At 40.4% G+C, this 117,922-nt stretch overlaps 1 protein-coding gene across 9 annotated transcripts; it reads left to right on the top strand.

The window, feature by feature from the left end:
* The first annotated feature begins 24,593 nt into the window (after positions 1-24,593).
* Positions 24,594-116,915, top strand: KIF21A (kinesin family member 21A). Of its 9 annotated transcripts, XM_055711537.1 has the most exons (37): positions 24,594-24,997; positions 55,521-55,743; positions 57,068-57,250; positions 60,401-60,550; positions 61,238-61,372; positions 64,479-64,646; positions 66,445-66,560; positions 69,733-69,928; positions 70,756-70,945; positions 71,670-71,733; positions 72,540-72,743; positions 76,152-76,190; positions 78,606-78,690; positions 78,847-78,964; positions 80,152-80,340; positions 81,256-81,455; positions 81,854-81,961; positions 82,424-82,492; positions 82,581-82,792; positions 83,460-83,613; positions 83,987-84,187; positions 86,587-86,688; positions 88,456-88,621; positions 89,132-89,152; positions 93,115-93,175; positions 93,395-93,449; positions 94,839-95,056; positions 99,079-99,189; positions 99,744-99,872; positions 101,468-101,506; positions 103,522-103,658; positions 106,103-106,283; positions 106,667-106,831; positions 107,534-107,651; positions 110,193-110,363; positions 113,389-113,588; positions 115,641-116,915. In XM_055711537.1, the coding sequence occupies exons 1-37, from the start codon at positions 24,954-24,956 to the stop codon at positions 115,732-115,734; spliced, it is 5,016 nt and encodes a 1,671-aa protein (XP_055567512.1). In that variant the 5' UTR covers positions 24,594-24,953; the 3' UTR covers positions 115,735-116,915. The 9 variants fall into 9 exon arrangements, with proteins under 9 accessions (XP_055567512.1, XP_055567516.1, XP_055567513.1 ...); XM_055711541.1 differs by lacking the exon at positions 76,152-76,190; XM_055711538.1 differs by lacking the exon at positions 89,132-89,152.
* The last annotated feature ends 1,007 nt before the right edge of the window (positions 116,916-117,922 follow it).

Raw genomic sequence — 117,922 nt, 5'->3', positions numbered from 1 at the left:
TATGCTGCTGCAAAAGGCATAAATGAGATGCAGAAGTTGGAAGTAGACAAATTCAGGCTTGAATGAAGCCAGGACAGGTTTGACTTCTGATGGGTACTGGGGTGCTCCAGCAGAAAGTGCCTGTTTGGCACAGGACATTGTTTGATGGCATCTATGGCTTGTGTTATGCAGTGCCCAAACAGCCCCTCCTGGCCAACAGGCAATTATGAAAGTGAGAACTCCAGTGCTGCTGGCATCAACAGGGCTGCAGTGCCCTGCGCGTTCAGGGACACCTCAGCCAGCATGCTGAGCTCCACTGCACAGAAAACCTACTTGTGAGTTTGCAAGGAAAGGACTGAAGACCTGAAGCCTTGAAGGATGAGTCTCTCCAGCTCTTTTTCCTGCATCTGTAGGTGGGCAAGTACGGTCCGACCCAAGCTGCCCTGCCCTGGCACCCATGAAAGCACGTGTAGCCAGCATGGCCCACCCTGGAAAGGCAGCTCCTCCCTCGGGAGCTGCCCGGCGTTCCCAGTGCCCAGCTGAACACCACGCTGGGCTGCGCTAAACACAGCGCCGGGCTGCCTCCGGGTCAGAGCTGGCTCCTGCCGTGCCAGCCTGCAGCATGGGCAGAAGACCTCTGATGTCTGTGTCTGCCTGCCCGGACAGGTCTTAAACTGGCCATAGTCTGGGTTTGTGCTCTAATCCCATCTGACTGTTACATTCTTTTCAAGTTTTTTTGGATTTCTTATGGGTGGAGGCAGAAGAGGCATAGCCACATGCTCTCCTGAAGAATGAGGCATGTGTAAGCAGAAACTATTTACTTTGTTCCTCTTGAAGCTGAGTCGGCATCCGCGGCGGGCTTGGGTGGGGGTGAGGACACAGCTCTGCCATGTGCTGTGGAGACCTCACAGTCTTAGTTTCACTACAAATCCCCTTTGTCAGCATGCAGGAATACTTAAGACCTGGGAGAGTTCTTCATCACCGATGTCTTGCTTCATTTACCTCAATCAGTTTCTCCTGCAGTTGGCTGAGCACCAGATCCAGGCACAAATACACAAGCTTCTGCGCAGTCTTACAAGGTCAGATTTCCTGTTCTGTGTGTAATGCTAAGCCTCAGGAATCCTGTTTGGAAAGTGCTGCTAAAACTCCAGTCTGCTGGGCTTCTGGCAGGAAAGAAAGGTGATGCCAAGTTGAATGCCATGTTGAGTAGCGGAGCCAGATTCATTGGCAGTGAAACACTGGACATGTCAGGGACACTGAAGAGAACAAATGTTTGGTCTATGAAGCTTAGAGTTGCCTGGCATTGATACCTGTTCTTAAAAGGTTTCCTTAATGACACTGACATTAGATTATTAGAGAGGAACTTGCAAGAAGCCGTGTTACTGCTGAGTTTGCAGACTCGTATCAGTGCAGCATTGCCAAGGTTTGCTCCTGAGCCAGGCTTTCCTTCGCAGGATAGCCAGAGTAATTTTATCAGCAAGCATCTCCTGTAAAGATTGTTGATAGTGAGTGAGTGCATTCTGATGATGACATATGCAGCTCCTTTTTCTATTAGTGGGCTGAGAAATGGCCATTACTTTCAGGTATAACACGTAAAATAGCTGCTGCATTCATGGCCCTTAATGTTACGAAGGCATTTGAGGGTCTGTTTTGTAGGAGTATAATTTTAAGGTGCTCAGCAGCTCTTGGGAGCGACTGACTATGCAATACACTGTGGAATATATAATTGGTGGGATCTGAAGCCAAAATTATTCACAGATCCTAAATTCCTTCCTAAATTCTTTTCCCCACTGTTTGCATGCTGCATTACTTACTTGGAGCAGATCTGCATCCTGATCAGTGCTGCTATGGGCAGGGCTCAGTAACCACGGCATTTCCCAAGAGTTTCATGACTTTATCTCTGCCAGGCTGACTGTTTTACTAGCCAAACTCATCTGCCACCCTTAGGAAGCCTTCAGTGAGGATGATGTAAGCTTTGCAGGTGTAGATGAAAGCTGAATTGAATTTGGCCTTCAGTTATTCTTTGTTGGGAAGGACTGACATGACTGATAAGTTGAGGGGGAAACATATTGGGGAAAAAAATGAAACATGTCTAAGTTTCCTTCCAGTCAATTCCAATGCTTGAATTGGTGCTGCCTGCCTTTACAGAAACCAGCTATAATAGACTGGGAAGAGCTCTCACGTTGCCTAGGGCATAGCTTTGATCAAACAACCTCAGCTTGCCTCTCACAAAGCTTTCTTCATGCACCTGATATAGGATCCTGCCTGAGATAATGAATCATGATGCATTTAAAAGAAATTAAAGGATTCACATCAAACTCTGCCTCTAATCCAAGCCAGCACCTTGATCATTCCTCCTGTATGCAGTGCAGGAGGGCAGCAACAGTCCCGGGCACTGGCTCGTGGGCTGAGCACCCGCAGATGTAGGTCACTGCCATCTGAGAGGCAGAATCAATATTTCAGGGTGCATTGCTCCCTCTAGCTTATGAGTTTAATTGAAGGGGTAGAAGAGCTAAAATTAATTTTTGAACAGCCTGACTGGAGGGCAAAATCATCTTAATTAAATCTCATTCACTCTTCCTCTGATCCAGCAGGCAGATGGTGCTTCCCTCCCGCACTTTGAAGAGGTTAGCCCAGAAAGGCTTGCAGAGAAAGCAGGTCTAAGACCGTCAGAGCTCACTTTCAGGCAGGTTTCCACTGCAGGGATCACTGATGCTGCCTGTCTGTCCATGGACCAGAGAACTTGAAGACAAGAGACAGGATTAGAGGGACATGTTCCCAAGCCTACCCTTCCATGGCAAAATAACGAGGTCAGATCTTTTGGAAATTTTAGGGTTTTTTCCTCTTGTGCTTGTGCTTCTACTTATTCACTGTTTTGAGCACAACTGCTTAGACCCTAGGCTGGCTTTTTCAAGAGGAGATGCTGGGGAAGGTCCCTGGGACAGGGGGCTGCCACACAATGCCGGCAGTACCTAGCTGGCATATGCACCCACGGCACTGCTTTGCATTGCCTTTGCCTGTGGTTCATATTTTCAGGCTTTACTCTGGCTGTGAAGCTAGAAATAGTTGCTTTAAAAAAAAAAAAGAAAGTAAGTTGTGGCTTTCTCTCCTTTACTTATCTCTGCTGGACTGGAATTCCCAGGGTCAGGGGTAAATCCAACTGTTTGGAGATTTGTGATAAAAAGGGTGAGAACTGGCTTTACCGAGGAAACAGCTTAGTCCCCCTGACCCCTTCCAGCTTAAACGTTTGTTGTGTATTGCAAACACAGATGCCAGCCTGGCTTCCTCAAACGCCACATCCTCCCAGCTCCAGTGCAGGAGTGGGACCAAGGCCAGCAGCAGACCAAGGGGCGTCCTTCTGCAGGGCTTCTGGGCAAAGAAACCTTGCCAAGGCACCGTGCCTCTCTGCTAAAGCCCCCTGCCATGGCGGAACCAGCTGGGGAAAGAGGAATACATTAGTGTCTATCTCACGCTGATGAGGTGAGGTTAAAGGCTCAGGGGTGCAAAGGGCAGCTGCACTTCAGAGGAGAGGAAAGCCAGCAGCACGGCGGAGGAAAGGGGAAGCCGGAGCGGAGGGAAGCCAGGGAATGCTTCCCCTCGGGGGGAGCAGCAACTTGCTTTTTAAGACCAGAAGCAGCACATCTTTGAAGTTGGTTTCGAGCTGCCTACAGAAGAGCTCTGGGGCTGTTCACATCACAGAGATGCCTGGCAGTAGTTCCAGGGATTGTGCAAGGGCTGCCATGAAGTCAACTGAGAATGAGACTAAGGAGCCGCTCCCCAGCTAGGGCAGAGGGGTGGGACTGCCAGCCAGGGACCCACTCCCCAACCCACCAAAAGGGTGGGGTGGAACAGCTGGAAAACCACTCCTCCACTGCAGAGAGACCTCGTTCCCACCCCAGAAGAACCTGTCCACAGCAAGGAGAATGTAGCAAATCATTTAGAGCCAGGCTGACTTCAAGTGCCTGGACCGTGGGATGTTAGCCAGCATTGTACAGGCCAAAGAAAATTTAAATGCTGCTTTTCAAATCCATTTGTAGAACATCTTTAAAGCCCTGGTCCTTATGGGACACCAGGTGCCTTCAGCAACCTCTAGCCACATCCAACCGTGACCACAGGAATGCCTTTCTGTCACTGTGTGGTTTCTCTGCCTGGACGCCAGCACTTCCAGCATCCTTCTGTCATGCCAGAAGACACTCATCCCAGGCCACCCACCTGGCTCCAATGATAAGCGTGGTGGGTGTGTGGGGCACAGGGACAGACTGCAAGGGTCACTCAGTGCTTTGTGTGTGGCATATCCCAACACGAGCACCCACAGCAGCCAGCTCCCCATCACCCAGAGGAAGGGACGCTGTCCCCAGAGTAGGAGAATAGCCATACTGGGTGGCTGTTGTCCGGGTGAGACACAAAGCAGCGTGTGAAGGCTGCCGGCGGATCACCAACCAGCTTGCATGAATGCAAAATTACTCCGTATTTCCACTGTAATCATGATTTTTGAGAGCTGCTGTTATGCCTCATGTGGATGCAGCACCCCGGATTGTTGCCAGCCCTGAGTTACACCCCCACACACCCATGTCCCCTCGTGATTATCAAACACATGTTTTGAATGCAATGGCAAGACTGGGAAGTTCCTAAACTGCTGGTTATTGCAGCCTGGGAAATGCCTGGGTAAAGATTTATGGTGTTTGTGACTTTTTGGCATAGTCTTACCTCTGCATCCAGTAGACACTACCTCGATATGGCTGTCAAAGCGTGCTACATATATTGTCTAAGTAAACGTGGAAAATGCGTTTTCTGAGGAGTGCTGTATAGCACGTGCCACAGCTAGCTGGACCTACGAGATACGGAACGTGATGAAATGTTTCCCTGCCTGTTGTAACTAAGAAATATTTCAGTGCCATTTCCCTGGTGATTCAAAACCTGTTTCCTCATGCTTCAAAACGAGGTGCTACATGCTGGGGATGACTTGCACAATCTGTTCCCAATGACAGAGTTTAAACATTTCTGATACTTAGATGAAGAAGAATGGAGCAATGTTTCATGTTTGCTAATGCCACACCTCAAGCAGCTTTACTTAAAAACAGTGGTATTTTTACAAAACAACAAATACTGGATTGTTATCTTTTTGTTTCTGATTTCTGACCCTTCAGGATATGGCTAATCCAAGTGTTCCTATTTTCTTTGTTAATATGATTACCAGATACTTTCTTATTAATCTGGAAGGATTTTACTCTTGCATAAACATTGGTGTGCAGGAGCTTGGGCTTTATGGAAAACATCAAATCTTTGAAATTCTTGATAAAATTACAAGAACCATAAAACTTATATTTAATTAAGAAAAAATATCTTTTGTCTTATCTATGTCATCTAACAAAACAAAACAAAAAGATAGTTTGTTTTTTTCTTTTATGTACGTACCTTTGAACTGAGTCAAACCTGGAAAATTTCAGTCCTCCCAGAAAAGATTTCACAAGATTTTATTAGTAACTAAAAAGGGGTTTGTATCACAGTACATAAATCATAGTATTTGCTATCCAAAAATCAATTTATAAAATATGTTGGGTGACAGAAGATAGATCATCATGTGGCTGATGATAGTAACACAGATAAAAGTTCAGATTCACTTGAAAGAACATGATACACAGGTTACAAGAAATACTGTAAGTACTAGTTCAGTTAGAAAATATACAGGAATGCCTGTATAATTAAGGAAGTTAAATTGAGCATTCTAGAGAAATACATGCAGTTATGCTAAAGACTGAATGGTGAATTAGATAGTGATGAATATTAAGAGGTATTAGTATATAGCTGGATCCTGGGTCTAATGGGCCTTAGGCACAACACATTCACTATTCTTGTTGCCTCCTAACTTAGGGGTTGGAGGAAAAAGGCGACACAGAGGCTTTCATGACAAATCCTGTCTTTCTAATGAAACAGCTGCCCACATCGCTGCCTGCCCAAGGTGAGGCAGGAATTGCCTCCTAAGTTAAAAGCAGCATTATGTCAATTCCTTTGCTTTTTACTCAACTTCAGAACAAACTTTCTGTGGCTTTCAAGAGGCTTTGCCAGGCAAATGTGTTGTGCACTGAATTTGATCAATCTCTGTTTAGCTTAATTTGCAAGACAGTTCAGAAGCTGCATGGACAGGTACCCATAGTGGACAATTACATAAAAATTTGCCCATAGGGGTAGTTTCCTGTAATCCCAGTTATTCACTAGGTGTCTTGGACTTTGGTATGTGAAGGGTCTATTTATCGTTGTTAATTACCACTTTGCATGGCAAAATACAGACCACTAGCACCACTCAGCTGCTCGTACAACCAAGGAGCACTTCACACAAGGACACAGAAAAATCTCGGTCTCTTCTGAATGTCACTGGGGATTTTGGTCTGACTATCTTGTGGCAGGGAGTGTGGCAGTTCAGTTGGACAGGTTTCCCATTTCCAGGCCTGCATGGTCATCCTGCACTTCACCTTGATCAAATAGGAAAGCAAGGTAGGACTTTGTCCCACCGTTCATCAAGCAGTAAAATGTGGTCACTGTTTTACCAGGTAAATAGGCTAATTGAGAGCACAAAGACTGTTTTCAGACCTTCAATCTGGAAACCTTAACTCCAGAAGTGAAAGGTACTGGTGTTGGAATCAATCTAGAAATACTCTGCGCACAGCCCTGGGGCTTCTTCAAGTCCTGCCCCATCTACCACCCGAACTAACCACTGCACAGGTAGCAGGTGGGATTTACTGCATTTTGTTTTGTCAGCAAGGAGCACGAATAGTAACAGTAAGAAGTTCTCAGCCAGATTTCTAAGTCACTGCTGTGTCAGCCTAATTGGGGAATTAGAGAGCAGGTCTATGCAGAAATAAGTAAATAGGAAGACTGAGTATCAACAAATATTCCCTACATATATTTTAGTCCTGTGCCTATAATGATAATCAGTTGCCTCTTATTTTGGCTTGAGCAACAGCACTGATTTCCAGTCAGGTGAGCTCAGTGTATCAGCACGCTCTGCTACCAAACACTTCAGTCAATGATTTGCTTTTTGCTTTAATTTTTAACAGCATCATCAGTTTTAAATCACCTTGTGTGTTGTAGCCTTCAGGATGCCTTCATGAAGAGAATAAGTAACAGGATTATCAAGTTACTTCTGTACCAGGAGTATCACGAAGGACTACAGAGCCCTGGGAGCAGCAGTAAGGGACTCAGGAGTACAGGCAATTTTTTCATCAGTCCTCCAGGTCAAGGGGAAGGGGTTTGAAAGTGCCAGCCAAGTCTGGCGAATCAATACACGGTTGCAGGACTGGTGCCGCAGCCAAGGATTAGACTACTTAGACCGTAGGACTCGCTCTGAGAAACTTGGGCTGATGGAGACTGATGGAGTCCACCTGGCAGAGAAGGGGAAGGGCATCTTTGGTGTGGTGGGCTGACCTTGGCTGGATGGCAGGTGCCCACCAAGCTGCTCTATCACTCCCCTCCTCAGCAGAACAGGAGGGGAGAAAATAGGATGAAAAAGACCTTGTGGGCCAACATAAAGGCAGTTTAATGAAGAAATAATAAAAGTCACATGCATGGAAGCGAAGAACAAAAGCTGTTATTCTCTACTTCCCACCCGCAGGCGACGTTCGGCCACTTCCCGGGAAGCAGGGCTTCAGTACACATACTGGTTGCTCCGGAACACAAACATCATAAATAACAAATGTGCCCCCTTCCTCCTCCTTTCTCTTAGCTTTCATATCTGAGCAGATGTCATACGGTATGGAATATCCCTCTGGCCACTGGGTCAGCTGTCCCAGCTCTGACCCCTCCCGAGATCTTGCCCACCCCCAGCCTGCTGGTAGGGGTGGGATGGTGGAGAGGCAGCCTTGGTGCTGGGCGAGCCCTGCTCAGCAGCAGCCAAACCCTGGTGTGTTGGCACCGCCTTTCTCGCTACCAACGCAAGCACAGTGCTGCGGGGGCTGCTGCGGGGCTCAGCCAGACCCCACACATTTGGTCATTGGCTTGCCAAGCTGGTGAAGAGGGCTTTAAACTAAAGCTGCTGGGGGGAGGGGAACCTCAATCCAACCCACCTCTACCAGTTTGATGCCAGTACCAGCGAGCGATACCCAGAGCCTGGAGAGGGATCGCAGGGCAGCAGGAGAGCACCTGAAGGGCAGCGCAAAGGAATTCCAGCTGCTCCAGCCAGTAAGCTAGCTTCATCGGGGCCCAACTTAAATGCCTCTATGCAAACGCACATAGCACTGGGAATAAACAAAAGCCAACCGTATTCTGGGCTGCATCAAAAGAACCATAACCAGCAGGCCAAGGCGGGTAATTCTCCACCTCTGCTCTGCCCCAATGAGACCCTACCTGGAGTACTGCATCCAGCTCTGGGGCCCCCAACAGAAGGAGGCCATGGACCTGTTGGAGCGAGTCCAGAGGAGGGCCATAAAGATGATCAGAGGGCTGGAGCACCATTCCTATGGAGAAAGGCTGAGAGAGTTGGGGTTGTTCAGCCTGGAGAAGAGAAGGCTCCGGGGAGGCCTTACAGCAGCCTCCCAGTACCTAAAGGGGGCCTACAGGAAAGCTGGAGAGGGGCTTTTTGCAAGGGCATGTAGTGACAGGACAAGGGAGAATGGCTTTAAACTGCAAGAGGGTAGATTTAGATTAGATATTAAGAAGAAATTCTTTCCTGTGAGGGAGGTGAGCCCCTGGCACAGGCTGCCCAGAGCAGCTGTGGCTGCCCCATCCCTGGCAGTGTTCCAGGCCAGGCTGGATGGGGCTTGGAGCAACCTGGTCTGGTGGCAGGAGTCTGCCCATGGCAGGAGGGTTAGGACTAGATGATTTTTAAGGTCCCTTCCAACCCGAACTATTCTGTGATTGTATGATTCCATGAATAATCTAAGGACCAGACTGAAATATGGTGATGGCTCAAAATCTGCAAGATGCGTACTTTTCCCTGCCCAAACATGAAAAGAAGGATTTATTAGATGTCTGCTAAAAATGTTTGACAGTGAATATCTGTATTTGCATTAATGTTGTTCTAATCTGCGAGCTTTAATGTTTCTGTGTTTGCTGTGAGGTTTGTGTTTGCTATGGTTAGTTAGTCCAAGAGCTACAGAGTGTATTATCATTGCAGGAGGTACAACATGTCACCTTTTAAAGTTTAAATCAAGACAGTTTTCTGTACAGGTCTCCCAGACCATGGGTTTGAAAGCCAGACTTGGGAAACAGCACCTCTAAAGCCATTGCTCAAGCCAATGAGAACCAGCTTGTTCAAGGTGTGCCTTATACACACCCTGTTCTGCTATATAATTCATGGTAATTATATGCTCGCTGAAAACACAGAACAAAACCATAACCAGGAACAAATAGACAGTCTGGGAAAAAAAAATCTTTGGTCTGTAACACTTTTAAAATAGATGCCATTTGTTTGCTCCTGCAAAAGCTATCCTTAAAGCACAACTGGACTCCTGTTTCTTGCCTGCAACTAGCCTCACCCTTGCCAAACTTCCCTGAGAGTGGGCATAGTGTCAAGGTGTGGGAAAAGAAGGAGGTCCCTAGGGGAAACCTAACCCTCCTAAACTGGCATTAGCACAGCTGTATTTTTTCAGAGGCGGGGGTTTGCTTCCCTAGACCCTGGCAACATTTCTGGTTTGATGTGTGGAGCAAGCAGGTGAGGGAGGCTTGAACGGCTGCCAGGCAGAGCTGAGCAGGCTTGCTCGCTCCTTGCACTGGTGTAAAGGCAGCCCAGCACCACTCAGTTTGAAGGACAGTGTTGGAGACTCCTGCTTCCTTTTACAACAAAAAGCCAAGGTGCCAGACTGGGGAGGGCAGAGCAGCAGGCCTTTGGTGCCAGCAGGGATCTTACCTGCTTCTGGGCGCCACAAATGTATGGCTACACGCTCTCCTCCTTGCATGAGGCCATAAACCTGACCTTTATGCAGTTGCCAGTCTCTTATGGCTCCTGGTTTAGTCATAGTGAAGTGTAAATTTGCTTTGAATTGCTGAGTTTGGTTTTATTTCTCAGGAGTTTGTTTCCTAGGGAGAAAAAGCATGGACTCATAGCTCTCCCAGTTAGAAGTACACAGGCTATTAATTTATGGTAGTTGCAATACTGTATTTTTAACAATTATTCCCAACTAATTAGTTAATTATGCTGTTACTAGTGTAGCTATGAATAGATGTTAAATTTTATTGCTGTGTGGTGACAGAATTAAACCTATGTGCAATGAGATAACACTCTCTACAGACTCTCCCATGCTCCCCACAGCTGTTGCTACAGAAAAAACGCAAAACCAAAGCCAGCATTTTCCAAAGTATTTTCTATCATAACATCATTTTGAAATTATACATCATTTTGAAATTATACACCTTAGAGAGCCCCAATGACATCCACTGGTGACCCACAGTAAGCAGTGCAGCTGCAGCTAAGGACCTTGGTGTTTCTTAGAATCAGAAGCATAGAATCATTTAAGTCGTAAAAGACCTTTGAGATCACCAAAGTCTAGCTATTAACCCAGGACTGCCAAGTCCACCACTAAACCATGCTGCCAAGCACTGCATCTACATGTTTCTTAAATACCTCCAGAGATGGTGGTCCTACCACCTCCCCGGGCAGCCTGTTCCAATGCTTGACCACCCTTTCAGGGAAGAAATTTTTCCTAATATCCAACCTGAACCTCCTGTGGCACAGCTTGAGGCTGTTTCGTCTCGTCCTGTTGCTTGTTATCTGGGAGAAGAGACCGACCCCCCCTGCCTACAGCCTCTGTCAGGGAGTTGCAGAGAGCAGTGAGGTCCCCCCTGAGCCGCCTCCTCTCCAGGCTGAACCACCCCAGTTCCCTCAGCTGCTCCTCATAAGAATTGTTCTCTAGACCCTTCACCAGCTCCGTTGCACTTCTTTGGACACACTCCAGCACCTCAATGTCCCTCTTGAAGTGAGGGACTCAAAAGTGAACGCAGTGTTTGAGGTGTGGCCTCACCTCCTAGTCCTGCTGGCCACACTGTCCCTGACACAAGCCAGGATGCCGTTGGCCGCCTTGCCCCCCGGCCACCCTGCTGGCTCATGCCCAGGGCTGTCACCCAGCCCCCCCAGGCCCTTTCCCCCCAGGCAGTTCCCAGCCCCCTGCCCCAGCCTGTCGCGCTGCGTGGGGCTGGTGTGACCCAGGGGCAGGACCCGGCACTGAGCCCTGTTGAACCTCCTACAAGTGGCCTCGGCCCATCGGCCCGGCCTGCCCAGACCCCTCTGCAGAGCCTCCTGCCCCCCAGCAGATCAGCGCTGCCCCCAGCTCGGTGCCACCTGCAAACTGGCCGAGGGTGCGCTCGGTGCCCTCGCCCAGGTCATTGATAAAGGCATTAAGCAGGGCTGGCCCCAGCACGGAGCCCTGGGGACACCAGCTGTGACCGGCCGCCAGCGGGATGTAACTCCGCTCACCACCACCCGCCGGGCCCGGCCGGCCAGCCAGCTTTTAGCCCAGGGTACAGTACACCCACCCGGGCCATGAGCTGCCAGTTTCTCCAGGAGAATGCTGGGGAGATGGTGTCAAAGGCTTTTGTCCAGGTGGACAACACCCACAGCCTTTCCCTCATCCACCGGGTGGGTCACCTTGTTGTAGAAGGAGATGAGGTTTGTCAAGCAGGACCTGCCTTTCATAACCCCATGCTGCCTGGGCCTGATCCCCCGGTTGTCCTGCACGTGCCACATGGTGGCACTCGGGACGTTCTGCTCCGCAACCTTCCCAAGCACTGAGGTCAGGCTGACAGGCCTGTAGTTCCCCAGATTCTCCTTATTGCCCTTCTTGTAGATGGGTGTCACACTGGCTAACCTCCAGTCAACTGGGACCTCTCCATTTGCCAGGACTGTTGACAAATGATGGAGAGCGGCTTGGTGAGCTCCTCCCCCAGCTCCCTCGGTACGGTACCCTCGGGTGGATCCCACCCAGCCCCACAGACTTGTGCACATCTAAGCAGACCAGCAGGTCACTGACCATTTCCTTCTGGACACACCATGGCACGATTGTGTCTTCAGCAATCCCCCAGCCCAGCCATGGATGTTTAGCTCTGCATAAGTCCTGGACCACTGCAGTATCAGCTCTTGGAAGTCCCTTTGCATACCTTGTATGTGTGCATCCTTGGGAGTATGGTACAGTGTACCAGGCTGGTGGTTCCCATGAACCAGAAACAGATGCACACAGCTATAGGCCTAAGTCCTACATATCCATGATCAGACGAACATGTATCCATGTGCTGTCATGTTTTATACTTCAAAGCCATGGGATCTTGATATAATGAGTGTGTCCTTCATATGGTAATACACATGTATTTTCCAAAGATTGGGAGGAGAAAGCCTCTTTGCCTGATGAGGTCCATAGGTGGTACAGATGAGACTCTAACCCCAACACCCAGAGAGCAGAAGCCGTACAGCAGTTTTACTTCTCCAGTGCGAAGAGGCTACTACCTGTCCACTAGGATGGGGAACCAGCATGGTTGCAGATGTCCTGAATCAGACTTTTTTGTCAGCCTCCATGTCGGTGTCCCATGGAGCCCTAGCCAGAGGTGGGCATGGTCCTGCCACATCTCTGGCAGAGGGGAGTGCCAGCAGCCCCTGGACCACAGCCTTTGCAGCTACACTGGTAACGGTCTGTACGTTGTAGCTTTAGGGGGAAACATTAATGCACACCAACCACGTAGCACACACAGGCTCTGTGGTTATTTTGTAAGTACCCACACTCTGTACTGCCCTTATTCAACGGCCTGTGTGTATATTCACATATATTCACACATATATATACAATATGTTTATTTACAGACAAATTCTGCTGTCTTTGTTTGGTAAAGAGCATAAATGTGTAAGAATAAATCAAGGCCCTACTCACTAAAAAAACCAAACCAGCAAGACATTCTAATAAAAAACACCATCCAAACCAAGTCAACTAGTATTTTAGAAAAGAAAATAATATCCCAAGTAAGAAACGGTCATAAGTGGGTGGCAATAGTTGAGGAGTGAAGCTATAGATACAATATGGCAGAAACAGCTGCAGGTAACCCAGAGCATTTCTTTTCAGTTAAAAAATATGCCATGTGAAGACTGCTTGATAGGATAAACATGTAGAAGGACTATAAAGGACAGAAATAAAAAGCTCTATGGGCTAAACTAGAGTTTTGCAAATCAGAGGACGTAGAAGGAACTTGAATAGCTGAGTTTCATCATCTTCCAGTTGAAATGAGTGGTGCAATGCTGAATAATTTCAAGGGGAGAAGAAATAATTACATTATTAGAGAAATTTAATCTAGCCATGGCAGCATGGTGTCACTGAAGATCACTTAGGAAACTCACAAATTTAAATGAAGTAAGACATTTAAATGACATTTTACTCTAGACACCTATATGTAAATTAACCCACATAAACAATGCTACATGTATCTTCAAGTCTTTATTTAAATGTATTTAAATAATACATAACAAAAGCTGATGCAGAATCATTCAAAGTTGATTTACCTGTTTCTTGCCTTCTTTTGAAATTTTAATTGCATTATGACAGAAAACTTGATGCTGTGAAACAAAGTAGAAGGGTTTGAAGACCAAAAATACGAACACTAACATAATGTGGATTGACAATCAGAAGAAAACAAAGCCAACAATAGTGGATTTTAACCATAAATGCTGAAAAAATAATTAAGGCTATACATGATTTCTCTTCATGATAATGAAGGCAATTCTCATGTAAAGCAATGTTTTCTTTGAAGACCTCCCTCTTGGAGATTTTATTTTTTTATAAAAACAAAAAACACAACAGACAAACAAAAAAAACCCCTGTACAGCTTTCACATTTGTAAGAAAAGTTTGAAAATCTGATGTGAGTGTAGAATCAGAAGGTAATTGTAATGAATCCCTCTGGATTTAAAAGTGCAAGTATTTGAAGTTTGGCCTTCTGATTTCTTAAGCCTGTCCTGTAAGTATTGATTAATTTTCACTGCAGTGAAAATAAGCAGTGAGGCTTATCTGTGAAGCACATAACTCCACCGGGTGAGTAAGGGTAGTAGAATCTGGCCGGAATGGATCAGACAACCATAATTATGTTAACTAGGTGCCTAAGGCATTACCTTGGTGTGCACAAAATTCTGAGAGATGTTGAGCTCATGATGAACCACCGACTCTTACCGGGAGCCGGGATGCTCCTTGCTGCTAAGGATGAATTCCCCTGTGGCTGGATAAACTGTGGGAAAACAAACACTGAAATCAAGACACTCAGAAGATAGAGCATATGGAGACGCTCCAGCGTCAGCAAGTAGCATTTAGCACTAGATGGTGCTCTTTTCTCTACTGAGTTACTCCTGAACGGTTGCGAGAGGAACGGGCTTTCCTCATGACACTGTGCTCCGTTTGTTACAGTAGGACTTCACTCAAAGAATAGAAAATTCAAAACTAAAACCGTAAAGCAAACCGGAATGCTTTCCTGTGTTGATTAGTCATCGCCCGTAAGCCCAGAGACAGACATCAGGTCATGAAGTACACTTCTGTGAGTGCTCACTGCTGTTGCCTCTGGTCCCATTTTCCCAGTGCTGTTTGCGGTGTCCTGGCAGTGAGGGATTTCTTACTTCCCTAAGAAGAATCTCTTGGATCTGTACATAGGTCACTGCTATGAAATTTATTCCTGAGATCCTCTGTGTTCCCTTTACTTTTGTATCCTTCTTCTCAATCACCATCTGTGTTCCATCCCAAGTCATTCTTTGTTCATTCCCTCCATATATTTCTGTTCTTTAGGTATGTGCTCTGTGGCTGTTATTTAGCCAGGAATACATATATATAATGAGTTGTTTTAAGTAATTTCCCTTGTATCAGTCTATCAGTTACTACAGGTCTTCCTCATTCCTGTCATTTTTCTGTAAACAGCCTCAAATTTGTCAATGTTTTTATTAGCAGACCCTTATAAGAATCTTTGCTAAGATCTACATTTTGCATGAAAAGCCAGGCAATGAGATAATAATTTTAATACTTATGAAAAGATCTAGAAGAAACTCCTAACACAGAATGACTCAGTAATACAAGGGTGTTGTATTGCCCAGCACCCATGATGGCACTGGGGGAGCTGCATGGGTGCTGTCCGTCTTGCCATGATCAAGCCACAGGTTTTGAAGGCCCCAGCAGACCTTGCAAGGTCTACCAGGCTCCCAGCACAACGTTACTTTAGATAGGGCAGGCAGACCCAGGTAGCAAAGCCTGAAGATTGACAATAGGAGATGCTGTTCAGGGAGAGCAATTGTACCTGGCCTTTTCCTCTGGTCCAGCCTCCTAACATCACAGTCAGTGGAACTGCCTGCTCCTTTTATTATCTGTTGATAGAGGCATTGCTCACAAATCTTGTCTAATCCCTTTTTATGCCTGCTAATAGCCTACTTCCCCAACCTCTTGTGGTAATGAATCCTAGAAGTTCATTACCTGCTGTGCAAAGAAGTGCTCTTTCCTTTCAGGAGCAAACTATATCCATACTCCCTGTTTATAAATGCAAATTTAAGTAAGATTCATCCTATCACTGTTCTCAGTAGTATCCTTTGGCCTAAGTGTTCCCAAGTGATACATACACAACGACTGGTATGAAAATGACTTCAAATAAATTTTAAGAAAAACAACACTCAGTTTGCTGCATCTTTCTGGGGGAAGGTGAAGAATGGTGGTTTAGCTGTGGCTGCTACCCACATAAGTGAATGCTTCTTTTCCACCTACATGTAGCCCAGCACAGACCTGGAAGCACGTGTTTTCTTGCGGGAAGGGGAGGTGAGGCTTGCAACCTGCTGCAGAGCTTGGCAAAGCAGCCCTGGCTGCTGCTGCCATGGTACGGCACATGGTACGGCAGTGGTCCTTCTGCAAACCCTCTTTGGGAACTCCTGCTTCCCACATCTCCCAGCTTGTTATATCACCATTTTGACTATCCTTTTATTTTTCATGAGTCTGCATGACAGTGCCAAGCCAGGCTGCACAAACACAGAGTACAGCAACTTGTGCCATCCTTACTATGCAGCTTTCATCCCTTAATTTATAAATTCCATGATGCTATCAAAATAAAGACTCTCAGTTTTGTCTTGCAAGACCTATTCTTTACACGCCCAACCCTCTGTTATGCAGGTGACTCTCCACCCACTCGCTCTTCCCCAAGCTCCCATGCTGCCTGTGGCTTGTGGTCCCAGTATTGTTTAGGTAATTAATCATGTCTTCACCCACCTTCCATCCTTATTTTTTGTTATTACTATTTATTGTTTTTATTGTGGTAATGCCTAAGGACACCAATTAGGAAATAGGACTTCATCGTAAAAAACTGCACAACAAGCTCTAACCCAAAGAATTCACCATCTGGTGTGATGGAAGTGGGAGGAAGCCTGAGTGAGCAGTAGAGGACAATGAGGCGTTTACACAAAGTAACCATAAAACTGGTCACCAGCTAACCTCTACTAACAGTCATCAGCAGGCTCTGGAGGGAAACAGAAAATTTTCTGGCCTCATTGGACCAATTTCCTCTGGGTGTTTTACCAGAAATGAAGAACTTAAGATTTATTTAATCTGGAATGCTCTAGGGTTTTGATGCTTGTTGTTTAAATATGTAAACTCATTTTTTTCTGTCTTATCTAGGGCAGATTGGCAAGGCTGCCCAGAGGAGGCTGCCCTGCCACCGCTAATGCTGTCCTCACCAAATGCATACAGAAATGTCATTCAGTACCTTCCACAAGGCTGAACCAAAATCTGAAAGCATGGTGGTGATGGGGGAAGGGTGAAGGACAGAGGAAGGATGAGGATGCTGTTGGGAGGGACATTAAGTAAAATCCATCATGTTGGGTAACTGTATCCTTAAGGCAAAATTTGTGTTGTGCAACTGCGACACATTCAAGTCTGAACAGCTGGTTCTGGTGAGAGGCAGCAGAAATGAATTTCCCGTGCAGCTTTTGTATTAATAATTCATCTCATTAAGGTGTGGTCTAACAGTGCTTGCACAGGCACAGGAGTCAACCCTAATACTGGTTTTGACAACCATTTCTTCTATGGGCATCTGTGATTGTCGTGTCCTTCTTGCCTCAATTTCCCCGTACAAGAAAGGAGAAGAGCTATACTTGCTTTGGTTCAGACCTGTAAAACAGCTGGCCTACTACTCTTTGGAGTATTTTGTAGTCTTCTGCAAGGGCATGAAGAAAGCACAACATTCAATCATCCTGATCTAGTAGCATTCTGGGTTTATTGCAAGGCATTAATGAATCAGGCCCAAGAATCACGTTTAGAAGTGAAAATCACTGACCCACAGGACGGAGTCCCTTGCAAAAAACTGCAGGACCTGGCTACACTTCAGGAGATGTTTAATAACCCAAAGCCAGAGCAAGGTCTCATCCTGCTAAGATGAGTTATTTTCTTCATACTGTGTTAGATTTTAATAGTGCTATCATAAATAATTGAACTAAATTACATTATTGTAAAGGCTACTTTCTGATCTTTTTTTCACCTCCTCTCCATTATTTATACTCTCCCTTACTTTAAGGGACTTGCAGTTTCTAGGGTGAATTTGCAAGGTTTTACTGCAAAGCAGTTGATCGCAGCTTCCAGTTAAACAACAAATTCTTAAAACATGGTGACATAAAAGGCACATTCATCCTTAGCGCATATCCACTATTTTGAGTCATGAGACTGTTAAGATCATCTTGGGGAAGTTTTCCCCAGAGATGTGTTTTTAATTCTAGTCTAGCAGCGCTGGTTTAGTGGGGATCTAATGTATATGTGTACTACATGGGACATAATGTAACATGTATATTTATATCAAAATATTTGTCCTGATAAAACCATCTTAGTGCAGACAGCACTTATAGTAGTACAAACTACAGCAGTCCTTAGGCCCAGAAGAAAGATAAGTAAGTGTATGGGTATAAGCACATTTTTGTCATACAACACAAACACTCTGAGCTGCCAGGAGCAGAGGAAAACTGTACTGCTTTGTTAAGAGTGATATAGTTAACACAGTACAATTTGTGTGTGTCAAAAGTATCAGTACATAAAGAAATTCTTTCTTTCCTCATCAAGTGTAGTGGTGTAGCTAGCAGCTCTATTCCCATTGAATCCTCTGTTCAGCTCCAGATATGATCCCTTAATCACATGTTTCTTTCCATTATATTTCCTGCTATACACTTTATCCATTTTCTGGAAGATGAATAGAAAAAAAACCCATCTCCTTTCTTCTCACTTCAGAGGTGCCTATTGCTGCTTTTCCTCTTGTGCTGACCAGCTCCAGAAACACCGCTGCGGAGCCATTGCTTGGCTTTGGCTTCAGAGATCCCTCTTCCTTCTCCACCCGTCCTTTCTGGTTTCTCTGCCATCTTCTCTCCACAGTCATTGTACTAAACCAGCCTGTTTCTTCCCTTATCTGGTGTTATTCTGATTATATAAACATCACCTTGCACTCCCTTCTTCCTTCTCAACTTTGAAATTACCTTCCCCCATCCTACCATGAGCCAAGCGATAATTACCTTCAGCAGCATGCTTTCTTTTCTACATTTATTGGGAGCAAAGACTTCCCTCTTATACTTCTTAGCCTGCCAGCGTAGAGTGGCTTAACACTTTTCTTTCCTCATTGTTGTTTAATCAAAAGTCTCAGTGAGTGATGGGAAGAAAATGAAAAGCATTTGAAACATCTTTTATAAGCTTGACTGCTTTCCAAGACTTGCAGTTTGAAATGAGGAGTCAGTGAAAGAAGAAAAATCTACTTCTAAAAAGTCCTGAAAAATCAAGATGCAAGAGTTTTTAGAAGTTTAGTGTAGTTTGTAGCAAAGATCTTTCAAAAGATGACTATGGAAAAGCCTAAGGTTCATGTAAGCCCAAGGCATCAAATAGAAAATGCAAAAAAGAAAAAGAAGTTTCATTTTGCCAAGTAGAAAACTGGAAATACTGCATACGTTAATGTTGAAGAGTTTATTTGATAAAATGGAGTGATTATTGCTGACAAGTGAATGTTACTGAGTTGATTTCCATCAGCAATGCTGTTGCTCATGAAACCCAGTTCCATAAGAGTCCATTTACCCTTCCTGCGTCATAAGATACTGGAATACAGGGAGTTTTTAGGTCACACAGTTCACAGAATGATGACAGACCTGGACAAGGAAAAAGCTATAAAGAAAATCTGTGGTCACTTATATGAGCCAAAATCTCCAAATTTTTCAAACTATCTTATGAGCCAATATGATATATCATATATGATATGAAAAATATAAAATTGTGCTCATTGGTTGTATATATTCTATCATATTTGCATATACATTTAGGCTTCATGGTATGTCATACCAAAATCACTGAATAAATTGTGGCTTGTATGTGGCTAAAAAGAGTTTATTTTATATATATATATATATAAAAATATATATATATATTCAGGAAAACAATAGTCATTAATGAACATTAATGAATTTATTTTGTATGTGTAAATTCGATAAAACAGCATGAACTATGCAGATTATGCGATTTAATGACCTTCAGGACAAGGCATCAATACTGTTCTTCCACAGTGCTTGAACATTTCATGTTCCCCTGTCTGTATCCAAACAAATATCTGCCTTCCATAACCGTGGGATGACTGCTTTACTTGACAAAACCTACTAATTTTGCTTGAAGCCTTCTACCAGTCATGGTGCAATTGGTCTAATTGGTACAGATTAATCAGAAATTATTGATTTCATATATTATGGCCTGTGTCAATGAAAGTGTCACCTCCACCACCCAGCGGAAAAAGCAGTGGAAAACATCGCAACTGTATAATGAATGTAAGCCTGTTACCTGATAAGCTTTTATACAGTGAAATCTTAAACAAATCATTAATATTTATGATAATGATAATATTATGGTATTGATAATCATTATCAAACCCTTATGGGATAGATCCTCATGGTTATGAATTGTCTCAATGTCAAGATCTTCTAACACTGTTCTGTTATTTTCATCAACAGAATTTCTTCTCTGAACTAAATGCTATTTTCAGCAGGTCAGAGAAATAGCCTTAGCATGGCCCTAACTAACAAGTTGAACCTTCGATTAAACTGGCTTATTCAGCACTGGTAAATTATCACAGTTAAAAAATTTGAAGTGAGGGCTGTACTATTTTAAGTGGTCTATTTTAATTAGACCATTTCAAAATCAACGGGTACAGCATAGGCACAGCCTAAACAAATTGTCTGCAAACATACATAGGTCAAGATGCAGGGCTCTGACTCCTAAGTGGAGTCTGCTTGGCTCGTTCAGGTTGTGTACATCTCACTGATTTTAGGCAGCTTCTGTTGTTTAAAGGAGCCCTTTGGGCAGCGTCACCGTTGGTGCAGCGGGTGGGGGTGTGTGTGTGTCAGCCAGAGCCCTCACCCTTCCAAACGCAGGGCTTGGTTTGGTTACCCCAGTGGATGAAGCTCATTGTGCTGAGTCATACGGCAGGAGAATGGAGGAGGTGAAAGTGTAACAGCGTCACCGGGACGGCTGCCAGGGAAGGATATTCCTAGCAGTCCTCCTCTAAGCACCGAGCAGGGACCAGAGCTGTGAACTCTCTGCCTGCTCCCCAGCCTTGCCGTTTGTCCCCTCTCTGGGGACCTTTGCAGGGGTGACTAGAGGTGGTTGGTACTTGTGGTGCTGGAGCCACAGGAGAGATGGGGCGCCCTACTGGAGGTCCTACCTGTAAGCGTGCTGACTGAGGAGTATGAGGACGGGGCACCTTCCAGGAAAATTCATTCATTAGCTGTGAGATTGGGCATACCTGTAAATGTTACCACACAGCTTTATTAAAGATAAACAAGCCATTGGCAGTATGGCTATGCCCTTAGACAATGAAAGAAAGGAAGCGACTGTGCCCTTATTTATTCAATTAATCCTTCAAATAGATGAATAAGATGCTGGAGAGCAGAGGTCAACTACACTGTAAGAAACAAAAAGCAGGAGAATTGATTAAAGCTTCCTGGGCAGCCAAGTTAACAACATTGCTGGCTGCCTGTGCCATCCAACATTGGATGAGTTGGGAAAAAATGAAATAAAAGTTTATTTTATGATAAGTATGTTAACAAACAGTCTATTTTAACAAATGCTTTCTGGAAATGGGGAACATGGAGAAGAATCTGCCATTAAAGAAATAGGACCTATGCCTTTTCCTGGTTTACATCCAAATGGTCACACATCAGGCAATTTGCATGAAACCTGGCAAGAAGCTAAATGTAACTTGTTATGTCAATTTTAGAGGAGCCCAGCACTGGAGTGAAATATTTAAGATAGAAAATTTATGTGTAATACTGTAGGACTGAAATAACCATGAATTAGAACAGAATAGATTTACTATAGCACCAGCATTTATGGCTTCCTCTTTAATCCCGATGTGGATAACAAATCTTTGTCATTAAGAGCTGAAACCTGTAAATACCAATCCGTCTGTCTACGTAACATTAAGCTCAGGAGGACTTCTGCCAGGCTTTTTAATTTTCACTGTGGAAGAGAGAGGGCTGGATGTGGTCAGGCTGAGGCAAACATCTAAGGGCACAGGAGGGCCAGAAAAGAAACGGCCCCGGCGAGATCTAGAGCATGATCCTGACTGAGCAGCCAGGACTGAGACGGTCCCAGGCAGCTCCTGCGGCTGCTGCTCCCCGCTGGGCTTTTAGCACAGCTCACAGGGTGCACTGGAGGCACTGACTTAGCAGGATTTTATATGCACGCTCAGGGTGATGGGGATGAGCTTTGCTGTACTGGGGCCTACCCAGCAGAAGATGCTGTGTGAAACAAACGCAGGCGGGTACTGCCAAGGTATAAATATGGCTTGAGCGCGTTTGTTGCATTAACCTTGCAGCTGCGTCAGCTGAAAAAAAAGCTTTTGATACTATGAATAAGAAAGTATCCAAGTTACTAAAGCTATTACACTGAAAACGCAGAGACCTTTGCCTTTCCCATGTTTGCTTAGCTTTATTGTTAGCTTGATTTGTAACTCTGGTGTAAATAAGTCATGATAACATAATTATGCCATGGGATTCCACTCACTGTGGGTGGGCTGCGGGTAATTTAAACAGCTCAGTACAATACAGGCAGATGTATGACACAGTCACGAGTGTTTAGTCTCCACCAGCTGGAAACGCCCTGATCTCTGAGCCTTCTATCACTTGCATTTTGAGGCTATTTTGGTATGAATGCCAACACAATTCACCTGCAGGAGCTTTCTCTTTGCCTGCTACCTTGCCCATTCTATAATATATTGTGGAAAAAAGGAGAAACAAAGCATCTGGCCTATGGCATTAAATAGAGGAGTGAGGTGGGAAGCCCAGGGAAACATGGGCTTTTTTCTGCCTGTAGCAGATCCCCTCTGTGACTTCAGACTGAACTACCTGTGTCTCCATTTTACTGCCTTTTGGATAAATACTGTCTCAGTATACTGCGGCGATACGCTATGCAGCTTAAGTCCCCCATAATTTCAAATGATGTTGGAGCTTCGTATGGTGGTGCCATGTAATTCAGAAGGCAGAAGACCAACATTTTGTATAGCATCTTCCAGGTGGGTCATTTTCCAGCAACAGTCCAATTTCGAAATGAATAGAGAGAACAAAAAAACCGAACAACCCCAAGAAAACAAACAAACAAAGGCAGAGGAGAGAAACATGCAGAGTAACAATAATTCAGTGGATTTCTGCTGAGAAGGAGGAAGTTTTGAGCGAGCCACAGGCACGGCTAGAGGCCCCATCCTGCCGGCAGAGCTCACCTGCCCATCTCTGACAGAGGCTGGGGCCTGGGCGTGAACAACCTTCACTATCAGAAGCGAAACAACTTGAACTGCAAGGTTTTTAGCATATCATTACAAATTCAGACCCAAGCCTATTCTGATGGAAAATCTTCCTTAGGAATGTGAATTGTTTTGGGCAAAATAACCGGGCTTGTTTCCTGGCAGGGATACTATTTGCATCAAAAATTAATGTCATCCGCCCACTCAGTTTCCAACTAAAAACCAGGCATTTCATTAGTGAAGTGAGAACAGCAATGCCTGGCTGGAGCAGCTAGGGCAAACAAACCTGCCGAGCACGGCCAGGAAACCAAACGGGAGAGCTGCGTGCTCCCGCCGGCGCCAGGGCCCGCATAGGGCCGGGGCGGGGGAGCGAGGAGCGAGGAGCGAGGAGCTCGCACCCATGCTCAGGAGAGGGAAACACGTGGAAGAGCAAAAATCCCAGCCCTGACAGGGGCCTGGGCTCCGCTTTCCCAGCAGGGAGGCCTGGAAAGCTGGGAGTGCCGAAAGCCCTCGTGTGTGGCTGTGCACGCGCGTGGGCAGGAGCCGTGCGTGCCGGTAGCACGTGTGGGGAACTGTGGGGGGACAGGGGCACACGGGCGTGCAAGCGCTGTGCAGGTGTGCGCGCGGGGGAAGCGGCACACGTGAGTGGGATGGCACGACGGGCATCGTGCGTGGCTGTGGCTGCCAGCGCGTAGGTGCGTGTGCAAGAGGTGTGTGTGGGGCGACAGGGGCGCGCCTGCTACAGACGAGCCATGTGTGGAGGGCAGGCGGGACAGGCGCATGTGTCAGGGTGCATGCGAGGAGGCAGGCGTGCAAGAGGTGTGTGTCAGGGCATATGTGAGGAGATGGGTATGCAAGAGGTGCGTGTGTCAAAGCATATGCGAGGAGGCAGGCGTGCAAGAGGTATGTGTGCCAAGGTGTATGCGAGAAGATGGCTGTGCAAGAGGTGCGTGTGTCAAGGCATGTGCAAGGAGGTGGGCATGCAAGAGGTGCATGTGTCAAGGTGCATGTGTCAAGGCATATGTGAGGAGGTAAGCGTGCAAGAGGTGTGTGTGTCAAGGTGTATGTGAGGAGACGGACGTGCAAGAGGTGTGTGTGTCAAGGTGTATGCGAAGAGGTAGGCATGCAAGAGGTGCGTGTGTCAAGGCGCATGTGAGGAGACAGGCGTGCAAGAGGTGCGTGTGTCAAGGCGCATGTGAGGAGACAGGCATGCAAGAGGTGCGTGTGTCAAGGTGTATGCGAAGAGGTAGGCGTGCAAGAGGTGCGTGTGTCAAGGCGCATGTGAGGAGACAGGCGTGCAAGAGGTGCGTGTGTCAAGGCGTATGCGAAGAGGTAGGCGTGCAAGAGGTGCGTGTGTCAAGGCGCATGTGAGGAGACAGGCGTGCAAGAGGTGCGTGTGTCAAGGCGCATGTGAGGAGACAGGCATGCAAGAGGTGCGTGTGTCAAGGTGTATGCGAAGAGGTAGGCGTGCAAGAGGTGCGTGTGTCAAGGCGCATGTGAGGAGACAGGCGTGCAAGAGGTGCGTGTGTCAAGGCGCATGTGAGGAGACAGGCGTGCAAGAGGTGCGTGTGTCAAGGCGCATGTGAGGAGACAGGCGTGCAAGAGGTGCGTGTGTCAAGGCGCATGTGAGGAGACAGGCGTGCAAGAAGTGCGTGTGTCAGGGCACACGCAAGCAGGTGGGCCTGCAAGAGGCGCGCGCGCCCGAAGGCGGGTGCCTGTGAGGGGCAGGTGCGCGAGGGGCGCCGGGCGCTGTGGGGGGAGGGGGCGCGGCGCCGCGCGCCCCGGTGAGGCGAGGCCCGTGAGGCGGGCGCCCTGCCGGCCACCGTGCCCGCGCCGGCGGCGGCTGCCCAGGGCGGGGCCTGCTGACGCATTGCGGCTGGAGCGGGCGCGGGGCGGCCGGGGCGGCGGAGCCGGACCCCGGAGGGGCGGGTGCGGGTGCCCGGGGGCCGTCCCTCCGCCCGCCGGCGGGCTGACTGACGGCGCTCCCCGCCCAGGGACTGGAGGGGCCGGAGCGGGGCGGCGGGTAGGAGGAGGAGCGGCGCGAACCGCCCTGCGCTGCCGCGGCTGCTACCTATTCATTCAGGCACCTAAAATGGCTGGAGAGAGGAGGTGGCGGAGCAGGAGGAGGAGGAGGTGAGGGGGCAGCCGCAGCGGTGCCCCCACCTCCTCCCCTGCGGGGCCCTCCTCGGCCCGGCAGCGCCCCCCGCTCCCGGCAAGGCTCGCGGCCGCCCCTCGCCTGCGCCCGGCACCATGTCGGCCGGGCAGGACGAGAGCTCGGTGCGGGTGGCGGTCAGGTAAGCGGCGGCGCTGGCCCTCCCGCGGGGCCGGGGGCGGGCGGCGGGGGGGAGCGCTCCCCGCGGGCCCCCATGTCGCGGGTGGCCGCGGGCCCGGTGCGCGGAGCGGCGCTGCGAGCTGCCCGCCCGCGGGAAAGAGGGACAGCAGCGAGGGACATCTTTCCCGCAGAAAGCGTGTCACCTCGGCGCCTGCCGAGCCTCTCTTCCCTACAGACGTTGGAAATACCCCAGAGGGGGAGAACCAGCCCACCTTGAGATCTCTCGCAGGGGTTTCTCTCTGATTTTCAGCGGTGACCCTAAAAATACTGCAACTAATTATAGCGCGGTGCTGCGAGTGCTTACTCATGGGAGTAAAGCTGCCCCTAGACTGCAGCGCTGCCGTTTGCATCACGGAGCTTTGCGAGAGTGGATCCTGGCAGACTGGTATTTTTAGAAGGATAAAGGCTTTTATCCCACAGAGGCTGTGTCTAACCTCACCCACCGGTGAGGGATGGGCTTCCATAGTGCTGCTCACAGCGTATGCAGAAGTCATGGTGGGAGTAGAGCTTAAATAATTTTAAAACATCAGCTAATTCAAATTACTCTTTTATGAGAGATAAAAATCTGTTGTTCATCAGTGAACTCTTGGCTCTTCTCGGTTTTCTGTGTGAAGATATCATTTTATTGTTTGAAGAACTTCCAGATTAGCCCACGGATGCCTTGATTTTCAAGATGTCTTTACATAATTCAAACATGAGGAGAAATATATATATGTGCGTGTATGTTTATTTATGCATATGTATGCCAGTATTTGGGTTTTAATTGTGATACTGGATGATGATTTATTTATTTCCTTTAAAGAAGTGCCTTTCTATTGTATGCTGACACACTTGGAGTATGACGCCACTAGAAATCAGACTTCAGGGGAAGGTCTGCTGCTACCAGTTGGTCCTTGGGATCGCTACATACATCTCACCTTAAGAGAATTCAAAGGTTGTACAGGAAGACTAAGAGGGTGGACCGTTTTTTCTCTGAAGGGTGTAGGAATAAAAGATGTTAACTGCACGCTGTTGTTGGTATGTGCGTGTGGGGGGAACGGTTCAATAACGTTTTCAGTAAACAGGGAAACACCGCCCCTGCACGATAACATGGGGTGTATGCTGCAGTTGTTTATTAGAGTCCGCTTGCTGATTGCGGTAGCATTTTCTATGGGGAGAGATGCTTTGGTGAGTGTTGTTATCTGTTGAAGCGTTTTTTCACATGAAGTACAGGGAGGTATTATTCCAAAGCATAATTGGGCTGTATTTTTAAAAAGGAAAATATGAGATAGGTGTGATACTAAAAATAGGGCGTGTTACGGGTTTACAGACTGCTCTGTCATTTGAAGAAAATATTAAACATCTACCGAGCCAAAAAAAATAGTGATGTAGAAGCGAATTTACAAATAGGGAGGTTTGCTGAAGATAGGAATTAAGTAAAACCTACTGGTGCAAATATATTTATAGTTGTAGGTGTGTGTTAAATAGATCAGAAATAATATATGACAAAATTTGAAAGAGTGATTTTTAAATCACCTAGCTGTAGCTTTTGAAAACGAATCCCTAATGTTGCAAAGGCATACTTCTGTACTATAATTGTCTAACTAACATTTTATGTCTGAGCGCAGTTCACTACTAATGAAGAACTGCATCTTTCCTCCTGTCTGCTTTCTTCCCCTTGGCAGATTAACTATTAATGTACAAGATTTCTCCCTGTCTACTTAGCAGTCATGAACAAAAGCATGCACTTCCCCCCCCCCCCAGTAGCTCTTTGTAGATGGCTTTCTATTATTCCTAGTTGTTTATTTTGCACAGTCCTATAATTCAACTGGTCTTGCAACTTGCTGTGTATCAGCGCCATGCTGTACTGTGCGTTATGAATATTACACTCTGTTTCCTTGTTGCTTTTGTTCTTCAGTTCTTTTTCAGAACTTGAACTTCAGTGATGATCTCCACTGTTGTGATGAATTAGTTGTTGGTTTTATATGTATGCTTCCTGAACAAGGCTTGCTGTACAGCAGGACCAGCTTTCACTTTACAGCCCCAGTGGTAGTAACTGAAGTAAGATGCAGCGAAGGCATAGTACACTGAACTTACTGCAGAGCTGAGTTTGCTTAAACTTTAAACGTAGGTTATAGAATAGACATCACTGAAATTGTTTAGCAAATTGGTTATCTCACTTAATTGTGTACAATGGGATTCAAAAATACTTCATTCGTTCCAATTAGCACCACCTTTAAGCTATCATCTTGTATGCTAATTGCTCCCCATTTTCTTCAATGTAATAATGGGTTTGTTAATGATGAGCTAAATACTCCAGCTTAGCGAAGCTTGAAATCTGAAAACAGTTTGGCAGATAATCCAGTAACTAGTGTTAAATTCCCCCATTAAGAAGAAAATTCTTTCTCTGTTGTCATTCACCATTTGTGGACTTACAGTTTTGATGATGGTGTGCAACTTCAACAAAGAGCTTTGCTCTCTGTGTGATTGTGTATGGTGTCCTGTTTTCAGATAAAATCAGAGTGCCCTTGTGCTAGTTATTTAATCAAATGGCTGTTTTTTTCCTTTTAAATGTGAACAGCTATCATTTCTGTAAATCTGAAATTGCTGTCTTGCTTTTCTAAATGTCTCTTCAGCATGTGAAAACTTAACTTTTGATGAGAAGGCTGTGAAATGGTACAAACATCATAGGCAACTCTTTCTGGAGCCAAGTCCACAAAAGGATGTAAATTATAGTTCTTGTGTTTCTTGCCACTATAGTGGTGTCCACAGCCAAAATACAGTCTGTAGGCTTCTGGCATGTAGCATAGATGAAGTTCTTACTTAGATGGTGATCCTCAACAGCCAGCAGTCTATGCCAGTATGGATGGGGTCACAGCAGTCAGTGCCCATAGCCATTAGGTCGGAGTTATGCTTACCTTTACCAACCATCAGACCTGAGCTGTGTCATAGGAACTGAAATAGCTCTAACAGGGGAGGTAACAGTGCCTGTCCTCGCTCCATATGGCTTGGAGCTGTAGGGTTAGGCTGTCCTAGTAGTGATGATCTAAGAAGGCAAGAAAGTTAGACCGTGGTCCTTTGTGGTTTTGGATACATGAGAAATGAGGGAACTGGAGAGCAATGATGTTTGGGTAGAGCTTACCAGAAGGCTTGCATGGAGGACTAATGTCAGATAAAGCATGGAACAATGTCTGATATTTGGATCCCATTACTGAGAAGGTGTAACCATGTAGAATGTTGAAGTAAACATCCACCTTCTAGTCATCTAAAGGAGAAGGATGACCTTGATTCCCTCTTAAGTCAGTGGAGGCCCCAGAAGTATAGATAAGCTTCAGTGTTGATTTGTAATTCTGCCTTTTAAGGTGCTGTATGAAAACAGAAGAAGAAATAAGGAACAATGTGAAAAGATGAATAGCTGTGGAAGCTGGCCAGTAGTGAAGAAAAGTGAGGTGGTCGCTCAGACAGGTGACACCTCAGGTGGAGTGGACAGTCATAGGACATGAAGTGACAGTTGGTGTAGTTAAGGAAGTAGGGCTTTGGCATTGGGCATGTTGTCATTGTGAAAGATGGAGCCCAGCTGAAATGGAATTTATGGGCAGAATGCAAAGAACCGTGGGAGAGAGGAGTTAGGGGGATGATGTTTTATAATCAGATACGTTTAACATTGGTGAGCAGTAAAGAGCAAAACTGTGGAATTTTCCACTTTGCATCATCCTTGGTTTGTGTACATGTACCTTCCCTACTTCAGCAGGAATATCTTGCTGCTACTGCCTCATCTGCTGTGATTGACATCTGCTCTGTGTCTCATCCTTCAAGCAAAGAGGAGTGTTGCTGCCTTCCTCCTCACGTGTAGAGAGGCTGTGTGATCTGGCCACCCAGCTCTTCCCTGAATCATCTAAAAAGTTTCCTTCTCATACCTGCCCTGGGTGTCTGCAATACGTTGTGACACTGCTTCACAAAGGTGAAATGTTGATGTTTGCCAAGTATGGAAATTCTGTGCAAAACGTCATGGATCTACCGGGAAATTTTTCTAACAGGGGTAGTAATGAGTATAGCTGATGAGTTAAAACCACTTGAGTTTCTGGCATTCCAAAAGGGAGACTCAAGTACTCTAGAAAAACATACAGATTACTATTTAGGAACAGATTTTTGCAACTAATCAGGCTGCTTGTGGCAGAAATCAGGATACAGTGTTAACTTTTATTTTGATAAGGCAAATGGGATATGGTTATCCCTGGTAACCTTAGGGTTCCGCTACAAAAGTTTGTTATGGGAACACTGGATTTCCTCTCTTCATACCCCCAGTTCTTGAACTATGTGACCAGTTGAACCTTTTCTGCATTTTTTTTTCCTCCTTTGTAGTTCCTGTGTGCGTTTTCTCCCCATACGGAATCTGCTGTTTGTTGTTGTCATGCTTCTCTACCTTTTCATCTTTTGCATTCCTCTTTCAGCATTTTTTCCGAACAGCTTTTACACTGAAGTTTTCTGTGCTAGAACCAGCTACTGTTAAATGCGCTAGGAAAGAAGCAGCTGAGTGGAAGGAACCTGTCTTTTTTGATAGGTGTATTTTGAAGCACTTTGGCTGTTGGAATTAATTTTCTTACTTGGGATGCTGTTCTGCAAACATTTACAGCTGTGTTTAAGCTTCCTACCATGAATAGATCCTCAAATGTCAAATGAATGGCCATGCATGCTGTGGTATACATCATAAGCTTTGGAGGGCAGAGGTACTCATGCTTCCCATACAGAGCTAAGCATTCTCATAAATAATTCTGTAACTAGATAAGAACAGCAATAGTTTACAGTATTATCCATTGGCTCCTTAAAATGAACCAGTTTTCCTTTTGTTAGACAATAGTTATTACCCATCCGTACTCGTGTGAAGTTGTGAAAGGTTTTTTTTTGAAAATGTCTCAAAATAATGATCATTAATGAAGTTCAGCAGTCTATCAGTATGCAAGTATGCCCCACCAAAGGAAAAAAAAAAAGTTCAATAGTATTACATAGTAACTTTTTTGGGACATGTTAGGTGTTGGGAAATGCCTCTTCTGGAGAGAGAGTCTGTTAGTGGAAAGCTACAAAAGAGATCTTGTTTTCGAAAAGTTCATGTTACATATCTTTTGTTAGTTTTGATGTTTCTCTTTGCTCCCTGACTTAAACAAACATTCCCTTGTCCTTCACTGAAACTTTACTCTACCCCATCCATATGTTTTGCATTTTAGCTGGGGGGGGAAAAAAAACCCAAGACACGACGCCATCTGCTGCTGAATTAATTCTGGTTTCATCATCTCAGACTTGATCATCCATAACTGATATTGCTTGGAGCAGGCTGTAATCTGCGATCTTGCTTTCTAGGAAGTAAACTTCCTTTTCCACCACTCCTGTGATGTAAACACAAACCTCATTCTTTGATGGAGGGGAAAGAAACCCTAGCTGGACTCTTCCCTTGACATCATATATTCCTTGCCAAAAGATGGATATGTCTTGAATTTAGAGGAAGAAAAAAAGCAATGAGTGGTGTGCATGAATAGCTTGTGGGTGAACTGCCATTAATTTTCTTGTAGAAGACTTGGGAGCTTACTTTGCCTTGAAAATCCATGAAGTTAGTCACCAATTTGCACTTAATGGTATTTTCTTTACTATTTATGCTCTGTGAAGAGTTAGGATTTATATTGTTGGCCTAGACATTCCTTTATTACAGAACTCAAGGTTTCATGTTTTCAGTTTTTCTGTGTGATTTCTGTAAATTCTTCTACAATATTTGAATAGCCCTTGTGCTTGGGATCAATTTTTCTTCTTCCTGCTTTCCTTTTATTTGCTTTAAGCATCTTGAGATCACCCTTGCTGCCAACTCAGAGATGACTGCTGGAATTCTTGCTTTCATGTTCTATTGCCTGATTACTGCTGGGGAAATAAAGCTATTTGAGGTGCATTTTCTTCTGTTAAAGGAAAAGATTCAGTATCCTGCTGTGTATGCGGCTGCTGGAGCAGAGAATTTTTTGTTATGCTGATAGTCCCATGTAAAATACTTGCAAGGAGTTAAAAGTGTCGTTTGAACTGGTGAACAAGAAAGTTTAATTAGGAATCAAACCAGATCTGAACAAGTCCAGCAAGAGTAACTACATGAGTTGTGCATTTTTCTTGTGCATTCTTCCTCTTTTGTTCTAAAATTGTTTTAAGTCTTTGTGCATTTTCTTCCCATCCCTCCTCCTTTTTTTAGTTCTCCTTTTTTATTTCTATTTTTCCCTGGTGAAACTTTTCTGGAATAAGTATAGACATATGTGACTCCAGTGTGACTGAAGGGAGAATTGCCGCCTTAATTTTCAAATATGTTCTCATGTTTGACATGTTTACCATAGCAACAAGATGCAAATGGAAAATGGTGAAAGGATTTTAAGGTCAGCATCACAGTGAATTTGATGTGTAGAGAAGGTCTGTTCAGTATATATTTTTAAATGTTAAAAACTGCTGATTTGGAGTTAATGATTGATTAGCATAAAATATTTCCTGAGTAGACTGTATGGAAACAGGAGTGAGGAGGGGTTACTGTCTGGTCCCTTATTTTTGTGAGCATCCTCAACAGATTTGGTTTCCATATTCCACTGCTGGAATAATTAATTTTTGTGAAATAACTTTTTTTTTTTTTTAACTGGCTGACATGTTAGGCTTGCTGTCTGGGACAATGCACCCTTTAAGCATCTTTAGGTCTTTAACTTTACTTAACAAAAAATAATGGCATATTCCTTGACCCTGTTTACTGTTAAGTTTCAACACAGAAAATGGAGAGCAGCAAAACCTTAGTAAAATGCTATGATGTTATTGTTCTGCTACACGCAGCAATTTGTATGAATTCAAGTGGAATAGCGCATTTCCATTGTTAGATTAAGAAATGGATTAGAGCACTTGTTGTCTGGGTAATTTTTGATGTCTCACTGTTGGTTCTTGCATTCGTGCTGTTACAGGAACTGTGTAGTTCAGCTGGTTAGCAAATACCTAAGTCTTTGCAGGATGTATTAGATTTAAGAGCAAGTATGAAGAATCTACATTAAATACTCCAGGTTTACTGAAATGCTTTCTCTTGTATATTGTAGCTTTGAAGGGCCCTTTTTTTCCCTTTCATTTATGTTCAATCTAATCCTTTAAAAACACGAATGAAACATGATTCTCAAGGTGGAGAAGAGTTAAGGACTATAGCATGGCGATTCAACTACCACAACGGAACACATGGAAGGTTATAGCTAGTAGGACTGGACAGAAAATATTTTTCTTTCATGAGACATCTCGAAGTCTGACACCTTTATCTTTTTCTGCCCTGGTTTCTTTTGATAATGGAAGAGTTTGATCAAACAAGCTTAATTGTTTACCTAGTCTGATCTCATCTGGGGTCTTGAATAAAGGTCTTTCACATCTTGGATCAGTGCTCCAGCCACTTGGTTATTGTCTTTGTTTAAGCCTGTGTATTTTCTCATTATTTTCATTGACTGTATTTTCCCTCCCATTTCTAATCATGTTAGTTGCCTCTTGCTTAATACTATAAAATTAAGTGGGCATCTTAGTCTGGAAAGCTATATAGCTGTGGCATATTAACGTCTGTCGGGAGACTGTATTGAAGTATGTGACTTGTTAGCAGTGCTGATTAAAATGTTATGTGAGTCATCCGCAATAGTGAGACTGCATCTTCTTGGAAAAAATGGTAAGAAGGTAGACTGACTTAAGGCATCTGTTTTATGTAATTTATTCAAAGTATTGAAAATTGAGAAGTTACCTATCTAATTAACTTTGTTTTTCAAAGCCAGTAATTCTTAGCATTCATTTTGTTGGATGAGTCTCCCCTTAAGCATGAGACTGATTGGGAGACGAGTCCAGAGACCTTTGTGTCACCCTGAGTAGCTACTTATCCCAAAAACTTGGAGTTACTGATCTCTCTCTCAATAGTATTGATTAAATATATTTGCCAACTGCGGCAGTGCCTCTTAGTCTGTGCTTGATCTTAGGACAGAGTCTGTCTCCATCCCCACCCTGTGAGGATATGAGGGGGCTATGAGTGTAGGTAGTGAGTCTTGTTGACTTTTTAAAATGTTGCTCTGCCGCTTTTCTCTCCCCATGCTCCACTGGCACTTTGTGTACAGTCATCTCAGAATTATTACATAATTCTCCTGTTCTGAAGGTCCTCAGGCCAAAGATATAGCTTGAAAGTATAGTAAACACTTATGGTATGATATAAATTATAGATGATGCAGTATCATGAGAAAAACAACTGCTACTAAAACACCAGTTAATCATAATCAGAGTTAACCTCCTATGAAAAAATATTACAATTAAAAATTCTGTTTTGCTAGTGTGTATGTGGCTTTGTTTCTCCCTCCTCCCACCACTTGTTTCTATGTGAAGGGAAAAAAATTATGCCTGTACCCCAGACACTTTGATCTGTAGGAAATAGCTGACTACTCATTTTTTTTACCTGCCAAGCAAACCATACATTGCTTCAGTTGTTGCTCTGCAGAAGTTGTCCAGGTAAGGTTTATTTCACCCCCTGGTCTCAATCACATTCCTTTTGAAGTCTGGTCTTTAATTTTAAGTACATATGAAATCATTATTTTTAGACTCTGGCTCTGTAATGTGATCACTTAGAATTTTTCTTAAAAATCCTAACATGTATACATATTACTTTGCAGACTAGGGATATTGATACCATCTAAACATCTGTATTTTCTTTTGCTGTTTACAATCGTATTGTGCATGTGAATAACTGATATCTTTGGGAAAGGTTGATTTGTTTTGAGCTGACTGTTTGAAACACAATAAAGACCAGAAATGTCTTTTCATGTTGGGTTAAGATGGAGTAAACATCTATCTTGACTAGAAAAATATATATTTAGAAAAGAGGAGAATTGTGCTTTTAACAATGTTTGAAGAGGTAGCAGGTTAGAGAGAAGGCCACCTGTTCAATCTGTGTCACTTGGAATGCAGCTTATGCTTCTGTCTAGTCTAATCAGTCAGCCCATCACTCAGGAACAATAAAATTGCCATTTTGATCTTCACTGGTAGAATTCTGAGTTCAGCAAAAGTGGATTAGTGTTCAGTGTGCTCTAAAAATGAGATGTGAGCTAGGGCTGAACTAGTATTGACAGTTAAACTATTTGACAATTAAACATCAGCATAATTAAATGCTGCTGCTTTTTCTTTTGTACTCCCAAAAAGCTTCAGACTGTAGGGTTTTGCTTGGTTTTTTTTCTTGCTTGTTTGTTTTCCTTTTGTGGGCTTATTGTTTGTTTTTTCATTCTTTCTTTCCCACACAGTCTCCAAAGTGATCTACATTGACTGGTCATCTCGTCAACCCACTGTCTTGGTTCTGCATTTTAAGGTGTAGCTGTGGATATATTTAATTATCATTGTTATCACAGCTTTTGAGGAACAGATGGACTTGTCATTGTTCTCTAAATGTCAACAAGTAAAGTCTTGGTAGGCCCCAAAGAGGAAGAAACGTTGTACAGCTGAGAGCTTCAGATGAAAGTGCTTTGTTCTGTGCTTGCAGCCCTAAAAGCAGGGCTGGTCCATGCCAGACCAATGCTTCTGTTGATTTTTAATTCTCGTGGCTGCTGAATAGAATGCTGAGATGTTTCTTTGGGAAGAGGGGACTCGCATAAAATGGCGTTGGCTTACATCTTGGATGATACTTGACTGAAAATAAAGGGCCAGTGCACTCTCTGCTGCTACTGTAGGCAAGAATTCTAGTGTTTATGAATAACAAGTAAAAAATAAGCATGGAACAGCAGTGTTGTATGATGGCAAAAGATGGTGATCAACATATCAGAGTTTTTTGTGAGGTGGAAAGTAATCCATACCCTTTGTTCACTACTGCTGATGTCTCGTGTTAGGTTTTGGGTGCTGCAGTTCAAGAAAAATGTGACTTAACTGAGGGGAATTGAAAAGAGAAGGGGAATTACTGTCTAGAAAACATGACCAGTTCCATAATGTGAGATATGAGCAGTGAAGATTGCTAAGAAATATGACTTAAAATACTTTGACTCAAATTCAAAGCAGAAGGGAATCAGTTGTTCTTCATGTTGAAGGTGAAGTGGATAGAAGGCTTAAATTACAGTAAGGAAAGTAAATGATAGAAAATATTTTTCTATTGTAAGAATGGATGTCTTGGAACAATTTGTTTGTGGAAATGTGGAATTGCCCATATAAGAGACTTTTAAAAACAGTTCAAACCGGTAACTGCTGGGAACATTTTGGATGTTGATACTACCTTGGTCTGGAAAGATAGAGTGGGTGAATAAACTATGACATTTCTAGCTCTTTTCCATCCCAATTGTCTGTATTTCTGTGAAGCTGTGTGTCAAGTGCCAGGACCTGAATTCAGCACAGCTGAACGATCCCATTCAGATGTCAGAATATGTTTACAGGGGTGTGACAACACCCACATGAACAATAAAAGCCTTACAGATTTGGAAGGGTAAGCTCAGACTAATTCAAGTTTGAAGGGATCTCAGGAGGTCATCTGATCCAACCTCCTGCTCAAAGCAGGGTCAAAACTAAATTAAGGTGAAGTTGCTCAAGGCTCTGTCAAGTTTGGTCTTGGAAAAACCTCCAGGGATGGAAATTCCTCAGTCTCTCTGGGCAGCCAATACTTGACTGTCCTAATGGGCAATTTTTTTTCTGTGTACCAAGTTAGGAAATCTCTTGCTTTGGTTTATGACCGTTGCCTCTTTTCCTCCTGATGTGAACTGAGGTTCACTGTAAGGAGCTTGGGTCTGCCATCTTGGTGATCTTCTGTATTAGAAGAGAGCAGGCAGGGCCTAAAAGCTGGGAAGATATCGTAAGAGCTCTGTGCTTACGATCTATTGGAAAGGGTAAGATACGGGTGCAGCCTTTTCTCCAGATGAGTTCTGAATATGATAGAGCAGCTTCTTGTGGGACTGCCGGTCATCCAGTGGTGCTGGTGATACGGCTGCTCTTAAGAGATAGTGTGCTGTAAGCATACACAGCACAGAGTACTGGAGGCTTTTGTTTGTTTGCATGGTTTCTGTATTCTTTGTTCTCTCCCCTCATCCAACCCTTCTCTACCTGTCTTAAAGGCTGTTTCACGGTAGATGTGATATTGCTGCTGTGAAGGCATTTGGAGCGTGATTCAGCTATGGGTAACAACCTGCTTTTGTCTCCTTCCAGCAGGAATATGTGGCGGTCACCTTCTGGCTGCATTTACTCTGCCACAGTTTAAGCTCACTTATTCTTCTGGCCAAGCTGACTAATGAGAGTAATTAACTTCCATCACTGTTTAATATTTCTTTGATTTTCAGATGTTCATGCTCTCCTCAGCCATCTCATAGAATAATTGTGTCTGTTTCCCTGTCCCTGGCTGTGACAGTTCACATTTCATTCTTTCAGTTCTTCTGGCTTGTTCAAATGATCTTCTGTAAGGCAGAAAGAAACGCATACAGCAGTGGTTTATCACATGAAGCATGTGATGGGCTGTATTCACAAAACTAAAGCATCAGTTACTTATATGACTCTTTGGAAATATAATTTCTGCATTATCAGTTTTTGTGTTGTCTATGAAAAATGGATTTTAAAGTTTGATTTATTTGAGTTTGTGTGTTCATATAATGTGTGTGGAGCACTGGGCGAAGTTAACAGTCAGCTTGGTTTGTATTGTTGGATGTCCGCCTAGTATTTGTAAGAGTTGTCTGGTTAAAGTTCAACCTGTATAAAACAGAGGAATGTATTGGTAGACTGAGGGAAGTGCTTTGAAGTTCATGGTAGCTGCACCTCTTGGAGATACATGCTTCTGGTTTCTTGTATTGCAGCTAGGAAATGCTATCGACTTCCAAGTTTTATGGGATATGTCAGGGAAACCTGACTAATTGTGGTCTAGCCAGTCTATGCATTTTTCATATTATGATTAAACTTTTGTGCGAGGCTATATGTTTAGCCAAGGAATATCCAGTGAGGCAGAATGCTTGTAACGTACTGCACTGTTTTAGTGAAAATTACTCTCCTATTTTTGCTGCCTCCTTGGTATAGAGGGGGGATGGTCATTCCAGCCCAGCAATGTGTGTGAGAGGTCCTCTCCTTTGCTCAGAAGTTACATGAATTGTCATTGTGGTGTTTTCTGTTCTGATAATAAAAAATAAACTGACTGTTAACCCACTTTTTGGTCAAAATAGTGGCAGTGTATTTAGTGTATAACTGCATTAAATGTTTTATGATAGTAACTGTATTTCAAATGCCAAATATGTAAACTTGGTTTTGGGTCATGCTTGCTCTGTTCTGTAGATCTTAGGGGTTTTGGTTTGGTTCTTCATTTTCAGCTAATAATGTATTAGTCATTTAGTTGTCTCATGTTTTGGCAAGATCTGACTCCTGTTTCTGAATGTCAGATCCTTCAGAATGGTTTTGAATATTTAAATATCACTCACAGCTGATCAGTTTAAGGCATGATTTTAAGCTATGCTGTAACCCAGGGTTTTGGGTATTAATGCATTCAACACATTGTGAGACCTTTTCCCTCTGAGTCACTTTGCTTTTAAAGTGCAATGTATAAATTAGATTATCAAGGCTTATTTTCCTTATCTGTTTGTCTTTTGAGGCTAAGCTCCATCTCTGGAAATCTTTAAAGTAGATGAGGTAAACACCAGAAGGAAAACTGCTAGCCTAAAACGACCACATGGATATATTAATATTTGAGCACTAGTGTTGGTTGATGTGAAGTGATACTGGGTGGATCACTTAAGGTACTACTGGAAGATTTTTGTCTTTAAGGGGTCTTTCTCTGCTGCAGCTGTTACCAGTACTGGAAACTCTGTTTTTATACTACTGTCTTTTGGGATGGGTGATGCCATATAGCCTGTGTACACCAATGTCCTCACTGGTGTGTGCTAGTATAAGCAAATGCCTGGTTGGGGGACACTGGCCACCTCTATACGAAAGCTGGAAATAATTAAATAAACGGTGTGACTTGTTTTAGGTATTTTTCTTCAGTACAGGGTTCAGCTACAAATTCTTGGACATCTGCTGCTGTTTAGAGGGTCAGCTCTGGTGTTGGAGTATCAATGACCCTGCCTTCTGAGCGTTTGTTCAGTATTTAATGTGCTGGGAAGACTCCTGTTGGAAGTAGCTGAGAAATTTTGTTCCCAAAGGAAATGGACTTTCTCTTCTTTCTCTTTCTTCCCTCCAGATAGGTAGGAATGACAAGAGGGTGCAGAGCCACGTACCTTCCAGTTTTATTGTGAACTCTGAAAGGTTCAAGGACAGCCAGAGCTTTTTTCTTTTCTTCTAATCCAAAAATCTTTCTGGATATCCTTATTATGTGTCATTACATACTAGATTTGTTCAGCTTGCTGTGCTTGTGACTGATGCAAAAATCACAGGAGAGCTACATATTGTACAAGGACCTCTCCTGAGGTGTAGGGTTTTGTTTTATAAAAAAGAAAATAAATTATTTTTGTCAGGTTTATCTGACTTGTTTGAGTCCTAGTGTAGGTAGTTTACTTTAAAATGTTAGGTGACAAAGGACTTAAAATATCAGACTTTGTCTTTAACAAAAAGCCAGGGTTCCAGCAAGAATTGCCAGTGGTACTGAAGCTAGCAGCTCCTGCTGCGATGGCAAATTGTGAGTGTCACTGCTGTACTATTTTCCAGCTGCAGTGTTCTTTGTGTTGCTCCATTTTTGCTGCCTTTGCAAGACCCTTCTGCCAACACTTCTGCTATAGATTAGAGATCAACCATCTACATGTGCTGCTTTGCAATGACTACCTGGGAACACAAGACTGAAGACTTGTTACTCTTAACTGAAAACTGTTTGTGACACCTCCATGTTAGGAGGATGACGGGTACTATAGAAAAGGCACAAGAGATTGTGTACAAATTTTTTTCTGTTCAGATGTTGATAAGATTATCTGACATATTGTGTAAGCTAGTCAACTGGATTTGATAGAGAATCCAATTATGTGGTTAGTTAAAAACATGATTGTGTGTGAAGTGCAACCGGTCCTGACCTCAAACTTCAAGCAGCAGGGAAATCCTCTCCTTTCATTAGTTCCAGGAAATCCCGTTCGCTGTCCTGAATCTGTCGCTCACTTATAGTTTCAGTTTGTCTTGTTCCCATTCTTCAGCCACTGGTTCTGAATTCAGTGGTCTAGAAATGGTTAACTCTAAATATAGTTGGGAAATAAGCTATTTGTAGTTTCCTATGGGCCTTTCTAATTACTCATCTGATGAGGCTTACATAAGGGCTGCATTGCAGTTGCACTTTATTTGACAGAGTTCTGTATTTCTCTGTAAACTAAAGTCAAGTGATAAGGCATGGACAAGCAAAGTCTATAGTTGAAACCAGGGGAAAACAAAGTCTTCTGGGAGGATCTTAAGGTGGTATTATTGCTTAACTGTCATGTTTCCTTTAAAAAAAAAAGAAGAAACAAAAGAAACCTCCCTGATGGTATAAGAACTGAAAGCCTTCATTGCTGTCGTTCATTGTTCCTTGCTTTAGCATTTCTTTGTATTCAGTGGTGAAATTTAGTTTAATATTACAGTTAAAATTTTGTGTAGCATGAGTTAGCAAAATATTAGAATTTAAAACAGCACAGAAATTTTTCTCTTTAGCTTTGACACTGAAATGGTAAAAGCAGACTGTCTTGGAAGAATTATAAGAACTTGTTTTGGAGAAATCTGGAAATTGTAGAGAAAATAGATAGTATTGATCTACTAATGCTCTCTTAAGACCTCACTTAATACTTCCTGGCAATTTATATAGAACACCAGTTAGCTTAAGTTTTGTCTAAATATTAAATTTTTCTTTCTAAACATCTGTTACCTTGGCATATACTGGAATAAAGAGCCCTTCTACCTCTTCCCTGCATCCTCAAATGCTGCTTGTAGTGCTAAAGGAAACCTTTTTAAGTGGAAACAAGGTTGGCTGGAACACTAGAGCTTTGTTATTGCTGTATGATGTTGTTGTCTTTTTTTTTTTTTTTTTTTTTCCCCCCCTGCCCCACCACCATGGTTTACTGTGAAAGCAGTGGTAGTATGTGGTTGAAGCTGAGTGCAGCCCTGGGGTGGAAGTTGTGTTGTCTATAGGTGTGGGAGACAGCTGCCTGGCTTATAGCAGTCGGCAACACAGAGTTCATAGCCTGCATTAACATCCAGTCTTCTGACTTCTTGGTGCTGGTAAGGAAAACAGTCTGAAACAGCTTTAAAGGTATGGCTTAATATGTACATATCTGTCTGTAGCTTTTAATAAACATGACCTTTCATGAAAGCTTTATGTGAGCCTTAGCATAAGACCCACCCTGGCCTTTAGGCACTACCAGTATGCCCATTACCATGTTACTTTGTGTGAACTTAAGGTTTTCTGTATCCTGGCAAAGTTTATTGTTAGCATAGGTTTTGATCCTGGAAAACCTTGTGTGCACCTCCCTTCATGCACTGTCCTGCTGGTCACATTTAAGCTAAAGGAACTCTTGTCTGATGTTAAGCGCTCAGAGGAATGAGATACTGGGCCACAAGTTTTGTGGCAGGGACCACAATAAAACCATCTCAGTTCGTTTTACTGTAGTCCTAATATGTAAACAGTTACTGTAAGCTTAAATTTCTCAGGCAATTTGAAACAGTTTAGACAGGAGTACTTCTTTTGAAAGCATCTGTGTTACCCCCTGTGCATGAGGGACTATGAACTCCTGTGCAGAAAAACCACAAGTGATTTGCATTGATGATTTCTGACAGCAGCTGGGAAATACCCGATTTAGAAGTATTATGTGCCAAGAAGAGCTGATTTAATTCAGTCAAGACAAAGAAGTGGTTTTGGACCCTGGAGAAGCTTGTGAGGAGAGACCTTTTTTTCTGTCCCCAAGGAGCTGAAGCCAAGTGTTCAGCAGACAGAAACGAGCCCAGGATCAGGTGTTGCTGCTTTGTGTGTGCTGGAGCTGAGGGAGGCTGGCAGAGCAGTGCCCAGTCTAGCAGCTGTGTGCAGAAGAGAAGGATTGTTCCAGAAGCAGAGGCAGAGCCTCCCATGCCTGTAAATTAAAACTGAGAGAATTGCTTTTAAATTTGTGAGCTACCTTGCTGCATAATTCATCTGTTTTAAAAAGTGACTTTGCATTAATAGCTTTGGAGTTCTGGCTGGATTTGTAATCTAATCGGGGAACCTGAGCCCTAATGAAAAACTAAGCCTACAGCTAAACACCAAGCAGAAGGTACTTAGCCTCGCTATTGTGTCAGTGTAGATATTAGTTGTTTAAAGCAGATACAGGTAGCAAGGTAGTATCTAGTTCTTTCTAGATTTTGTTACAGTGTGCATGTCATGAGATTTGTGAACCCGCCAGTTTACATAGTGGTGCATTACCAGGGTGCACTTACTGCATGGATGGACTCTGTCCTAAAGCTAAAATTTTACTGAAATGTAGCAGTTTTATTTTTATTAGTGGTAATGTCAAACTGTAGGCTTGCTAGTGCAGTGAGGTCTGCACGCGAGTAGCCATTAAACCAGGCAAGTGACTGTATTTCCACAGTGATTTCCACACTCAATTTGTTCAGCCTAGCCAACAGGGACTTTCGACCTGCCTGGAGTGGAAGCTCGGCTGTTAGCAAATCAAGCAGCCTTTTCTATTTTATATGTTCTGAAAAGTCAAGAATATGAAATAAGTCCATACTTTTCTAATGAGGTAGCAGAGCATGCTCTTTCACTTTCTGTTAGGTTAAAATCTCCAGTGATATGTTGGATATTATAGTCAATAAGTTATTTGGATAGTTTTAACTCTTAATGGAGAACTAGTAGAATTAATATTGAAGCATTACATCTTTAGTCAGGTGATAAGCATCAATCAATCTGTTTTTAAATGTTATCTTTAAATTATGGAGAAACATACTAGAGAATGTCGTCTTCACGTAGAGGATGATGTTCTCTGCTGGCAGTGGGGAAACTTCATGTGGAAGAAGCCATAGTGGCTGCAGCTTTTTGCCTAATGTAGATATCTTTGCCCAAATCAAACAAGAAGTTGAAATATTCCAGTTATTCATATATTTAACAAAACGTGAAAATGTTTAGAAGAAGTTTCTGGTTTATCAGCCAGAAAGTTATTTTCTATGCACATCCATCTTTAGACAGAGGTCTTAATTTTAATCAAATTCCCAATTTTCTGCCAGAACTGTTTTATTAAATAAGCTTTTGGTCGTGGTAGTTTCTTGCTCTTCTTCAGGGTATGTGGGTGTATGCTGTAAGTGTTCTGTGAGAACTGAAGTTGTATAAATGAAGAGAACTGGATTTGTCTTAGAGAAGCTACGACGCTGCACTTATGTAGTAGCCCTCTGTATGTATTGTCTTGTATGTCCTTCGGTATTACTTCCCTTGGTCTGGATAAAAGGCTGAGGATGTGAAATAGTGGCAGCTCTGCCCTTGGTGCAGATGTTATTGCAGTGGAGATCTCCCTTCTTGCTAGCCTTGGAATGTGAATTTGTGTGGAAACTGGCTTTTCTGTGGAGTTCCAGATTCCAGTGTATTTCTTGCACAGATGATGTTGTGAGGCCCTGATATAGTCTTTACAGCAGTACCAAACCTATTTCACTTGTCAGCTGTGACCAGTTCCTTTCTTTTGACTTTTCTTGTTATTTAAACTCCAGTTATTTCAGCTTTCCACTGGTATTTTCCATATAAATTTCTCCGATTAACAAAAATGTTCTTTTTTTCCTGTCCCCTCTGTACTACATATCTGAAAACCAGTCTACGGCTAGCAGGAGAGAAGATGATGGCCTATAGATAATCCAACCAGGTTGAAACTGCATGGGAAGTGTACTTAGAATCAATACCAAGAGACTTTCAAACACCTCAACTGTTGGCAGGAATTGGAGAATGGAGGGGTGGGATGTTTGGGGACTGTCAGTTTGTATTTATCCAAAATGCATGTTTGCAACAAAAGCATCCAGAAACATACTCAGCCATTCTCCAAATTGATTGCTTAGTGTGGAAAAATGCTACCTACTGAATTTCTAGAACAGTTTCCTGAATTGCCCTGACATAACTTTTTGGAGGCTTTCTTGTAAAGCATCATCTGAAGCCAAGAAAGAGCAGCAAGGTGGTCAGGTCTTCACAGGGCAGCTGAATACAGTCACTGCATAGGAACAGAAGGATGGAAAAATTAACCTTTAATGTTTGGTGCTGTTGCTGCTAACGTAGATGTTTTTACAGCCTTGCAAATAGGATGAATAGACGTGAAGGAAAGAATTAAAATTGGGGATTGACATTCAGACATATAAAAATGTGTAGCTGAACCAGGAGGGCTGAATAAGGTAGGTAATATTGCTCCTTCCTGTTTTGCAAGTTTTAAAACAGATAGTACTAAATAAAGCAAGTGGGTTGTTTTCCCTTACTGCACAGTTGGGATTTAGCAGCTCAGAGCTTTCACTCACTGCTTGAACAGTCTACCTTCTGTTTTGAAACAGAGCAACTTCTGTTCATTAGAAACAGTCAACAATAAATATGAAGAAATTTTCTGCCGTTTGCTTTGGAACTTGGTGGATGGGTGTTATGGATACAACATGCTTTTTTTTTTTTTTAACAAGGAGTGGCAGAAAAAGAAAAGTCATACAGCAGTTTTTGTTTCAAGAATGTTGCACTGGAAGTTAACAGAGTGAAGGCACTATTCAGAGCAGATTACTGAAACAGTTTTTAGCTGTCTTGTCCCATTGTGAAGTGTCTGGTTGTTATTTTAGTAGTGTTAATAAAGCAGTCATTTCAGTAATTATTAATGCCAGCATGTAATTTTCTTTTAACTGACCTGATCCTCCTTTTCTTGTGTTGTGTTTATTTAACACATTAATTACTTGGTAATTAATTACCCAAGTAATTACTTGGGAAGTGGCTCATAGCTTTAGCTATAAGATGTTGGTACTTTTGTGTTTGTGTTGAGTTGGTAAAATATAATTCTTGGACCTGTAGCTCATAAGTGTAAAGTAACCAATGGCCCTAGACTTGAGAATATATAAATAGGAAGATAAATTCTCTGTATGGAGATGAAAGAAATTATAACAGTTTTCAGAGCTACAGTACTTTTGGCATGAATGTGTAGTGATTTCTGGACAGGTAGGTGGATGGCTGTGAAAAGGGAAGGGGAATCTGAGTAAGGGAGGCAGTAATTGAGAGTTCTTTGCTGCAGACACAGGGAAACCTTTTAACTTTGTAAAATAATAGAGTAGTTCTTTTTAAAAGTTGGGCTATTTTGAAGAAGTAGTGAACTTCTGGAATAGGCATACATCTAACTTAAGAGGAAGAAACTGGATGAAGCCTCGCGTTGGTATGACTGACAGTTTTGTGGTCATCTGGATAATATTGCATTACATCAGTTTATTTTCTCTCCCATTCAAAAAAATTATTTTTCTGTAGTGAATAATTGTTTTGTTTACCTACTTCTGAATACACTTGTGGTACTTATTCTTGATTTCCTTAAAGTTGTTGCTAAGTTAGAATGTGAGGAAGTTCTTAAATGTATGTACTTTTGCAATATTTCACTTAATTGCGTGTAACTTTCTTTTAAATTTGTCCCTTTGGCTTTACAGATGAAACAGATATTTTTTTTTTTTTTTGTGTGTGTGTGGTGGGGATGTGCAGGAATAGTGCCATTGCTCTGCCAGTAGGAGTGTTCAGCTTTTGAACCAGAAAGCCACTGTTAATTCTGTGCCTTTAATTGAAAATATTATGTGGGCATTATTAGTTCATTCGTTGGTGTACTGTGATGCTGTGGGCTATTGTTTTTGAAAGCAACTGTCTTGCAAAACTGTTTTTACTAAAGTTTGACTCTGATAATCTTACAGTAGTTACAAGTGTGCTTTACAAAGACTTGATACCATCCACGTTTGTGTTGAGTGGTGTACTTTGTATGGGCTTGATGGTTTTGGATGTGTTAGGCTGATTGGGCCCTGGTTTACAAGAGATACCTGAATTACCTCAAAATCCCTGAACTCTAAGTGTGACAGAGTTTAGGTTTGCAGGTACTCAGACTGTGGTTTTGTGGTTTCTTTGTGTTTTTGTTTGTTTTTGGTTTTGTGAGGTTTTTCTTTCCCCCTTTTCACCCTTACACCTAAATAAATGTTATTCTGTAGCTTGGCAAAGCAGCAATGACTACAGTATTTTGGGGGGTTGGATAGTCTCTATTTGCTGCATTACTTTTGACAATACTGTTTTATTTCAGCTGAATTCTGGCACTAAAATTTCTGGAAACATTATAATGACTCATTACTGGGCTGCTGGGCTGTGCATTCTTAACAAGCTTTCCTTAAACACTCTTCTGATTAAATTTTTTCATCTTAAGTTGCGTGTAATGACATTTGTTTAGCAGATTTAATCTCTTAAGTCTTCAGTCATACAGTAGAAAGATGCTACAGAAAGTGTATTCCTTTTCCTGACACTGCCCTAATTACATAATTAATACCAGGCTCTGGTAAGCTTTACCAGTGGTGTGACTCAGCCACTCCTTACAGCTATGTGCTCCAGAGCAGGAATGAAGGCTGCTAACTTACATGTTAAAGCTAAATTTTGGAGGGGAAAAATCATAATTTGCAAAAGAATTACAGGGTGCCATTCTCACTGTTTTTGTATATAGAATTGCTTTCTTTATGAATCCTTATCCACAGAAAGATAAACTGATTGCCTGTTTGGCCACTCAGTATCCATGAGCATGGTAGTTGTAGACACAGGACTGCACTGGGGATTCACCAAAAGGCCTTTCTTTCCTCTTTCCTTTTGAATTTGTGACCTTTACGTTCCTTAAGCGGTGTGACTGTCAGGTGCTATTAGCATAAATTTTTCATAATAGTAATCTTTACTAGTCTTCAGTATTGTCAGTGCTAGTGAATGATGTGAAACACCACCAGTGACATGAAGATGGTGTTTCATATTTCTATGCATGATCTTATCAGTCATAAAAGCAAAAACATATTTTTCAGTAGAAACCATAAACTTAAAAGAAGCAAGTGCACTTGTCTGAAAGAGACAGGTTTAATGTGCACTTTAAGGCAGTCCTTCTGTCCTTAACTTGAGTTTTGGATATTTGATTTGGTACATAAATATATCCAGAGCACAGCCATCAAACTGCAGACTAGCTGAACCCTCTGGGAGCCTGCAGTTTTGGTGACACGTGGCTGTCATCCAAACCCAGAGCCACAGATGGCTCTGCTTCCTTGTGGTAAATTTTTAGGTTACATATTTCTGTTGTTCCTGCATTTCCTATGTTGGGTCTGAAGGCATTTCTTTGATTTCTGGCAGGCCTTTGGAGATGTTAGGTTTCCCACACCACCTGGGGAGGGGACCTGCCCTTCATGCCTGAACCAGGTCTGTTGTTCTAATGACTGTAGGGTGATATCCAGAAGTGCACTGTAAGCAGAGTAATAAGCTGAAAGTGTACAGAGGATTTTCTAAACGATTAGAAGGTGCCTCTTCAAAATAGCAACTGAAATGAGCTAGCACCTTCTGGAGTTGCTTTTTGTTCTTTTTTTAAAAGGTGAAAGAGGTTCCCAGGGATTATGTCTTCAGGGTTAATCCTTATGGGAGTAGCTGCCTTTGAGAGACTTGACTATTTATTTCAGTGTGTGTCTGCATACTTGGTACATCGTGGTGTCTGGACCTTGAACTAATACTGACCATGCTAGTACTACAGCTGAGCACTGTGCTCCACTGTGCTGTAACAGCAGAATATTACTTGTGCTTCTTACTCTCTAAAATTACTTGCTCATGCTCCCTGATGAGGAGAGGCAGTTGCTCAGGCTAATTAGCTATGTAGAGATCAGGTGTCTGTAGTCCCTTTCAGCACTGCAGTGTAAATGATTGCTGGGACCATCTATTCTGCCACTTTATTACATGATATGGGTGTGCCCGCATTCTTCTGTGGTATTAAATTAATTTTGAACTTTAGTTTTAGGAAGGCCTAACTCCTTGTTTCATGTCTTGCTAATAAAGCACAAATACTTCAAGTCTTTATTCATAAATTAAACTTTACTGTAATTGCGTAGATCTCATTTTCTCTAAAATAGTGTTGTTTCTCTTCTAGCTTTCTGAGAGTGGTGAGACATAACACTAAAAATGTTCATAAAAAACCCCAAGATAAGTAACATAGTAGAAGAATTTTTTAAAAATCTGCTTGCCTTAGAAGTGTCATTCCCAATATCAGTTTAGATCTACTCAAACTGCACTTGGATTTGGAGGTGTGCCAGTTCTGTGCTTGGCAGGCATGTGGAAGCTTATGGTAGTACTGCTTTTCCATTGCAGCTGACCTTGTCTTGAACTAGAAATAATCAAGGCCTGCACAAATCCTGCAACAGTCCCCCCTTCTCTCTCTCAAAAGTCAAATTGTTCTCGAAAGCTGAGGATTTCTTAGCTCACTAGAGAGTAAATTAGTCCATGAGAAATCACAAGAAGGAGGTCTAGATGAAAGCATTCATTCATGTTATAAGGAAAGATGCTGGAAGTCTAGATCTACTGGAAGATCTTTTAGCCTTTCTGTGAGAGGTAGCGATGAGGAAGGGAGCATGTGGGGCAGCATGATGTCTGTGTGAGGGCAGGCTTGGGCCTTTCCCCATGTTTTCTTGGCAAAAGCACAGGACCGTGCCTGTCAGTGTGAGGATGCCATCTGCATGGCACAGCCTGCTAGGCTGTCACAGAATTGCACGAGAACTAAACTGAAATCAGACTGCTAAACTGTTTTCTGGCTAGCCGTAGTGGCTGCCTGGAGATGCGGTTATTGTGTGGTGCTTCAGGAACCAAGTGAAAGCAACAGCCTGCAAAGCTGCCTCAGCCTGGCACTGCGAATGTAATCCCCAGCATGACCAGTTAACGGTAGATGAGCTGATCAGACGCAAGCTGCTGAAAAGGGTAATTGTTTTACGAAACTAAATTTGTGTTTAAAAGAAAAATAGCTGAAGAGGTAGAGGTCGAGTGCAGAGGAGGAGAACTGGACAAATCTAGTTACAGCACCGATACATTTCCTCACTTTAATTCCAGTTTTCGATTTGCTGCCTTCTCATGTGCTTACTGGAATTGACAGTCTGCAGCACTGAAACAAAATACTCTGCATGTATATTTTTTAATAGGAATATTTTTGTTTGCAGTAAAGTGAGTTAGATACTGAAAATGTAGTATCTCAGAGCCCATTTAGTAACTTGGTGGCTGATTTTCCTGGATGTTTTAAGCTGAGGGCTGAATAGTTGTGTTTAATGGCTGCATGTGGATTGAAAGGATGCTAACACGTTTTTGTCAGTATCTTAATAGGACTTTGGAGTAAAATTGATTACATAAATCCTGCTTTATCTTCAGCCACAGTCCTCAATACACTTTTATGTCCAAGAGCTATTTGGGAAGCTTTATTCTCTGATGTCAAACTTGCATCGAGATACATACTTGACCTGCATGACATTTTCCTGATGTTTAAAGGCAAGCGTTGGTACATGTGCAAAACCTCTGTCTCACTTGTGCTTGCCCAGGGAGCTGGTGTCGGTTTAGGCTGAGTAACGCCTGGACTTTGCCTAGCTTCTGTGGGCTCTGCACACACACAACACCTGCTGGCAGAGCTGAGCTCAGTCTAGACCATGGCAGCCATGGCAACTGGAGAGAAACACTGATGGGAGCGGTGCCCAAACCTTACGTAAAAGCGATTGAGTTACAGTTGCAGCAAGCTAGCGCTCGTTTCCCTGGCTGGGTGACTGGCATGTGCCCATGCCTCTCGCGGGCAAAGCAGGTTCACGGGGTGGGAGCTGACCCACGGCAGGGGGAAAGGTTTGGTGATGTGCTGGGTGGCCAGTTACCACAGCTTGGCTGCTGAGCAGTCTCTTGTGTAATCCACTCTAATTTGCATATCTGTAGTTACATGTCCTGTTTACATCTGAATACCAGTATGTATAATACTAGTGATGGATATCATTAATACAAAATTGTATCATTAACAGAGCTGAATATGAATGATTAAGGCATTCAAAAACTGAGTTATCTTTCTGCAGAAGTAGCACTGTTACCAAGGTATGCTGCATTTGTCTAATGCTTTTTTTGCTTTTTGTTTATAAAGATGGCTTTTATACCATTATTCATTCAATCATTAAAGTCAGTCATGAAGGTTTAGGGTTTTTCTGCCATTGTAGGCATCTGAAATGAATGGATTCTATCCTGAAGGCTGTAAAGGGCTCCTGATAGTACAGTATATTTATGGCTTGCTTGGAGACAACTGCCTAGCTGGCACTTGAAAAGAAAAGCAGAAGACAAATGGCCTGGACTTTACCTATAGTTTACTATAACAGTGTAGGGGGTTATTTTGGCGCTAACCTTGGGAAAGACTGCCATGTGTTATTATTTGTAGGCATTGGGTTTGAATATAATTTGTATTTTTCTGAAGTGGAATTTAAAAAAAAATAATTGTGTTATGCCTTCAGAAAGGGTTGGGCTGGAAGGTTGGGTATTGACTTGCGGTACTTTTACTTTTTTAATGAACTATGGGTATGTGTGTATGTTTCTGGAGGGGGGGAAAAAGCAGGTTAAGAGCATACTAAAACTGTTCTCAGACTTCTCGTGCTTGTTTCACTGGCCACCAAAAACCTCTTTGGAAATGTTGAGAAAGGCATTACAGAACCACATCTGTACTAAAGGTGCTGAATGGTAGCTCAGCAAATATGAGCACTTTTTTACCTGCCAGTGTTATTTAGCACCACAGGCAGCGGAGGTACAGAGACCGTTATGCTGAGATCTGCTGGCATAAGAACAAATCCTTAATGGGTGACGATTGCTGGCACAAGCCAGAAGGTTTATTCCTATGTCCTTATTGCTGTCTTAACAAGAAGCAGACCTGCTATTTTTTATATGCCAGCCTTTTTCATATCCTTAAACCTCATTGAGAGGTAAAGAATTAATATACCGATCAGCTAGTTCAGATGAATGCAGTGAGATGCTATAGTTGTGATTTTGTTTGGAGGTGCTCATAATCATAGAAACAAATAAGCTTCCAACGTGTGCTGGCAAAAATATTGAAAAGTTTATGCAGGCAGAAGTATTAAGCGTCTTTGGGATGAAATCTGTTTAGCTTGCTTTACTCACTCCTTGTTGCAAAGGAGTATGTTTAATGGGAGTGGTTTGATGAGCGTGAATGTAATGGATTAGAAAGGAGTGGGCATTGTGATGCCAAAGCAAGGGCAGGAAGCTGTTTTCTTTTTTTATGATTTTGGAGAGCATTTGTTTACTTCCCAGTTTGTACTGCCTGCAACACTTCACTAAATGTTTTATTAGGTGCTTTTGGATTTAATATTTCATATACCCACATGTGAAGCAGAATTGTGCAAAATTTAATAGGCTTAGTGTAATAAGAGAGGAGTATTGGAGAGTCTTGGGTTTACAGGTTAACTTGTTTTCCTGCTCAGCACTGCATGTGCTTTGAGTGATGTTGGAATTCATGCTCTTCTGAGCAAGGTAAAAGCAGTTCTTTCTCCCCTAGCAGAATTTTTAATGGAAAAGAACTTTACATGGGCCTCCATAGTCATCTTTTCCAACGCACAGCTTCTGGCTAGTTATTGCTATCCAAAAGATTAATTGGTGATTTTCCCTCCTTCTCTTTTCCTTCTGTAAAACAGGAGTAATTTGATATTTTGCCCTTTATAGGTTACTTCTAGAAGTTCTAGTTTGCTTATTGTGATTCTGTACAGGTGCTGGGAAGGTATGTGGTAAATATGATAAATACATTTTATTAGAGTAATATTTGCGATACTTCATATGGAGATGTGAAATAAATTCACTGGTCTCATTTTGTTTAGTGTATGAAATGAGATTAAGGGATGGCTCGATCATAGATGTATGGAGATTGTTGGGGAAAAGTTGGATAGTGGGGAAGAATTAGATAATGGGGATGTTCTTAAATGAACAGTCACAGAGATAAAATTGTTCAGTAGCTGAAAGGGTGTGTGTGTGTATATCCATGTCCTTATGTATCCATATATATATATAAATATTTAAATCAATGCGACAATTTTCTATCCCTAGAAATAAACCAAGATGGGACACTTTTCAAAGGGATGCTATGATATTGTCTATTTTAAACAGGAATCAGTTCTGGGAAGTCTGAGGTCTTGCATAACACGGGGTATTGACCCGATGTTTGCTGTGGTCCCTGAACTGTATTATCTGAGTCTGTTCTATCTGACAATATTTTTAGCAGAGACATTGTGCACCTATTCTACTGAGAGATTAGTTCCAGCACAATAGGGTGCATTACTGTGCCACCACTGGCTATTTTAGCCCTCCCTAATTAGATGGCTTGTCCCAGTGTGCTGAGGCAGAATAGATTTAGGGGATTAAGTTTCATGTGTGTGGCCTGGAGGCTCTGCAAAGTACATGTAAACAAGAGTTGGGTGTGTTCATGCTTTGGAGAGGAGGGAAGGATGTAAGGCAAAATGTTGTTTGGGAAGTTGCCTCATCTAAGGAGATGTGATTGGAAGTAGGTAGAAAATGCCTGTTTGTATACAAATAAGAGAGTAACCTGAAAAACAGGTGAGATGGGGCTGTTTAGAAGACAAAATGGGTCATGTCACATTGGTCCTGGATAAAAAATCTTAGTGGCAGACTGCCAGGGTGGGAAGTGGGCAAGGAGAGGTGACCAAAATGAACCCTTTCACATTTTAAAGTATGGCTGCTGCCTGCTTTGCTGACAGAAGTGAACATGTTAAGATATGAGAGAGGGAAAGGTTTGGCTGGAGAAAAAATCACTTTCCCAATTGTGTGGGGTGGTGGAGGAGGAGGTGTTCCTATAGCCCATGTTGGAACAGAATCTGGCTTGCATGAGGACAATTACTTGCCAGACCACACGTTCTTTGTCAATAGTAAGACTTTTGAGTGCCATGAAGTTCAGGTAATCCACTCAGATTGTTGGTAAGTGGCTGGAAATCAGGTTGAAGGCCTTTATTGCTTACTCATTAAGGTCATCCCATTACCTTGGTGCTAAACTTATTGAGAGAGCTATATAGATTTCAGAGCAAGAAGTATCCCTTGAGCAGACCTCAGGTTGGGTGATGAAGTTCCCTTGCCTGCACATCCTTTTGGGGGAAGATGTCTTTCAAACCTGATGAAGCTGTGATTTCTCTCAGGTTGCTACCTCCCAACTCCACAGAGTGGGACATTGTGTAAAAGCAATTACAAAATGAGCAGGGAGTCTCTTCGAGGTGAAGCTTTGCTGATGTGGCAAGTCTTGCTTTGTTTTACCTTTGTGCTTACGTGCTGGTGAGACATACTTTTTCTCTTATCGGTGCCTTCAGATTTGGTGTTAAGTTAGGGAGGAAGCGCACAATCATCACTGCTGGGTCTCTGGATGCTGTGTTAGAACCTCGGGCTGGTAACTTGACTGAGCTGGTAACCAGCTGTTTAGTAGTGGCACAGATTTCTGTCAACTCAGCTGATCTTTGGAATGGTGTCTTGCTGTGGCCTGCTGATGGTCACCCGTAATGTACTTGCAGCTTGCTGTTGTGCTGGGTTTTATAGCAGCAGAGTGCTTGGAGCTGCTGCCTGGCTGCGAGGCAGGGAGTTAGCTGGGAGGGTTCTCATGGGAAGTCTCCACAGGCCTGCACAGAAACTGCGCACTTTACAGTCCTGTCGTTACTGTAGTAATTATCATGCAAATCAGTGATATTTTAGGCATGCTGGTCCTTTTTGTGGTCGCTCAGAGCCTTTGTTTAATAGTAGAAAGGAGAAAAGTATTTGGCACCTGTTATAATTGCATCAGTTCCTCTGCACAGAAAACTAATTTTGAACTTTTTTTAAAGATAGAAGGAAAATATATGAAGAAATATTATTTTTTTCTTGAATTGTCAACCTTCATTTTACAAGTTAGTACGAAAAGCCTTTCAGAACTGGGAGGAAGTTGGGTTTTTGGGATGCACAAAAGGTTACTCGAATTTGAATATGTGTTTTCCACCTTAATTTTTAGAAAACGTCTTTCTAGGCTTTCCTGTACTAGAAAAGAATGCAGACAAGTACCTGTGGAGCTTTAGAAGCCATCAGAGTTCATGCTTCTAAGAACAATTGATTGCCTTTGTGCTGTCTGCACCGGATTAGTGAAAGAATGAGGGTGCTTAGTCTGAAAAAGAAGCTTGCCCTCTGACTGACTTCACGGTATTAAAATAAGGCAGGAGAATAACCTACAGAGTTGGCATTTTCTAAATATGAGGTGTTACAGATGGCATGCTACGATGTTTTATTTGGTCAACTTTCCAGTTGAGTAGAATACTTTTAGGATAGGCATATGATTAAATTGTCTTTGAAGACTTTCTCCCTCTACCTACAAATAAAAGCTATTTAATTAGAAATGTTTAGAAGAAAGTAACTTTATTATGAGCTTCTGTACATATTTCTCAGGATTTGTTTAGTGGACACAGGTGCTAGTGGATTAAGTTGGTTGCTATTGAAGGAGCTATGTAAATCCTGAATTATTTATAGCTTCTCATTTAAAGGAAAAAGCTTATGATAATTATTCTGTTAAGAGACAAGATCTGTGACCTACATCATATGTTTCATGTCCTTAAATGCAAATGCTATTTGTGGAATATTTATCCTTATTTTACGCATTGTATAATCTTTCCTTTAATGATATTTTTCAAAGGTTTGCTTAATTTCTACTCCATACCATAGGGTATGCTGACAAAGGAGGTACTGTCTCATCATTAATGAACTTCCCATAAAGGAATTAATGTGCAGAAAACTTCACAAATAAATTATGGTTATTCTCTAGTGTCACACAGGGGGTTATAATGAAACACTTAGAATAAAAATCCTGAAAAATACTCCTGACAGCAATGCACATCCCTGGGTGAAAAATTTGTAATCCGTAGTAAAAAGAAAATATTTCGTGCTCTGGGTCACTTTTTTTACAGGATACTTCTAGCTTGAACTAAAGTATTTATGTGCTGATATAATTTGAGTTAGTCTGTAGCAGTCCACCTAGTTGTTGGAGGCTAGCCCTCTCTGCATCAGCAAGCACTGGCATGGTCTCAGTAGAATCAGTAGGTGCCTTTGGGCCCCTATGTTTCCATTAGACTTTGGAACAAGCTTGGTGTATTTGGAGTGGAGTGTTTTGGCTTAGTTCCTCTGAAAGAGGTATAATTTGTGCACACTGGAGCTGCTCTGTGATCCAAACCAACATGTGGTAAGTGAAGATGTCGGGGGAATTTGCTTCAAGACAGCACAGCTATTCCAAACCAAGCACTAATGTAGACATGGCCCTTAAAGCACTGAATATGAAATGAGCATGTGTCTTTAAAGTATACTCTGTGTATACAGATGTTCAGCTTAGACATTGTGTAACTGGAAAGTAGCCACATCGAGGTAAATATAGGTACTTGAAGCTTGATATAAATGGAGAATCTATATAAAACATGAAAAATTCCAGATTTTTGTTTGCATGTAGTTGTACTGCTGATATTTTATCACTCTTATAGCCTTTTATCCCCATCTCTTAAGCTGTGCACATTTGGGGGTAGAGGGGTTGTTTGTTTCTAAATTTGCTGCTGCTTTGAACTTGGAAACTGTTAAAAAAAAAAAAAAAAAATTCTTGTGAACAAATTATTAGTTAATTACAGCTAGAATACTAGGTTATGTTGGCTAGAGTGTTTCTTCCTGATAGGTAACCATTAAACCAATTGAATTACAAACTTCTACAATCATCTGTAGTCATGGAGCCGGTGCATGAATTCAATTTTGACAAGACTGCAAAAGTATTAAGAATGCGGAGGAATTAATAAAATGATAGACTATAAGAAGTCTGAGATTATTGTATTCTATGAAGTAGTTTGTCAGAAACTGAATGAACTGAAATAAAAGCTGGAATTTGTCTCAGTGGGGAAGTAATTAGGAATGAGACACTCTTACCTTTAGAACTTGTTAGATGCTGTTCTTTCTTTCCTCTGAGGGTGTGCTGCTTCACTGAAACCAAACATTTCACAGAAGTGTTCTGGCTGTGGCAAAGCTCCTTTCGTGCGAAAGCGGAAATGTGAGCCTTCTCCTTGCTGTCTTAGCAAGGAGGCTTTCATTTCACATGACATACAGGCTTTGGGGGTCCTTCCTCCCAAATTGTGACTTAAACTATCCCACTTTTCTGTCATATTTCTGTTGCTGTTTAGAAAAAAAAAAATAATTTTCACAGTGAAAGCATGAAGTCTGATAAAACTGGATAACTTGATTTCAAAGTCTGAAATGGCTCATGTAAGTTACTCTTTAGTAACGCATAGTATACATAGAGAAACATTCAGAGTTCTAGGCAGGTTGTCAACCTGAAATTGGTGTGTGAACCTTCAGGTAAGGTAACATAATTCATATTAACAGTTGTATGAATGGTGCTCTGAAACTGTCAATACTGTGGCTCAGAAAGCTGGAAGCTTCCTGGCTTGATAAACAAATTTCATTTTTTCAGTCAGTAAGGAATTCTTTTCAGTTCTCTTATAAACATTGTTTGTATGCCTCTGATGAGAATTTCTAATAGTTCTTCTTGTCTCTTCCAAAACAGAATTAGACCACAGCTAGCCAAAGAGAAGATTGAAGGATGCCATATTTGTACATCTGTTACACCTGGTGAACCTCAAGTGTTCTTGGGAAAGGATAAGGCCTTCACTTTTGATTATGTCTTTAACATTGACTCACAGCAAGAAGAGATCTATATACAGTGTATAGAAAAACTGATTGAAGGTTGCTTTGAAGGCTACAATGCCACTGTCTTTGCTTATGGCCAAGTAAGCTTTACAATTTTATGTCCAAGTATTTATTTTGAAATAAACAGTTTCATGTAACCGGTCTTTCTCTAAAATTTTGGAATGCATTAACCTGTCTTTTTATAGTCTATATTTATACTATATTTAAAATATAGTATATTTTAAATGTGGTCTCCTGTAGGAGTCTGTTTAGGAGTTTGTATAGATTCTGTGCAGAGTGGCAATTAAAACACAGAAGATATATTTGTCTGATTAATAATAATGCTGCAAATAGCATGAATCCATGTAATTCCTGAATTCGCCCCAATGCAGCAAAACAAATTAGTGACTTAAGCAGTTGATATATAGAGATAAGTTGTACTGACATTGTTTTCTGAGCAATTATCTATCCCTCTACAGTATTTTCAGGCACTTCTGGGAAGAGAAGCTTTTTTAAAACAGATCCTAGGGAGATTCAGGCCACAGTGTGGGCAAAATGTAGAGATCAGATTCCAAAGTCAGAGAAGTTTTCATAGAGAACACACCCTCTCAGTACACTGGGCACACATTTTACTTCTCAAAGCTGAAATATCATTGAGCACAATGTAGAGAATGCATTATTGTTTTCTGAATATTCCTTTTGGAATTGATTGCATAAAATTTGGTCTTGCATGCTGAATTTCACCACTGTTAAATGTCGTATCTCAAGTTGGCTAGGTGAAGTCTAGTCCTAGTAAAACAAAGCAGTTTGTAGATCCAGTTTAGTAGATTATGCTCAGCTGTGTGATACTATTTTTGTCTTGGACCTGACCTGCTAATTCAGTGAAAACACATTACCTTATCTTCTGTAGGACTTCACATTTAATTATTTTCCTGGTGAAGGTATAGCTTGTATCCTTCAGTGCTGTCTATAAATTGAGAGCAATGGTAATATTCTACCTGAGATATTCAGATTTCATAATTAAGGGAGTAATTTGATCTACTTCAGTAAAGAATTGCAAATGCTACTTCTGCCTCCAAAGTACATGCTTTATTTAACAGTCTTGGTTGAAAACATTAACTGTTCTTTCTACCTCGGAGATGATAGCTCAGGGCTGATGTAAGCAGTTTGTGATGTTTGTAGGGGAAAGGTTATGAAAGATTGGACTGGTCCCTGTCGTCTTGTATGTGATCTGTGGATAAACAGTAAAGTTTGTCCCACTTCTGCTGTTTATCTGTTTTTCAAAACTACCTGTTGTTGTGCACGTTAGTATTGTAAGGATGACAGACTAACTACTAGTCACTACCTAGCACTAGTGTTCACAAACTACATTTCACTGTGATTTGGTACTATTAACGTGTTCTAGTGACTACTTTTTCAATTTAGACAGGTGCTGGTAAAACATACACTATGGGTACTGGATTTGATGTCAACATTACAGAAGAGGAACAAGGCATTATATCACGTGCTGTTAAACATCTTTTTAGATGTATTGAAGAAAAAAAGCAAGCTGCTATTAAACAAGGACTTCCATCTCCAGATTTTAAAGTGAATGCACAGTTTTTAGAGGTAAACAGGATATGTGTGTGTGTAGCTTCATTTTTTTTTTTGGTTTTTTTTCTGGTTACTACTTCTACATTCTTTTCCCACAAGATGTTTTGAATTAATGTTCAAGATTTCAAAACAGAATTTTATGGAGTTTGCTTCAGTTCTTTAATTTTTGAAAAGAAGCCTTTTTATCTTATTCCAATTATTTTAATAGTTTCCTTTACAGCTTTATTTTGAAGTGTAGAAATACTTATATTAGTCATCATTTATCCCTTTTTGCAGCACATGTTTGTGTATGGGGCCTGTTGCTCTTGCCTGTTTGTAATTCTTTACAGACCCTTAAGCAAGAAACTATTAAAAAAAAAAATAAATCAGTTGTACTCTGTGCCTTTAAATAGGGACTATGTATGCCTGCTTTTGTCAGTTTGCCATTGATTTCTTTAGCTTTCAAAATCTGTTCAGGAGACTTGTTCCATTCTTCTCACCAGAGAAGAAACCTAGCAGAAAAATACTTCTTTCTCTGATCCCCATGGTTTAGGATTGGGCTTCTGTGTCACTGTTCCCTCTTTCATTAGACCCAGAGGAAAACATGGGTCAGTGCTGTGAGAAAACTGTTCCCCTTGTGTTTTCTTGTAGACACAGCTACTGGTAAAACAGGCCATAACATCTGTGATCTTTCCAACCTGCAGCAGCTGTTGGTTTGTCTTACAGCTTTTATGCTGTGTTTCCTGCCTGTGGAACTATTCTTTTAAATTGATTGATTTGGGTGTAACATATTGACATTCACTACCCAGCTGCAAAATCTGATGCTTTAAGCAGATGGAGAGGAAGAATCTATTTAAGGAAGAGCAAGTGTAAATGTGTATTACTTAGTTCAGTGTGTGTGTATGTATGTATATATGTGTATATATATATATATGTTCAACTTTATCTGCTTTTGGGGAGAAATTCCCCACTTTTATATTACCCAAGAAAAAAGCTGTTGGTTTTATTACTCCTGAGGTAAACCAGGCCCTTTAATCATATGTTCCTATAATTGTTTTAAAGATTAACAAGCTAGCATTAGTTTTGCGCTGCTATAGGTCTGTCACCACTAACCTTAAGCAGAAATTTTTATCGCTTTGGCTAATGTTTGCCTAGAGAGAGTCAAGGCTTGGGCATGGGCCACGGGAATGCTGTACTCTTCTCTCTGTTTGAACATTGGGGAGCTGCAGCTTCATTTCTGCTTAGGCAACTGCAACAGTAGTAGTTTAAGGAATAAACTAATCTGAATTCCTTGAGTCTTTTGACCTAACTACAAATGTGGGTGCGAGAGTCCCAAAATACAGAGCAATAATTTAATGTTACAGTGATAATGGTAAGCGGAATTGCAACCATTACAACATATTTCAAGCCTGTCTTGTTTATCTAATTTAGAGAAAGGTTAAATGGTGTATGTAATATTTATTTTTTTTTCCTTTAACAAGATATCACTTGTTTTGGTAGACTTTTTTTATTGTACTGTGGCTAAATTGGAACTTTCCCAGAAAGAGCTTCTGCTGTTTAGTTAGGTATTATGCACTATTCCTGTATCAGAAAGTATTCTCTTCTTCCCATCCTATCTACCATTAGAGCTGAATTACATAAACAATAATTTAGTCATTGAACAAGTTGAAGCAAGGTTTTATTTTGGAATAACTTTGAAGTCTGACAGCTAGGTAACTATTGGGAACTGTTACTTCTGTTAGCTACTTTCTTGCTTCTCCAGCTTGCTGCAGTCTGCCTCTCTTGATTCCTTGCTTTCCTGCTAACAAAAGGATGGGCATATGGAGTCTCATGCACTTGTAGGTGCATTATCAGGATCCTCTCTAAATTGCGGTGTCAGTTTTTATGCTTAATAAAATATAATTCCTTTATAATACATAAAGAATTAAAAGCATTACATTCACAGATGCTGAGCCTGTTCTTCTCAGGGATGGATTTGCACTTGTGAGAAGTGAAATCCTCTTGCTTTCAGCATATGAGAAAGTACAGGGTGAATACAGATCTGTTGCAGTGGTTCTTTGGCTTTTACCTGGGGACTTTGAGTCTGGCCTAAGCTCTGCTGAAGTGAGTTGATATAACCAAATTAAAGACACTGGAACTGTTCTAGTGTACATTAGCAGAGACCTGAGCCATGACATTCCCAGTGGGGCGCTGCTTTTTCTATTATTTTTTTTTTTGTCTGTCCAGATGTCTTCAGTTGGATCTAAACACCCTTCCTAAACTCAAAACATTCTTGTGAAACGATAATCCATCTCATCTAACATAGATAACTGCATAATAATTTCTCCTGTTTTTCCTGGTTATAGATATAATTTACTGACCTAAAAGTCTGTGAAGTGCTTGACGATACTGAGTCGAAAGACCACTAAATGTACATGTACTTACCTTCAGGAGACCCAGTGAAACAAACAGTAAACATTAAGCAGCCTGAAACATGGAGTAAAAGATTGCTGTTGCTCATGTAATTGTGCCTGAAAGTTGTAAACAAATCTAGGGCACCAGAGTGTAGCTATGGTATGGAGGAAAGTATACAAACTCTGTGCAAGAAACCATGCCATGGCATTTTTGGCCTGCTGGTTGATGCCTTTAATAAGCAGCTTGCACCAAAACTACTGTAAGTTGTTCCTGCCCTGGAAGGAATTTAACCTATCTAAATGAAAGAAAGACAGAATTATTAAGGTGTGAGAGCTGAGATGAGAGAAGATGTGGTGGCAGGGAGAGCAAGTGGAGTGAGTTTGAAGTGTTTGGAGGAGGGCGCAGCCAACTGAATCAACAAAACAAAAGGAAAACCCAAGGTCAAATCTGAAGACAGCAGGTGCCAGCCACAGAAGCCACTGCTGCCACTGTTCTGCTGGCATAAAGTGCTTCCCCTTCCCTGGTCCCACCAAAGAATTTTCTCCTAGACCTGACTACGTGGAGGAAGCTACTCCTTCTTTGGGTGGTGTAATAGGTGTGTGGGTGACTTAATTTGCAGCTGCTCTGTCCGTCATCCTGTTGTCCTTGTGTTTCACAACCTCATTTTTTGAGAGCCTTGGCATTTAGATTTTTAGAACTCTATGTGCCATGCACAGATGTTTTAGGCTGGAGGAATTTCTTCCTAAAGTAATATGTTTTCTTCTTCTTTTTTTTTTTTTTTCTCCTCTTCAGCTTTACAATGAAGAAATTCTTGATCTGTTTGATACCACACGTGATATTGATGCGAAGAATAAAAAATCAAATATTAAAATACATGAAGATTCAGCAGGAGGAATTTATACAGTGGGTGTTACAACCCGAACTGTGAATGGAGAATCGGAGGTGATAACTGAAAATAAATTACTCTGTAGCATACCATGTACATTCTAAAAATGTTATCTGTACGTTTTGATAAGCTGTTACAAATAGAGGTAATGCTTGTTAGCATCTGCATCTGGGTCAGTGTAGTTGTAAAATTTAGCTGAAACTTATTTTCTTTAGTTTCTGTAGCATTAAATCTGATAAATGTTTGATATTAAGTGCATAACAGTTTCACTTAGTAGCAAAAGTCTGTTTCTAGCATTAATATAGTTGTGGAGAGAGACACTTTTGGCATGTGTGTAAATCTGACCTCCCAAATCTTATATCCTATTTTTCCTGTGACAAGAAGGCTTTGCGGTATGACTGATGTGAGGTAAACTGCTATATATATACATTGCAAATCTGAATGCAAATGTTATTGCACATTTTTGTACAAAAATTGTACAATTTTTGTCACAGGTGAGTGGAAGATTGCTATGTTACTACTAGGGGACAGTAAAAAGAGGGGAAAGAGACTTAAGTATTTTCTTTCAGAAGTCACCAAAAATACTTTGTTTGCTTATTTAAGAATCTTTGTGCTTTTTGGCATATAGGAACTGAAATCATAGTAAAGAAAAAAGCTTATTTATATCCATAGCCATAAATGTTATAGGAACACCCGTTATTTAAACTGCAAGCAATGCAATGTACTTCTTGATTGTTTTCTAGATGATGCAGTGCTTGAAGCTGGGGGCTTTGTCTCGAACCACTGCCAGCACTCAGATGAACGTTCAGAGCTCACGGTCCCATGCTATCTTTACTATACACTTATGCCAAACCAGAGTCTGTCCTGCATTTAACACTGTATGTATCTTTGCTGTTATTAAACTTCACTTCAGTGAATGTGAATATTGTTTTGGTACCCAGTGCTATTTGAATTGCACTTAGTAAAGAAGCTGCAGTTCATCATCACGCTTGATGAATTTGCTAAGCATTATAATAACTTGATTTAATCTGTGCATATGTAACCATCCTCTAGCCAGAGGCAACCATAAACTGCAGCCTCTCACATGACTCTGCCCGTTCTCCTCCTCTAGCATTTTCTTCAGTATTTCATTGCAACATACACAAGAAAGAAAGTTAAAATGTAATTTGTCTTTAATTGGGAAAGCGTTTTAAAGTGTTTTAGTAGTTAGTGGGTTTAAGCTTGCAGTTGGTTCACTGAAAATGTTGGGATATTCCAGACTAAGTGTTGATATCCAACAAGGAGCAAGTAGAAAAGCATTCGATTCTGAGGCTTAGTGTGTTTATCTTAAATATCTATTTGGGGTTCAGACGTTTTATTAAGTCTGTGTACTTAACCTGAAATTTGAACTATGAACATACTCGGAGCTACTCTGTAGAAGATTTTTCATGTGACTGTTCAGTTCTTGGTGTATCTTGTAAAGAGGAAAGTTCTGAATAAATACATATTGCTGAAAACTACAATAGCTTCAGGGGGACTCGATTTAATTATTATAAAAATATCAGAATTTTAAAATATTTTGGTGAACTCCTAAGTATCTGGCTAGCATTATACCCATAGATGTCACATTTTTAAGCGTGAACAGTGTATTGGATTTGTAGTGCTTTTTTTTGGGGGGGGTGGGGGTGGGTGGGTGTACACTTTTTTTTAACACTACAAATAATCATTTGCAGGCAAAATGAGAGTCGCTCCCTGGTCCTTTGTGGTATGTAGACCTGCTTTATACACCTGTTTAAAAGCACTTCTTCCTGCTTTCCACGCTGAAACGGTGGATCTGGTGGTGTGGGCAGCTTGTCTGTCTTCTGACTTGGGAGGGACTGGCATCACACTTCGAGCCAGGACAGGGCAACTCAGTCACTGTGTGGTGACACTGTCTGCTCAGAGGTTTTGTTGAAAACTCCATGTATATGGGGAGTGAGGCAACTCATCTGGGAGCCTTGTTTCCCACAGGCTGTCAGCCCAGAAATCCACCTACGCTGGTGCACTTGCAGCCTTCCCCACTGTCTGAGCCTGGCTCTGCCTGGTTTTTAACAGAGGCTTGTGTTAAAGGAGTAGGTGGCTGCCTTCTGCTTTATGTTAAACTGTGTTTTGTTTCTCCTTTTTCTTTTTTTGAGGGAGATATGAGGAAGATGATTTGACTGTCTGGAGCTGGGCATTGCTAGATCCTTAATCTGTGAACACGGCACCCTCTTCTTTCCCTGTGCTGTTTAGGAGAGTAGAGGTTAGACCTGACATTGGCCTCTGAACACTCCTGGAATATAAATTAATACGAGCTATTATTGGGTGGCCAGGAGAGATGTAGCTCAAGTTTCTGTAGACAACGGTTTTGGGAGACCTTTGTTACTAGGGCAACGGACTTTGTCCTCCTCAGATGACAGCACTGGCTGTGTCCCCTCTGTGCACAGTCACTGGTGCCCGGTGTGGGCAGGCAGCCAGGTACTGCTCCTCATGCCGTGTTTACACCATCCGTGCTTCTCAGAAGTTTCTGGATGTACATTTGACTTCGTAAATAAGCAAGAGTGAAAGGATGCATTAATCCTTGCTTTGAGGGCTGGGGAAGAGTGCAGTTCACAGCAGTGTAAATGTCAAGATATCAGAAACAGTGATTTCTGATCTCGTGGAAGTGGCAAGATTCCTGTTCTTTTCTGAAACTGCTATGAGAGGAGATCGCGTAAACACAAAATGTTTAACGTCATGAGAATAGTTTGGTCTGCAGAGGTGTGCATTACCCCTTGCAGTGGCAAAGTTGGCTTGAAGATTATTGCTGCAGAATACCCAAGTTTCTTTTTTTAAAGAAAACCCAGAACAGTCTATACTTACTGTGATAGAAATGCCTAATAAAGCCTGTACATTGGGCTGTGTGAATGTTGCATGCCGCCATGACAAATAGGTAGAAATTGCCCTGCAATGGCTGTCTTACCAGGAGGATCAAGAGGCGAATGATTTAAAGATTTTCCTTGTTGTGTTGCTTTCCTGACAACAAGTCTACATTTAGAGTAAAATATAACTCCACAGTATATGGTACAGTTCTGCTTATTGATAGAAGAAAGTTTGGGATGATATAATGAAAAGAGATAATTTTGCTGCTGTGCTTTGAGACCTGAAGTGGAAAGAGGCTGAGGCTACGGTACCTGCCTGTAGCACACTGCGTTCCTGGGCAGGTACCCCATGGTGACAGAGGCACTGGTCTAGTGCCAGGCATTACAGCTTACTTGGGTGGGGGGTGTGTGCGGAGAAAGGAACCTTTTCTTTCTCTCTTGTTCCCTCTGCTGTCCTTATTTTCTGATCAAGTCAGAAGTGCTGGTGGAATACTGGCTGCTAGGAAAACTGGATTAAAGAAATAATTCCTAAAATAAAGTTGAAGAATCATGTCACAGGAGAGCTGATGGTGGGGATTAGAGAGGTATAAAATTAAAATATTTTACAGTTATTTGGCAGGTTTATGGACTAAGTGGGTAAGTGGATCTGGTAATTTTGGGGGGTAATAATATAATGTAATTAATTTGTTGTATGTGTGGTTTGGTTTTTTTGTGTGTTCTTTTTCTTTCGCAAAATCAATTTCCTTTGACAATTGATTTAAGACTTGCATTCCAGGAGAGGTATGGATTTTGTTGCCCACCTTGCTGAAGACTTGTATATTTTCGTATATGTACTCCCCCATTCCTCCATCAAACACTTGTAGCTCATACTTCAAGTAATTGATATTTATATGCATTAAGACCTGGATCTTCAAGAATGATATGTTAGTACATATGATTAAAATAGACATAGGTGGGGTTTTTTTTGAGAGAGAGATACCTTTGTTGTTGCAGGAGAATGAGCAAATAAGGGAGGAGATGTACATGACAAATAAGTAGTTCTGTAAATAATTGTTGACTGAACTTGCAGTAGACTCATGTTAATGTGAAAATCTTACCAGGCTTTATGGATTCTTCTTTATTACAGGATAATACCACCGATAACAGGATAATATCTGAGTCTTCTGAGATGAATGAATTTGAAACTCTTACTGCCAAGTTCCATTTTGTTGATCTAGCAGGATCTGAAAGGTTAAAGCGAACGGGAGCTACAGGAGAAAGGGCAAAAGAAGGCATTTCCATCAACTGCGGACTAGTAAGACTATACAACTTGTTTTCTGTAGGCTGTTGGTACCATCTTCTCCTCTTCCCTTTTGGGTCACTCTTTTTTTATGTAATCACTAAAGTAGAAACGCATTGTGTGCAGAACAAGGACAGTAGCATAAGATATAATAGTATATATTGATTCTTAGTAGGTTCTGGCTTGCTAACAATTTCTCAGTTCTACTAGAATCTAACTAGAAATTATAGTAATTATAAGTGTTGTGAAATATAGTTACTCTAACTTCTAAAAGATATTGTAGAGTTCCTTTCACTTGCTTGTGTCTTGACAGAATAAAAAAATAAAAATGAGAAATTGGAGAACATTACTAGCGTGTTGTAAGGAGTATAGGCGTGTAAAACATGGACAATGAATAAACTTAATGGATCAATAAATGCTGGTTCTGTGTTATAATTATGAAACATAATGTAAAACAACCCCAGGCGAAACACTTCTAAGTAGAAATAGAACTTTTAATTTATAGCATCACTTCATATTTTTTTTTTGTCTGTGTACTGGCTCTCTATGTAGTTTTTTAATTAACTGTATTAAATGTTTCAATTAACGTTTACTTAACTACACCAAAAAGTAGAGCTGGTGATTGTCAGTGGAGATTGTACTTTCATGCCTTTGTTTTGAGTTACTTGGCTGTGTGTAGGCCATGTGCAATTCTGTTTTAAAGATACAAAAATACGTTTTTACTTCAACTATGAAAACATCTGTCTTTCTGGTCTGGTGTGTCATACCAGAAGTATTCTGCAACCTTTCTTAGTGATTCTCTTGCCATCATTACAGTAGTTATATTCGGTAGTTATTCTGATTATATTATAGGGAAGAGAAAGAATTCAGTTAAATTTCATCATTGATAGAAGCACAAAGCCAAGAGAAATTTGGGGGTTTATGTGACATAGGTATAACAAATAGGATACAGAATGCACAAAGGTGAAAATCAGTATGATAAAAAGTAATATTTTGTATGATCACAAAACTTTCATTTACAGTAAATTGTAGCCTTCAGCTTTGGGAAACAAATTGAGAGTGATTTAAACACTTCAAAGTAGTCGCAAAAATGTGCTACATAAGCAGATCTCCAGCTGCTGGATGCGGAAAGACCATTTTCAAAACTTACGAACTGGCTAAGAACAGGGTGCCATCTAGAGGAATATTCCTTAATTTGGTGTGTGATTGAAGTTCATGCAGTTGAACATTAAAAATAATTTTACAGTCAAATGTTAGATGGTTTTATGCATATGAATTAGACCCTTTTAACAATGAAATATGATACCCATGGACAACATGATTTCAAGCCTTAAATGCTTATATCTTCAGATGTTCCTTATTTCATATCTCTAAATTCTGGGTTTTTTTTTGTATTAATGGTCTATATTTTATTCTAAATCCGGCATAAAGCAGATTAATTTTATTAGGATCTAGAGCTCTACTTCTACTGCTAGAAGTAGAGATCAGCTTTAATCATCAAAAGTAAATGTTATACGAAGTAGTTCTAACTTTGGTTTGCCACTGACATGAAATATCAATAGGCAGTGCACAAAAATTTTGTTAAGCGTCTAGCACTTGTAGATACCATGCTGCAAATTATCTGTTTCACTGTGGATAGCACAAAAGTTTATAGATGTCCTCTGTAAAATGTAAAAATAATCAGAAACTTTTAACTTTAATGAGCATATTCAGTTTTCCACAATATGTAGACCCCAGTTCATAGCAGTATTAAAAATAAAACTACTCACAAACTGATTCTAACTGGCATGTTACGTGATTTGGTGTTTTATAGCTGGCACTTGGCAATGTAATAAGTGCGCTGGGAGATAAAAGTAAGAAGGCAACTCATGTACCATACAGAGATTCAAAGCTTACAAGGTTACTTCAAGACTCTCTTGGGGGAAACAGGTATGAAAACTAGAACGTTTTACGTATTTCATTGCGAATGAGCATTGAGTACATAATCTTCAGAATGTAAAATAAACATTAAACAATGGTAAAAATAGCTGCCTCTTTTGTTGGAGGGATGTTCCAAAGATAAATTACTGTCATGATAGAAAATGCTGGCAATCCAGGGAAACTATTTTAAAGAGAATTTTTGCATTGTTCTTTTCAGCGCTATTACAGCTTTACTGGACATGAGTTTTTGAATTGCTTAAAAGTTACTATTTCCAGGATAAGCCTTTTCTGTGAAGACATCTTTAGATTGTAGACAGCATAAATAGCAATTTTTGTTACTGTGTTATAGCCTTATTAATTACAGCATAGTTTGAAGCTGTGATGAGTTTCTCCTTCAGAGTCTTTTTTTGTTAATTTCTTTTTAAATGGCACTCATTGTTTACTCTGATTGCCATGCACAGGAGCTTAGAGTCAGCTTAGCACAGGCACTGCCATCTTTCTATAAAGGTTATATATCTCGGGGTATGGTGCATCTGTCCAGTTTTTTGAGGCTGGACTTGAGTCTAATAAACAATTCTGACGATACACTAGTTTGTTTTTGTGCCAACCTGTTCTGTATACCTACTGCACATACAAGGAGGAGAGGCTTTGACCTCTGGAAGCTTTGTCTAAGCAAACATTAACATAGTTATTAAAATAACACAAACTTTGTAACAGTCACATGTACAGATACAAAATAGACCGTAGTTGAGTGTGTTTTAGCCAGGTAGTACTCTTACTCTTCTATTTAATTCAGTATGGATAACTGCTGTTTTTAGGGTAGGAAGTTTCCTGGGCATTTCACAGAGCCATAGGGTGAAGTTGAAGAGAATTCATAAATTGCTGCTCTGCTCTTCACAGAGACAACTTTAACACCTTGCAGCACTGCATAGTTGAGGACAAGCAAAGAGCCAAACAAAATAAGTAAAATAAAGGCTAGAATTTTCAGAAAGCTTAAGGCAAGAATTACAGGGAAATCAGCAGAAATCAAGAGCATAGCACTTTGTAGTTATTTCCAGAAATAGTTTCAAATAACATTTCTTGACTAAATTTTATATCAAATACACTAGCTAATGAGCATTTTTTAAACCACTTCTACAATTGCACTCTTGTTGAAATAGTGACTTAAGAATATTTTCCCATTTTACAGCTGCTCCCCCTCCTGTTCTTCAGGCGAAATTGCATAGTTCAGCATACAATGTTGTTATTATTTTTGTTGCTGTTTCTCATTTGAAAATACTTTAAAAAGATTTGCTAGTAGTGATTCAGGTTAGATTGCAGGGAGTGAGTCCTGAGTTAATGATGATGAAAGCATTGTATCACTACTATTCTCACCATAATCCTGATTTGAGATACAATGTTGTAACAGTTCTGAAGCAGAATTTAAATATTGATGTTTCTTGATTTATTCAAGTAAGAATCCTTTTGGAAAGGATTTTTATAATGTATAATATGACAAATGAAAACTTTCATAACTTCTGGGAAAGGGGGAGCAGTTTAAAGAAGTGGTAAAATAAAGAGTAGAACAGGTGTTTGGTTTGTGGTGTGTGGTTTTTTGTTGTTTGTTTGTTTTTTTTTTATAAGAAAGTAGTCCATTATGCAATTCAGATAAGAAGGTGGAGTTCAAGTTGTTCAGTTTTCAAGACAAGATACCTAGCAGAATCAGCCCTCTGAGTAATCATATTCTCAACTGAAAACACAAGTAATCCTGATGTCGGAATTCAAAATTTGTTCTTAATCTTGCATATTCTTATCTTGGACTAAGCTCGAGCAGTTTGGAGAACTGACACAAAGGTATGCAGGAGGTCTGTGGAAGAATTGCTGAAGCTGAATCTTCCTTGTATCCTTAGGCTAGTTACTCTTTCCTGTTTAGTTTCACAGCGTGTATGGTGAAGGTAATGGCTTGCTTCAAACAGTTGCAGGGATTGACTTGCTTGTTTCAGTCTGAAATTGTAGAAAGTGACAGTCAGAATCCAGTCTGCCTAATGCAGACAGTGCCCTGGTGGCAGTACGTTTCTCCTAGCACAACCACCCTGAGCTTTATCTTACAACAGAAAAGCAAATGCCTCTAAAGGCTGGAAGGCAGTGCTCAGTCTGTGTTTCCCTCCGTGTTTCTCTGTATCAGTTGAGCATTTGGGCTGTGTAGGCACCTTCAGAGGATGGTCTACAGCTGGAACTCTGGTTCTAACTCCTCTAGGTTGTCCTCATCTAATGTCAAATGAGTGTGCTCCAGGGAGCAGGGGGCGGGACCCCAGTTCCTCCATCAGCCTGTTGAATGATGAAACCACTTGGCTGGAATAAAAAAATCTTTTCCTTGTTTCTGCTTTTGTACCACTGGTTCTTGCTGGTCTGTCTGCTAAGTCTTTCATTTGGAGCAGGGAGCGTGTTTTCACCCTGCATATCCCATAATGTGGGGTGAGAGGGTGTCGTAGGAACCAGCAAGGAACATGTTTTTCTTGCTCTTTTCTAGCTCTCTTGGGCCTAGAGCTCAGGTCCTACTGCTTTCTGTGGAAGTGCTCTAAGCAGTGGTGTTATGAAACATGGAATAAATACAATTACAGCCAGACATACTAATGTTAAGCTTTTGGGCTTCAGTTGGTGAGCAGGAGGTGATTTGCAGTGGAGAATTCAGGCAGTTTGGATCTCAGGAGAGCCCAAGGTAGACAATAGATACCTTAGGCAGTTGTGTGCGTGCATGGACAGCTAAGGTGAGCATTCAGGCAGCTTTCAGATTAAGTGGGTGGACAGGTCACGAATTGGAGTAGGCAGTCCTGGACAACTACGTGATCCAAATCACTGTCTAGGACTTCAGGTTGGTCTTAAGTTCCTAAATCTCAGTTTATGTATGATTAGGCAAACTGAATATAATTTGAAAAAGATTTCTAGGGACACCAATTAATTACTTTTATAATTTTACATGTAGAACAATTAATGATCTAGCATCTCCTAAGCAATGCTAGGGTGATACAAGATGTGTTGAACTTTGTGGTTGACAATCTTCTACGGAGAGTTAGACTGAGGAATCTTTTCATATACGTTATGAAGACACTGTTGTTGCTTTACCTTCTAGCTGAAGACATGTTAGCTTCTCTCTACTGTTTTTGTTCTTGATGTGTAATGCTGACCTGTTTCTAACTTGCAGTCAAACACTCATGATAGCGTGTGTGAGCCCTTCAGATCGAGACTTCATGGAAACCTTGAACACATTGAAGTACGCTAATCGGGCACGGAACATCAAGAACAAGGTGGTCGTTAATCAGGATAGGGCTAGTCAACAAATCAATGCTTTGCGCAGTGAGATTGCACGGCTCCAGATGGAACTCATGGAATACAAAACAGTAAGTTTATCCTTAGGATTTCTTCTGCATTGAAATGCTTATAATTCTACAGCTTGTTTTTCTGTTGGCTACTTCCACTCCATATGCTAAAAACTTTTGAATAGCAACCCTTACTTACACAATACTTCTAATTCCAGTGATTACCAGATGTTTTTAGAAAACATAGATTCCATCCCCAGAGAACAGATACATCAGTGAATGCAAATGACATCAACAGGTGCTGCATGCTACTTGCTTTTTGAAAGGCAAAAGTTGACCATGTCATGCTCAGCAATGAGAAATAGTTATTTTGAAAGCAAACATGACCACGATTTAGACTGGTGAATAAATGAATGTGTACAGGTACTGTGTACTGCTTTTAAAAACTTACCAGACAGCTAAAACTATTTGAGTTTTTAAAATTAAATTTTAAATTATATAAGGCGAATACTCATACTACACAATGCCCATTTCTTCCTGAAATTTGAAACGGATAATGTTTTCAGCAGTAAATTTGGTTACCAAACAGTGTTGTTCTTTGTTATCCTTGAGGTAGTACGTTGATTTGATAAAGAATTGTCATCTTATTTCATAACCTCTTCAAGAATTTATATTTCAGACTAAGATGGAATTTCACAGGACCTAAATGCTAAGGTGTTGGCCAGACATCAGTGTTTTGAAAGCTATCCATTTATGCATTGTTTCAAACTTTTTGAGAGATTATATTTTTCTATGAGTGTCTATTTGGAATGTCAAGTAATCTGTGGACCGCCTTTGCCAAGTTAAAAATTTTTCATGTGTAGGTCAGCCTTTGCTAGTAATAAAATACTATACTTTACTTTCTTAAGGGTAAAAGGATTATAGATGAAGAAGGTGTTGAAAGCATCAATGACATGTTTCATGAAAACGCGATGCTGCAAACAGAAAACAATAACCTGCGTGTTAGAATTAAAGCAATGCAAGAAACTATTGATGCATTGAGAGCCAGAATAACGCAACTTATGAGCGATCAGGCCAACCAAGTGCTAGCCAGAGCAGGTATGCTGTGGGTGCATTGTGCATACGCTTCTTCTTAACTTCGTGAACTTAAATCAGTTCTCTCTGTTCTTCCTTCATGGGTCCCTTGGAATGTAGTGATGCCTTTTTAACAGTAATGTAGGACCTACTTTGACAGGGATAGGCCCCCCTCTGCAACACCATTCCTCTGTTTCGGGAGACTTCTATAAATAGAAATAGTTTGGTACCCTGATTTGACCATTCATTTAGGACTGCTTGCAATGTCAAATGTGAAATAATACCTTTGGATAGGAAGTATTTATTTGCTTAGCTATACTTATATATTTTGCTTTCAGTAAGGATTTGGTCACAGATGGTTGAATGTTGGCTTGCTTTTCACCTCATTGAATGATCAACTAATTGACTAACTATGACTGCCTTGTTCTTTTTGTGCATTGTTTGTCAGATTACTTTTGATTTATAGTATATGCATTGCTAAAAGGTGCTGATATGGAAAACAAATGAAATAGAAGTTGTTACTGTTAGTAATCCTGATCATATAACACAGAGGAACCAAAAACTTAATGCAGCTTAAGGAGGAAATATATTTTACAAATGAGATGAGATCTAAACATGTAGCCTATATGACTGTTTCTCTTTCCTGGTACCTTGTGCCTAGTAACTATATTCAAATATTGCTGTTGTTATCATCCTTTCACAATATTTCTCTTCCCCCCACCCTCCCCTTTCTCCCTGTCCTTCAAAGGAGAAGGAAATGAAGAAATTAGCAACATGATTCATAATTATATCAAGGAAATTGAAGATCTCAGGTATTTGCATAATATGTATTTGAACAATTTTTATTTAAAAAAACTACTGGAAGTGTTAGCAAGTAAATATTTCAAGCCAGTAAATAAATTTTCCTGTTTGGGACTTACTTTAGGACAGTTGTCCTTCAGTTTCTAAGACCATCTGGTGTTGGTCTTGGCCACAAAAGATTAAAATGTTGAAGATTAAGTTGACAATAGAAATGGAAGTAAGATGTTGCTAAATAATGACGATGACTTGATATTGTTGCACAAAAGACAGCAAAATTTGCAATGATTGTTTTATAAATTCATGACTTCATATATAAAGGATAGTACTGAAAAAATACTACTTAGAATTTACTGTTTCAAAAAAAGAAGCACCTGCTTTCTTGTTAAATAAAATTTAAAAAAATTAAGCATTTTGGATATTTTTATTTCTCTATTTCTTGGAGGTGTATCATGCAAAAACAAAAATCAAAAAAATCTGGCCTATTCCCAGTCAGTGTTAGAGTTTGCGTAGTTTTTGTGTAATGTGTATATACATACAGTGTATGCGGATATATATCTATATGTATATCTGTGTGTACATACAGACATTTATACTTTGCATGTATTCTGTCTAGGGTCTATGATATAGGTACAATATACATAACTGTTGTGTAAAATGGTCTCATCGAGGGGTTTACTACACTTGTGTCTTGTGAGACTTCACCTTGATCTGTAGTTTCTCTTTGAACTGAAGGTAATTCATTGCAATAACTCATGCATTAGCAGTATTTGTGATTCATGGTCTACAATTGTTCCTTTTTTTTGTTTTTTCCCCAAAGAGCAAAATTACTAGAAAGCGAAGCAGTGAATGAAAATCTTCGACGCAACTTGTCAAGAGCTTCAACAAGATCCACATACTTTGGTGGACCATCAGCATTTTCTGCTTCAATGCTTTCTTCAGAGAAAGAGACAATGGAAATTCTAGATATAGCCAAGAAAGATCTAGAAAAGCTGAAAAAGAAAGAAAGGAAAAAGAAAAAAAGGTGGTGTATGAATTATAATGCTCTTTGTTTTCTCTTTATTAGTGAAGCCGTGTATTTTTGTAACCACTGAGACTTTAAAATTAATTCATTGTAGCTGTGTGGGTTTGGATCCTAAACTGCTTTTCCTTCTGCACTGAAGTTATAGGTGTTTTTATTTTGCATCTTTTCTTCCAGTGAAGTATGCAGTATTTGTAGAATGTGAATGTCTCTGTTGTAATGAATTTGTCTATATAACTATACACAATGATAAAAGCACAGGTGCTCTCCATAAATCTTGATAGTTTATTCATTTTTTTTAAAAAATGCATCAAATTTTAACAGAATTTTTCAAAACCAAAAATGATGATTTTTTTTTTACCTTATGTCAAAAGTGAAACAGCTTTCTGAAGAAAAGATATTCTGAATAGCTGGGAATTCTTTCATAGCTCTTGGAATGGCTTCTTTTGCTTTATCTTCTGCTTTTGTGAATGTTTTTCATTTGAGGTTTCCTAATTCTCTGCAACATCATGCTTTGCTGTTTTTTGCTGTCCAGCTTCTCATCTACTAAAATGTTCATAGACACTGATATAAATGCCTGTTCAGACAGCAGTTAGTACAGCAAGGATCTGTTTGTGTACTCCAGGACTTTGATTCCATTAGAGATCTTTCCCTTTTCCTTGAAATTTTCCACGCTTCTAATCTATTACTCTTTCTAGTAACAGCCCTTCAGACTTCTACAAGTTAAAGAGTAAAACTAAAACAGTGTAAGCCTGAAATACAGTTGAAGTATACAGTAGATTTGAGTTAGTGATATCTGCAATTTGATATCTATAAATCCATCCACCACACAAATGTCTGATACTTGTAGAGAACACTCATTTTAATAACAACTAGATTCTTCCTTTTTATATAATTTTCCAGGAAATACTCATTCTTTTATGGGGATTTTGATAGATTTTATACCTCATGGTTGTAGGAACTTGAGGGCAAGATGGAAGTATTAATTGAAATCAGCAGAATGTTCTGGCCTGTCTTCAGCCAAACACTTCAATATATGTTCTTTAACTGTAAATGCAAGGACAGACTTGATTTTGTATGGTTCAACACAATTTAAAATCAAGCATGCATTTAAATAAAAACTTAGATAGAGCCCCCATTGTTCAGTTGGGCTCTGAGTAATAGGTAGAATTGTAGGTTTTGTAACCAGATAGGATTGTAACCAGAAAACAGATATAGGTTACTAGATACATTGAAAAATATCTGTCATTGTAGAAGACGATAACTTTAAAAAAACATTCGGAAGTTTACCATACTTACAGTAGTAAGGAAAACACATGGTGGTTCTTTATTTTTTATTATTATTTGTTTTTATTTTTTCCCCCTGAAAGAATCTTCTACATCCAGTCATACTTGCTCACACCAGGACAATTATCCTATTCACAAGATTACCAAGTGGCCTGATCCAGAAGTAGAGACTATTTACCATAAGCTATTTTTGAGGTCAGTTTTCTCTACTAGCGTTATAGAATTAGCGAACCATAGAAAAATATAAGTGGCAAAACCTCTTGATGGGCAAGCCTCTGTCTTAAAGTGGGTCTTGTGCTCTATAGAATGGGATCACAGTCTTCAAAGTGCTGGTAAGGTTTGTATCTTATCTACTGGCCCATCTGCAGACTGCTTGCAATAAATATTTTATAAATTTTTGAGGTGTGTATGTTGTGAGCAAAAATCCTTAGGCTACACGCGTAATCCATCAAATTATAATATTGCTCAGCTTCTGTCAGACTTACTACCTGCACAGTGCTTCTATCTAATGAAGTGCAAAGTCTGTGTTCAGGATATATCACCGTAAATTTTTATTCCGTTGAAATTTCATGAACTGGCAATGGTATGTAACGTGTTGCAATGGGACAATTCGCCCTGCAGTTTGGTAGGGATTCTTGGCTCTACTTCTGTCTCCTACAGGCATTTAGCTGCTTTTACTGTACTCTTTCTTTTTAGGGTTGCTGTACTTTTAAAGTTGTCTAACTAGCATTTTCCTATTAAAACGGGATTGGTCAGCCTAGTTACTAGTTCTGCCCCATCTGCTACCTTTCTTGATCTGTTGTTTCCTGGTTATGGGTCAATATGATGAAAGGTGCATAATTTTAAATACATGCAACTTACCTAAATTGTTGTGAGCTAGCCTGAAGATCTAAGAGCCAGTTTCTGAATGAGCAGCAGGTATGTACTGCTATATATCTGTATCCTTTAATAAGCATCTGTCATAAAGTTTATTGGAAACATTTACACAGCAATGTTTTGACTACTGAAGTACTGACAGGCTTGATTGGAGTGTCCCATAGTGTGATCTACCACTCATCAGAAGCCCCAGAGCAGTCTTCCCAAGTCCCTTTTAATTGCTAGTCAGCCTTACATACCTGATTGTTGTTTTTTTGACCTCCTTAACACTTATTAAACTAAATTAGAGGTAAAAATACATGGGGTTCAGTGTCTTTAGCTCCTAGCTGATAATGAAGGAAGATGGCAGGAGTATGAAGTGAAAAGGCAGCAAAAGCTCTTGCTCAAAACTTGCTCATAGTAGGAATAGGAGGAGTTTCAGTAGTTTTTGAAATTTAAGCCACTTCTGTTGCTAAGTCATGCAGGATAGTTCTATACTGATACAGCCATGTTTGTTCAAGAGGAAAAAGTACAAGTAAAAATACTAACTTTGTCCATCTCATTGCTTCCAATGCGTATTTTTTGTTCATTTATTAAAAAATAACAAGCAATCATTGGCATGTACTTTTTGAATCGCAGTAAAATAAGCGGCAGTTTTCTGCTTTTTATTTAAAAACAAACAAAACCCCAAACCAAAAAATAAATGCAGATTGAATATCTTTGTATTATTTTCAGAATAAAATAAGAATGAGAAAATGTTAGTATTAATATTCTGTTACAATATGTTACAGCATATTTAAAAGTAGTGCATTATTTTTCTCCTGATATATTCTTGAGGGTATATAACTGGTTCAATGGCAGTACTTGCAATTTTTGCTGTTTTACCTGCCGATTTTAAGTGGAAAAAGGAGGAGAAAGCTTTTTCTAGAACTAAGATTTTTTGAATCCATATTGGAAGTAATTATCAAAGTGAAATAGATTGTCCATATCTAAAACTTCTTCCTTAGTGTAACTTGAATTTAGAGTTGCTGACAGTGACACGTTAGTTAACCTACAAATGCTGCTTCTTTGTTTTCTATTTACTTTTCAACTGTCAAAATGTATTGCCTTTTTACTACTTGTTGTCTCTTGATGGTATCTTTAAAATTTCATTTTAAACTCCACAAGCTCATATATCATTTTTTTACCTTCTTATCACTTTTGCTTTTCACTGTCTGGTTTGTCCTTCATTGGCTTGGCCTTCCAATACTGTACCTCGTGCTTTTGAAGGCTACAGAAACTTGAGGAAAGCAGTCAAGAAGAAAGAAGGTTGGAATATTTCCCAGGTTTTTAATTACCTGTCATTTCAATTAACTGGTTGTCATATGTGAAAAGAAGTTGGGCAGATTCATGGGTACTTCGGGAGTAGTTCATTTGGCTTTTCAAAATTCTTTCCTGTTTTTTGACTTTCAGCAAGTGTTTTAACTGGAGAAGAAACCTATATTGTGGAATTGAGGTTGACTCTGGTTTGCACAGTGTTGAGCAAGCGTCTGCGGGGAGGTGGTGCCTTTAGGAATTGCTATAGAATTAAGTAAATTTCTTGCATGACCTGTATGGAATGAAAGGCAGGGTAAGGCGCAGTAGCTCATATGGTATGAAATGTATAGCAGGTAGTATATGACAATAATAATTTTGGCATGTGAGACCAAGAAGGTCTTGGACCTTCACACCTCATTTAAGTCTGCTTTTTTTTTTTTTTTTAAAGCATGTGACTGAAGCCTTGACCATTCCTTCTGCTGAGTTTCGGCCAAAGCAGTAGGTAGTTAGTCATAGAGAGCAGTTAAGTTGAGGGCTCTAAAAAGAGAAATATACTTTCATTTTTAATGACAGTAAAGGAGCTTTTATTTTTCAGCTGTCTACTTTGATCCGATCCCCACCCACCACCCCGAAATCCACAGATCGGTAGTACACAAATTAAGCAGTACAGTTCTGCCTGGGAGAGCCGCCAGCTCTCTTTCCTCCTGCCTCTCCCCTTTGTTAGGCAGAACACAAATTCCCTGTAGTGTTAGCTCTGTGCCTTGTGCAGGTGGAAGGGAAACTGGGGATTTGCCTCAATCTGCATGAAGATTGCAGCTAGGATCTGTTATCATTTAGGCTTATTAACAAACATAAACCAGAACATGTGGGCTGAGTGAGATGAAGATCTGTGGAAATGAGATTGCGTGGCTCAGTGTTCCCTGTTCGGCTTTTTTTTTTTTTTCCTGTACAAATCTGGTTAGGCTTTTTACTTCCAGCCTCCCCAGCTGTTGCATGGATACAGACAGTCCAGGAAAAGCCTTCTGCCTTGCGCATGGTCAGCTGTAGTTGGGTTAGGATTCACTGGTGATGAATGAGGCAGAGGGAACCCGTTAGCACTGAACAGGTTAAAAAATAGCGTAACAAAGGATCGATCATGTGCACACAGCAGCACTGTGTTACTTAACTGGCACTCTTCAGAGCAGAGCTTTGTTTTAAAGGTGGCTTTTAGGTGTCACTTGCCAAATTAGTGTCTCAAATCTACTGAACATTTCTTGTCACTACACTGAGTATTGGATTTGTCTAAGAGTTAGACCTTGAGTCTGAGGAGCTTTTGTTGTCAGTGGAGGAAGATGTGTGTTTCTAGTTACCCTGCCTGATCAGTGACAGCACGTAACTTGCCAAACTTTTTTGCAGCTGAGGTTAGGTGAGGTGGGTTCCACATTATGCAATCCTAACCACATTTTTTCATTATTACCCTCTATGGTGTCTAGCCCTGTTCTGTCATGATATCCCATCTATTGGGGGTGGTTTGGGTTTTGCATATGTTAGTGCCAGAGGAACTGACATTTGGTCCGTGACAATTTGTGGAGTGCCATTGATTTTTGAATTTTACATTTTGCATGTGATGTGTCAAACATGCACTTAAAACCAGTCAAACTTGTCCTAATAGGTAATACACTAAACCTTTAAAACAAAACACACAAAAAATCCTACTGTAATTTGCATAAACCTTCACATTTCAGGTTGCCAAAAGAGGAAAGAATATAGAGGTACTTTGGATAAGTTTTTAGTATATTTCCATACTATGGTTCAAATCTTAATAGCTGGGAAAATTTTCTTTTTGAGACTGACAGTCCTATTGCAAAAAATTAGTATTTCTCAACTCTTTTTGGTTTTCTGTCAATGCCTATTTTGAGCATTCCTTTGACGTCAAAGTAGATAACTGATCAAAAGAGTAGTTATAGTATGATAAATTAGCATATTGTTTAAGGCTTATACGTAAATTTTTCAGATGATTGTAAGCACAGTAGGCTCTGTTATAGCTTGAGAGTGTAGCCATACCTGTAATGTTTGTAGTACCTGCACACAATGTTCTTTCTTTGTTTTGTAAATGCTGTCCTGGGTACACTGCAACTTCCATGCAAAATGAGTACTGCTGCGGTATATGAAGATATGTATTCTGATTGTCCCAGTTGTGCAATATGTCCTAAATCGATGTGCTGATCATTAATATTATATTGCAAGCTAAAATTAAGAGTAATTAAGCATTATTGTATTACCTGCCAGAGTTTGGAAGTTGTGTTTTACCCATGCCCAACACCTGTATCATTGTCTAACTAAACTTTGGTTTTCATCTTTATTTGGAATTACAACTTGTTGGTTTGGGGGATGGGAAGTCCGTGCCATTTCAGGTTGTGAATATTTTGTGTCTGCCTCTTCTGCTAGTGTTAAGGAGGATAACACAGATAACGAACAGGAGAAGAGAGATGAAAAAGGCACTTCGGAGAGAGAGAATAATGAATTGGAAGCAGTAAGTATTTAAAGTGTTTGGTTTACTTGTTCACTGTCTAAAGATTTGCAAGGTTATAGAAAGGAAATTAGGAATGGGTCAGGTGAATACTGTGGCTTCACAGGGGTGGAAAAGTGTGGGTATGCTTCAACATCTTTTATTTTGTACGTTTCGTAGGAGGAAACTCAGGAAGTAAGTGAACATGAGGATGATGAGGAAGAAGATGATGAGGATGAAGATATCATGGAAGTTGTTGAAAGTTCAGATGAATCAGATTCTGACTCTGATGAAAAAGGTGATGTCAGTGCAATATTCTGTAGACTTTTACAGATATTATCTGTCATTCCTTGGGCTTTGGTGTAGGACAAGATAGCATGTTGTCAACCCACGGTCCATAATTCTCTGAGTTGTATGTTCAATGAATTCTTGTACTGTTCAATGAATTCAGTACTGGTGTCCCAGTACTGGCTTTAAAATTGATCAGAAGCCATCAGGTATTTGAAAACATGTTTTTCTTGGTTAGAATATTGGAAGTGTAAGGTTTGAGTACTGGGTTATTTTAATGTCTCAAGACTAATCACCAAGGTGATAGCTCCCATTCAGCTAATTTGGAAATGGGTAGAATTTAATTTTGAAAGGCTGGAAGACCATTAGCCTTCCTTATTTTCATGTGGCAAGCAAGTTAGGACTGCTAGAGTCAGAGACTGCATCACCAGCAACTCTCTCATGTGAGTCGGGCCGAATGGGAAACCAAGTCTGTTGGTTCCTTCTTGTTTGAAAGTCACACAAACCATTAGCAGGAGTTGCAGAACCTGAAAAAAAATCGTCAACTGATCTCTTTATTCTGGAGCATATAATCTTAAGCCAAAAAATGACCTAATTGACTGAAGAAATTAAACATTTATAAACTGATCACGTGGGTTAGTCTTTTTTCCTTACTTTTTCCTCCTACTTTTCTTATTCCCTTCGCCATTCCGCTACCATGACTGAGGTGGCTCCTCTCTTCTCAGAATTTTGGATGTGTCTTTCTAAGAACTAGAGAAGGGAAAGTCTTCCCTTGCAGTCTGCCAGCAGTCAAATACTCCTTTTATAACCTGATGGGTTTCTGAATGACAGTTACTCTCCAACCCTGAGCCGTGACTGAAGTCTCACAGTCTTTTATATAGGGAAGGACAGATTACTGATGTTGACATTTAAATGTGAGTAATTACAACATATGGACAACTGTGATCCAATGAGAGATACCTTTCCCTACTTCTTGCCCAGTTCTAGGATGGAGAGTGTTTAAGGAGCAGACTTTATTGTGAATGGCAGATGATAGTTTTGCTTGCTGAATTGTGCTTTGTGTAGAATTCTCCTATGCAAAATTTACACGTCAGGAAATGACCCCTAACATTGCAGGGGGTATCTATATTTATGTGATCCTCACTATTACTTTAACAGAAGTCTTGATTTTTAATTACTCAAATCTTTTTATTTTAGAAAATTATCAGGCTGACTTGGCAAATATCACCTGTGAAATAGCTATTAAACAGAAACTGATAGATGAGCTAGAGAACAGCCAGCGAAGGTTGCAAACACTGAAAAAACAATATGAAGAGAAACTAATGATGCTACAACATAAAATTCGAGACACTCAGCTTGAAAGGGATCAGGTTCTTCAAAACTTGGGTAAGAAGTACGAAGTCATTTGATTCCAGATGCTGTGTAAGATATTCAAGTTGAATTGTTTGCTACTTCCCTCACTAACAAGAATTTGCAGAAAACAGAAATAAGTTTGTATCCGTAATACTAGTGAATCATACTTTACTCATTCTAGTTTCTACCAAAATTGAGATATATTTTTTTAAAAAAGATATTGCTGCTGTTAGGTATTTGATTTGGTTGAGTAAACCTTTTCAGTTTCCTAGAACCTCTCATTTTAGCATTGTCCTTGAGAGAGTTCCTGAATTTAAAGTTCTTTCCTGCTCCTCCGTTCCCGTTTCTTTTCATTTGCATAAAAACAAGAACTGGGATCAGCAGCCGTTCATAGATGTTTTATTGACCAAACTTTTTTGAATATGTAATAATATTGAGATGAAAACCTAAATCTTGACTGAGGAAGTCCTAAGCCTCAAATAGTTTAACTTTGGGAGAGTACTAGGGGAAGTGGTTTGTTTGTTTCTTTCTTTTTAAAAAATATATATGCTTTATAGTTATATACTGTTATGCTTTTGCTGTTCCTTTATTCTTCCTTAGACCTTCCCTTTTGATCAGTGCCAGAAAAAGTATGCTAGGCCTGATGGCTCTTGGGACTGTCATTACGATCTTATGCACGTATGTGTGTATCTGTGTCTTCAGGTGCTCAGATATTTGTTGTCTAGTGCAAAGAAATCAGAAGGAAAGTGTTAATACCTGATCTCTTAGCTAAGAATGTATACAAGGTGGAAAGTTCGAAGCAGTGCAGGTGACAGGAGCTAGAGACAAATAAATTTTTTCAAAGACAGTCCAGGTAATGTTAAAAGCAGGGGGAGCAGTCATCTGCTGTGGCTGGCAAAGTGAAAATGTCCCGAACAAAAACAGATTAAGTATACCCTTTTGCTCTAGGTTCTGTAGAGACCTACTCAGAAGAAAAGGCAAAAAAGATAAAGTCAGAATATGAGAAGAAACTCCAAGCCATGAATAAAGAACTGCAGAGACTTCAAACAGCACAAAAGGAACATGCACGATTGCTTAAAAATCAGTCTCAATATGAAAAGCAACTGAAGAAACTGCAGCAAGAGGTGACAGAAATGAAGAAAACCAAGGTATGTGTCAGTATATTGAAGTGTTGTACAATGAATGTTTACTGAAAAGTGGGTTGAAATCTCCTGTGCATTTATCTACTGGTTAACTCTGTTCTTGCTGTCAGCTGCTTGGAAGTCTGAAAACAGAAAAGTTATGAAGACTAGGCTATTCCTGGGGGAGAGGGGTGGCTTTTAGGCTTAATGAACAGAAATTATACAGTATCAAACGTGGAGAAGCTTGCACAGCTTATTAGTTGTTTTTTAGCACTGAGTGAAGAAGACACAATAGGTAGAGGAGGTATATTGCTAAAAGCATGTAATATACTGGAAGATGGCAATTTGAGGAGAAACTATGTGAGTCAGGGCAGGGAACAGCACTTCAGTGTAAACAGCTTTTCTAAGTGATGACCTCTTTACAGGTTCGCTTGATGAAACAAATGAAAGAAGAGCAGGAGAAAGCTAGGATGACTGAATCTAGAAGAAACAGAGAGATTGCACAGCTTAAAAAGGAGCAACGCAAACGAGAGGTGATTGAGAGATAAAGAACTAGATAAGCATCTATCATTATGATGTGCATCTGCTTGCAGGCACACACCATGTGTATATGCATTCACTGTATTTTCAGCAAACATAATTTGGTTTGCCTTCTGTAACTCAGTTCCTAGCTTCAGGTGTTAAGCGCAACAAAAAATAGAAAGCTTATTGAACATGTATATCGGTATTATTTTATTTTTTTTTTAGTAAATCTTAACAAAACTGTTGCTACCACCTTACTTCCATGCAAGTATTCTTTTTGGTAGAGAATTCACATAGTGAAACGCTTGTTATCATTCTGCACCAGAAAGAGCAAGAAACAATTGTGACTTGACCACTTCACATCACAACAGTTTTGCAAACTTGTTTTAGTATGTAAAGGTTTTTTTAGTACAGTTCAGTCCTTGTGGCAGATAATGGAAAAAATATCATGAGCTGCTTGTATTTTTTCACAGCATCAACTCAAGCTTCTGGAAGCTCAGAAAAGAAATCAAGAAGTTATTTTACGTCGCAAAACTGAAGAGGTATTGTGGTAAACCAGCAATTATATACATTGCTGTGACTTATAATGCAGTTTTGGGGAGAGGTAATTCTGCCTTCACACTGTTTCAGGTTACAGCCCTTCGTCGGCAAGTAAGGCCTCTGTCTGATAAAGTGGCAGGAAAAGTAAGTCGAAAGCTGAGTCTGCCTGAGCATCCTATGCAGGAAGCAAGTTCTAGCTCATCAGTCGAGCACGATGGTTCAAGAACAGCAGCACAGCAGAAGATGAGAATTCCTGTTGCAAGGGTTCAAGCATTATCTGTAACTGCAACAAATGGAACAGGGTGAGGATTAAAACGGTTTAGTAGTCTCTTATGAGAAATGAAAATTGCATGGACTTCCTAGCAGATAATGTCGTGGTGATACATATTGTAGTTATTTTTCAAACTGCTGTCACGTAATGCTCATAAAATGGGGCATTTTACCAGTCTCAAATGCAATTTGAGTTTTGTGGGTTTAAGACAGTGTGGGATGATATAAAATGACATTAAAGAACATTAAGAAACCCCCAAATTTCAAAATCCAGTTAATCTGTTCTTAAAGAGTAATGCCTATGGTGGTCCAATGCCTGCAGTGTTCTTAAGTACAAAGAAAAATTTGTTGGATAGCACAATTAACGTATTTGGTTTATTGGTGATCTTTTACTGTGGTTTGAAATCTTGAATCTGATCTCCTTGTTAAATAGGGAACAACTCTTAGATGGCATTTGATTTCAATGGTGCATCATATAGGATGCCACAGTGTTTGATACCTGTTTTTCAAATGCAGTGTATTAGAATGCAGTAGAGCTCAGGGCTGGGTGATGGTAGCTGTCTGACGCAATGAAAAACTGCAAGAAATTCTGCAAGAAATTTGTCTGTGAAAAATATTCTGGGCTGTTCATGTCCACTTTCAAATGTGTAACTGGACTACTTTAGACTTAGCTGTATGTTTCTCTTGAATTTATCACAGGAAGAAATATCAACGGAAAGCAGTGACAAGCAGAGTTTACTCCTCAAAGGCAGCCAGGATGAAGTGGCAGTTACTTGAACGCAGAGTGACAGATATCATTATGCAGAGAATGACTATTTCCAATATGGAGGCAGATATGAACAGGTTACTTACGGTGGGTGTTCTACTACGTGCTGTTGGCTGTATCATCCTATTAAGACCGAGCCGTGCATTTATGTTTGCTGTAAATGAGTTGCTGAGTTGGTGGTGTAGGCAAATTGGCTTGGAACACATTGCAGTCAATGAAGATGCTCTTAACTCCAGAAAGCATTTGAACATGGGATTGCTGTGCTTTAGTAAGAAATAAAAAGCAGATTAATGGGATCTTACGCAAATATATTAATATATTCATCTGTATAACTTCCTCCTATAGAAATAATGTTAGTTGAAGTATAACAAAGAAAAGAAAACAAAACAATACTGTGCTTAAATGCCCTAAGTGTTTACTAATTCCTTTTTATGTAATATTACGTCTTTGGGGAAAACAGCAACGTGAAGAACTTACAAAAAGAAGAGAAAAGCTTTCAAAGAAAAGGGAGAAGCTCATCAAGGATGGGGGTGGCAGTGAAGCAGATAGAAATGTCCAAAACATAAATGAAGAGATGGAATCACTAACTGCGAATATAGACTACATTAACGACAGCATTTCTGACTGCCAAGCAAACATTATGCAAATGGAGGAAGCAAAGGTAGGTCAAATATAAATGCAAAAATGGTAAAATGCAGAAAAGAAAAAACAACAGTGTAAGCCTTAAAAATGCTCTCATTTAGAAATGAATTTTGTTTTGGCTGTATAACTATTGAATGAGGAAGTAAAAAATGGTGAAAACTTAGGTGAAGTTTCAAATGAGTTTTCATACAACTGAACTTTGAAATCTGAGTTTTAGTGTCAATAGTGTAATGCAAGTTAAGATTGCAAAGCTTTTAAATGGCAAAGGTGATGCTTTCTTTTCTGCTGCCATTGAATTAATATTATTTTTGGGACTGAAGGCTAACAGCTTGTATCCTTTTCCTGCATCTGTTGATATGCTTCCCCTACCTTGAATTGTTTTTGTATACTTTGAGTATATTTAAATAGTTTTGTATGTGAGAAACTATGTAAATTATTTATGTTGCATTTTAGTATATTTTCAATTATGAACAGTGGCTTTCTATAACTATAAAGAGCCTTTTCAGGCAGAGTTAAATGTTTAGGATTGACTTGTCAAATAGTAATTTAGTAAAAGGAAATTGTCTATTACGATTGACATGGAAATTTTAATATTGCCAAAAGCTGTGAAATCCATATGTGAAAATTCTTATAATGTGCATCATACCTTCATGATCTGGCAGGAAGAGTCCACCACATACTACCTCATAGGTCTTGTGGCACATGGTAGCATGAAGTCTGAATTGTAATTATCAATATTTTTATATCATAGAATAATTTAGGTTGGAAATGACCTTTGAGATCACCAAGTCCTACTGTAAAACTAATACTGCCAAGTCCACCACTAAACCATGTTGCTAAGCACTGCATGCATGTGTAATACCTCCAGGGATGGTGATCCCACCACCTACCACCTCCCTGGGAAGCCTGTTCCAATACTTGACTGTTATTTCAGTGAATTTTTTTTTCCTAATATCCAATCTAAACCTCCCCTGGTGTAACTTGAGACAGTGTCCTCTTGTCCTGTTGCTTGTTATCTGGGAGAAGAGACCGATCCCCGCCCCTGCCTACAGCCCCTGTCAGGGAGTTGCAGCGAGCAGTGAGGTCCCCCCTCAGCCTCCTCCTCCAGGCTGAACCACCCCAGCTCCCTCAGCTGCTCCTCACAGGGCTTGTGCTCCAGACCCTTCACCAGCTCCGTTGCCCTTCTCTGGACACGCTCCCCCACCTCGATGTCTGTCTTGCACTGAGGGGCCCAAAACTGAACCCCGTGTTCGAGGTGCGGCCTCACCAGTGCCCAGTACTGGGGGACGATCACCGCCCTGGTCCTGCTGGCCGCACTGTCCCTGGCACAAGCCAGGATGCCGTTGGCCGCCTTGCCCCCCGGGCACCCTCCTGGCTCATGCCCAGGGCTGTCACCCAGCCCCCCCAGGCCCTTTCCCCCCAGGCAGTTCCCAGCCCCCTGCCCCAGCCTGTCGCGCTGCGTGGGGCTGGTGTGACCCAGGGGCAGGACCCGGCACTGAGCCCTGTTGAACCTCCTACAAGTGGCCTCGGCCCATCGGCCCGGCCTGCCCAGACCCCTCTGCAGAGCCTCCTGCCCCCCAGCAGATCAGCGCTGCCCCCAGCTCGGTGCCACCTGCAAACTGGCCGAGGGTGCGCTCGGTGCCCTCGCCCAGGTCATTGATAAAGGCATTAAGCAGGGCTGGCCCCAGCACGGAGCCCTGGGGACACCAGCTGTGACCGGCCGCCAGCGGGATGTAACTCCGCTCACCACCACCCGCCGGGCCCGGCCGGCCAGCCAGTTTCTGACCCAGCGAAGAGTGCAGCTGTCCAAGTGTGAGCAGCCAGTTCTCGCTCTCCCACCTTGGACTGAGCTGTGCTTTAGTGCATGTTACATCACTAGCAGCTTCTACTACTTTACTTACATCAGGCTTTCTTGAATTTTGAGCAGTATAGTGCAAGGTTACAGGACTCTACGAGTAAAGAAGTAGTGAACACAAAAGGCTTAATAATTTTTAAGGGTACCAGAATTCTTAATACTGACCGAGCATAATCAAAAGAAAAATGAGGAAAAGACTGGGGGAGAAGTCTTCAAATGCAGGAAGGCAGCAGGGAGTAAAGAAATGCACTCGTTTCTGTATCCACTGTGAATAGCTTAACCTGCAGAAAGAAGGGCTCTGAGTTGGAGGCTGGTAAGAACTTTTGAATAGGAAAGGAACTGAAACGCTGGAAAAAGCTGGGAAGGCTGCAGAGTCTGCACTGTGGGATGTTTTGAGGATAGTCTGGAAAGTAAATTTTTCAGGTGTGGTTTAGGGGTACCAAGGGGGCATGCACTGGGTGATATTGCAGCATCTTCACTGTTTCTTTTTTCTATGATTACTGTAATGATATATTTTTTTTTAAAGCATTTTTCACAATCTGGTTTTATTGTTGCACGTGTAGGAAGAAGGAGAGACTTTGGATGTAACAGCAGTGATTAATGCTTGCACTTTGACAGAAGCTCGATATTTGCTTGATCACTTCCTCACAATGGGTATCAATAAGGTAATGTATTAAGTGGAATCTTTGTGTGCCAGGACTATGGCATGTACCACAAGCACAGCTGTGCTGACATAAAGACTGACTAATGCACGCTAGACATAGTAAAGCTGGTCAACACTGTGGAGTCATGCAGGTTCTCAGTGTGAAGGCCCTCGAGATCTGTTGTCCCCTTCAACCTGTTGCCTGTTTTTTGACCCTCAGCAGAGCCTACTTCACTGTACTAATTACCTCATGTTGTTCCCATAACAGCAGTAGCTTTTCATAATCAAATAAACCTCTTTCTATGGTTTTCAACAAGCTCCTAAAGAGGGCTTTTTTTTAAAGACTAACTCAGCCATTTCCTTAGATATTTTTTTTTTAAAGCCTCGAAGTTTGTTTTAATGTATATATTGATGCATGGCATACTTTAGTTGAGCTTCTACTTTTGAGTAGAGCAATAGGGGCTTTTTCTGAAATCTTTGGGGATTAATATTTTCAAAATAAGTATTTGCAGTTTATAATACTGTGCACACGTATGTGCTCTTGCTGCTGCTTTTCTTTCTGTTTGGAGGCCACACTCAGTGTCATTGAATGAAATGAATGATTTCAAGGGTATTGGATTGGGCTTTGGCACAGTCCCACTGACCCATTCTGTTCTTTTTTTTTTGCATTCTTGATTAATCACTATGCAGGTAATAAAATTTTGTGTTTTTTTAATTAAAAAAAAAAGGGGGGGGAAAGAAAGTTCCCACAATCGCACTGACTTCTGCAAATTTCAGTCTTTTGATTTTTTTTCATCTGCTGGGTGAGTAGAATGGATAACTAATTCCTGGCAGTAGTGTTAATGTGAGAAAAGTGCCCCTGACTTACTCTGTTAACAATTTCTCCTTATCGTGATAAAAAGCTGCATTATTGAAGGTTTCTCCTCTTTCTCATAAGTAATTGTTGTGTAGAAAAAGCGAGAGTGCATTTTTTCTGCAAAATTGGTCATGTCTGCTGTCTATTGTTTGTTTCCACATGCAAAATGTGTCTATTGTGTTGTTTTGGTTCATGATAAAATCAGAATCTAATGTGTGAGTCCATAGTACTACACTTCTCAAGCGCTAGCACTCAAAGTCCTCTGTTAGCCTACAAGTCTTTGAGAAGATGTGTTGTACCTTCTTTTTTCCCTACTGTTTCTCCTGTTCGGAAACCATTCTCTCTAAATTTCTTTGGCTACGTTTTCTACAACTAAAAAGTTTCTACTAATCCGTGGTTCTAGCAAAGTTCCCTTAGAATTGATGATTAAGTCAGGCATGAGATCTTTCAGCAGAAGCTGGAGGTTCACTGAGTGGTTCTGTAGGAAAGATTGTGGTTCTGGCTTTGGGTGGGTTTTGTTTGGCTTTTCTTTTCTGTTTGTTACAGATTATTGTAGGTAATAATGAAAAAAAAGTACTTGTTTGTGAAAAATAGAGCTTTTTTTTTTTTCCTGATGCTTGCTGCTTTTAAATAAATCAGTCTATAAACTGTACTTGGGAGTAATCTCCAACTTAGCCATTAGATGGATATTTGCAAGGCAGAGTCTGAGGAACACAAGTTAAATGATTGCTTAATAAGTCTTTTTAAGAAAAAAAAAAAAAGCAATAACCTTTTAGTCTTTTTAGACTTTTTTTGTAGTTGTTTTGGACACTTGATCTTCAAGATGTGAGAAGAAGGTTCAATGTACATGTTTGTGTTGTAATTTTTAAAAAGCTTTGGCAATTCTCATTTTGTAACAAAAGAGTTGTGATAAAACTTTTCCTTCTCTCCTAGGGTCTCCAAGCAGCTCAGAAGGAAGCTCAGATCAAAGTTCTTGAGGGACGCCTTAAGCAGACAGAAATTACTAGTGCTACTCAAAACCAACTGCTGTTTCATATGCTAAAAGAAAAAGCTGAGTTAAATCCCGAACTTGATGCTTTGCTGGGTCATGCTTTGCAAGGTAATTTTGTCATCTTGTATTCTGAGTAGTCTGCTGCATGTCATGGTGCCTTTCCTGCATGCTATACTGGGCATTCTAGGCTATTTCTTTTCTGAATAGATGCTGTATTTTAACATCTTAAATGCTATTCACAATTGATGTGCATGTATGTAATTTTTAAATATAGCCCCTTGGCAGTGAAACGTAGGAAACAAAAAAGTGTTTTTATTATTGAGCCTTTTAAAATTCAAATAATCTGCTTGTTATTTTTACAAAAGACTATGCTTTTACAATTTGGTATGCTTTTAACTTCTGAATGTCAAATTCTAAATATGCGTTCTGTTCAATCATATGCTAGTGATTTTGAAAGTGGCATCATATGCCTGTTACAGCATCTATTCTACTTTTCATGAGATGATATTAAGAGAAATTTAGACTGCATTTGGGTACTTTTGTTTTATTTCTCTTTATAAATGGATATGTTTTGATTGGAATGTTGCTTTTGTTTCCTTGTTGCTGTTGTTTACACAGACCTAGATAGCATACCGCTGGGTAAGTATGTTTAGCTTTCTGTGTACTGTACAGCTGCATGAGTTACTAATTTGTTCACGTTCACTAACTGGTGCATCTTAGAATTTGTAAGCGGTGAAGTTTGCATGACCTATTCTGTAAATGTACTCATTATCATGAGCTTACAGAGCATTTCTTCCTTTCTGAAACTACCCATAGCTCTCATGTTAGTTAGATTTGTCAGATAAGAAGTGAACACAGTAAGCAGAGCTGTGTTGCAAATTTAGGACTTGCTGCTTACAAACATATAGTATGTTTAGATAACATAAATCTCTTTTGTGATACATTACTGCTGTAGTTGTGACAAATTCTGCTTTTTTTGGTGACAAAATCTTTTTACATCTGAAAGACTAGTAATTCTTAACATGCGGGTAATTTTTAACCTTTTGCAGATAGCTCCTTTTGTCATGGAAGTATTGTACATAATGCAGATTATATCTCACTCTTTCAATTGGGTTTAGTTACTGACTTCACTGATTTTGAGGAGATGAGTCTGGTTTTTTTGTTGTTGCTTTTAAATTGTTCCCAAATAAATTATACTTATTTTCTCCCCTCCACAAAATTGGCTATGTTTGAAACTTGAAAAAAATATTCCTGATGTTGGTAACAATTCTTTCTGTATTGTCTTGTGTTATTTCTAATCCCCTTATGCTGTCCTGTGCTAGTTTGCATAGGCATCTGAAACACGTCAAAAGCACAAGACTGCTGGAAATCATGTAGATCATCATCGAGGGTAAGCTGGTGAGAACTTTGCCAGCTTCCTGACAGGTGACACCTGAAGATCTGTCAGGCATTTTGCTGTGTACAGCCAGTATTTATTCAGGAACCTCAAAGGTTAATAATATCATAATGTATGTAAATAGTCCCCTAATGTGTGTGCATGTATGTGCTCACCCGTGTTTGAGAGCAATGTTCCTCCAGCCAGGAAGTTAGCATTTGCATTTTCTTTAGCTTTGGACAGCCTTTTACTTTTTAACAGCACCCGAACAGTGAAAAGACCCTTGTTAAATGCATTGAGACAGTAGCTCTATCATCAAAACTTTTCTAGAGTATGTCTCATTAAAGAAGCTTTTTAACACTTTGCAAGCATGATCTGAGGCTTTTAAAACACCCAAGCCACTCGAGGACTATGCTAACACTTTACAGGAAGGAAACTTTGCTGTCGGTGTATCTCAGCCGCCTATCCTGTACTAACCTCAGTCCACACTGAAATCCAAACGAAGTGAAAATGTGTGTTGCGCATCACTAGTGGCTAAACCATTTGATCTGCAGGGAGTTCAGACACTGCTGTAGTGAGGTTCTGAGGCTGAGACTACCGGCCTGGTTAGCAGGGACTCTGCTGGTGCAGGGGCTCCCTGGTAACCTGACATGATTCCCAGAGGTGGAAGTGTGGGTGGCAGCAGATCCTGAGACTGGTTTCACCAAGATGCCTGACAGCCAAGCGGCAGTACCCATCCAGCCCCATCTCAAGGAGAGGGGTTGCACTTCCAAGGTGCTGGTGAACCCCACTCCCTTGATGCCTACTTTCAGCTCTGATACCTTCAAAAGTTTTTAGCCATTTGATTACACTTGGCTTGAAAAAGTTTGGGCATTCCCTAGTGTAGTTGTGCACCTGCATTCAAGCATAGATTTAAGAAAAGGGTTCAGTCTCCAGAAAAGTACATCACGGGTGCAGGCTTTGGCCCTCAAAATGGGATTTGAGTGCACACCTACCTAGTTTGTGGATGAAGTGGCTGCCGTTCATTACCCCATCTGCTCTTGTGGAGAGTTAAAATGACCGTGAAATTGAGTCCTGAGTAGTGCTGGAGTGACTCCTTCTTAAAGAATTGAGGGAGCTGCTTTTCCTTCCCACCTGTGACATCTGGAGGTTCATGGATGTGACTAACAACCGTCTATGTGCAGATCTTGAGAGGGCTGGTCAAGTGCTGTTTCTTCTGGATGAACTATGCTGGTGTGCTGCATTGTACTGGTACTGTCCAGTTGTCTTTGCATGAGGATGAAGACAAATAATTAGAAGAGCTATCCACTGTTCTTCAATCATTGGTTTATTAGCAGTCATTTCTGCCGCTCCTCACAAGCAATTTCTGCCTTTACTAACTTTATTGCTCCTTTCATCTCTTCTCACTTCTTGCAGAATCTTGCTTTTCTGCCTGTTCTACTTACTTTTTGTTGATTCTGTCTGCTGTTTTCTACCTGGGGGTTTTGTGCAGTCTTCCTGGGGCTGAATTGCAGACAAACTGAAGAAAAATACCAACACATGTCAGGTCACATGGTATGAGCTTACCAAGAAAATCTCACATTTTGTGGCCATCCCCCACTTTCTACTTTGTTACCTGTAAAAGCTGGTCACAAGTTCTTTACAAGAAGGGGATGAAGTAACATCACCTTAATATTATCTTATATTTAAAAAAAAAAGCATTTATTTTATTGATGCTGCTTTTGTGCCTTGTTGAAAGGAGCAGTGCTCTAGTTCCTCTCTTTTGCAGAAGACCTAGAACAATAATGTGTATAGAATGGGTTTTATGTGGGCTTGAATCCAGGGTAGAACAAAAAAGAAAATTAGGAGTGCTATTCCTGTGACCCTGCTTTCTTTATAATGTTGTATTTCTGATAATTAAGGTTACATTGTTTAATACAGCAGTTGAACACCTCTGAAGTGCATCATTGTTGCTAGATTGATGTAATGTTCTTGCCTATTTTTAGATGTAGCATACACAAGAAAGCAGCATTTTCCTTTCCTTTTCTTCATTCCTTCTCAGAATTCAGCTGGAAAGTATATGTTTCCTCCCTTTCTCCAGAGTGTGAATGTGCATTTAAAACATCTACATGGGCAAACCTATTTTAGTATAGGTACCCAATACACTGGTTCTGTGCATTACAAATGGTATCTGCTTTCTGGCAGAAATAAAGTAAAAAAAGCATCTCTAATAACAAAGAAGAGATGTAATGGAATGTCATTAGGAGGTTATTTAATCCTTAAAATTTCATGAGTATGTTCAAAAACAAGGGACTTTGCTTGCAAGAATGTTTTACCTATGTCCCTTAAACTTCTTAAAATGTACTATTCGAATAATATGCAAGTTGAGGGATTTGCTTACCCAGCTGTCTGGAATTGATTGTACATATGTACAACGGACTGATTGTCGCAGCTTAATGTTTTGCACTGTTTGCATGCAGACCTTTAATCTGATGTCTGATTATGTTAGTGAGAGACATGCATGCTGCTTTTGTCTTTTGTGGGCAGGTTTGTGTACCCATTTTACTTCAGGAGTATTTCTACTTAACGGCTTCATTTTACAGTTTACTTCAATACAATTAATCTCTCTTTTTAGGAAGCAATTCTATAGCATTGAATGGTGGCATCATCCTGTTTTGAAATCTAAGTGCATATATACTAATAAAATGCTTGCTTCTTGTCATCCCAAATGGTGCTGTTCTATATAAGCTGAGGCTAAGCCTTTGCTCAGTAGGTATTTAAAAATACACTTTTTTTTTTATTATTATACCAGGCTGAATCTGTCTTAGAGCAATATTATTACAAAAAAAGAGGAGGAAGAGACATCCTTGCTGTTTTACATCCTCTTTCTTCCATGTCTTGCAGTTAGTGTCCTTTGCTTTATCTCCTTTCTTCCAAATTTCCTTCTAGAATTTATTTCTGGTCTTCTGTCATTCCCATTGCTCTGGTACAATAGATAGAGGGCCACATTTGGCATAGTATGCCTACTTGTATGATTTATTTAGATTGTATGAAAAATATTAGTTTAGATACCAGGAAAATTCAATAGGGACTGGCTAGCAAGTGTGTCAAGATGTTTTGAAAATACCTGCCTTTTATATGCTGTCCATCTACATTCAGCATTCTGAGCTGTTTTGTATAGCACTTAAAACCTGCGAGCCTTGTTGTAAACAGAAAGACTAACATTATTTGTTTGGAAATTTTCTAGAAAATTTGGAAGATAGTACTGATGAGGATGCCCCATTGCATAGTCCTGGGACAGAAGGAAGGTAAGCAGTTTTTGTTAACAGGTAACTGGAGCTGGTTCTAGAAAAAGTACTGTTACTTCCTTGTTTTGTAACACATCATGTATCCATTAGAAGATACCTCTGAGATTGTTTTGGTTTGCTACGCTTTGTCCCCACGATTTCAGTAGAATCAAATAAAAATACGCATTCTGCAAAAATATGACTATTTTCTTTCCAACTGTGATGCAATTTTTCTTTCAGTTCATTATCTTCTGATCTTTTGAAGCTTTGTGGTGAAGTCAAACCCAAAAGCAAGGTAGGGTGTACGATGACGATAATTCGTTTACACATCTTTAAAATGATTCTGTGATTCTATGGCTCTATAATAATCCATACTTTAATGACGCCTTCTGAAGAATGCTCTTGCTTTGCTTTAGGGATATTAATGAACAAAGACATGCAAAAGATGAACTGACATACTGTTAATGTGATTTGTATGTATCATGCTTTTGTGTGATATTTTTCACTGAGAAGCAATGATAAAAATGTACCTTTTCAATATTTTGTGGTTGAGAATTTTTACAATTTTGGGAAGAGATACATTCTTCCAATTACTAGCTCTCCAAACTGGAGTAGATTTGCAGTTTAGTATTAGTTAGGCTGCAGTTTAATGTTAATGCCAGTGGGAACTGTGAACAAGCTTATTGTTTGTGATTTGTTTCTGTGGTCATAGAAATCTAAGGGAAGTTTATAAAATAAATACAAGTTTGATCTCCAGGCTCTTAATTACAGTTGTCATTGGGGGAATATATCTAGGCTTGCTGCAGTTTAATGTTAATGGCAGTGGGAAGTGGAAGCACGTGCACTAATTGCAATTTTGCTCCCGAGTTTGCAAAGTAAATAGAAGCTCAGCCTCTGCTCTTCTTACTGCAGTTGGCTTGGAGGAATGCAGCTAGGCTGACTTGCATTATTGGTTGTGTTCGTTGGTGTGCAGCTCTTTGGGCAGTTAAACTGAGGGAGTCTGGTCTGAAAACGTTGGCATAAAATAAATGCTTCATTTCTGTAATGGCTCTGTTCAAACTGGCGCTTTGTCTTTGCAGTGGCCTTTCTTCCCCTGAGGAATAGATGATAATTTCACAGCATCATCACACCTAATATGTATGATCCATTTTTTTAAGAATTGGTGTGTTGCACAAAGCTTAGCTCCTTTGTGAGGTTTTTCTGTTGTTTTCAAATTGTTGAAATGCTGAGTGAATCTTAATTCATGTTGGCCTAAACTACTTTTGACATTAAGAAGCAGAGTTTGTATATCAGAAAAAGCATCAGTATAAGAAGTCAGGCAAATATAATTGTAGCTATTTAAATTTACACTTTGCTTTATTCTCTGCTTTATAACATTTTATTTGGATAAACCTTAGGAGAATAATATTGTGCTCCTGTAGTACTGACAGGCACTTGTAATTGGTTGAAAGGATAACCTTGGAAACTAGCTGTCAAATCAGTGTTTCATGCTGTTGAATTTGACTTGCCTTCTCTGAAATCATTGCCAAAGAGTGGAGGTGAGCTCCTTGATTTAGTTTCCAAAGGTAGTTGCCAAGTCACTGAGGGGGATGCTAATTACCAGCTAGCGATAAGCTTAAATGTAGCACTCTTGACACATACTGTGAAATGTTTAAGTTGCAGCTTGGTTTTTATTTGTCTCCAGGCCCGCCGGAGGACCACTACCCAGATGGAATTGCTATATGCAGACAGCAGCGATTTAGTATCTGACATTAGTGCTGCAGACTCTACTTTGGCTGGCACTCTTGCATCAGTTGCAGAAACCCAAGAAAGTGGGATGGCTGCTGACACAAATGATACTTCTGCTAGGGACAGAGAGTTTATTTCCCCACCATCTGGCTTACCTTCTAAGATAGGCAGCATGTAAGTTTGGCCATGCTGTACTAATTATCCTTTGCTTTTAAAAAGTGCATGTTGCCAATTTCTTGTAATCTATTATTTTAACTTTACAAAGGAGGTTGACATATTTGAAGCTTACTAAATAATACTGACAAAGCTCCTCCTTCTTTTCTACCACCACCACTCTAGAAAGTATAAATGCACTGTTGTAACGTTTTTCTTACTGAAGATATAAGTTCTGTTAAGTTGCTTTGTCATAGTAAAATTATTGCAGCCTTGTTTCTAAGTAGTGGGAAAAACCCATCAAGTACCTTGGATACTTGGCATTATTAGCGCTGTGGGAAATGCACGTTCTAGGGAGGTAGTGAGAATCTGCTTAAAATAAAAAACCACCCCAAAACATAATGTAGTAATAGTATCCGTATATGGTCCTAACTATTAGGTAGAAACTTTCTGTGAGTCACTTTGTGTGGACCATGCTTAAAATGAAGTAATCTATAACAATAAATATGCAAGTATAAAGTTGAAAGAAACATGTTGGATATTATGAGTCCTCAAAAATCCTTTCTATTTGCAGGTTACGCTTACCTGCAGAACAGTTTTACTAATTCAAAGTAATACTTGACGCCAAATAGAATGAAAAAGGTTATTTTTGTTGTTTTACTTCGGGGCCAGCAGGTCTCTCTCACACTTTTGTTCCACTTGCTTTGGCTGTTCTTTTTATATCTGCCAATATCACTGTTGGTTTTTAGCCATTCAATGCTAGAAACCCTTTTCTTGGCTTTTTAGGTACTAGCTCTTGCAATGCACAAACTCACACGTGAAGTGAATGAGCTTGCTACATTCAATGATATGGAAAAACTGTCCCATAGCTGTCTTCATGTTACAGATTCTGGACTTTTTCACTATCTGTCTATCCTATTTGCATAATATGTTTACAGCAGTCTCCATCTAATGTACATTTGCGATTCATATTATTTTTACTATGTATTTCTAGCATGTGCTTGAGGTGGCAATCATGAACAGTAAAACACTGCTGACAGCATTTATTAACCCATGCTGATGGCTTCAGTGCATTTTACAAATAGAATCTGCTTGGAAGGGATGCTCTTGGGGGTGAGGATAGATGGAGAAACCCACTTGTTGCAGCAGTTTAGTGTAAGATCACTAGAGACATTTGAAGCTTCAAGATTTAAAACATCAAGTGTTATGACCTGGCATCCGAGACTCAGGTAATACCAACTTTTGCCTCACTCCATCTTCTAGAATGTATCCATTTATGAAAGTGAGCTAGCAATGAGGCAAAACAGGATTTTCCCAAAACTGTGTTCTCTGAACATAAAAGAATTACGTGCTGGCAGTAAATCAATTCAATCAGCAGTAGGCTTCACATATATTTTGATTATTTTTTTTTTATTGGTTAGCAGATAAATGATCAAAAATTCCCACAATCGGTCTGAGCTAACTTTTTTCAAAACTAGAACTCAGTATGCTTTATACAGATTGCTGATTTTGCTGGTCACTGGTCATTCTTGAAGAAAGGTTGCCTTTGTGAGCCATCTGGCCATCCTGTGTGGGCCTGCAGTGCCATCATATCTCTTGTAATAAAACACATTCTTAAGGAGCAGATTGTGGTCTTAACTGCAGTAAACATTATCTCCCTTGTGCCACTTACTGAAGTGGTAGTCAGGGATGTAGAAGCAGTAACAGTGATCCAAAACATGCATTCTTGAAGTAACAGAAATTAATTCTATGATTAGGTGCAAATCTAGGTGTCTGCATATGTACAAACTGCTCCACTCTGGAAACTCCTTGGTTTTCTCAGATCTCTGGTGATTCAGGGAGGTATCTAAATGCACTTGAGCAACAGTTAGTCGGGTTGGAATTCTGTTTACAAAGATGGCTAGTGCTGTTTGCTTTTGATATGCTCAGATCGTCTACACCAGCCTCTTCAGGGTAGAGTGGTCTCCTGTAGGTCCTGTGCCAGCTCTGTTCAGATGTCTGATATCCTGGAAAATCTAAAAGGGCACTGGAAACTTGTAACTGGGTGTGTGCCTTGCTCCTTTTCATTCAGGTCATTGACATCATGCACCATTTTTTTACATCCATGCTTAGAAAGTTCATTCCAGCAAGACTGCTGAGTTTTTAGAACACCTGCATTTCCAGGCTTTCAAAAGGAATTCATGATATGATAAAGGTCTTTACACTTTCTTCTGAGGATGTGCCACTGTGGAGTCAGAGATGGAAGACTCAAGGGGCAGGTAGAGAGTGAACAAGAGGGAACTGGCTGGATGTCTGAGCATGTAGGATGCTGGTGTGAGGTAGAGGAGCTTGGGTTCCAGTTTCTGGTGTGGTTTGTTTAATCTGGTGGGTTCACAGTGGACATGTAGGAAACCGTGGCAGTAGGGACTATAATCTGTTTGTCGTCCTTGCTGAAAGATCTAGCTGTCAGGCTGACCATAGGATTTGCTTTGAGAGCCCAGGACATTTGCCTTCCTAAGTGCATACTGGTCCAGCATTAAAGAGAGGGAGGCAGTGCGTCCTGTTCCACCTCTCTTTATGTCCTTTGCAGAGTATGCCTAGAGGTAAGGGAGGCCTGCAGAGCAATGGGTGCTCTGGCCTTGAGGAGGGAATTGAACACACTTTCTCACCTTCTTTTTGTGTACTTTAACTGCTAGGCTTTTGTGGAAAACCAGCAGGTTATCACTCATCCTCCTTTTTCTGTCTCTTGAAGACTCTCTTGGCACTAGGTCCTACTGGTAGAGCCTTCACCTTCCAGTTAGGGCTCGTGTTCAGTGTGCATGTGATCTCCTGAGGCAGTCGATCTCAGCTACTTGAGTCAAGTAGCTGTCGTCATTAAATCATGTTATTCTCCATGCCAGTCCCTGGGTGAATTTTACATAGCATATCCTTCCTCCCAGGGGAAACTGGTGCAGCTTTTCTCATGTGGAGAAGTTGCAGCTACACAGATCCAGAGCCTGCAGAACTCTGGCCAGATGCTAGTAACTGTGTCAGGCAGGTGTCCTGCCAACTGAACTTTGCTTAATAAAGTTGTGTGGCAGAAAAGCACCTTCAGAATCTGCTTTTGCTCTTCTAGTGAGTTTTTCTGGTCCTTCTATTCATAGAAACATCTTCTAAACACATGACAAAAAGGATAAACCAAAGCAAATGTTGATTTTTCTGATTGTTCAGCTAGTGAGAAATGGAGTTCAGAAGAGTGGAAACCATCCATCCAGATTCCCTTCTCTCTGTTTTGTTTTGTGGTTTTTTTTGGTTTTTTTTGTTTTGTTTTGGTTTGGGTTTTCTTGGTTTTGTTTTTTAATCTTACTGATGAAATGATGACATTTGGGTGTCAGCAAAAATTTCAGGACTGCAATATTAATGCTATTTTTAACGGGGACTAAGAGGTTGGGAGAAAGACCACAGTGACTGTGAACTGGAATTATTTCAGAGCGAGAACTAGAGAGACCAAGGAGGGACAGAAAGCAAGGAAGAAGGGAAGGGTGGACAAAGAGAAGCAACATTATAGTCAGGCTGTCAATGGGAAATACTTTTTCTCACTTCCTAATTTTGAATGTGATAATGAAACATGAATATGCTAATGCAAAGTTTAATTCATATGTAAGAGTCATTGTGATTCTGTTTTTCATGTCTGTAAGTAGACTATTGTAGATGAAATACGTGGAATCTGCAATTGTAGATCTTAGTCAGAACTCCCATCTTCTCTGTGGTCTAAATTTGAGATGCATACTCTACTGTATTTTTATTTTTTTTCAGTCAGTCTGTTTTATTATCAAATTGGTGAATCTCCTTTGCACATTCAGTATCTGGCTCTTTATATGTTGATGAACTGTGAAGTTAATAAACTTGGTGGTTTTTTATGGAAAAATGTGAGAACAAATTCAGAGTCCGTAGACTCAAGAGAGACAGTAATAGATTAAGCACATTCTGAAATTTGAAATCTGAGTGGGAGAATGACAGCTAATGTAAGAAAAGCAAGTTTGTAAAGTGCCTTAAAGTGAGATAATCATTGCTTTTACTTTTAGTTCTAGACAGCCATCTCTGTCAGAGAAGAAGATGCCTGAGCCTTCACCTTTGGCAAAGAGAAAGGCCTATGAAAAAACAATGGAAAAGACAAAGGCAAAAGAACAAAAACTGTAAGATTCTTTTAAATTTGTTTTCTTTGACATAATTTAAACTTTGGGTGTATTTTCTTAAAAAGTAAATTGTGTTTTTCCATTTCTTTAATTCTAGGACAGTTTTTATTGTTGACAGTGAAATTATTCGCTGCTCAACTTCTGTGTGTGGCTTTTTTTTTTTTCCCTAGAGAATTTTTATGTACAATATAACTCGGGAGCAGAGCCCTACAAAACTGTCCTTTGGAGCATTTGCAAATGATTATTTTTTTTTAAAGGAAGCCATCAATTTCTTTAAGGAACTGCAGTTTTGTAAGAATTTCTTCATTTTGCATATGTGTGTTTTCTGCCTGGAGCTTTCAATGTTAGCGCATAAACTTTGAACATTGTGGCATCTTGCACTCTGCAGCAGTTTGTAGTCTGAAGTTTATTACTTCTTTGGGGAATACCTGTAGCTAGCATTATAATTTTATTTATTTGCTTAAGAAAAGAGCATCTAACATTTGAGGCATGTTGCATTTAACTTCTCTAACCATTCATAACCTGTTAAAGAAGATGTTCTTTTTTTCTTGTAGCTCAGATTCTGGAGCCCCAGAGGCTAGTCTGTCACCTCCTACTTCCCCACCAAGCCGGCCCCGTAATGAAATGAATGTTTTTAGTCGTCTTACTGTTTCTCAGGGAAACACATCAGTTCAGCAGGATAAGTAAGTCGCAGATGAAAGCCTCAGCCCCCAACCAGGGAATTACAAAGTGCGCTCAAGTTATCAGTGTAGTATCTGGTAGATATTTTTCCCTTCTCCTGCAAGACAGGAGGAGACATTTCTCATGTTTTCATGTAGTTTTCGAAGAAAATATTGCAAACCTGTGGAACAGTTGTAAAAATTCAAGAAAAGCAGTTTCCTGCTGAACCTTGTTTCCTGTTGTCTAGGCCATGTCTGGTATTTCTAGTTCTAAACCCCAAATAGAAAAGAATGGTAGAAGTCTTAGATGTATGTGTATTTGTGTGCGTGTTTACACTTGAAAATAGGATTTAGCTGACAATATAGGAAGTAGTGCTTTTGGCAGTTATTTGGTTACTCCAGCATTGCTCTGAGTGCTGTCACAACAGCACCCTGGAAGGACGGGATGTTGAAATGGATGGAACACAGTTGGCTAGAGATTATCCAAATTACTGAACAGACTGACTTTAGGAGGTGGTCTAGACAAGCAGATACTCGTACATGGTGAAGGAGAAGTTGAACTCAGTTTCCCTGTGTTAGGTGTGTCTTGAGAACCTTACTCCAAATTGCAGTGGACTTGGCTTTAGCAGGATCTTTATTGCAGGTTTCAGTACCGATACTAGTGCCACGCAGTGCTTATGGACTGCAAGACAAACTTAGAATAAACCTTCAGTTCTATCTGTAGCAAGATGAGGAACTGATCTTACTGGATTATGCTATTTTTTTTATAAAAAATGTTTTTTTTCAGTGGCCTATAGTGTCACCACATACCAGGCAGTAGCTTGCAAGGCTTTCAGTAGTTTAACTGTGCTTGTAACTTCTTCATCTCAGCTATGTTACCTTTATCTTATTGCTAACTCTCACCTAACCCTTTTCATTTTCTCTGGAGTGACTTTGAAATCAAGCTGAAACTGCTGAATCTGTTTGATTTGAGTTGAAAATGAAGGACATCTTAAAACATACTGCAAATATTCATGCCGGGGGGGAATTTTTTCTTTGTGTCTGTTTTTTTTTTTTTTTATTTATTTTTCAGTGCTTTTGAAAATGAGAAGTGAAGGATTTTGAACGTAGTAACGTTTGCAAATTGCTGTTCTTATTTCAGTGGGCTGTCAATACATTTAATATTAATATTTTTATGATTAACATTTTACATGTTTCTTCTACACTTAACAGGCATCGATGTTCAAAATATTTTTTTTCCTTTTGATATTTTCAGCAAGTGCTATGTTACGGAGGTTAAATTATGCATCCATCTTCTTTTCCTTTTTTGACTTCTGTAAGAAAATGTTCAGGAAACAAGAAATGGCTCAGCTGGTGTTACTCCGCTTCTTGGGCTGAGACAGTCTGCCAGCGTAACTTACTGCTGAGAGTGTTATTTTAAGATTATTTTTCCCTGCCAACCCCCACCCCCAGTATTATCATGGATATAAGGTATACCCTGAGCAATGCTGCATACTGTATGTGGATTTGCATTGCTTTTCTGAATTGGCCATGCTGTTGTTTGTTCTTCTCGAATGGAGGCATTACTTTGCTGATACCTATATTCTTTCTCCTCACAATTCCATCACTGTTGATTGTAGGTCTGATGAAAGTGATTCCTCTCTGTCGGAGGTACACAGGTACTCTGTCTTTCTCTTTTCTGTTTTCTTGGCATCTGTCACTGAAGTTATTCCAGTTCTTAGGAAATTTCATTTGGCTGCATGAATTTTCCTGATACTTGTGCTTTGTGTCTTTTTTTGCTTTTGCCAGAAGTTAAAAAACTTGAAATTTTGGTCAAGCATGTCTCACCCCTCTCCTCTTTTAGGGTGTTTTTATTGTTGTTGAGCATGTCAGGCTTTTTCTTTTTAAGTGAATTATGGTGTAAAGCTTTCCTTAGACATATTCTTTCCCTCTTTGTTTTCTTTAAAGAAAAGAGGGGCAGACATTTTCTTTAAGTTTTATATGCTTCGCTCTTTCTTTTTATTTTTCTTGTTCAGTTGTATGCTTTGATCACTAAAATGAAATTCCAGTGTAAATAAAAATGAGTAAGTATTTTATTACATCTTTCTGACAGAACTTAGAGGCTTAAGAGATGAAAGAAATGTCCCCTGTCATGTTCCCAAACTGTGGTTTAGGATTTTGGTCCTTAGTGAAAAATCAGTTTATCAAGAGAAGGGCAGTCAAAGGGCTAATAATAATGTGATGGTGGCTTTGTCTGGTTATTGTCGCAGTCATAGCATTTTTTTGTGTGTAGATTTCAGAGCACTGCACTTAGGTAGATAAGTAGCTCTGGGACATGTATTTTACATGGCTCATCAAGGAAACGATTGGGTGAGAATAACTCAGTTAGAAGCAGCATGATCCACCAGGGAATATTACAGAGAAAACCATTTTAGTTTTGTGTGATGTTAGAAAACAAAAGCACAGTGACCTAAATCAATAATAAATTGTTCCTGTATTCTTGAAAACATAAAAAGGTGCAGATTAAAAGGTGAATGCCTTTCCAAAATGAGGAAGTTCATGCCAAACAATTTAAGGCAAAATTAGTAAAATCTATAAAAGGATTGTGGGGGAGTAATGAATTATATGAATGAAGATGTCCTGAGCAGTAAAAATGTATAAAATAATAATTTCTAAGACTATACTGGATAAACCATCTACTTGTCACGAAGTTAGATTGTATCATGAAGGGCTTTCCTTCCTGTAGCAAGCTTCTGAGCAATATTATGGAATTTTTACATTTTCCTAAAACATCTCACACACTTTTTTGTGAGAGGGGGCTATGTCTTTGTTCCTTTTCCTCACAGTTGTGTGTAATCCCCAGGAAGGCATCACAGCGAGTCTTAACTGCAAGCTGGTCAGATAACAGCATTGTGTTGCATGTTTTTGGCATTACTTTGAGGCTTTTCTACACTTCACAGAAAGGATTGGGGTTTGTGTGTGTGTGCAGTTGTATGCATGGAATTTTAGATTGCTAATAGATTTTGGTTCGGTGATGAATTCTGGTGGGGTTTTTTCAGGCTGAGTTACAGTCTTTTGGCATCACCACAGAGCTAGCTACAAATCCCCAGGAAGATTCCTTTGGGGTGTCTGTACTCCAACCATACTCCCTTTTAGCCATTTGAGTACAAGTGTGGCATTGGGTACAGGGTGCATTAGGAAACTTCGTCAGGCACACAAATTAGCAGCAGTTCTCCAAGCCTGCTTATAGAAGGCAGTCGATGTGAAATGCCTGCCGAGTTTGGAATTGGCAGTGTACATTACACTTAGTCCATTTTTCAGGCATGCTATTTAGACTAAGGTGTCTTTATGGTATTTGCAGTCTTAAGGTTGGTCCTACGCAATCAGGGGCTTTGAGCATCCTGGTTTTTTCAGCACTATGCAGACTTTCCCATGTAGCCAACATTCAGCATCTTGTTGTCTTTTTGTTTGTTTGTTTTTTATATGTGACTTCCTTTAACTGATAGTCCAGAATTGACACTTGTTGAAGCTAAATAGTAAAAATCCTTACATAGTTTATGAAAGACATTCAGCTGTTCTACGCTTAGGTGTAAGAAAATTAGATTAATTTTTCCTTACGTCTAAGTAAATTAACTTTATCTGTAACTATTACTATGCCCAGCTCACGTTCTTTTTTTTTTTTTTTTTTCTTTAGGGGGATAATTAACCCATTCCCTGCTTCAAAATGCATCCGATCATCCCCACTTCAGTGTATCTATACAGCTGAAGGACATACCAAGGCTGTGCTTTGTGTTGATGCAACTGATGATCTTCTCTTCACCGGATCTAAAGGTTGGGCAAACTCCATCCATATGTGCTGCCTACAGAGGCTGCTTTGACATCTTGGGGTATTGTGAAATTCTCAGTTTGTGCTAGTGCTGTAAACACAGAAAATTGTAGGGATCCATTTTTGAAACATAAGCTGAAGAAAGGTTTACAGTAATTATCTACAGGGTTTTCATTCTGATGTGTAGTATTTGTAGTGGGAAAAGTAACTATCAAGAATAACATTAACATTTGTTGAGTGATATGATGGAACCAATCATGGTAGCGTGCACACGTGATGTGCTGTGCAATTTGATAGCCTCAGGGTAGAGGTAGAGGTGGGAACCAGCACATCTTTGGCTGTACTACCTACGGAATTTGAATAGAATTCATGTCATACTTGATTTTTTGAGTAGAGCTAAGAAAGTCTTCTGCTTCCTCTGTGCATCTTGTTGCCTGTCTCTTGTGGGTGTAAGCATTGTATGGCTGTTGTAGGAGAGGATGGATTTTTAGTAGTCACAAAATTCCTTACTGGATGGTGCAGACATTCTATGAACGCTTCAGGGTGGTAGAAACTGTTGTGTTTTGGAAAATGTTTTCTTCTTTCTTTCCTGTCTTTGGTGACTTTCCATTGTAGTCACTCAGTTTCGCTCGAAGGTAACATAACCAGACATCAGTGGTTATTGATGAACACCTTTTCTCACAAACACCATTTTTAACATCACACACAAAGTTTTTTTTGAATGTTTTCTTTTTCTCTGGGCCTTTTTATACAAGTCATTTACAGTAAAGGACTTGCTATATTCTCAGTTGTGCAGCTGAAACTGTGGCAGACTCTTCTTCTCCCAAATAGAACCTGTGTGATAATTTGTGATTTTTTTTTTTTTTTTTTTTTTTTTAATTTCTTTGACGCATCAAAACTAAGGTGAACTAGAGTGGTGGCTGGGGAGAAGTTAACACCTACTGACAGGGAGACTCATTTCACTAGCTGACATAAAGAACAAACTGAAGTTTCAGGGCATCCTTTTTATGCCTATATTAACATAGTGATAACCCCGTCAGGTCTTCCACTGCTAACGTTCAGTTATGGTTTCTGTGGCTGTTCTACTACCTGGCTGTTAAAAACACCAAGACCAACTCTTACAGTGAATTGGTAAACTTTTGGTCTTACAAGTTTTAAGCTAACATTTCAGCATTTGTGCAAGAGTATACAAATGCCAAAAAGGACACACATTTAGTTTCTGTAAATGTCGCTTAGTTGATTTGTATTGAGGTTTTGTATTTAGTGGCTATGTGGGGGGAAAAAAGACTTTTCAATTTTTTTTTATATTACAACTAGATTTGTGTTGGGTTTTTTTTTTTAACATATGGATGCTTGCAGGTGTTTTAAATATTTGCTTTTTCAAGTCATTGCTAGCTTCCCATACTTAGGGAAGAATTATTTCTGTATATATTTTGGTAGGGGATATGTTTACAAAGTATGCTTGTACTCAAGAGCATAGAGAGCTGCTTATTTAAATATAAGATTAACTCTTTTGGAGATTGTTGCTGAAGCAGAAAGTCTGAGCTCACTGATATCACATAATACTAGCAGCCTGTGCCAATTCAGGAATTGCAATAGGCTTTCAGGTGCCTTGCAGATATTAGGCTTTGGTCTTGATAGCTGGTATTTTTAAAGTGGCTGACAGTTCTTAGTATACTTACCACCTTCATTCCATTATAAATACTGTCTACACATGAAGCTTTCTTTTTATCCTTCCAGTACTTACTCCAGTAAAAAAGTATTTTTAAAATATATGGAGTGATACAGACATGGTGCAACAAGGAGACTTTCCTGTGCTTTCCATTTGTGGAGGAACTTTGATGTGTTTGGGATATTGGTGCACAGAAGGTCACAGTATTTAAATTGTTTGCTACTGAATGAAAACTGTGACTAAAGAACATATGCTGGGATTTTGAGAGGTTCCTAAAACACTGAGTAGTTTGGACCCCTTCTCACCCTTGTAGTTTTGTTGTGACAGTCAGCACTCTGTCATGCTGAGCCTCAAAACCCCTCCTGAACTATATAGTTGATGAATAATTCTTGAATTAAAAATTTGATTCTTCTCTTGATTTGTCATCCAAACTTTACAGCCTCTAAGCTGTGTGTAATTTTATTTCATTTTCCATGAGATAGCATTTTAAAAGGATAAAATTCTATAGGAGCTAATATGCAGATCTTGCACGCACAACATTTGATGATTAACCTTGTTTAGTTTTGATGATCGTAGATGGTGCCCATGTGTATTCTTTAAGACCTATTTAATTTAGTTGTTTTTCTACAGTGCTTGCCTAAAATGTAGCGATATGTATGAGTACAAATGAATGCATATACTTTCTTAAAAATTAGTGATTTTGGGGAAAACATGAGATTTTTCTGTTTGTTTCTTTTTTTAAATTATTTTTCCTCCTTTCTGTTTGCCTTTATTTAGACCGTACCTGTAAAGTCTGGAATCTGGTAACTGGACAAGAGATTATGTCTCTAGGGGGTCATCCAAATAATGTTGTTTCTATAAAATACTGCAACTACACTAGCCTGGTCTTCACAGTCTCAACCTCCTACATCAAAGTGTGGGACATCAGAGACTCTGCTAAGTGTATTAGGACATTGACGTAAGTATGCTAAACATGAAATGCAAAGAGTTCAAATAAGTCTTAATTTTAGATAGATTTTATTAGATTTAATTCAGTAGTGCAGCAGAGTGTAATTAAAGTACACTGTTTCTTGGGGCTGTAAGCTTTCTTTACATGTTCAGGCTAAGTCAGTATGGGGCAGTGGGAATATATGGAAACAAAACAAATTGCATCCATACTTACAGTGTTTTATCGAATGTTCAGTATTTGTAATTGGCATATAGCTTTTTAGCTTAGGTAAGTAGGTTTGTTTTTAAATCGTGTGCAAAGCAGGGAGAACAAAATGTAGGGTTTATTTTGGATTCAATTTTTTTCCCCCCTCCCCCCCCCCCCCCCCCCCTTTTTTTTTTTTTTTTACTCAGGTCTTCAGGCCAAGCGATGCCTGGTGATGTCTGTTCAGGAAGTACTAACAGAACAGTCGCAATCCCAGCTGGAGAGAACCAGATCAATCAGATTGCACTAAATCCAACTGGCACGTTCCTCTATGCAGCTGCTGGGAACTCAGTGAGGATGTGGGACCTGAAAAGGTAGTGAGCACCAGCAGAAGGGAATGTTCTTTAGGTGGTTATATGTGCATATGAAACAAAGTCAGTGCATGTGAAACAGTCAATGAAGTGTTTACTCTCTGTGTAATGTCCATAACCTGGGCAAAGTGTGGTCAAGATATGGATCAACTAATCCATAAGAGGCTGTGGTGGTTAACTGAGATAACGAAGGTGCTCGTGATTTCCTCTTGTGTTAAGGTTATGGTGAATCATTTCAGGAAAAATTATTGGAAAGCACAAGGTTTTGTTTGACAGGCACTATAAAACAGGCTCTTGTGAGGTGACAGATGCGTGAATCCTGACTTGTAATTGTTGATGAGATGATGAAAGCCAATTGATGTAATATAATATGGGGCTATGATAGCCACACTATATAGCACTTTTCCAAACAGAACCTGCACCCAAAGAGTGTGTTCAAAATACAGAGAATACTTTATGGGGTCTGATTTGTCTTTAGTTTTCATTTTTTAAATTCTTATTTTACAGAAATAGAAGGTTTTGTTTACATTTAACATAATTTTACATTTACCCGTGGACAGGAGCAATAGCATATACGTAAACTGGAGGACGAGTAGTGAAAACATAGGGGAAAATAAAAGCTCCATTGTGGCAGAAAGTGTGATATAGGTTGTATTGAATACATGGGAAAATAACAAATCCTCATTTCTTCTCTTATCCTTGAAGATTTCAATCTACAGGAAAGCTAACTGGTCACCAGGGCCCTGTTATGTGCCTTACTGTAGATCGAATTTCCAATGGACAAGATCTTATTGTCACTGGTTCGAAGGATCATTATATAAAGGTAAACCGTTAGTATTTGCTTATTTTTTTTAACTCTTCACATCAGCATGGGGCGCATGCTTCAGCGGAAGTCGCTCACATCTCCATATCTGATACATGATAGCCAAGATGGAGGTTCTTTCATCAGTTACAGATTATGAGTAATGTTCAGTCTCAATAAACACGTATCACTTCAGCACTATTTTAATTTCATGATGGTATGTGGATGAATGGTTGTGAATAGTTAAATTTTTTCTTAAACCCCAGTAAGGTGGACATCAGATGTGTGAAGTTTTGAAGAAATATTCATAATACCTACTCCTAAGTAACACTTAGCTCTTGGAAAGTATCTTAAGTCAGTACCTCTCTTGGAGTGCAAGACCCAATCGCTTCAGCAGAGACACTCCGTGTGCTCCCCACAGAAGAGAGTGGGATCTAGCGCAGACTCTTGCTGAAGTGTTGCCTGAGTTCTGAAGTGGGGAAAGAGAAAAAGGTCAGCGCATCTCAGCAAAGTGCCCAGTCTATTTGGTTGTATTCATTAGCACGCAGGCTGCTCGGAGTTGTGTTCAAAGCATAGCCAGTGGTATTACAATACTTTCCTGCTTCTTGGTGTTATGTATTCACTCAAGGATAGGGAATCTGATTGGGGTGGGGTGAGAGTCTGGTAGTTTGTGTTTTGGTTTTTTGCTTGGTTGGTTTTTGGTTTTGGCCCATCTCAGCCAGTGAGTATTTGAACCCACAGGCTCCTGCTTCTCAGGACTATGCCCAAACCACCAGCCTATGGGAACTATACCTCATCTTCCTCATAAAGCTGACCCTCATGCTGCAAAGAACATGTGATTCATGAGGCTAAGCAAAGAGTGAACAAGAGACCCTAGCTTGTTGTGAGGGGGTACCCTTCATTCTGGTCTTACACTTCTCACACACTGCGTAAAGTGTGTAAACACAGCTGGGAGCAGAGCAGGAGCCAGAACCTGAGTGAGCTTTCTCACTGACCTGGGCTTTCTCTTTTTGACATTATCCTGCAATTTATGGATGCTTGGCTGTGCACTGGGCCAGCCTCAGAAGTCTGCCTGGGAGGTGGGTGCATAGCTTGATGGTTTGGGCGGTGGATTTGTATCTTATCAGCAGTTCCTATGGTTAGAGGCCAGATGATTCTTAGGCAGTGGGGCTACAGAGAGGCACTCTAATAGCTGCTTCTCTGCACAGCTCAGAATATTGAGTTAGTTAAGAGCTACACTGGCACAACTCCTGGCACAGTAATGAGTGTAGGACCTCAGTGGGGACAACGGGATGTGATCGTGTAATGCAAGTTTGTCATGCTACCAACTCATGTTGGCAAACAAGGAGGTGGAAGGGCTTTTGGAAAACTCTTGACTTGTACCACTAGAATATCCAGGAATATTTCGGCCGTGTATATGTGCTGCAGAGTAGTGGGTAATCTGCAAGGTGGATGCCTCCAGAATTGTTAAGCCAAACAAACTAAACAAAATAGTTTAGTACAGAAATACAAACTAAATGACCTGTATGTGCATGGTCAGTGCAGCAGTTAGGGAATTCTCAGTACTTCTCTACATGGGTAGGTCCACCGGGGGTAGTAGGACTGGTCACAGATACTTCTTTCCACTGCCCCAGGAAACTACTGTCCTGTCTACTGAGCCAGGAATATTAGTCACCTCTAAGTACCTGATTTTTCTGGTGTGTCACTGAACTCTTCTCTTACAACTGGAACTGATGCATGTTAATTCAATGGGATAACTTTTAAAATAACTTTAACTCACTTAAGGTATTCTTTTACACTACCAAGCTGTCCCTTTTTTACTGCCAGGCTTGTTCATTTTAAAAGGTCAATGAAGAGCAAATAACGGGGGATAAAGTCTGACATTTGCTTGTGAAACAGAGGTAGCGGTTTAAAAAGTTATGGCTCATCTGTTCCCCTCAGCTCAGTCTAACTGGCTGCGTTCTGGCTCGGTACAATGGAAAATGAAACGGGGTTGCTTACACTGCTGCTCTGGGGACAAAGACCTGATGGGGTTGATTATGTCTCAAATTGTTAAACGGCCTCACTTAAAGAATCTGTTTTAAGATACCTGATTCTTGGAGCACAGGCAAGGAGGGAGGTGTGTCTAGTCCATGGAAAGCATCAGCATGTAATGGTGTGTAATCCTTGCCAAAACACCTTGTCCAGAAAAATGTATCTGTGGCTTTTCCTGCAGCTGCCTCTGCAGTTCTCCAGTGTGAGTCATGTTTCCCATGCTCAGGCATGAGCTTTGTTTCTCTAGCCCACCACATGGTGTATGTATAAGCTCTTCCTATATAATCAAATATTAGCACTTCCCGGAGCAGTCTTCTCTGTAGTCAGTGAAGCGTTCTTGCTTCAGGCAAGAGGTAAAAGAGGAGAAAGGAGTGGTTCTGGTAGGTAAATTCTGATAATATACATCACGATACAGTGACCTGTAATAACACTTTCCAAGTTTTTCCTCTAAAGTTGTTCACTGCATGTCTTCCAAGCTGGTTAGGTGGCAGATAATTTTGCTTATATTTGATTATTTATTTATTTTAGATGTTTGATGTGACTGAAGGGGCTCTTGGGAGTGTAAGTCCTACACACAATTTTGAACCTCCTCATTATGATGGTATTGAAGCACTTGCTATTATGGGAGACAACCTTTTTAGTGGCTCCAGAGATAATGGAATTAAGAAATGGGATTTGACTCAAAAAGACCTTCTTCAGGTAATGGAAAAAATATCGTGCGGCTAATGTGACAGTCGTGCTGTAGAACTGTTTTCAGGCTGTGCAAATGTTCCAGCTCATACGATGACTATTCACCGAGATACTGATGTTTTTAATGGGGAAGGCACAGAACACTAAGAAAGAAATTGAAAATGTACTTGATCTTTACACAAGGACACAGTTGCTTTTCTTTTCAGTGTATGTAGCGTCAGGAAATTCTGATGAAGTAGTTAGCCCTGTTTTACCTCTGAGTATGTGGGTTTTGGTTTTTTGCTTCAAAATGAAGGCAGCACTTTCCTCCTCTGTGATTGGAACCATCAGATATCATCCTTGCCGTTCACAAGTTGGTAAATTTTGGACTGGAACTCATTAATGACAAACAATGCTTTAAATTAGGCTGCAGAATATTTTCCTGTGTTGACAATACTTACTCCACCCCATCTTTTCTGTGGAAAGCTTACTCCTTAGAACTCTGTTTGTCTTGTTTTACAATGCATATATTATGTAACATATACAGCACACACATAAAATCTGTTTGCTGTTGGAACATATTTGCTGTATGTTTTAATTGTCAAAAGAAAAAAGGGGCTGTGGGTCTAAAAGGACCTTGAATCCTGGGAAACTTTGAAATTCATTGAATTTGTTTGATATGGATAACTTTTTGGTTTTTACCTACCTGCAAAACAAAAAACCCAGCCCAAGTTCTTTTAGGTCTTATGAGAGGTTGTTGAGATAGAGATACAATTATTTAAGTTGAGACTGTGTGAGAAATGGAAGGCAGAAAAACAAATGCCAGAAGATATTGCTGTGTTTGCAAAGATTTGGTTAGATACCAGTCATTTAATAATTTTGGGGAGGAGGAGGAGCATGTCTCTTACGTGCATTTAATGTGCAGACTGATAGGAAGGAAACAAATAGAATATTAAAGTTTTGGGACATGAAAGAATAGAGGACTGGTCACCTTAAGACGAAAATTTCTATATGGGCATACTTAGTATTCCATAAATGTACGAACTTTCTTTACCTTCTTTCAAAATTGTGCTATTGGGTGCCAGTTCCTTTTCAGAATGCTATTAAAACTTCACAGTTAAAATAAGGATTAAGACATTCAGCTTCTTACAGAAAATTTTCACTTGTCCGTATTAGGATAGCTACCCTCGTATCTGTCTGTCTAGGGAAGTGTGCTAAGCAGCTTGTTAGTAAAAACAGGAGGACCACGGGAACAGGAAAGATTTTTTTTATTTTTTATTTTTATTGTCAGAATTACTTTACTAAAGTTGTAAGAAGCATCTTCAGTCTGGCATTTTAGCCTTCTTAAAATATTATGCAATGTGCGTTTTTGCTGTTGCAATTAATTTAACGTCAGGAAGAATACAGGGGCAGGGGTGAAATAGTATGTAACAGTGGACTAGTTGTATTCCTTATTCTCCTTTTGATATATCTGCATTTCATAATTTCTATACTTCATGTTCCCCTGTTTATTTCTTGTTTCTAAAAGTGGAACTTGATAAAAATGATCTCACGCTTCCTTCTTTCTTCTTATTTCTATAAAGTGGTGTGTGTTTTTCAAGGAGGTGAGACTAAAGCATTTGACAAAACAACATGAATTTTTATTCACTGTTTCTTTCAGGGAATGAAGAAAAGTGCTGTTACTTTTGCTAATCCTGGGGTGATTCAGGGTAGAAGGGCCCACTGGAGGTCACACAGTGCAAAGTTGGCCCACTGGTCCAGGCAAGGCCAACTGTGTAGTTAGGTCTGGTTACTCAAGGCCTTGCCCACCTGAGTTTTCAAAATCTCCAAGGTCACAGATTGCACAGCTGCTCTGGGTGACCCATTGCACTCCTTAAATTATTCTTGTATTAATTTCCCCCTCACTCATATCCAGTCAGAATTTCTGTTGTTGCAACTTGCTTTTGGTGTGTACACCCGAGGGTTTCAGACAAAGGAAAAAAAAATAATCCTGAAATAGAGCTGAGCTGCTTTAAAGTACAAATGCTAACATTTCAACAGAGGTCCTGCTCTGGCATGCATGTGTTAAACAAGTCTGATCCTCTATAATTGATGAAAATCACTTAATAAACATGCTAGTCATCTAATTCTCTTGGTGTTACACATCCCAAGCCCCAAAACAGTGCTGTGACAAAATTAAGATTTGTAAGAACCATTCTCCCTCCCGGCCTTTTGAAGTGCTGCAGGACCAGGACACCAGTGTTGCGACAGCAGTGTGTATTACAGATAAAAAGCCAAGATCATCCTAGAAAGCTGAATGTACTCCATAATATGAGCAAGGCAGCAAAGCAAAGCAGTTCCTACCAAACTGAACGGAAAAGCCGTTCTTGGTCCCCTTAAAAGACAGCAAACTTGGGCTGTTATTGCCCCAGCGTTGGTACCAAATGGATGTTGTTCTCAGCTGGTCTGTGCAGCATTTTACTTTCTGAATTGGCAGCAAAATGCTAGTGTCCTTCCTCAGTAAAGAATTAATGTATTTTTGTTAAGTGCTACATCACAAAATCAACCCATAATGTGTAATGGGAGAAGAAGAAAGGAGAAGGGCAAATATAGAAACAGTTTCTGTCTCCCTGGTGTATTTTTTTGAGCAGTATTTTGGATTTTCTTTTTGTGTGTTTTATAGCTGTTTTACAGGCAGACTTGAAACATATACAGAGACCACGTGTTCAAATATACATTCAAATATGCATTTGAACATATGCAGATTTAGCATTAACCTAACATAATTTCAGTTCCACGTCAGGTCAGTTGTGCATATTGGATTCTCTTCTTGTTTTGCAGTACTATTTCACAAAAAGAAACAAACCTGTGGCACAGGAGTAGCCTCATGGAAGATAGCACCCTCCTTCCTCTAAGGGAGGAGAACCCACAGGGCTGGGATATACCCAGAGTCATGTGGCAAATCTGCTGCAGGACAGGAGTCAGGCTTAGAACTTGGGATTTTTCCATTTCTGTGCTGGTTTCTCCAGAAGTTTTTGCAGCCCTGTGAGACTTGCCTGCCTTCTCTTTTTTTCAGCAAGTTCCTAATGCTCATAAAGACTGGGTGTGTGCTCTTGGCTTGTTACCCAGCGCTCCGGTTCTGCTCAGCGGCTGCAGAGGAGGCACCCTCAAGCTCTGGAATGTGGATACCTTCGCACCCATCGGGGAGATGAAGGGACACGACAGCCCTATAAATGCAATCTGCACCAACTCCAGCCAGATTTTCACAGCAGCAGAGTGAGTTTTTCTTCTCCATGAATCTTTCTTTTCTGTAGCTCCTGCTAGAGTTCCATTCACGCAAATGCATTTAGGAGATCTTCAGTTCTGTAAGTCACTTCATAGCAAGCATGGGGAGACGTAGTCCATGCCCCTAAATGCTAATAATCTACTGCAGTGATCTCTGAAGCGGGGTGCATGCATGCACAACATGATCCACTGGGGCACAGGAAGAAAATACTAGAACTTCAGTGGAGTACATGTGTATAACTTATAAATCAATAAATACACGAGGGGGTGTGCTCGAAAATTTTTTTAGTGGTGGGATGCATGATCAAAAAAGTTTGGAGAGCACCGATCTTCAGGATGGCAGGGAGAATCTGGAAGTAGTTGAGAACTTCACTAGTTTGTCTCTGCAGCTGGGTGATTTACTGCTAGGAGATTCTTGACCTGTGGGAATTTTTCTAAAAGCTATAGAATGTGGTTGGTTTTTTGGGTTTGTCTGTTTGTTTTTAAGTGCTGGTGAATAGCAGAAGCTTTGCAAGCCATCCTATTGTCCTTTAAACACCTTGATTTGAATATTGGCTTCCTTAGTGAAAGCAAGAAAACTGAGTACCTGAAACCTCAGGGAACTTAAGCAAGAAAAATACCTCATTCTGGAGAAAGTGCTGGAGACAGCAGCAGAGCCCACTTAGTGACATAGTCTGAGCACAGGAGAGCTGTCCTGTTATCTTTTAGTGCCAATTGTGGAAGCTTCTGGCCTTCTGAATTGAAAGCAAGTCTTTATGAGTCGAAGCGGCATTTCAAAGTTGCCAAGTTTCCATGTTTGGTGGCTGATTTTTATGTTTAAGCCTTAATAGATTGGGGTAGAGACTTCAAAACTTGTCTCTGTTTGCCTAAAAATTATGGTTAAGTTTAGAACATACATGCATCTGAAATTTATTCTTTATTACTAGCGAAAGACAATCCCAGCCTCTTGGCACTTACAACATTCTGATGAAGGTCTACAGAGCTTAGGGTATTCCTGACATTGTGCAGTGATGTGAAGGCACAAGTCAGAAAAACTCTGTGCTGTGATAAAGTCTGTCCTGATTGCTGCCCCCTGGCTTTTTTTGAGGTGGTTATTTAAGGAACATGAGTCAATATTTGTTAGTCACAAAAGTAAATGTTTATGAGAAATTCTTAAGTTCTACATCTCTTTCACAGGATAAATTGCTATTTCACAAGACTGATTATTTTACTTTTTAATTATGATAATAGAGCTTTGTAACACAGTCCATCTGATAATTTATTTACACACTTTAAAATTCTGTAAATAGTGGTGCCAAAAGTGCAGAATTATAGCGTGCCCTTTCTGGGCTTCTGAATACCAGCTCACTGTTACATGCTTTCCAGCACCTGGCAAAGAGTTTTAGGGTTTTTTTGGGGAGTGAGGTTAGGACTTTGTATCACCTTGTGGTTCTGTGCTTTTTTTTACCTTTTCTCATTATAGACTGGCACCTCTTGTGCAGATGGAGCAGGTTTCAGGTCCTGTTTGATTTACCTCGTTACCTTTTTCACACTTTTTTAATGGCAGGAAATAGTCTTACCCTGTTGAGCCCGTCTCTCTGATTCTGTAGGCACAGAACTGTTCTGGCTGTTTGCCTGTGGTTTCCTGAGTTGCAAATAGTTACATGGTGGAAGCTCTTCTGTGATGTTGTTATAATTAAGCCTATGACCATTAGCTCTATTTTAAAAAAATAAGTAATAGCAGAGTAGGATTTTACTTTTCTGAACATATTAATCCTTGTACTTGTCTAGATAGTTAAAGGTAGTAGCCAGTGCTGTGATAAAGTTCGGGAATCTTAAATGTTGTGCATCTTAGATTACAAAGTCTCCTGGGGCTGAAATTACCCTTGTGTATCCATTAATAATAATTAGTTTCTGAATAATTATTAATAAATAATAATAATATGTCTGAATAAGACACCCAAGCTATTAAGAAAGCTTCTGGGTTGTGTCCATCCCCACTCCATCTCTCTCCCTCCCCAATTTAATTACCTAGCTCTAATGCTGCTTTGTTTTGTTTTTCAGTGACCGGACTGTGAGGATCTGGAAAGCTCGAAATGTAATAGATGGACAGATCTTGGATACAGGAGATGCAAGTGAAGATCTTGCCAGTAATTGAAATAATGGGGATAAATGAATATATTGATGAATTTGAGGTGCACTCTATGCAGTTTGCTGCATGCTTATTAGGTAAAACACTGATGATGGGAATGAACTGAAAAATAAGAGTGAACTCTTCTACTAGACCTGCTGTCCTTAAAATATGTACTGTATTAAAGAAAAAAATAACCTCTTGGTAACATGCTTGTGTGTCGGTGGTCACATATATATGTCTATATATTATGGCTGAATTTGTGTGTGTATGTACCACTTGCAGTTTAACTGGAAATCAAGTTTTCTCTAATGGCCATCTCAAAATTATGACCTGGAATATATAACAAAAGTGCTCTGCTGTATTACACTCACAAGTACGATCAGCTGTTTTGCATTTTAGGGTAGCAGGGGAGTGATGATGTCTCTGTAATAAGCCTTGGATTACGACAGGCAGTTTCAAGATTCTAAAGGTCGCTTACACTGTTGTTAGGAAGGTAGAGTGAATAAAAGATGGAAAGAAGCTGTTAATGACACATCTATCTGACATGGCTGTGTCCTGCTAACAGCGAATGCCATATGATTTGTGTTAATGTTAGCATATAACCCTTGTTGACCAAAGTTGTGCAGCTATGTATACTCTGTGCTCAGGACTAGAACTCAAATGATCATAAACTGGTATGTTTTATTAGTGTTTTGCCTATATTCTGTAATGACTAGGTGTTCTTAATGTCATGACAGAAATGTATCTTAATCTATTTTTCTTATCAATTTGTTTCTATCATCTCACATTTTCTTTTTTGAAAGCAAGATGTCTTTCCTTTTTATCTAATTTTATATGCTGCTAAATGTATTTTAAATACACTGTTTTGCAGACCTTGGCTTTGAGAACTGAACCACGTGTATTGGAAAAAAGCTATGTAAATAGATGGTTGTACAAAGAAAATATCTTATCTTGTGCCTGTATGACTTTTAAAGCTCTTAGAGCGTGGATGTTGAGAGAGGATGTATAATTTACCCAACTTCTCTGAATATTAATTTGTAAATTCTGCAAACTTAAAAAAAGTAGATTCGGATACAGTGTTTGGATATTGAGGGTTTTTTTTGTTTTTGGTTTTTTTTTTTGTTGGGTTTTTTTTCCCCATAAAATATCAGTCTGTAAATTATAGTTTACGTAGGTAACACTTAAATAAAGAGGTGAATGTGAAATACTTCTCTTTGCCTTTTTCATCATAATTCCTTATGAAAAAGTCACTTCCCTTGCAAAGGCCCCGAATATAAAATGCACAGTTTTGCACAATACAGTAGAATAGCTTGCTGAGTAGTATCGCCCATAGGTTGTTCTGGTATCCTGTGCCTGCATTCTTGTTGGCCATTATTTGTGTTTTGGTAGTACTTAGGAAGCCTAGCAGGATTCCCTGGTACTAAGTACTGTACAGACTTCAAATGAAGCAGTGGCTCCTGTTCCTAAGAGATGACAGTTCTTACCTTATTACATATGGTCTGTCAAAAAAAGAAAAGTTCTGATGCCTCTTACTGATCTTAGAGGAATTATTTCCTTCTCAGCTCAGCTTGAAAGGAAGTGAAAATGCATACTGCTTGTGGTTTGAGGTTGTTGATTTATTCCCGGTTTTAGCAGAAATGAGTAATGATACATACAGTTAAGAGCAGTGTACAGGTTAGTTAAAATAAACAGCAGCAATACCAATTAGTGTTTATCTGTCCTGCTTATTGACTGCTTGGGTGTACACACAGAAGACTGGGGAATCATATCACAACTTTGAGCAAAAACCCCAGTGGCAAAGGGGATTCACATGCAAGACTCACATAAGAGGCTTTGTGTGCATGGTGGAGGGTCCCTGTTCTGCCTGGCCTGATGGGTGAAGGCCACCCACTGTCCCAAGCTACACGAATGATGCCAACAGCTTGGCGACCCGTGGTTTTGGAGCTGAACACTCATGGCTGTCATCTGGGAACCCTGGGTGGTTGCGGGTTTTTTTAGTGCGTGTGTTTATATGTGTGTACGATACATCGAAATACTGTGTTTTGCAACTGCAGGAAAAAATTCCTTACAAACCTGGGAAGTGGCTACGTGCTGTCAGGCTGCCCGGATTTAACGGGTCCTATGGTGAGGGGCTGCTGTGGCAGCAGTCTGAACTGCAGATGCTTCTCTCTGGTGATGCTTGGCAGCACAGGTGCCTTGTTTTAGGAAGCTG

Source organism: Falco cherrug, chromosome 5 (assembly GCF_023634085.1).
Source record: "Falco cherrug isolate bFalChe1 chromosome 5, bFalChe1.pri, whole genome shotgun sequence".
NCBI classification, from domain to species: Eukaryota; Metazoa; Chordata; class Aves; order Falconiformes; family Falconidae; genus Falco; species Falco cherrug.
This window is presented reverse-complemented; position numbering and strand designations above follow the sequence as displayed.

Excerpts from the sequence above, each read along its gene's own strand:
- KIF21A (XM_055711537.1), top strand. The coding sequence starts at position 24,954 with ATGTCGGCCGGGCAGGACGAGAGCTCGGTGCGGGTGGCGGTCAG. Across the intron at positions 70,946-71,669 it reads CCAAGTGCTAGCCAGAGCAG|GAGAAGGAAATGAAGAAATT; the intron begins GTATGCTGTGGG and ends TGTCCTTCAAAG. Across the intron at positions 80,341-81,255 it reads TCAGGTTCTTCAAAACTTGG|GTTCTGTAGAGACCTACTCA; the intron begins GTAAGAAGTACG and ends CTTTTGCTCTAG.